At 45.0% G+C, this 121896-nt stretch overlaps 1 protein-coding gene across 2 annotated transcripts; it reads right to left on the bottom strand.

Annotated features, from left to right (window-relative positions):
* Positions 1-1967: 1967 nt before the first annotated feature.
* Positions 1968-49505, bottom strand: PROKR2 (prokineticin receptor 2). 2 transcript variants are annotated; one of them, XR_014778226.1, is made up of 4 exons: positions 49151-49505; positions 46036-46622; positions 38281-40090; positions 1968-2116 (listed from the first exon to the last, which is right to left on the bottom strand). XR_014778226.1 is itself a non-coding variant. In XM_084776875.1 (3 exons), the coding sequence occupies exons 2-3, from the start codon at positions 46491-46493 to the stop codon at positions 39394-39396; spliced, it is 1155 nt and encodes a 384-aa protein (XP_084633001.1). In that variant the 5' UTR covers positions 46494-46622; positions 49151-49505; the 3' UTR covers positions 37814-39393. The 2 variants fall into 2 exon arrangements, 1 of the variants encoding a protein (XP_084633001.1); XM_084776875.1 differs by lacking the exon at positions 1968-2116 and having other exon boundaries at positions 37814-40090.
* Positions 49506-121896: the final 72391 nt, after the last annotated feature.

Below are 121896 nucleotides of genomic sequence, written 5' to 3'. Positions count from 1 at the left end.
AGCCTGGGTTACCGTGTGAGACCTTGTCATCAAAACAAACAAACAAAAAAACCCTCAAAAGCTATGGCAGTAATTCTTTCTTTCCCAGAGACAACTTGCAAAATTGGTTTCTGTTCCATGCGGAAGGAACTGAGGCTGTTAGGCTTGGTGTCCTCTGAGTCATCTCACCTGCCTGGAACAGTTAATTGCTTACTTCACTGACACACTATTTCTCAATGTATTAGAAGCCTGAGGTTAGTTAAAATTTGGTCTGACTAAGTATTACTTGAAAGTTGGAGTATAACTGTTTTGTTTTGTTTAATTGTGTGATTAAGAGGATTGCTGTCATCCATGCCTCAAGGCAGCGTCTCTTTAATGCCACGTCCCTGCAAAAGGGGTCAGGACGATGGTTCCAAAGTGAACGGGCCCATGGCTGTCTTCTGTAGAGTCACCTCCAGGCGTAGGATAGAAAACAGCCCATGCTGCAGCCACCTCATGGATTGTGAAACAAAAACAAGAAATCACAGAAGGAATTAGAAAATACTTTGAGATGAATTAAAATGAGAACAAGGAGCGAAATAAGTCTAAATTAAACGAGAAAAAGAAAACAGCAAATGTTAGAGAGGAAAATAGAGAATAAAAGAACACCGGAAAAATTAATAAGACTGAAATTGTCATTCTTTGAAAAGGCCCACTACACTGATGAGCTTTTCTCTAGAACCCAGCAAGAAAAAAAGCAAAGATTCTCTAAAAGAAGGGAGCGTCCATTTATTAGGTCGGCCGACAGATGTGGTCTGCGCAGTTCGTTAGTGGCTGTCTCTGTGGGACAGGATGGATGTCTCAGCAGCTGCAACCGGGTCCTGAAGGCCTGGAGAACTCCCGGAACGCTGCTGGTCTTCAGTCTAGGAACGCTCAGTTGGTTCTAATATTGATCAAGGAATGCCATAGCAACAGGAGAAGAGATGAACTTGTCAGAGCGAGTGAAGCAGAGAAAAGCACTTTCGTTACTCCATGTCCTTTATCGGCAGTGCCACTAGATGGCACCATCCATATGTAAAGTGGGCTTCCCAGAGTTAATAATCTGTTTAAGAAAATCCTCACAAGGCTGAGTGTTGGTGGCGCCTGCCTTTAATCCCAGCATTTGGGAAGCAGAGGCAGGTGGATCTCTGTGAGTTTGAGGCTAGCCTGGTCTGCAGAGGGAGTGCCAGGACAGCCAGGGCTGTTACACAGAGAAACCTTGTCTCAAAAAACAAAACAAAAAATAAATCAATTAATTAAAAAAAAATTTATAAGAGACTACTGTATGCTAGCAAGTTAAATAATAGATAAAGTAGACAAATTCATGGAAAGACACACAAACTACTGGAGCTTACCCCAGAGGAAATAGAAAGTGTGAACAGACTTGTAACAATAAAGATATGTAAGTTTTTCATGCTGGAAAAGCCCTAGATTAATTCCCTAGTCTTCAAAAAGAAAAGAAGAAGAAGAAGAGGAAGAGGAAGAAGGAGAAGGAGAAGAAGGAGGAGGAGGAGAAGGAGGAGGAGGAGGAGGAGAAGAAGAAGAAGAAGAGGAAGACAACACTTTCCAACTCATTCTGTGAGGCCATTGTTATTCTACTCTAAAACCAGAAAAACATAGTATGAAGAAATAAAACTATAGACCAATAACTCGAATAGATACAAAACACCTAATCAAAATACTAGTCAAATTAAATTGAGTAGCATACAAAAAGTTTGTACAGTTTGCTTGGCAGTGGAAATACTTCTGAGAAACTCACAGTTTGGTGACTTTATCGTTGTGTGAACATCATAGCACGTATTCACACAAACTATGAGGGCTACAACATAACTTGGTAATATAACCTTTGGGGGCCACTGTTATATGTATAGTCTATCGTTGATTAACTCTAGTCAAGTGGGATTTATCCATTGAATGAAAAATTGGTTTAGCAACTGGTAATTATTATTACTATTATTATTATTTTTTTTTTTTTTGGTTTTTCGAGACAGGGTTTCTCTGTGTAGCCTTGGCTGTCCTGGACTCACTTTTGTAGACCAGGCTGGCCTTGAACTCACAGCGATCCGCCTGCCTCTGCCTCCCGAGTGCTGGGATTAAAGGTGTGCGCCACCACGCCCGGCTAGCAACTGGTAATTAATTAACACAACAAGTTACATGATTATCCTAATAAATAGTTGGATATTTTAAAAAACGTATTTGACCAAATCTAAAATCCTTTCATGACAAAACATAATCAGTGAGGAGGAGAAGGGAATATTTATCACACTGAAGACAGCGGGCGGCAGCTCCCTATTTTCTGAGATTAGGAACCAGATTGGGTTGTCTGCTCATCACTTCTATCCCACACTATGCTGAAGATCATAACCCTCACACACACAACCCTCCAGCCCAGGTTGGAAGCAAAAGGTGAGATTGTCTCAATTTGTAGATGATTTGAGCCTGTACATACAAGACTCAGAGGAATTCACTAAAATTCCAGCGAAACCTGAAAGTTCTGAAAGATACTAGGATCTTAGATCAATGTATAAAGTTGCTCAAGCATATTGAAGACCCAGAGTCCAAAACAGCAGCAAAACCCAATTGTATATTGTTTTTCAAGGTAGGATTTGTCTGCATGCCGGGCCCTGTTGTATTTTTGTGTATCAGAAGTGAACTGTCAAAAAAAAAAATTACAGAAAGTCCTATTTGCAACAGTCATAAAAATACTTAGGAATAAACTTATTCAAGAACGTGAGAGACTTGTACACTGAAAACTCCAAGTATTGCTGAAACTACAGAAATATTAACAGAAAGATGTCTCATGTTCATGGATTAGAAGACAATCTTGTTCGTCTGTTTGCGCTATCCAAAGCCTTTTGTAGATTCAATGCATTCCTAGCAAATTCTCAGTAGCATTTTAAACAAAAGTTTTAAAAAACTAAAATTGAGTGTCTGTGGGAGATAGGTAAGCTGACTAGGAAACTAAAAATGAAATAGGGTCTCTACAGCTCTGCCCACTGAGGAGAACCTTGAGAAGAAATTGCCAATACCCACCTTGGGCTGCTCTGTGGGACTCGGCTGTCAGGCTCTCTCTCCCTACTGTTTGGCCAACCGCAGAGGGACAAAGGCTCTGCTATAATGTCAGTTGGAGCTCTGAGCATACTCCTGAGGAAAGTGATCACATGGCTTCTGGGAAGGGCCTGGGCATTCACCAGCAGAGATTCAGAGGCAGATGTGACACTCACCAAGTTCAGAAAGCCTTTTAGAATCAGGGCCATGTGTCCTCATGCATAGCCCTCTAAAGCAGTGGGTCGCAACCCCTTTGAGGAGTGTCAAACAACTCTTTTATAGGGGTCACCTAAGACCATCAGAAAAACATTTACAGTATGATTCATAACAGTACCAAAAATTACAGCTATGAAGTAGCACTGAAAATACATTTATGGCTGGGGAGAACCACTGCTCTAAAGTACACCCAGCGCCTTTGGAACTCCATTCTTAGATACTCCCCTGGTAACAGAAGTCAGCTATAAGAGCGGACTCTTATGTCTGGAGCAAGCGCAAAAGGGTCACTGCAAGGCTAGCCACCAAGAGAGCTTCTGTGTCTCCCATAATCAGGTTTGGTTTTTTGTTTTGTTTTGTTTTTTTTGGTGTGTGTGTGTGTGTTGGTCTAAATATCTAACTGTGTGACAAATGGCCCTGCTGAGGTGAGCCGATCTTTGCTGTAATGGTGCGAGCCATCTGGAGGGCTGGTCCTGCACCTTAATCTAAACCAAGTTAAGGCTCAGCACTGGGGCATCACTGATGTAGAAAACCAAATCTCCCCACGGTGTGTTGGCCAGAGAAACAAGATGGGAAACCCTAGACGTAGGATTTATTAGGAGTCAAGGTTCCATACATCACGGGCTAGGAAAAGCAGCCTTCCAGTTCCCTGTGGCTCCTGAGAAGGGCGGAAGCAGCAAATATCAGGCAGGGGACACTGTAGCCCTCTAGAGTGGATGCTAATGGTGGCTTGGGGCAGGTCCGGTCCAGCTACAGAGAGACAAAGATTCCCTGGGGACCAATTTTAGCTGCAGAGCCCACGGAACTTGCTAAGGAAAGGGATGAGGGTGGTGGAGCAAAGAGGAATCAAGAACCAGTGCTAGTGGGGTGTGGTGGTGCCTGTCTGCAATCCTAGCACTCAAGAGGCAGAGGCAAGCGGAAAACATCAAATCGGAGATCAGCCTGGTCTACACTGCAAGGTCCAGGCCAGCTGGGTTACAGGCATTTCATGAGAACCAACCAAATAGGCAGAAAACTTAAATCAGAAAACCCTGTTAGGTTGTTTCCTGGCCTCTAACAGGTGTATGGGTACCACTCTTTCCTCACAAGGGTCTTGCAGGTAGGGGCAGCCTAGGAGGGACGGCAGCACAGCTGGGTGAAGGCTATGAGGATGCTGGAGGGGTAGGATGCTTTCCTTTCTCTTTTCTCTTTGCACTTTGGAGATCCAAGCTCCTTCCAGCAGAGGCTTGTTATCTGGAGTTGAGGATGCTGACTGGGGTTGATTGCTTTGCTGCGTTTTTTTTTTTTTCTGTAACCTGTTTCAACATCTTCTCTTCTGGTGTTTGGTGAGTGTGAACATAATTAGGTAGGCAGAAATAATAGTAAGTTTTACTGTCCTCATGGTGGAGTGGAATTCGTATATTTTAGATTCCTCAGTGAAAACCACTTCCTGTCTGCACTGGAGGCTGAAAAATGAAGAGTTAAGATCTAAAGGCAAATGAATAAACTAACTAACTAACTAACTAACTAACTAACTAACTAACTAACTAACAACAATAATAAAAAGACCTAAAAACAGAACTAACTTACCACACCTAGTAGGCCCTGGCTCGCTGGAGGAGGTTGAGCATGTGAGGGAATGCTTGGGAGACAACACAGGGGAAGTGGGGAGACAGGGCAGGGGGGTATAAGCTGAGTTGTTTGTGAGGCTATAGGGAGCCCTCAGTGTTGCCACCTCCAATCTGCTTCTGCTCGGAGCTGAGAACCTCTGGGGGTGTCAAATCTTCCTGTATACCTTACCCACTCCACTTAATGCTAAGAGCATCCATGGGGCCAGAGGTGGTTCTTGGGCACTTAGTCCCAAGTGCTCACAGCTGGAAGCTAGCGCAGGCACAGGGATGGTTAACTCCAAGGGGGTTGGCCATGCCACTGACTGTTACTACAACAGCTTTCTGGCATGACAAGCTGTCAGACTGGGAGAAATGCCCAGAGCATGCAGACTATAGTCCAAGGCTTGGCACAATGGATGGCAATGTTGCCCATGGAAACCCTAGCCCTTCTTGTGGCTTGAGATCCTCATATCTTACAAACAGTAGAAGAATTTCCACAATTCACAAGGAGTGGCAGAGCTGTGGTGCGAACGCATGTATAATGTATCTGGATAATTGGCTGGCTTTCACTGAAGCGCGCCTGGCTCGTGTGGACTCAGACTGGAGCACAGTGGTGAGGATCTTGTTTTATACTGTAATGTCCAAGTTGGGAAACCCTCAAAGACTACCAGGAATCAGTCGGATGCAAATTACACAGGGTCCTGTTTATTAGTTAAGCTCGGAGCTTGGACCATCAGCCTCCTCATGAGGAGGGAAGATGGTGGCCCCTAGTGCGAGGGGAACAGGGTTTTTAAAGGAAAAAGCTGTAGGGGTGTGTGTGTGTGTGTGTGTGTGTGTGTGTGTGTGTGTGTGTGTGTGTGTGTGTTTCCAAGGCATTTCTAAGTCTTGTTGTTACATGATAGGTCAGAATAGTAGTTGTCCTTTAAGCTGATTGGCTAGGGACCAGATCCAGACCGCAGGGGGCAGTTTTTTCCAATTGTTCTGGTCACTGTGACCTGTAGCTCTGATTGGTTGGCCCTGGGTGCAAGCTTCTAGGAACAGTTGTTAGGCGTATGTTTGTAGCTCTCCCTGGTAACTCGGGGTGGGGGTGGGGGGTGGAGGTCAGGTGCTCAGGCCCTGAACACAAAATGGTGTTGGTTTGGTCTCTACAATACCGGGTGCCTGAAGCTGGTGACGTAGGGATGGGAATGCAGCCCAGTCCTTTCTCTAAGCTTTTCTTCCTGCGGGAAGCCAAGTCTGAAGGGTCTGCAGATGGACTTGCACAAGTTGCCATGTGTTAAATGCTGAAAAGGAAGTGCGGATTTGGGAAGGAATGATTTATAATAACAATATATCGTTAGGGCAATTGTTGGGCATATTAAAGGCACCGCATTAGTGTTTGGAGTCACAATTAGTTCTACAAGCTAACACAAAGCTTCCCAAATACCCAATGGTCTTTTTGAGGAAATTTAACTATTAACCTGAAAAAGGCTATGTGGAAAACCACAGCAGTCATTTTTTTTCTTAAACAACTTTACAGTAGTGCTAGAAAGCATCACTTCTATGCCACAAAAAGGGTAGAAGGGCACAGAGAAGGAGAGCAGTTGGCCCTTAGGAATCCACGCTATTAACCAGCACCAGAGGGCGAGTAGAAATGAGGCAACACCAGCTTCAGAGCCCCTGTGATTCAATGTCCAAACATCACAGTTTGAGTTCATCAGCTTCAAATGGTCTGGTAGGAAAGTTGCTATCTGAACTCTAGCTTTGAACATCTTACTGAAATGGTCAGTTAAAGGCAATAACAATGAAAGTCGCTAGAAAAGGAACCACAAGAAAAATGTCAGGATGAGTGGACACCATTCCCTCACTGCCTGCCTCAGTTAACACTCTACCTGGGCAGTAGTGATGCCGGGCTCTTCTCTTGCCATTCAGGTTGTGATAGGAATATATAAAATAACACTGTGCGGGTCTGGAGAGATGGCTCAGAGCTTAAGAGCACTGCCTGCTCTTCCAAAGGTCCTGAGTTCAATTCCCAGCAACCACATGGTGGCTCACAACCATCTACAATGAGATCTGGTGCCCTCTTCTGGTGTACCTGCAGACAAAGTGCTGTGTACATACTAAATAAATCTTTAAAACAAATAAGCAAACAAAAAACAAAACAAAAACAACACTGTGCTAGGCATGGTGGTGCTCAGGAGGCAGAGGTAGGTGAATCTCTGTGTGTTTAAAGCCAGCCTAGTTTACAAAGTGAGTTTCAGGCTAGCCAGAGCTGTACAATGAGGCTCTGTCTTAAAAAACAAAACAAAACAAAACAAAACAGAAAGTTCACTTGTCTCTCACACACACACACACATACACACACACACACACACACACACACACACACACACACACACACACACATGCTTTTTCTTCTACTTTATATCACCAAACGTTCACTTCTCATGTGGTCTCTTCTTATTCTGTCTCTTACTGCCACCTTCATGTACACGTGTCACACACCCCTGGATCGGGGACCAGTCTAGCTAACTCACCTCTTCTGACCTTGTCTTCATAAGCCAGTCACTCAAATCTTGTCCCATCTCCAGGACAGACAACTACAGGGAATCGTCTAGTAACCTGGAGCTCTACTTGGTTTGGCCTATGTACACATCCCTGTCAATAATGCACTTGACAGCCTGGAGCCTTACTTGACTGCACTACGCACACGCACCCCTCTTTGAATGGGGAACTTAGCACCTTGTTAGAGACCTAGAACCTCCAGGCACACTGAAGGCCAGCTGCTCCTAGATTCAAATGATGAACTAAGTTTTTTCTCCCTTAATGACAAAGATGGATATCTTCAAGCTGGGGAGTTGGCTCAGTGGTTAAGAGAACGTGTTGCTCTTGCAGAGCTTGTTGCTAGGCTTAATTTCTAGCATCTGCGCGGAGGTTTACCACTATCTGTAACTCAAGTCCCAGAGGACCAGATACCCTCTTCTGACCACTGATGGCACTAGGCACACATGTAGCACACATATATACATGCAGCCACTATACTCATAGACATAAATAATAAATCTAAATTTTTTTTTTTTGAGATAAGGTTCTCTGTGTATCTCTAGCTGCCCTGGAACTCACTATGTAGACAAAGTCAGCCTCAAACTCAGAGATCCACTTGTCTCTGCCCTCTGAGTGCTGGGATTAAAGGTATGCATTACCACTGCCTGGCCAATATATATTTTTTTAAGATGGACATTTTTTTTCTTTCTTTCTTCTTTTTTGGCTTTTCAAGTCAGGGTTTATCTGTGTAACCTTGGCTGTCTTGGACTTGCTTTGTAGACCAGGCTGGCCTCGAACTCACAGGAATCCGCTTGCCTCTGTCTCCCTGAGTGCTGGGATTCTAGGCATGTACCATTGCATTTGGCTTAATTGGAAATTTTCTATTCAAATATTTCCAGTATATGTGAGTAAAAGGGAAACAGGCAATCCAGGCTAGACTGGTTTTGGATTAATGCACAATAAACTGAGATGTCCTCTAAGAGAACGTGGAGGGCGAATCCCCTATTTATCTTTTTATGCCTATGCATAACTAGATGTGCATATGATTAAAATATGGTGCGTTATGAGAAGGAACACACATAGTAAAATAGAGATTGTTTAACTTAATCTGTCAGTTAAGATAAAGAACTGGCTCTGCTCGGTGTGGTGGCGCACGCCTTTATTCCCAGCACTCGGAAGGCAGAGACAGGCAGGTCTCTATGAGTTTAAGGCCAGCCTGGTCTACAAAGTGAGTCCAGGGCAGCCAAGGCTACAATGAGAAACCATGTTTTGAAAAACCAACAACCAAACAAACAAAGAAAGAAAAAAGCCAAAAGAACAGCAACAACATAAACATTGATGACCTAGCAGAGATATAGGCAAATAATTTAAGAAAATTATATTCTTTAAGATCCTTTCTTCTTGGACATTTTCTAAAGATAGTATAAGGTCTTAGGATCCTATTATTCTGGAAATTGGCATATTGTGTTGGTGGGATGACTCAAGCCTGAGGACCTGAATTTAATCCCTAGGGCCCACTTGGTAGAAGGAGAGAATTTATGCCTGGATGTATTTTTCAGACCTCCACACATGTATTATGCTGTGAGCATGCATAGATACACATACACTGAAATAATAAATGTAATGATAAATTTGATATAATTTTCTTTTTAAAAGTTGGCATGTAGCTTCAAGTTGCTAATCAACTCAAGTACATTCTCAAACTTATAATTTTCCTTGACTGTGTCCTTGACTAGGCAAGCGTGCTGACTTCCTGTAAATGTTGAATTGCCTGATAGGGGGCTAGTTGAGTTTGCAAATACACGTGCATTCTACAATTCCATGAAGCATCATGTTCTTTGGAGCCTGGTGAGCTGTAATGTGCTGCCCTCTCACTGTGTTCTGCCAAGCATCTAATTAACTCAGGGACTGTTAGCCCCTATGTGGGACTGAGCACAAACCAGACAGGCTTGCCTCTCCCCACAGTTGTTCCAGTTAGTGGGTTTTTTTTTTTGTCAACTTGACACAAGCTAGAGTCATCTGGAAAGAGGGAAAGGCAGTTGATGAATTGCCTCCATCAGATTAGCCTGTAGGCAAGTCTGTGGGACATTTTCTTGACTGATGATTGATGTGGGAGGGACAAGCCCACTTTAGACAGTGCCACCCCTAAAAATACAAACTGAAAAAGCCACGGGAAGCCAGTAAGCAGAGTTCCTCCATGCTTCGGGTCCTGTCTCTGGGTTCCTGCCTCGAGTTTCTGCCTTGATGTTCTTTAGTGATGGACTGTGAGGGGAAAGAAGAGGGTAAATATACTCTCTCCTCCTCCCGTTGCTCTAGATAAGGTGTTTATCACAGCAACAAAAAGTAGTCAAGGACACCAGTTTTCATCTCCCCCTGGTTACCTCAAACTAGCTCAAAACAAACCCAGATCATTGCACTCTAGTCACATAAAAGTCCCCTCGTGGGATACAGGTAGATAGTCAAGGAGTGGCATCAGAACCTTTATGACCATATTCCAAAGAACATCCTTGTCTTAGTTACCGTACTATTGCTTTAAGGAATCACCATGACCAAGGCAACTTATAAGGAAGGCATTTAATGGGGGATTTGCTTACAGTTTCAAAGGGTTAGTCTGTGAACATCATGGTGGGGGAGCGTGGTGGCAGGCTGGCAGGCACGGAGCCGAAGCTGTAGCTAAAAGTTTGCATCCTGGTCTACAGGCAGTAGGTAGAGAGAATGGGATTTGGGCCTGTTGTGGGCTTTTGAAACCTGAACGCCAGTGACACACTTCCTCCGGCAAAGCCATTCCTTTTTCTCCACAAAGCCACGCCTCCTAATCCTTCCAAAACAGTTCCACTAACTGGGAACCAAACATTCAAACACATGATCCTGTTAATCTGTCCTCACCAATGAGCTAAGTCTCAATGGATCAATGGATATGCCAAAGATCTGTATGCCATAACCAGGGGACTCCGAGTGTTTGAGCTCAGGAGCAGTGCAAACAAAGCCCTTCTCCTTTTTATTATCAAAGTAAGTGAAACATGAAGTGATGTTTACAGTTAGCTTAAGCCAATACAAGTACAGTGAGGAGATACACCTGGAATTATATCTTCTCATCTTTGGTCATGTGAAAGGTGCCAAGAATATTCTTTCCAGGCCTTTTTTATTTTTTTTGCCTTTCCCACAGATGTAATGTGGACAGGCCAGGGCATTCCCTTCATGTCCTTCTTCTCAAGTGCATTCACTTAGAGTTTATGCAATTCTTTCCAGAAGGCTGCCTTATGGGAAGGGCATTCTGCCCTATGTCTCATCCATAGCTTAGATGTTCACAGCTTTCTTGCCCAGGCTCCCACATGAACTTATAGGGGTGTTGGGGATTTGTCTGATGTTCTGACGCTAAGTACTACCTGCTATCTTTGTGCCCCAAGCGTTGCTATGTAACCTTGCCTAAAACTTATCCCTATTTGACCAATAAAAAGCTGACACACCTGGGCAGGCAAATGGGATAGGCATGGCCAAGGCTCCCTGGCTTTGCAAGACAGAGAGGATCTTGGGAGAAAGGAGAGACGGGATGGAGAAAGAAGGAGGAAGAGAAGGGATTCTGAAGTTTCACATGGAAAGAGAGACAAAATGAACAACAATAGCAAGTATTTTGGGATTATGCACGGGAAGTAGCCCAAATAGAAATTACTAGAAGCAGATGGAATGGGATGGAGACTGGGAGTTATTGGAGCATGGCTTAGGAGGCAATTATCTGCCTTGACCCAGGTAAAAGCTTATTATAAAACACATTTGTGTTTTCACTGATTGCTAGCTGGTTAGAAAATACCACCACCATAATAACTAGTCTAATAATAAACGTTTCTTAGGACATACTTTGGAATCAGCGGCAACATAGGGGCGTTGCGGTGCTTTGAATGAGAAGGAGAGTTATAGGCTCATACATTTGAATGTTTAATCACCAGAAAGTAGAACGGATGGGGGAGGGTTAGGAGTTGTGGCCTCGTTGGAGTAGGAAGGTGTGCCACTAAAAGTGGGCTTTGAGGTTTCAGAAGCCCATATCAGTCGCGGCCTTACTCTCTCTGTTGCCTTTAGATAAGGATGCAGGGCTCAGCACCACCATGATAGTGATGGACTAACTCTCTGAATCTGCAAGCAAGGCCCTCAATTAAATGTTCGCTTCTAAACATTGGCTTGGCCGTGGTGTCTCTTCACAGCCAAGGTACAACTGTTCCATCTCTCTTTTGTTCTCTTTATTATATTTTATCCAGATTTACATCCCAGGAACTCAAACAGGAACTGAGGCAGGGACCACAGGGGAAAGCTGCTTACTGGCCAGTGCTTCATGGCTTGTTCGGCTTGCTTTTTTTTATTCCACCCAGGCTCACCTGCCCAGGGCTGGCACTGCCCAGAGTGGGCTGGGCCCTCCCACATCAATCATTGGTCAAGAAAACTCCCACAGACTTGCCTATAGGCAAGCAGATGGAGACAATCCCTATCCAAGGTTTCCTCTTAGCAGGTGCATCATCATCATCATCATCATCATCAACAACAACAACAACAACGACAACAACAGCACAAACAGTGTCTCCCAAAACTGTCCTGAAGCTCTAACATTTGGAACTTATGAATGAGACTTCAGGGGCTGGAGAGATGGCTCAGAGGTTAAGAGCACTGGCTGCTTTTCCAAAGGTCCTGAGTTCAATTCCTAGCAACCACATGGTGGCTCACAACCATCTATAATGAGATCTGGTGCCCTCTTCTGGCCTGCAGGAGTACCTGCAGGCAAAACACTGCATACATAATAACTAAATCTTAAAAAAAAAAAAAAAGAATGTGACTTTATTGAAAAAAGGGTTAATTGCATATATAGTCAAAGAGGATGACGTCTACTGGAATACGGGCCATTAATCTGATTTGATAAGCATCCTTACTAGAAGAGGAAGGAGGCATAGAGAGGGAGAGCAGACAGCAGTGTGATGACTCTGTAACCAAGGATGGGAAGCTAGGAGAAGCAGGACACACCCTCCCCAAAGCTTTCAGAGTGTGTGGCCCTGTTGAACCTCAGTTTCACACGTCTAGCTCCAAACTGTGAGTGTTAGTCTGTTTTTTAAAAAAAAGATTTATTTATTTATTTTATGTCTATGAGTACACTGTCTTCATGCACACCAGAAGAGGGCACCAGATCTTATTATAGATGGCTGTGAGCCACCATGTGGTTGCTGGGAATTGAACTCAGGACCTCTTGAAGAACAGCCAGTGCTGTTAACTGCTGAGCTATCTCTCCAGCCCTAGTCTATTGTTTTAAGGCACCAGTTGGTGGTCCTTTGTTATGTCAGTCTTGTGAAATGAATGTAAGACCCTCCCACATGTCTACCTTTGTAGATTATTTCTAACCTTAAGGTAAGGCTGTGCCTGGTCCCATTTCACTTAACACTCCGAGGAGGAAACTCACAGTCTGGCCTCAGTTCTGTGTGCACAAAATCTGTTAGTGCAGCAAATGCATCTGGCCTTTTTGTCACACACTTGGTTCAGAAAGACATGCATGAGAGGGTTCTGAGTCACGAAGGGCCTCACTGTTAAGTGTTGTGTAACCCTTAGCCCAGCTCATGGAAGCCCAGGAGAACTCAATAATCAAGGTGCTGGAGGCACTCCTGCCCTTGCTCTGTAGACATCTCTGCACTGTGCTGTGGCTGGCCCCTTCTTGGTTTTGCTTTCGGCTTCTCTTCCTGCCCAGTGCAGTTTCTGAGTGCTAAATGCGTTGCTTTGTTTATTGGTTATTGCTAGGCTGCTTCTGCCAGTTCTGCTACAGAGAGAAACCAGAGGCTCAGGCTTGGCCCCTCCACAGTCCACATATCCGTCTCTTCACCATAATGGCACCATCACTTCATGTGGTCCCATGTTTGCATTAGAACCTTCATCCTTCCTCTGGTTCAGAGCTCACATAGTAGTTATTTCACTGAAAACCATTTCCAGAGGCAAATGCACAGCTGCACAAGGCTTTCTCTGTGGGCTCATGCTTTGTTTGTTTGTTTTTTTCTTGAGACAGAGTTTTAGTGTGTAGCCCCAGCTAGCCTAGAACTCACTATGTAGACAAGACTGGCCTCAAACTCAGAGAGACATGCCTGCTTCTGTCTCTAGGGTAGTGGGGTTCAAAGTGTGCAACCCAAACACATGGATACAATCATTCCTTAATTCATCAAAGCATATCCACACAAGGCAACGTTCAAGCTAGTGAGAATGGACATAAACCCATAGTTTGGAGGCTCTTTCTTTCTTTCTTTCTTTCTTTCTTTCTTTCTTTCTTTCTTTCTTTCAGAGATAAGTGTCCTGTCTTCATGCACACCAGTAGAAGGCTTCAGAGCCCATTACAGATGGTTGTGAACCACCATGTGGTTGCTGCGAAAATTGAGCTCAGGACCTTTCTGGAAGAGCAGGCGGTGCTCTTAGTCGCTGAGGCATCTCTCTTGCCACAGAGGTTTTCTTAATAACAGGGGCTTTAAAAAAACAGAACTCTTCCAGGTCTTTGTAAGAACAAGGCAATAAATCTTCCTGACGTTCTATCTTTTGCTCCTCCATTCTTCCAATGATGACACTCAGTTATGAGTCTGCACTTCAGTCTTTCAGTGACACCCCAAGTAGATTTCTTCCTAAGTAACTAGCACAAAAAGCTATCTTCTTCCTGAAAGTCCAGAGAAATTGATTATTCATTCATCAAGTGTAAGGCCCTTTGCCTGGCTCTAAGTCCATCCTAGTGAACCACGTAAACTTTGCCATCATGAATTGTTATTAGAAATTTCCGAAAATATGAGTTAGCCAGAAAAATGCTGTGTAATACTGAAGTTCTGATTTGAGTGCACAGCTGTGCTAACAAGTAGAAAGCGCTATACAAATACAGAATTCTAGGCCACACCCAGAGACTTCAGATGCACCAGCTCTGAGTAGAGACCGCGGACAGCATTGCCCCAATGGCAGTGTGGTGCAGTTCACAGGTGAGCGTCTGCCACTGCCAGACAGAAGGCCATTTTCCATTGGCATAATACCTACCTGGGGTGCCAGATAATGTGCTGGGTCAAGAACACAAAACAGGGTGAGGGCAGACAGGCAAAAGTAGAGGGAGAGAGTGAGTTCTTGCTCATGTGGCTATGGGGAGGGGCTGGACATCTACAGGCCTGTTCTGACTAGCTGCTGGTTGATGGGTGGGAGAGTGATGGACAGCCTGTGGGAGGGGCTAGGCTAATGATGATAATGGTTAGGACAGCACATGCTGACTCAGCCCAGGCGAGAACAGACTGGAGAACGCTTGATGTTCTTTTATTTCTACCTGAAACCTTGCTATTGTTGGCTGGTCCAACAGACACCGACATCCTGGCCCATGCATGAGGCCCTAAGGAGAAAGCGTGCTTCCAACACAGAGGGGCCAACACCAGTGGCATCTGACAGCATGCCTGTGGTTTCTATACGCCTCCAAGTAGATTGGTTCGTTACATACTCCCAGTGAACAAATGTCATTTGAAAGGTTGCAGTAAAGAAGTCACAGATCACTATGTGATATGTTAAGAAGACCAGAAGCAAGCTGGGGAGAGATGGCTCGGTGGTTAAGAGGACTTGCCGCTCTTGCAGAAAACCTCGGTTTGAGTCTCAGCACCCACATGGTGCTTGCAACCATCTGTAACTCCAGTCCCAAGGACTTTTCTCATCTCCATGGGTACCAGGCACACATATGGTGCACAGACATGCATCCAGGCAAAACACTTATACACGTAAAACGCCAATAAAGTAGAATTTAAAAAGAAGAGTAGAAGAAAATGGAAGGCTGATACTCTCCATTTCCAGAAACTATAAATTTTAAAGCATAAAACAATGAGAATCTAATCATATTTGTTCAGGAACTAGTTTTTAAAAGTCAAAACTAAGCCATGCATAGGACAGAGAGTATAAGCTCAAGGCTAGTCTAGGCTACATAGTAAGGCCCTGTCTCCAAAAACCCAAAAACCAAAAGCAAATTTAAGAAATGAGGGAAGGACCCAGGGAACAAATATTTACACTTTCTCATTGGGTTTCATTTCACAGAGTTTCCTCTTTGTAGTGTTGAGAATTGAGCGTCTTGTACATGCTAGCAAATGTTCTACAACCGAGTTGTGCTCTTTCCCCTCGTTGCCTTGGTTTTAGAGTCCTTGAAAGCCTGATTTAGGTGAAAATTGCACAACCCATATAGAATCTTTCCTGAGTTATCTTAAGAGAAAATGGTAGAAACATTCACAAGCCCATGTTAATGGTTTTCTCATTCTGGTGGAATAAAAGTAACCAAAAGCCTAGCAGGAAGCAAAGTTAACAAGCTGCCTCTGGTGCACATCCACATAGGCAGCTATGCTGGAGATTGGGAAAGTACAGAAAGTATACAGGTGCTCTGCCAAAGGATGTCCCCACACATTTTGGGTAACAGTTCACTGGATGCTGTGTCAGTGATAAAGTGAAGGAACAGGTGCTTTCATTAGTCATGAGGAAAAGACAGCCTGAACAAGATAAACTCCCGATAGCAACCACTTTTGGAACAAAAACAGTGTCTGGTGAAAAATAAAAATCCCCCATGGTTAATAAGAATTTTTGGCTTTGGTTTGGGGGGGAGGAACAGAGGATTTGGATAAAAGCTGCACAAGATGTATTGCATAAAAGCGTACTTACGTTGTATCATAGACTGGGTGTGTGGCGGGCAGGTCAGTCACGAGCGAACAGTGAGCCTTGCTTTGTGAGGACATTGAGTAAGGATGAGCTGAAAATCCTTGAGCGCAGGAGAGTTCACTGACTGTCCCGTGGCAAAGTGCTCCAAGGTGCCTCTAACTCGAGGGTGAGTGACATAGTTCGCATTTACAACAAAACCAACGATGCAATCTGGGGACATTTTCTAGGATGCAACTCCAAGATTCTTAGTAGGTCTGAGCAGTGAGTGATAGGGGTTCTTGTTTGTCCTGGCAAACAATGGGGGGAAGTTAACAGTGCTCACTGTTGGTTGCTCCCCGCCCCTTCCCCCCTCCCCCCAGGACTGAGGATAGACTCTAGGGCCTTCTTCATGCTAGGCAAGTGCTCCTTGCCCCCCAGCCCCACCCCCAGGGTTCATTTTCACTGTGAGTAGAAAAGTTGGTGCAGTTAGAATTCACTGCAGAGACTGAATAGCACCCAGACCGCACATTTGCACGTGAAATAGTGCAAAGCTGTGCCTTGTCAGATGATAACATTTGATTTATAGGGATTCCCTCAGACCTTCTGAAGTTTTACTGTCCTATCAGTGCCAAGGAACCAGGAACACCTTGTCACCCCAGAGTTTATGACACACGGTGTTTATAGGCCACAGGGTCCCTGGACATGAACGCAGCCTTCCCTATGCTTTCTCTGCCTCCCTGGAGTAACAGGGTTTGGCCAAAAGCATTCTAAATTCCGTGTTTCAGTGCTTATGTCTCAGCCTGCCGAGTGTCGTGATGATAGGACGAATCTCAACATCTGTCTGTCTGTCTGTCTGGCTTTTGCAGTACTAGCATGTACTCTACCACTGAGCTAGAACCCAAGGGCAGAATTTTCTGTACACTTGAAAGTGTTTATAACGAAGTCTTTTACAGTAAATCATAAATTAACAAGAGCAACTTGGATCCAGATGAAATATTTCAGCACTTAAGAAAGTAACTGTCCTTTGGAATTGAAATATATTAAGTGAAGTAGAAACACAAGTGGGTCACCTGCCAACTTTCTTTTTTTAATACTTTCTTTTATTTTAAGATAGTGTGCATATATGTGTGTCTCTGTGTGGTGTGGGTGTGTGCACATGGATGCCAATGTGCCCACAGGGCAGAAGAGGTATCAGCTCTTCTGAGCCGTCTGACATGGGTGCCAGGAGCTGAACTCAGGTCCTCTGGAAGAGTAGTAAGTGCTCTTAACTGCTTCTTCATCTCTCCAGCCCCTTGTTAGGGAAAAATCTCACATTACGGTGATAAATTAAGAACAGATATTGCTGTGCACACTTGTAATCCCTCAGGGAAGCAGAAGAAGGGGGACTCTTTTTGAGTCCTTGCACTCCTTACTAACCCTGCCCCCCCCCCCCCACACACACAAAGAAAATAGGTGGATGAGATCACATCAAACTTTTGTGCATTGAAAAATATGACAGGATGATGATGTACCTGATGCCACGTGAATTAAGCCAGTCACAGAAAGTCACAGAAAGACAAACACTACACAGTGTCATTGCATCCACGTGGGTGTCACATCTGTAGAAATAGATAGTAGAAAAAATTTTTTTTCCAGGGCTGTAAGCAGATGATTTGGTTGAGAGTGAAACTGAGAGCTTGTCCAGGAAGCAGGAGGGAGGGGGAGGAGGAGAAGTGAGAGAGACAGAGTGAGTCCTTGAAAGGAAGTGGCTCTAGAGTTGATTTAGGGTGACGGTCACTAGTCCCATTGCCAAGAGGGCTGCACCAAAATGGACTAGCAGAAGCATCAGGGAGCCACGGAGCGTTGGAGGACGGAAACAGGAGAAAGTAGAGGACTGATGGGAAGAACTGCATCTGGCCTGGGATGGAAGGGATGAAGTTTCTCCGCAGCATCTAAAAGTTCCTTTTGCAGATGAGTCAGGAGCAACTGGAGCGAAGGGAGCCGTGGTCGGGTGAGAGCCATTGCGGGAGCGTGTGTGCAGCGTTTTGTTTGGTACAGGGGAAAGTTCAGGAAGTACCATGTTTAAGGGTGAAACCTTAAGTCCGGGGGCGGGGGAGGGGGCAAGGGCGGGGAGCAGAGGCCCATAAAAGGAGGAGGCGTGTGGTTGGATTTTCGTCTGGTTCTTGTGTTTTTGGGCTCACTTCAAACCAGTTAGGATTCTGGTTCAGAAGCAGCGTCATCTGTGAGGAAGGCGCAGATCCCGCCCTCAGCCCGTAGGCACATCTCGCTTGGGAGCACTGCAGAACCGTCCTGTGGGGCGTTAAGTCGATCCGAGATTTCTCTAAAGTTGCTTTGAGAACAGATGAGACAGAGAAGTGAATTGATGCAAAGAACGCTTCTCTCCCTCTGTTTTAGTTCTGAAAACCTGAAGACCTTAGTTTAGTTCAGGAAATCCTGAGTCCTGAATGGGTGGTCCATGGCCCACCAGTCCCACTAGTCCCTTTCAGAGGGACCCGGACTACTCTCGGGGGTTCGGGGTGCTGGTCTCTCTTTAACTGTTTCCATCTGACAAAATGGGCTATGGAGAAGGAACAGCCGTCAAAGTGCCTCAGAGGAGGGTCATCCGAGGGGCCACAATAAAACTTAACAGATGGCAAAGATCCAGAACGTAAGTCAGGACTTACTGTACAACCTTGTGGAGAACAGTAAGAAACAAAGTTAATGAGGAAAAAATTACATCAAGATTAACAGAATAAAAGGTTAAGTATAGAGTTAACATAAAGCTAAATGCAATTGTACACCTGGCAGGACCCTGACCAGAGTTCTAGAAGGGTCAGGTAACTAATTAGCTGTTCGTTTACATCAGCCTCCTGCTTAAGGAGCCAGCACCTGGAAGCTCTGCAGAAGAAGTCAGGTCAGTCAGCATCTAATTGGCAATTTGAAAGGGAACTGGAATCCTAGGGAAGCATTCTTAAAGGATTGTCTAGCAAATCCCAAAGGCAGCGCTTGGGTAGTCTGAACAACTTTCCAAGGTTGTGAGTTCGAGTGCCTGGCATCCTCCTTTACTCGGGGAACATGGTGGTTGGGTGTGGACCCTGGAATTAGCTTTTGCTGAGAGGAAGAACTATAAGCCAAGGTAAAGGGCATGGCCAATTGAATTAGCGTGCAGGTCCCATAGCAGCTGGGTGGTAGGCTCAGATACAAGGTTCCCTGTTCACAGCATCCTCATATGTCAGTCTGGGAAGACAGTCCTTCATTTTTTTTAGACCCAAACTGTATTTTCCTATACAAAAATCTTTCTCACCCCAAAGTATTTCCATTTTACCAAAAATGCATCTTCATACTTATATTTTTATGTCTTTTTTCGTACTTGAAGGTTCTTTCTTTCTTAATAAATGCTATAAGCTTTCTTTCATGTTTAAGTTTTCCAATGGGAACTCAGGAAACTGTATTTGAAACATATGCAGAACATTTTAACTGTCTCAGAGACATATCCATTTTCTCTTACTATCAAATTTAAATTAGCTAGTTGATAAAGATATAGGTCTTATTATAATGGGTACTAAGCAATTGACCTGTCTAAAAAGCACTAACTTCTGATTGGGCCCACTCACAAGCCAACAAAGGGCAGGACTAAGTTTGCCACCTCAAGCTCTTTTCTGGACTCTGTTGCTTTGGGCCAAGTGCCTGCTTTATTTTCTATAGATGTATTTGTTATTTAAGCAATGTCTACCCCAAACCTTTCATCCTGTTTGAGGATGAAGGCAAGCAGTAGACTACTGTTCCAAACCTTTGAATTTGGAACAATAGTCACTTTGGATTCCAGGGATGACAAGGCCCCCCAGGACAGACCACCTTTGTCGGTTAGTTTTTGTCAACTTGACACAAATGTATACATACCTGAGAAGAAGGAATACCAATTGAGCAACTGTATCCATTAAGTAGGTCTGCTTGCTATTTGATGGAGGAAAGCCTGTCCACTGTGGGCGGTGTCACCCCTAGGCAGTGGGTCTGGGCTGTATCTAAAATATATAAAGAACTCAAGAAATTAAACACCACCCAACCAAATAATCCCAATTTTTAAAATGGGGTACAGAGCTAAACAGAGAATTCTCAACAGAGGAATATCGAATGGCCAAGAAACACTTAAAGAAATTCTCAATGTCCCTAGTCATCAGGGAAATGCAAATCAAAAGGACTCTGAGATTCTATCCTACACCTATCGGAATGGCTAAAATAAAAAACTCAAGAGACAGCACATGCTGAAGAGGATATGGAGAAAGGGGAACACTCTTTCATTGCTGGTGTGAGTGCCGACTTGGACAGTCACTTTGGAAACAAACCTGGCACTTTCTCAGAAAATTGGAAGTAAGTCTACCTCAAGAACCAGCTATACCACTCCTGAGCATATACCCAAAAGATGCTCCACCATACAACAAGGACATTTGCTCAACTATGTTCATAGCAGCTTTATTTGTAATAGCCAGACTCTGGAAACAACCTAGATGTCCCTCAACTGAAGAATGGATAAAGAAACTGTGGTACATTTACACAATGGAATACTACTCAGCTATTAAAAACAAGGAAATCTTGAAATTTGCAGACAAATCAACGGAACCAGAAACAATCATCCCAAATAAGCTAACCCAGAGACAGAAAGACATGCATGGTATATACTCGCTTATAAGTGGATAATAGACCAACATAGATGTCCTTGGAGAGACTCCACCTAGTAGGGGATCGGGATAGATACTGGGACACAAAGCTGGACTCTGGGCAGAGTGCTGAGAGTTGTAAAGAAGAATGGGGGGGGGATGGGAGGTCCAGGAGGGAGCAGGAGCTCCACAGGGAGACCATCAAGGTCTGTGGAGCTGGGCACAGGGGGCCTGCACAAACTGATGCCCTAGCCATGGACCGAGAACCAAGACACCATGTTCAGATTTAGCGGATGGACAATGGACTCCATCAGTGGGGAGAGAGGGGGACTGCTGCTGAACCCTGACATGCACTCAGGTGCCCACGATTTGGTCACTGCTCCTTGGCAAGACAGCCTAGTGGGCACACAGAGGAAGGGGACGCAGGCTATCCTGATGAGACTTAATAGGCTGTTGTCAGAGGTCTAGGGGAGGGAATAGGCAGAAGAGGGAGGGAGGGTAGGAATGGGAAGATAAGAGGGAGGGGATAATAATTGGGAGGTAATGTGAATAAATTATAATAAATAAAATACACATTTAAAAAATCCAGGTGCCGGGTGGTGGTGGTGGTGGTGGTGGCGCTGCAGAGACTGATGCACCAACCATTTAGTGTCTTTTTTTCCCCCCTGCAAGTTGGAGCTTCCCTTTGTCAGCTGGAAGAGTTCGCTTGGATCAGATTCAGGTACTGTGTGTGAGAGCAATGCCCTCAGCTCTCACCTCCAGGTCAGGTCTTCTCACTGCAGCCCTGGTTTATCCTGCATGTTTGTGGGAATGTGAGGGGTTTTAGATACCAGGCAACAAGCTCCTATGTCTATCTACCTGGCTGAACCAAAAAGACTCCTTGTAGTCTAGGTATGCTATCTTGGGCCTTTCCATGAAGCCATTGCACATCTGGGAAGTCCCCTCTGATATTTCTACCCTGTCGGGCTGGACGGAACAAATGTCTCTTCAGCTTTCTTATGATCAGGCTCTCACAGCTTTTCTAGACTAAAAGAATAAACTTTCAGTAAACAGGAGAGAACCCAGACAGAAATGCAGAGTTAGACATTGAAGAAACAACAGGAGAAAATAGCCAAATGTTAGCAAATAAATATGCATGCAACACACACACACACACACACACACACACACACACACACACACGAGGGAGGGAGGAAGGGAGAGAGAGAATTACTAATAACTTAAAATAAACCAGTGGACTATTGACCAAATCAAAAGAAACCAGCCCCAGAAAGAACTTACCAACTTCTATCTTAGGTGGCAGCACAGTTGAGCATAAAGGGCCCATGCCGACACAGTGTCACTGTGGGTGACTCAGCTGGTGCAAGTGGATCATCTTGGGGCCACACTTCAGACCCTAAAATTGTTGACAAAAACCATACCTTTCATTTAAAAGGGAATCAAGTAACTTAATCTGAACCAAATTTGAGTGGTCATACCGCAGGGGCTCAGGCTACCTGAATAACATGTTCTCATGTGGAAGTGGTTATACTAACAGTTATAGTCACAGACAAAAGCAAACCATAAATCCAAACGTGTAAGACATATTGTTTCAACCACCAGTTTGAAGTGGACCAGAGACCACAACTTAGAACCAGAAATACTGAAGCTGCCAAAAGAAAGCACTTGAGGATATAGACATAGGCAAGAGTTTTCCTAGCCACGCAGTAGTGGTGCACACCTTTAATCCCCTGCACTCAGGAGGCAGAGGCAGGCGGATCTCTGTGAGTTCGAAGCCAACCTAGTTTACAAAGCGAGTCCAGGATAGCCAAGGCTATCATAGAGAAACCCTGTCTTGAAAAACCAAGAAAAAAAAAAAAAAAAAAAAAAAAAAAAGAAAAGAAAAGAAAAAAAAAGAGCTTTCCTTTTTTCAGCTGTTTTTATTAGCATATGTTAATTTTGTGGAATGTTGTGTTTGATCATGACAATCTCATACATGTATATAATGTATTTTGATCATATTCACTCCTTGTTATCCTCTTACTCTTACTGATTCCCGTCTTTTTCCCAACTAGTCCCTCTTACACATTATTATTTATTTATTTACTTATACATTTTATTAGGGTTGCTCACAGGAACACAGACACCTTTAACAACAGCTACAGCACTGAAGAAAATGTCTTTTTCTCTTCCATACCAACCATTAACTGTGTATAAATATTCTGGGATGGTTGGGGCCCCATAGGTTTGCCCTTCCTCCCCGCCCCTCCCTCACCCCCCCACCCCCGTTCCTGACAATATTGACAGACAAATCTGTGATGTCGTGCTGGGAATCACAGCTGCTGTGAGGTCCAGAGTGCAAGAGGCATGCTATTCCCAGAACTCAGTGCTCCTTAGCATCCCCTGCCTTCCTCAGGCCCTTCCAGTCTTTTCTCTTCTTCTGCGGTGCTCCCGGAGCCTTGGGGTGGGTGGTATGTGAATGTCCCCTTTATGGCTGATCATTCAACACTCACATACTCTCTGCACTGGGATCCATTATTGAGTCTTTGTGGTCCTAGCTGACTACTGCCAACCGAGGCTTCTCTAGCCAAGGCTCACAATAGCAATAACCCAAGGGCATAACAACAGTTACTTAGAAGGCAGTTTGATGGGTATATTGTTCCCATTTAGCAAAACAACAGTGGTCGTTTCCACTCTAGGGTCTCTGAGTTTCCCCATTGAGTAGATTTGTGGTACCAGGCATAGCTTCCTTCTTGTGGACGGAAGGCACTGGTTACCCCATAACAAATCCAACCGGAAGACACTGGTTACTCCATAGCAGACTTGCCATCTTTCCATCAGTGTTCAGCAGTAGGGTCTTACCAGCTAGTTCTGGTGGGAAGCCAATAGCAGTGACCAGCAGTTGGTATAGATAGAGCAAGAACATTCTGAATAGAGCCCAATAGCACGAAATAGCACCAAGAATCAGCAAGCAGGATTATACAAAAATTAATAAACTTCCATATGGAAAGGAAACAGTCAATCAGATGGTAGAGATACCCTACAGGATGGGAGAAACCGTTGCCGGCTGCCAGGCTTCAGAAAAGGGGTTAATTGCTGCAGTATACCAGGCCTGCAAAAGTTAAACACCAACATTAAAACAACAAATGACTTAAAAATTAATTCAATGGATTAAACTAAATTAGTGAATTTAATTAAATCAGTGGATTTGATTAAAACAATGAATGACTTAAAAAATTAAGTCAATGAATAGGCCTATGAACAGAACAGTTTACAGAAAAGGAAATAGAAATGACCAATAAATTTATAATTTACTGCAATAGTTTAAGTTTCGTGCAGTTGACCATGCGCTATAATCACATTTACCCTCCACTTCCTTCCCATCCCCTTCCATTCCTACCAACTCCCTTCCCAGTCGCTCTCCTACCTCATATTCCTTTATTTCCTCTCTTCCTCCTTCCCTTCCCCTCCCTCCTTCCCTTCCTTCCCCCATCTTTCCTCTATTTGCCCCTTCCTTCCTTCCTTCCTTCCACCTTTCATTCCTTCTTTTCTTCCTTCCTTGTGCAAGCAGTGACGGCTGCTGTGTGTTCGTGACTGTAATGGCCATGTTATGCCCAGAAGACAGCACTTTACAGCACTTCCTCCCCATCCTCTCGCTCCCACATCCTGCCACGCCCTACTCTAGATGCTCCCTGGGTTGGTGGCGTAGATGTCCTGTTTAGGGACAAGCACTCAATAGTCTCTTATTCCCAGAATTTAGAACAGTTGTGAATTCCTACCTTGACGATTGTCCACTGCCAAAAATAGACTTTGCAACCAAGGCTGAGAGGAACATTGATCTATGGGTTTAAACATAAATATTTAGAAGGTAGTCTAAATACAAGTCCATTTATAAAAATCACACTAGTAGATTCCCCCATGGGGCCTGTGGCCTCTCTATAGGTAGCCATGCCTTTTGATCAGGTCTACAATACCAGACATGTTTTCTTCCTGTGCAGCAGGCTGGAAATGCAAGCAAGAAGCAGGTGGTTATTTCTGGAACATTCATGCCATGATGGGCATGTCTTGCCAGGAAGTTCAGTGTTGCAGCACACAGGGGCCATATCTGGATAGGATTGTTGATAACTTTTATCTCTCAACTGTGCACATAATGCTTTCTGGCACTTTTAACACTAGTCAGTGAAGAGGAAGCTTCCAGCTCGGTTACAGCCCAATTTCTCTGGGTCTTGTATCCAAATTTAATGGTGCCTTCAGCAGTAAACGTTAATCTAGTTCTATGGGTAATAAAGAGATGTGACAATAGCTTGTGTTGACTGGGAGCTTCTGGCACCTCCTTGGCCCAAACCTCATGGGCCAGAATCATGCATGCGAGACTGGGATTTTAGTTTAGAAATTTGACTTATGTGAGCAGTGTTATCCACCCACGTGGAGTTCCTCCACTAAAAGATGCTGTTATTCAGACGTAGTGCCTGACACCTTTAGTCCAAGCACTCAGGAGGCACAAGAAGGTGGATTTGTGAGTTAGAGGTCTACACAGTGAGTCCCAGGCCAGCCAAAGATACATAGTGAAACCCTGTCAAAAACAAAGCAGAGCAAAACAAATATTTTGTATTTTAGTTGGTTTATAATGTATTAAGTTTCTACATGGCATTTTCATGTATGACTTTGGTTAACCATTTTCTTTCCCCATCATTCCCTAAATTCCCAACCTTGCTAAACATTCCCAATGTTAAAGTTGAGGTGGTGAACACCTTGAATCCCAGCACTCACTGGGCAGAGGCAGAAGGATCTCTCTAGTTTCTGGTCTGTGATGGCTACAACAATGATACACTGTCTCAACAACAGCAGCAACAACAACAGCCTGCCAGCATCCCCTACTCTGGTATTCCCTTCTGCAATCTTAGTAGATGTGTTTACTATCCACGCCCCGCCCCCCCCCCCCCAGTTGTTTTTCACTCCCCCACCTCTGATGGCTCCTCTCTTTGCTTTATGGCCCCTATAGACTCTCCTACTTAAACACCGACATCTAAACATTTGGATCTAAGATTGACATATGAGGGGACACAAAGTGTTTGTCTTCATGGCTTTGGGTTACCATACTCAGTATAATATTTTTCCAGTTCCACCCATTTCCCATGAAAAGTTCAGAATCTATTTTGTGCTGAATCTATTTTGGTGGACATCTGGGATGTTCCTGCTTCCTAATTATGGTGACTAGAGTGGACATGGATGTGGAGTTCTCTGCAGATACAAGAGAGAGTGTTGGATCCCCTGGAGATGGAGTTACAGGCCACTGTGAGTTGCCCAATGTGCTAGGAACTGAACTTGGGTTTTCTGCAAGAGAGCGAGTGCTCTTAAACACCAAGATATCCCTTCAGTCCTACCTGTGTTTGTACAGTATTACAAGCTTGTATAATACACTCCCACTATATCACATAGTGTGTTTGGTAAATTACAGTGTCCAAATTAATAAAATTAGCAGTTTCAGAATGTCAGGTCTTATCTTGATGTGCCTGATATCTTTTGGAGTTGATTCATTTTTGTATGGGGTGACAGATAAAGGGCCGTGGCTTCAAAGGGCCATGGCTCCATAGTATATTTAGTAAATTACAATGAAGCAAATTAATAAAATTAGCAGTTTCAGAGTTTCAGGTCTTATCTTGAGATGCTTCATCCATTTTGGAGTTGATTCATTTTTGTGTGGGCAACAGATAAAGGGCCCTGGTTTCACTCTCTTACACATAAATATTGATTTCTTACAGCACTGTTTATTGAAGATGTTTCTTCTCCAGTCTCTACTTTTGACATCTTTGTAATAAACCAGGCCCGTATAGTTACCTGGACTTATCTCTGGATTGTCTGTTCCATTGATCTACATGTCTGTTTTGTGACAGTGCCATGCTATTTTTTGTTACTATGCTTCTGTAGCATAAAGGGAAACCAGGCGTGGTAATGCCTCAAGCATCATTCTTTTTGACTATTCAGGTCTTTGTGGTGTTTCCTTGTGAATTTTTAGTTTTTTCTCTATTTCTGTAAACAATAGCACAGAGAATTTTCATGGGATTGTACTGAATCTGAAGATTAATTTTGATAAGATGGTTACTTTCACAGCGTTAATTCTTTTAGTCCACTGGCACAGGAAGTTTTTCCATTTTCTACCGCCTTCCTTGATTTCTTTCTTCAGTGTTTTAAGATTTTCATTTTAGAGATCTTTCATGAGCCTGATTCGGTTTATTCCAAGATTAAAAAAAAAAAACTATCATGTAGGGGATTATTTCTCTGATTTTTCCACAGTATTATTTGTCATTGGTATATAAAAAGGCTACTGATTTTTGTGTATTACTTTTGTATATTCCCACTTTGTTGCAAGCGTCAGTCAGTTATGGGAGTTTTCTGGTGGTATTTTAGCATCTCTTTTTAGAATATCTGCAAATAAAGATACTTTGACTTCTTCCTTTCCTATTTGCATTCCTTTTATTTCCACATATTTTTATTACTTTAGATAAGACTCTTAGCACTGTGAACAGGAGTAGAGAGGCTGGACACCCTAGTTTTGGTCCTGATTTTAATGGAATAATTCAAGATTTGTCCATTTATTTTGGTGTTGACTATAGGTTTGTTATATATGATCCTTATTATTCCCAAATAGCATCTCACATATATTCCCTTTATTCCTATTCTTTCTAGAGATTTTTATCATGAAGAGATGTTGTATTTTGACAATGGTCCAATCCTATGTGCCTAGAGATGATCACATGATGCTTTTCTTTGAGTCCGTTTATATGATGTATTACACTCATCTCTTTGCCAATGTTGAACCATCCCTGACTCTCTGGACTAACACAAACTTGATCATGGTGAACGATCTTTTTAATGTCTTTCTATATTCAGCTTTTTGTTGAAAATGTTTGTTTATGTGTTCATTGAGAATATTCATCCATAGTTTTCTTTTCTGTTGTATCTTTATCTAGTTTTAGTTGTAAAGTAATATTGGTTTTTTAAAAAAGAAGCTTGTTTTTCTATTCCATAGACTAACTTGAGAAACTTTGGCCGAGTTCTTTGAAGATCTCAAAATATTCACCGGTAAGTCCAACTGGGCTTTGAAGCAATTTTTAAAATTCCTTTTTTTCTTTCCTTGTTACAGGTCTATTTAAAATATTGATCTCATCTTGGTCGAATTTGGTAGATCAGATGAGTCAAGGAATTCATCTACTTCTTTTCGGTTTTATGATTCAGTGAAATATGGGTTTTAAAAAGTATATTCTTAGGACTTTCTGAATTCCTTTTTTTTCTTTCCTTGTTACAGGTCTATTTAAAATATTGATCTCATCTTGGTCGAATTTGGTAGATCAGATGAGTCAAGGAATTCATCTACTTCTTTTCGGTTTTATGATTCAGTGAAATATGGGTTTTAAAAAGTATATTCTTAGGACTTTCTGAATTTCATTGTTACCTATTGTAAAGTCTCTCTTTTCCTTTCTAATTTTATTAACTTAGCTCGTTTTTGTTTTTGTTAATTTGTTTAGGAGTTTGCTAATCTTACTTATCCTATCAAAGAGCAACTTTTTTTTTGTTTCACTGAGTCTTTTTATTGTTTTTGTTTGTTTGCTTGTTTCTGTTTCATTATTTTCTGCTGCATTCTTAATTATTTATTGCTGCCTAAATAAATAATTTGGGTTTGGTCTGTTCTTTTTTTTTTTTTTTTAAACCTTCCTTAAGTACATCATTAGGATTTTTTGTTATTATTCTCTCTGGATTTTTTTCCATTTGTTTTGAGACAGGCACTCACTATTTAGTGCTGACTGGCCTGAAACTTGCTATATAGCTCAGGCTGGTCTTGAACTCACAGAGATCCATCTGCCTCTGCTTTATGAGTGATGGAATTAAAGGTGTATGCCACCATACCTGGCCTGTCTGATTTTTTAAAAAAGAAATCTGTGTACTTAGAGCTATAACTCTCCTTTTGGGACTTCCTTAATTGTATCCCATGGATTTTAATATATTGAGTTTTTATTTTCATTCAGTTTGAGAAAATTTTCAATTTCTTTCCTGATTTCTTCAATGACCTATTTATCATTTAGTAGTGTGTTGCATAACTTCCATGATTTTGTGTGTTTTCTGAAGTTTCTCCTGTTGTTGATTTGTAGCTTTATCTGATTGTAGTCAGACTAGAAGAAGCTATTTCAATTTTTCTATATTTGTGAAGACTTGCTTTATGTCTCAACATGTGATTTATTTTCAAGAATGGTCCATGGGATATTGAAAAGAATGTGTGTTTGGATGGAGTATTCTTTTTAAAAACTTTTTATTGATTCTCTGTGAATCTTACATCATGTACCTCAATTCTACTCATAACCCTGTTTCTTTATATCTGCCTTCTCCTGTGTAACCCCCCAAAAGAAAAAAAAAATAAGAATTAAAAAAAGAAAGAAAAAGAAAAATTTCTTGCTGTGGAAGCTGGAGTGTGTTGTGGTGTGTCACACAGTATACCCTTTTTGCCCAAACAACTGTACTTGCAAATGTTCACTGCAGTGAGTCATTAGTCTGCTTCAAAGCCTCTAGCAGCCTTTGATTCTTTAGGACTGGCCCCTTCACGCACTTCAGCCATTCATATGTGGGGTCGATGTTGGGGTGGGCCCACTCAGAGCCCTGGATCTGAGACTGGGTGGAAGCTGAGTTGGTCAGCCCACCAGCTCTCCCACTTTGCCCAAGCAGGGGGCAGCTCAGCTCCCCAGCTCTCATACCCTCAGGACTGGCTTTCTTATGCCCACACCACCAGGGCCAGCTCTAATATGCTGCCTAGGTGAGGTATGGGGCTCTGCTCTCCTGAATGCTATAGCCAGTGAGGGGCAGGGACAGCTCTCCCACACCACACTCCATTAGAGCCAACCCTCCTGCACCAATGCCATCAAAGCTGGCTCTCCCATGCTGCCCAGGCGAGGGGCCAGGACAGCTCTCCTACATCAGGTGAGGGGAGAGGCCAGCTCAGCTCAGTGTTTAGACATCAACATGGCCTCCCCATGGCAGCCCAGAGCAAGGACACCTGCATGGCCTTTGGTGGTGATGTGGGCCTGGAACATCAGCACAGATCCTGGCTGTAATGGGTCTACAGACCAGACATGGCCCCTAGCAGCAGCATGGTCCTCAGACATCCACATGGTATCAGACTACTGAAACCTACGTGGCTCTTGGTTTTAACTCAGGCCATGGGTATTGACACAGATCCCAACTATAGCAGGTCCATGGACCCAGACATGACCCTCAGCAGCAGCCTAGGCCAGAATGTCACCATTGCCTCAGGTGGCAGGATAGGCCACTCAGATCAGTTTGGACCCTGGTTTCACTATAGCCCTGGATATCAATGTGGTCTCAGACAGCAGCCTAGATCACTAACATCTCAATGGCTTTTCAGTGGCAACATGGGCCACAGACTCTATCAGTACAGCTCCCTGATGTGGCAGGGCCATGAACCTAGACATGGCCCTTGGCAACAGCCTGAGCCTGGACTTCACCATGTCCCCAGGTAGTTGCACAGCTCCTCATATCTGCCTGTCCCTCACCACCGTTGGGTCTCCATTTCCACCTCTCTCCATAGTGCACTAACCACTCAGCTTTGCTTTCTCTCCCATCTCTCCACTGTGTACCTCCTCTTCCTATATCCCCACCACAGATTTGCTCATTATAGGGCACCCGCATGGGCCCAGGGTAGGTGCTTGGGTGTCTCTGTCTTCCTGGGTGGAATAGTCTCTAGGTGCCTATTAGGACTGTCCCATCTTTGATTTATTTAATGCCAATACTTCTCTTGTCTATTTTTTCCTAGATAACTTGTCCTTTGATGAGAATGAGGTATTGAAATCATCTATTTTTAATACATTGGGATTAATCTTGCCTTATGCCTAGTGATTCTTCTTTTATGAAATGGGTGCACCTGATTTTGGTGCATTTGTGTTTAGAACTGTAGTGTGTGTGTGTGTGTGTGTGTGTGTGTGTGAGAGAGAGAGAGAGAGAGAGAGAGAGAGAGAGAGAGAGAGAGAGAGAGAGAGAGAGAGAGAGAGAGAGAGAACTTTTCTGAGGAGATACAAACCCCAGATAGGACATCAATGACAGACTCAAGACTAGCATAGTAAACCAGTAAATCTATATGGGGTACTTAGGAAACATGGGTAACTCAAAGGCAGTTTTGTCATCAGAAAGCCCACCCTACAATGGGTGACAACTCATTGGAATTCTCTCTTGGAAAAAATTTTAGCCTTCAATACAATATTATGAATTGCAGTCATCTTGAATTTGTTAGATTGTAGACTTACATGTCTTATTCCAACTACAGCTTTTGCCCTTTGACATATTGTCCCTCATTTCTCTCTAATCATTGTCCTTGATAATTCACACCCCATTCCTATTTTTATGCCCCACTTCTGGACCTTACTAATATTATGATTTTCTCAACTGCTATGAGCCTTGGTTTCCTTACCTACAAGATGGACTAAGAGGACTGATGAGAAGGTCGTATGGGTTAACATATGTGCCAAACAGTGTAGTGCCTGTGGTGCTGAGTCATTATAAACTAAAAACTCTTCTCTCTCTTTTCCAAGATACATTTCTGGGAAGACTTGTCAGATGCTTAATAAAGCAGCCAGCCTGTGATTTTTTTTCAAAAGTTGTTATGGCAACTATGTTTTAAAGTCACAAACTTGGCAATGAACATGCCACTAGAACTATGTAACAATAAGAAGAGCTAGGGACAACACACACGCACACCCAAAAGAGAAAGGCAGGGAGGACACACAGAGGGTACAGAACACACACTAAGGACAGACATTTGGGTGACTTCTGGGGAGATGAGATGCCAGACAGAACACTGATGACAGACCCAAGACCAGCATTGCAAGTCAGGCAATGGGATGTATATGGAATCATAGGCCACTCAAAGGCAGTTTTGTCATGAGAAAGCCCATCCTAGAATGGGTGACAACTCATAAACGTTGCCTCCTCGAGCTCTTTGTACACCTTGTAGGCAGTGTGGCTGACTGGAGAAGCCTATCTCCCTGGCAATTGTTACTACATATATAACCTTGAAGTGGGCTTTATGGGTCTTATAAGTTTAAGGGGCCTTCTGAGAATTATAAGCCTGATTTACCTTCTGAGTCTTCTGGACCCCCCTCATCTCTCTAGCAGAAATTTCAATTCAAGGAAACTCAACCCAGGGTTGTTGTATGTGTTCCCATGAGAACGAGAGGACTGTCATGCTAGGGACAGAGTGAGAGGTGCGACCCTGGAACGGGAACTGCCAAGGTGTTGTAGACTTTGTTTCTTCCTGTCTGCCTGTGTCCTCCACTGAGAGCTCCTGGGGTAGACATGGCCCCAATCTCTTCCCATAAGCCCCAGTGACACCAGCATTGGGTCCCTTTTCTTTGCCCACCGCTTCTAGACATGGGGAGAAGTTAGAGTCACAGTCTCATGTCACTCACACCTGAGTACATGGAATACCAAGTTACATTACAAGTTACATGCATGAGAGTAGAACCTCATGAAGGATATAAGAGAAACCCTTTGAAAGGAGGCTAGGAGAGCCCATGTCTGACACTATTGCTAAACAAACAAACATCCTGCTGTTGTTTTTAACGAAATCTCAGCCATTTGATTTTTATCAACGAAGACCAGGGAGCCAGATGCTGGGGTGAAAACCTTCTAGCTCAGAGAGGCCGAGAAAGCACCTAGCTGACCTTCCTCCTCAGTCAATGTCCCAAAAGGAGGCTTTCCTCAGTGTCATCTCAAAAACACTCAAACTGAATGTCCCTCCCTTCTACTTCCTGTGAGTCTATCTGTAATCCTGACTTCCTCTTATTCTCTATGGTTGTTTTCTATGCTTACTCCTGTCAGCTTGTTGCTTGTTCTGCCTCATGACCTAGGGTTAACTTTATTTAATCCTGTTTACAATACTCAAACAGAAAGCTCTTGGATTAAAGGTGTGTGCTAGGGGCTGGGCCACACCCCAACTGGAAACAGGTTTTTTCCAGTAAGCAAGACAATTCTCAGGGTTCACAGTGCGATCAAATATCCTGTAGCACCCTGCTTCAAGGCATCTACTGTCGTGCTTGTGCCTGTGGCCACTTCTTGCCCAGAAGCATTCTGTGCTTTGATCTGAAGCTCAGAAGTTGACCTTAAATATGGATGGGACTCTTTAGATGCCCTTGCCTTCTAGATTTGGGTTACGATTGATGAATGAGAGGAGCTACTGAGACACGAGGGCGGATGGGAGGGGGGGAATACCCTTCACTGCAGGCTAGATCTTGCACAGCGACTCTTCCAAGCTGACGCCTGCACCCTTTCCTCTGTCTTCTGTCCTAGGGGAAGAAGCTGTCTGCAGTTGCTCTCTGGGAGACACACCCCTCCTCGTAGTCCCCCTTTCTTCTCACCCCAGTGACACAAATGGCACTTTTATTCAAGGCGTCTCACTTGACCCAACTGAGTTGACGTAATTTATCAAGACACCGATTGGTGCAGAATGAGGAATGGCAGCAAGGACCCTGACTTAGGCTTGGGTTTCTGAGACAGCAAGGATGCAAGTTGAAGAGGGAAGGAGACAGGAGTAAGCTGGGAGACACAGGAGAAGAGTGAGGAGTCAAGCCCCTAAGTGGAGACGGATCTCAGGGATCTACCTGGTGCCCCTTGTCTCTGATGCATGCTGGTGTTGAAAGCTGTAGACGGCTTCCAGTGAGCAGTGGGATCTTCAGGAGGTGACTTAAGCTCTGCTCTTGTGTGAGGTCACTGGTTGATAGGTTGTCTTAGAAGAATTACATTACACCTGTAATCCCAGCTCTTGGAGAGGCAGAGGTGGGTGGATCTCTGTGAGTTCAAGGCCAGCCTGGTCTACAAAGTGAGTCCAGGACAGCAAAGGCTACACAGAGAAACTCTGTCTCAAAAAAAAAAAAATCAAAATGAAAAAAGAAGAAGTACAGTAGAAAGTCCAGATCAGTTTTGTCTCATGTATGAATCATGTACTGTCTGGTGCTGTTTTAAAACTCTACAGAGAGTCCTCACCAGCAGGAAGCCCACATCAACTATACCCCTCACCCTTAACCTTGGAAACCCCATCCTCTAGAATTCTAATAAATAAACTTCTTTTCTCCATAACTTACTCAGTTTCAGGTACTCAGTTATAGCCACAGAAAATGAACTAAGACAGAACAGTACACTAGATTTGGGAAGAATTTCTCAGGGCCAGCTTCTTGGCCATTGGACCCAATGGCCTCGGAATGAGTCAGGAACCAGGGCATTCTGGCTCCCAGTTTATGTGTGTGTTCTCCTTGCTGCTGGTGATCTAGGGGTACCTGGACCCAGTTTTCTCCACTCTCTAGACATTACTGCTCATCTCCAGTGGTTGTTACTGGGCTGGAGTTGGGCAGGTCCAAGTTTTCTTACCTGCCATGCCTTGTCCAGTTCAGTGCCCTTACATATGGATAAATAGGAAGGTATACATTTTTTTCATTAAGGTGTTTTCAGCAGTTAAGAGGTGGCTTTTGTCATTCTCAGTCACAAGACAAGCTCCTTCTTTCAGGTCTGCATATCTGTGTATTTTCAGACAAGCCTCTTCCTCCTTTGTATTTCTCAGGGAGGGATGTTGCATTGGGTGGAAGGCCATGCATCTGCCATATCTCTCTTTCAAGGACAGTGGCAATTGTCAGAGACAACTAAAACACAGAGGCAGAATAAGGTTTTCCTTCATAGTCTTGGATACCACATCTCTCAGGTAGAGCTAAACAACATTTATGTTGAAGGAATTCTTTCTTTTGTCTAAGTCTTCTACATATTGTGTTCCTAGGTCTGTTGTGAGAAATAGCATTGCCAGCCAGGTGTGGTGGTGCATGCCTTTAATCTCAGCACTCAGGAGACAAAGGCAGGTGAATTTCTGTGAGTTAGAAGCCAGCCTGGTTCACCTAGGAAGATCCAGGACAGTTAGAGCTACATAGAAAGACTCTGTCTCAAAAAGCAAACAGAATTAAAAAACAATAAAAAGAACAGAAAAGAAATAGCATTGCCTATTAACAACAGTCCCTCACTGTGGCTTTGCAAAGATCATCATCTTTTTTTCAAATGCCACATAAACACTCAGTCTTCACCAGTGCTGTCCTCCTTTCCTCTGTGGGATGAAAAGGTGTGTGTGTGTGTGTGTGTGTGTGTGTGTGTGTGTGTGTGTGTGTATGAGAGAGAGAGAGAGAGAGAGAGAGAGAGAGAGAGAGAGAGAGAGAGAGAGAGAGTTCTTTTTCCCTCTCTCTAATAACACTAGAGCTGCCACCCTGTAGTTCTCAGATTTTTAATGGGGAGAAAGATTTTTTTCTTAATATATGTGGTCTGCAGGAAATGTGGGCTGTGGCTTGGGTGTGTGCATTTCCAACACAGCGCTCCTTCTTGGAGGGTTTCAATTTGCATCAAAGTGGCAGACTTGGAAGGAGGGGTGGCAGAGATGCTGTAGGAGAATCACACTTTGGCTAATTAAAACCTTAGACCTTGGGGGCTGGAGAGATGGCTTAGTGGTTAAGAGCACTGACTGCACTTCCCAGAGTTCAGTTCCCAGCACCCACATGGCATCTCACAACTGTCTGTAACTCCAGTTCCAGGGGTTCTGACACCTTTCATCCCAAATGCACATACAGTAAAGTTAAATAAATTATTAAAAAAAAAACTTAGACCTTTAGGTTTCATTTAGCTAGTGTCTCAAATTATGTGTTATGACAAAGTTTGAACTCAAGAGACAGGGCCCAATCTTAATTCTTCACAAAATAGCCAATAAAGTGATTAAACACACACACACACACACACACACACACACACACACACACACGTATATATGAATTACCAGATTTTGATCAGTTGCTTACAAGGAAAGCTTTGGGTCACACCCCTGAGGCCACTGGCCACATTTTGTCAATTGATCATCATATAACCTTTTGAATGTATGCTTCCACTTTAAAATGCTTTATTTAATGTGTTAACACATCCAATTCCTTGACACTGAATCCAATGCCACTATGATGAAGCTTCTCTAAGGTATCTGTTCTCTATGGAAGGTACGTCATAACCTTTTTGTACCTAGGAACACAGACACCACTTAAGCGCCATTTGGGGTCCCTATATGCAATAAGACAAACTAGAAAAGTCCCTCAAATGCAAGACATGACCAAAGTAGACTTTGAAAACATATGTACTGGGATACTGGTGCCCATGCTTCCTGTCAGTACAGAACCAGTGAGCAGAGACAGGAACAGAAGCTATAGACTGTGCTGGATCCAGAGAGCCACCACCTGAGAAGCCAGAGAGAGAGATCCATCTGCCTCGATCCACCCCAGTCAGTAAACTGTTATAGTGAACTGAGACAAAGGACACAAATCATTCCCATACTTGATGTCGCCCCTCTGCTCAGGTGGCCAGCCTGGTCTCTGAGAACAAAGGTGTCGGTGGCTCTCCCCTAGTCTCTTCCTGCACTTTTTCTCTGTAGCCAACGAATGGGGATTGGGAAGGGGAGTGGAGAGAGAGAAATGTCTCCTGTTTCTCCTGAGCCAGCGTTTAGCTCACATCGAGGCTGGAGGTTAGCTCAGAACAAACCAGCTGTTAGCAGTGTGTGTGCGCTGCCCCTTCCTCATACGGTATGAAGTGGGACTCTAGCACTGTGGAATGTAAATGTCCCTCCTGTCGTTGTACCCAACACTTGTTTGTGGCTGTAATAAGAAGGCAGAGTCTCTGCTTGTTCAGCCTCTACTGGAGCATGTTCACTGGGGTCAGACAAAAGTCACTATTTTGTGTGTCTAAACAAATGACTACAGAAGCGTTGTGAGTACCAAGTTGAGGGTTACAAGTAAATTTTAGTTTGTAAACAAATCCACAATCATGCAATCAGACAACAGCCAGATTATGCGTATAACATAAATAGCACAACGACTCACGAGGATACACATAATATTTCCGACTGTATGTGAGAAGGGGCGTATATGTTAAAGTAAATAGCAATTAAAATGCACTATGGAAACCTTTTGGAGAAATGCTTGCTTACAAGATCTGGATGTTGTTCTTTGAACATCTTCTGGGTAGAGTTGGGTACCATGAGCTGCCAACAGCTATCCACAAGGAAGCCCTATGTACGACTCACACTTTGTCTCTTGATCTTTAGCCTACGCCACAAGGCATCCAGAATGAGGATTTAACCCCCTTTTAATGAACAAGCAAAGCAACCTAGGGACTTAAGATTCTACATACTCTGGGACCTGCCACTAATGTGTGCCAGGTCCTTTGGGCTCAGGTGTAGGCAGTCACTGAAAGCTGCTCATTGGCCCAGAGTTAAAGTTCTGGAGCAAGGCTTTATCTCTAGCAAGAATGAACAGTGTGGCCTTTAGAGGCCATTTCCTTCTCTGGAATTCAGAGCCATCAAAGAAAGGGGCTCAATTTTATGTTCTCCAAGACATTTCTTGGTCTGATGACAGAGTGGTGTGTGTGTGTGTGTGTGTGTGTGTGTGTGTGTGTGTGTGTGTGTGTGTGTGTGTTTGAGGCCCAGGGAGTATATGGCTGGATACTCACCATTTTTGAGTAGAAACAGAACTTGTGTTAAGGTTTCTAATTACCTCCCACATGTCACATTCTTCCTTGTGAAGGCTGGAATTGTTTGTCATGCCTGAGGGCAAGAAGCGCTTTTTTTGATTTCTCCAATTTTAGAGGTAACTTATTTTAAATGTTGGATGCTTAGCAAAAATCTGTAACAGCTTCATTGTGTAACCATCTTCTCTTGCAACTGTTGCCAAGAAAATGAATCTGGCTTTACTAAATGAGATTAACTGTCAATATGAAATATGAAATATGAAGTACCGTAAGCTTGCCTTCAGTTAGTCTTGAGGAGGGTGAACACAAATACAATTAACTTATTACCTTAGTTCTAACTGGAGGCATCAATATTCTCCTGCATTTAAAAAAATCACTTATAAACAAGAGGGCACATAGGATGATGGTTCCCTGCTAATCCACACTCAGGAACACACTTCCGAGAGAGCGCAGATAGGAGGCCAGTTGCTAGCATGGGACGGCCCTGCTCTAAGAACACCTTTGGAAATTCCCTCATTTCAGGTTTGAGCTGCTTGGAGACAGCTATTAGTTCATTTACACCTAAACATATAAACAGGACATAAAGAGTTATCAGGGAACCCTTTGGACACTGTGATTATAATTCCGTACGTTAATTAGTCCATATGATAACAGCATACATGTTATTCACTAAAATATTACAAACACACTGGTATTTACAGGAGTGCTTTCCAGTTAAAATCTAAATGAAAAGAGGATGATGTGTTTGAATATAAGAAGGAGCTGAATTCTGTTGACACGCAAAGGATACAGGGTCTACTGGAGAAGTTTGTCGGGGAAGCATGACACTGCTGTGTCCTGACGGAGTAGCAGTCCTCCTGTGTCGAGGAAGGTCTTCCTGATAGCTGAGTTTAAGGGAGGGATGCATATGGGGCTGTGAAAGGGGAAGGAGACGCCCACCTAGCCAGCCAGGTCAGCCCGGTCAAGCCTACTGTCCAGTAGCTATAATACAAATGGGTTCAGTCCTTGGGTCACCAATGCTATGCTGGGGAGACCGTCTAAGCCCACAGGGATGCTGAGTGTGTATGGACATTGACTCTGTCTTCTCAACTGCATCCTGGAACACTGAGAGGTCCTTATGCCCCGCTATAGATACGCTACTTTAAAATGAGTTCAGTGGTCTCTGGTCCAAAGATGAGGGATGAGAACACACACACACACACACACACACACACACACACACACACACACACCAAACCACGGTGAATGGGATGCCCAACCTCCCTCTAATGAGCTGTTCAGCCCCACACTCTTAACAAGGGTAGAGCTGAAAAATCACATTCACACACCGTGACTTCACTGGGCTTTCCTCATGACCTGTTTTTCACCTATTCCCATTTCATTAAAGTGGAGGCATGCAGAGAGGAGCCCTGGAGTTGGGACTTTCACCCAGATCTTTGGATCTCAAGTAGAGCTCCTTTTATAAGACAAGAGTATGTTCTAGAAAAACCATCCAAATCATGGCAAATGGACAGACTATATTCGTTGCCACGGGCAACCTCTGTTCTTTCTGTGTCCTCTTCCTGCACGACCCCAGAGCCCTGAACTCCTTGGCTGAAGCATCAGGAACTGGATGCATTTCTCCTCTCAGGATTTCCCATTGTCACCCTGTAGGCGGATAAGGTGTTACCCATCAGTGGTAAAGACTTTTTTTTTTCTCCTTTGAAATCACACCACTGCAGATAAGGACAGAATATCTAAGGAGTGGGGAAAGTCAGGGTGCTGTTAGGACTCTTCCTATGAGGCCATGGGCTCCATATTGGTGGGGTCAACTCTACGTTTCTGCTGCGTCCGAGGGTTTATTCTACTGCCTGTGGCAGTTCTGTGCAGACAAGATACAGACTGAAAGAATGTGGGGCACGATTCTGGCTAGTCACTTGTGCTCTCTTTCTAGTGACCTAGATAGATGGATGGTCAGCTCGTGTCTTTGACTAACACCTTGGCGTGGTTTGCAGACACCTGCTCCCATGTGTGTCTAGTCTCTTTACATGGTAACCAAGTGTGCTGTATGTTAGAAGCATCCGGATACATTAGGGCCGAGGAGAATAAAAACAACTCTCTCCTCCCGTGTAGCTCATGAGTGGTGGATGGTGTGCGATACACTGACAATCAAATTTCAGTTTTCCCCTGGGCAACACAGGAGGCTACTTCAACCTGATGCAATCCACCTCTTCGGTGGCAGGCACCCCGCTGGTTTTGAGGTCGAGGTCGGCGCTGGACTTGCTCCCATAGTGAGAGGGCCGCCAGTGCTGCCGCAGCAGCTTCTTGAAATACTTGACGGTGTTGTTCTTGACGGTCACGAAGCACACAGTGTTGATCATGCTGTTGCTCATGGCGATGCACTCAACGACGTAGAAGGCGGTGAGGTAGTGCTTCTCCTTCACGAACACGGTAGGGAAGAAGTCCCTCACGATGGTAAAGCCGTAGAAAGGCGCCCAGCACAGCACGTAGGCCGTGAGGATACCCATGAGCAATAGCACTGTCTTGCGGCGGCAGCGCAGCCGCTTGCGTATCTGCTCCGTCTGGAAACCAGGCACGGTCTTGAACCAGAGTTCCTGGGAGATCCTGGCATAGCACAGGGTCATAGTGACAACGGGGCCGACGAACTCAAGGCCGAAGACGAAGAGGAAGTAGGATTTGTAGTAGAGCTGCTGGTCTACCGGCCAGATCTGGCCGCAGAAGATCTTTTCCTGATTCTTGACAATAACGAGGATGGTTTCGGTGGTGAAGTAGGCAGATGGGATGGCGACCAGGATGGAGACCATCCAGACCAAAGCGATCAGGAAGGAGGCGGTCTGATAATTCATCCGCGGTTTCAAGGGGTGGACGATAGCGAGGTATCTGAAGGGGAAGGGAAGCCAGCAGTGATGGTTACACGCGAAAGCACGAGTGTTTCTGAGCCAGCCCAGCGCCCTGGATGAATCCCCAGGTGCCTTCTACCCAAGTTTAAGTAGCATTAGCTCGTTAGCAGCCCCACTTGGCATTCAGAGTAGGGATTTAACGGAGACAGCCAATGGGTTAAAATAACCTGGCTTTTCTCCCTTGCCTGGCCTAAGGATCTGGGAATTACCTTTCTCTCTGAGATTTGTTTTCCTGAATACAGCCTGAAACAAATGGTACTTACCTTACAGGATGTCTGTGAACATTAAACATGGCAGGGAAGCACTTGTGTGAGTCTTTTTCAGTAATACGCATGCTCATCTGTTCAGGATACCATTATACCTTTTGAGTTTTCAGTCTTGCCGTCCTGCCCACAGACATGTTACACTTAAAGTCCTTATTCTGAATACCTCACGATTTAAGGTGAAAGAAGAGCTGTGTATCTCAGAGCGAGGTGTGGGCACTGCTCAGGTTTAAGTGGGATTAAGTGGGGTTCAGGACTCTAGTAAGAAATAACGCCCAGGTTCATGGCCGGCACATACCAGAATTGAGCCTCCTGATATGAAGCGTTCACACCCACTTCCCCCTGCCATTTCACACTCAAGAGAGAGTGTGTGATGGAAGCACCTCCCTGTGGCACTTTACGGCTTTACCTGTGTTCTTTTCAATGGGTCACGCCGCTCAAGAAAGACGAGGCCTGAACCCTTCCTGGAGAATGAGCTTGTTTGTGTGGGTCCCTTTCCTTCCTTCCAGAGATGGGGTGATCGCTATTTAAATAGATGGGTCCTGGATTAATTTCTGTGTGTTATGGGAGTGGTGGGGGAGGGGCAGGGAGGGTGATGGGGGAGGGTGGAGGGAGAGAAGAGGCTTGAGACGCAGGTAAGGGACAAACCATCCTGGAGATGAATGTGTGGGCCGAGAGCAGGACACCACCTGTAGAAAATTCCATCGCCATTGCGTTTGCTTTCTAACGGGACCCTTTGATCACCTTTCCAACCCCCCGGGTTGACTTAGAAGGTCCTCTGCTGTGTCACCACCCTCTGTCCCTTCCAGTGTTTCTGTTATCTTGTTCCATCTGTCCCAGTTTGCTGGTGGCTCTCCAACTAATTCTCTACTTGAGGCTTCTGAATACTGAGGAGAAAGCTGAATTCGTCCCAACCGTGCTGGCTCCCATACCACAGCAACTGCTGGAACTCGTCATGTATCTGTGTGGCCAGGCTAGGAGGTCAAGCGTTACAAAGCTGGGGTGGTGAACAGACAGGCTCCCCTCCTTCCTCACAGTGATAACTGGTCACACTGTTTCCTGTTCCCTTGATAACAAAAGCGATACTTGAGATACATGGCATACACTGTGATAGTGCAGTTTTGGAGGCTGGTGGCCCAACGTGGTTTCCAATGGACAATCTTGGGTAACAGCAGGTGGCACTTTTTAGGGGTTCTCAGGACAGACCCTGGGGTGGGGGGGGGAGGCTTTTGTTTAGGTTTCTAACTTTTAAAGAGCTGCCTATATTTCTTGGTTCATAGCCTCTTCTTTCTTTGAAGGCAGCAATGGCCGGCGGAGTCTTTCTCACATTGTCCCATTATGACTCCACTCACTTCCTGCAGGTAGGAACCTTTGCTGCTCGTTGGCTCCACCCAAAGTACCCAGCATAGACTATTATAGAAGACCAGCATCGTCCCTTGGTTACCTCAAGTTACCTTGCTCCTCCTGAGCATGAAGGATAACACCATCATGGGCTTAGGGGATTTGGATGCAGTTATTTTTGTCAGGCATCCATTGTTTTACATACTGTACTAAATCCAACATCTCTAGATACTGTAGAGCAAATTCAGGACTTCATACCGCTCTAAATGTGGTCCTGTAACAGTATAGCCATCAGTAATGCAGAGAAAAAAATCCCATATCTGCTTATTTTTGTTGTCATCTCCCACCCCACGTCCCATCTTTAAAAAAAGACAGGGTGTAATGTAGTCTTGGGTGGCCTGGAACTTAACTGTAGGTCAGGCTGCACACACACACACACACACACACGAGAGAAAAAGAGAGAGGTTTGTGCTACTATGCTATGTCTGGCGATCGTTAACTCTTACACTCAAGTCTTTTGTCATCCAATACATCTTTCTTACTCTGAAGGACATTTCAAAATTCACTGTCAACATCAAGTACATAAGAAAAAAAAGAGCACTGACTTAGGGGGTATGAGGCAGGCCTGTTTCTAAGCTATGCACTTGGATAAATAACTTATGCCCCTGAGACTTAGTGTCTGCATCAGCGAAGTGGGGATAATAAGGACTTAATTGACAGTCTATCAGGATCCGTGTCAGCTTCCAAGAAAGGAAACATTCATAATGGATGATGGAGTTATTGCTTATGCTGAACATTTCCCATGACTCATTTATTGGCAAGACAGACATCTACAAGGTCTCTGTGCCAACTGTCAGCTTGAATTGTGTGTGTGTGTGTGTGTGTGTGTGTATGCACGTGAGTGCATGAGTGAATGCGTGTGTGTGTGTGTGTGCGTGCGTGCGTGCATGAGCTTTTGAGGTCTATAGAGTCTTTCAGTTCTACAACTAGAAAAGTAACCCCCTGCGTGAGCATAGCCTCTGGGCTCTACTTCCAAAGACAGCCTGCCCGTGGCCCTTCTGGACTCTACACAGCAGAACGGGCACAGTGGAAGAAAGAGTGCGTGAGCGTGCCCAGGGAGACAGGCGCTTCAGCAAGGAGCCCAGGCTGAGCATGAAGTGGTGCTTAAGCCCCACTGGGTCGCCATCTCCTGTTGCCTTTGGAATAAAAGCCCTACCTTGAAATGGGGCACATTGTGATAGTGCAGTGTTGGAGGTCAGAAGTCTGACATGTTTATCACTGGGTAAAACTCAGTGGGGACGAGGGGGTGGTAGCAGGTGGCATTCCTTTTTGAGGGTCTTAGGAGAGAACCTGTGTGGAGGGGAGGGCAGAGGCTCTCAAATCTCACAACAGACTTAAGCTGTTTCTCTATCTGAATAAAATAGCCATCTTGGGGGGGGGGGAACCACTGAATGTGGCCCCAGTCAAAAGACCTAGTTTTGAAAATCGGTACTGTCAGGGAAGAGGTGGGGATGTCTCACCCATCTTCCTGATCGTTGTAGGGCCTGATGATGTTAGAAGGGCTGATGCTGTTTAGCAGGGCTCTATCCTGAGGCCCAAGGCTCTTTCTGTGTGCTGCTTCACAGAACCCCCTTCACTGCCCACAGGCTCCTCTGTGCTTGTCAGATGTGCTCCTGCCCACGACGCTCCCTCTCCATCCAGCTCCTCCACCAGTCAAGGCGGGTATACGCTTCTTGAGGGAGCTAAGTCTAGATTTAAGGGTGCGTGCCTGTTATCCCAGTGCCCAGTAGTCTCAGGCAGGAGAACCAGAGGTCAGAGTCACCCTGGGGTACAAAGGTGAGACCCTTGCCTCTTTTGAAAAACTAGCGTTCACAAATAAGTGTATCTTTAATCTCCTCAGGGTTTGATAATTCTTAGTTTTCACATGAAAAAAATTTCTTGAGTTAGAAAACAAATAATAAACAAACAAACCTCCATCTTCTCCTGCTTGTGTTTGGTACAGCAGAGCCTGCAAACCAACTGCAGTCATGGCAGATGCTGCCAGTTCCTCCCCATATGCCTCTGCTCTGACTCCTTCAGCCTAACCCTCCTTTGTATCCCTCTACCACTCCCATTTCCCTATATATTCTCTCATTCCTGTCTGCTTTGCCATTTCATATGTGTGTGCACTCCTGCCTTTTTGTTTGTTTGTCTGAGGGTTTTTCTCAGGCTTTCCGAGTCCTCGTGGCTACCCGAGCAGTATTTTCAGAGGAGTCCTCTGCAATGACTTATCAGAGCTGTCTATAAACACCCCAGCTCCCTCCTGCTGCTCCTGGGAGGATGCTGAGCTGTGATCCGTACCTACTCTAAGGGTCTTTTAGGAGGAGTCAGTCACCTGTGGAAGCTTTAGTAATGTATTTACCGCCCTTACTCCTCCCCTCCCCCCCCCTTCAGTATTTCCTGCTGTCACCTGCGTAGGAATCCCTGTGAGAGGATTTGGGTGGAAATAACACAAACTAAGATCGGTATCTTAGTGTGGTGACAGAAAGACTGAAAACATGTTGATTGCCCTAAAACATATAGGTGGGGGGCATCTACATCTCTATCCATAATATGTATTGGAAGGTCAGGCTAGCACGGCCCACAAGGCTAGACTTAGGATTTATATCCTGTGACATTGGGACTTCTGGAGATTCAGTAAGCAAAGGAATATCTTAGGAAGATCCAGGGATAGCGACTGATGCCCAGATGCTTCGTATGGATGCACATGGATACTAGGGGGGCAGTTAGACGCTCCTGAGGAACAAGAGGCAGGCCAGTGGAGCATCAGGGTGTCCATCATGGCTTGCCCGGTGGCAAAGCTGGGGGGAGTATACTGAAATCACTTAGAGATGAACATAAGGGATTGGCTCACTGGTGAGGGACAGGAAGGAAGGCAGAGGATGCTGGTCACTGGCTGTGCCAGTAAAAAGTTGGCTACGCGAAATGGAAGCTCTGCTTCCTAAGAAGCTCAAGCATCACAAACCACAGGACAAAGCAAAACTGACGTCACCGAGCCAACACTTACAATCGATGAGGGGTGAAGACAGCAGTTGCTCTCACTTCAGCAAGCACTGGAGTCACAGGGGAAAGGGAATAAAAATGCAGATTATTTTTTGCAACTCCCAGCCCAAGGGACTTGGGTGGGTAGAGCCCAGGGACAAGGCACTATCATTATAGCAAGTGGTAGTCCGTGGGATTTTCCTGAGAGATTTTGTGCAATTGGCTGGTGAGTATGGATTTCATAAGCTGGTTTCTGGACTGCGGAGCCTCGAGGTTGCTTTCCTCACAGGAATCTTGCTATAAAAGGGAAGCAGCATCTTGTTCCTGTGTTTTTTATTAGTATAACTGAAAAAAAGAACTAATTGGTATATTAAAAAGCACCAAGCAGCACTCAGAACAAGGGAGAAACTAGAGAGCTGAAGGAGACAAAGGGGAAGGCCGTGAAGCACATCAGCAGAACGCATCTCAGAACATCTCAAAAGGGTGGACTCGTCACAGGCCCTCCCCCTGTCACCCCTCGCCTCTGGTGACAGTGCTGACCTGAAACTGAGGGAGCATACAAGATTCTCATTCATTGCTGTTATAAATCTTACCTACAGTTTATAGCAGAGCAAGGACTTCTGGGATGCCTCATGCAAATGTATGCAAATAAGCATGCAGATGTATGCAAAATAGCCAAAGCAAACATGTCCTTCCCTCTCTCCTGGAAGCAGACTTTGCTACGTTATTTTCAAATCAGCTTGGCAGCAAAGCCACCAGAAGGGATGCTACATGCTGTATGATTCTAAGGAAGTGATCAAAGAACAGACAGAACTGAACTGTGGTGACAGAGTGATTCTAAGACTGGCTGGGGACACTGGAAAAGACATAATGGAATGTTTTGCATTTGGATCTGGCTGCATGAAAATTTTTGTGCCCATTGTCTGGACTGTCTCTAATGGATTTTAAATAAAAGATTTATTGTTTATACAGTTTTCTGCCCACCTGTGTACCTGTATGCCAGAAAAGGGCACCAGACCTCATTATAGGTGGTTGTGAGCCACCATAGGGATGCTGGGAATTGAACTCAGGACCTTTGGAAGAACAGACAGTATTCTTAACCTCTGAGCCATCCCTCCATGCCTCTCTCATGGAATTTTAGGAACCGCTGCCTGAATTTTTTTTCCTTTGTGTTGGAGGCCAGAGCGTGACCAAAACTATGAAACCGAGGAGAAGCTTCCAACAACTTGCTCGAATGTTGGAGAACAGCGGATCACATTTGGGGCGGGGCCTGCGGGGAGAGAGCAGACGCGAGCCTCACCTGTCAATAGCGATGGCCAGTAGCGCATTGGTGGAGACGTACAGGGAGACCGTGCGAAGGTAGTTGACGGAGGCACAAAGCACGTGGCCGTGCTCCCAGGAAAGCTGACGGACCACGTAATAGTCCATCTCAAAGGGGCAGCAGACGATTGCCACCAGGAAGTCAGAGACGGCCAAGTTAGCAATGAGGAGGTTGGTAAGGTTGCGCAGCTTCTTGTAGCGGGCGAGGGCAGCGATGAAGACAAAGTTGCCAACGCCACACACTAGCATGATGCCTGCCAGTGCCACGCCAATGACGATTTTGGCTGCAAAGAAGGTCTGTGTCTTGGTCACGTCCTCATCCTCGTCCACGGGGAGGTCATAATCACCATAACTGAAGTTTAAGGGGAGCAAGGAGACATGGTCTTGAGTTGGACTCAAGTCAGGCGCAAAGCTAGTGTTTCTGTTCCGGGCTGCCATTTTGACGTCTGCAGGTGGGATGGTATCAGGGAGATGTGCCCACGTTGGATGTGCCCAGTACTTCCAGTTGAGGTCAGTGTGTGTAGTTCCCTGCTGGAATCCTCAGGGAGAGTTGATATCATCCAGGATCTAGGGAAGAGGGGGAGGAGATACAACCAGTGGACAGCGAACATCAGATTTGGCAGTATTCCCCAAGAATTCTCTACGTATGGTCCAACCAGACAGAACCACCCAGGGATGAGAGATGGGAAACCCTCTGCCTGCTGAGCCATAGAATGAGCTGGATTCTTCATAGAATCCCAAGAAGAAAGCACATCTTTGCCCCTCTGCCAGCAGACAGTGCTGGTTTGGCTGCCGTTGCTCTCGACCCCTTATCAGACACAGGGCAGGGGATAGACAGGAATCTGTTGGCGGGTGGGCGTGGCTTTCCTGCTCCTCGCCTGTGGGTTCACTTCGCAGCTCTAGAAGCTAGTCTCTTAAACTGTGGGGCATGCATAACTGAATGTGGGGGTTGCAAGAAATTGGACTGTAAATTGTTTCTGGATGACCAAAAATTAATTAACAAAACAAAAACAAACACGTTAATGAATCTGAGCCGTTTCCAGCATCCCTCAACCAAGCTGTATCAGGAGACTTCATTGTAGCCTTGTTTCTGAGTACACATGGGCACTTTGCCCCCTGCACTCTCTTGCTTTTCAATGCCTATGAACAGGACCTGCGACGCCTTGCCTCAGACCCATGTGCTATGAGTTGCACATGTGTAATTACTGTACAAGCAAAGCTTTCTGCCTTCGTAGAAACATAACAGTTTAATTATGGAAGCCAAAGACATTTAGTGCCACCATTCCTCAGTATGTAGGTATCTAATTGCTTTATCTTCTTTGTTTATGTTTGAGGCAGGGTCATGTGACTTAGGCTGACCTTGAACTCTTGATCCTTTTGCCTCAATCTCCCTAGTAGTTGGGATCATATGCTACACACTGTTGCATCCAGCTACAAATAAGGGTGCCCTTGGATTTATTGGGCTAAAGTGTTTTGATTTACAGATTTCTATTTGAAAGGCTGAGAGATGGCTCAGTGGTCACAGGAGCTTGCTGCTCTGGCAGAGGGCTCTCTTAACAACACCAACATTGGGTTGTTCATAATTCCAGGCCCAGGGGAACTGATACCAACTTCCGGCCTTATATTTGTAAAATAAAAATTATACACATATGTAAAATAAACATTAAAAAGTCGCTGTTTGATCAGTCGGCTGAAGTTTCATGTAAAAAACATTACTAAATAAGAACTGGCTGGGAATTAGGAAAGAATTTAACAGTTTCTGAAACAGCCCTGAAACACCTCTGCCATTTGTACCACACTTATATAAAGTGGCATTCTCAGCACTGATGACTAAAATCAAAGCATCATTCAACCCTGAAAAACGTTGAGGATGCAGTATCAAATATTCAACCAAGATGAACTCTTTGTGTAAAAATAAGCAATCCATCTCATTACTATGCAAATTGGTTTTCCTCATTAATAAATGGTAAAATTATATGCATATCAAAGAGTTGCTTTAAAATACATTAATGATTTATGATCAGTAAATGTTTGATTTATATGCTTACTTTATACACTTATAAACCCAGGGATGTGGAAGAAACTCTGAGGTGAATGAGATTCTCCTGAATGGCAAAATTAAGAAGCCCTGTTCTAGAATAAATCCGTTCTCCCCCGGTTGACTCCGCTACTCTGGATCCACTCCTGGACCCCTTTTTCTAGGCTTCCGGATTCCCACCCTCAGCCCACCCCGACTAAGGAGGAACTGAGCCTTGTCGGTGTCTGTGGCTTCTGGAGTGGTGGCTAGTGAGACCAGACTGAATTGCTAACAGCGCCCTAAGACTGGGTGGGCGCGACTAGGGAGTCTTTATTGCTCCAGAAATCCTTGACATTCTTGGAGAGGAGATAAAGCCTCTAAAACGCTAGCCCCCAGGAAATGGCTGCTACGGGGCATGGGCTGAAGAAAAGACCCCCAACCTGACTCAGTCGGTATCACCATCCCGAATGGCCTTCCTTTCCCACCTCAGCACACCTGCCTGTGTGGGGGCTATGAGTAGGGGTGGCGAGAAGCTATCAAACTGCATAGCCAGGTCTGTTCAGCCTTGTGAGGGTTGAGAAAATGCTGGTGGGACAGAAATAGTCACTCTAGCCAGGAGCAGCAGTCACAGGGGCGTTAGTGAAACACCAACAAGCTACACATAGGTCAGCTGCGCTCTCCACTCTACCTGACAGGTGGAGTTCTGGCAACTCTGCACCCCAGTGTCCCTCTGGGAAGTCTATTGGTCTCCCACTGTTACCAGGAACAGATAAATGGGAGTTCTAGCGGCTTCTCAGCACCAGCCTGTGGGGAGAGGGAGCCTGTCTTTCACTTACAGAGGCGAACGGTGCGACACTGGCCGGGGTTAGGAATCCAGTGGGGAATTCAAGCCCAGGAAGCAAAGGCAGGCACGGGTGCTGCCTGCGGGGCGTGGGACCAGCTCGGACACCTCCACCTGGTCCATCCGCGGTTCCCGGTCTGTACCCTAGTCCCGAACCCCAGCGTCCGGAGGCTAGAGGGCATCTCCTGGAATTGACGCGCCGAGCCCGGAGTTCTCCCGCCGCCACCCATCACTCACCTGCCTCGGTATGTCAGGGGAGCACCCCCTGGCCCGCGGCGTCACCGTAGGTGGGCGCGGCTCGAGCTCTGGGAACACTAGCTAGCGCTGGCTGAGGCGCCGGTGCTTGGTGGGCGGGTGTTGCTCTGCCGAGCTCTCCCCCGCGCACTTCTGAGGCGGGTCCGTCTTTCTGGAGTTGTTTCTTCGCCTTTCCGCTCATCCTAAAGCCTGCGAGCCAAGCTCTGGTGACCCGCCCCTCAAGGCGCCCGACTCCGCCCCCGGGACACCTCCTGCCTCCCAGCCCATCTGAATTAGGGTCTCAGACTATTGGGTGGTCCCTCAGTGGGCTTTTAAAGCTCTTGTAAGCCAGTGAGACCTCAGCGGCCGGACATTGGAGAGAATTGCTGTTGAAGACTGAGCACTGTTCTCTGCAAGTCGCTATAGTTTCCACCGGTGTGCAGAGTTGCTGTGTGTGTGTGTGTGTGTGTGTGTGTGTGTGTGTGTGTGTGTGTGTGTGTGTGTGTTTCCCAGTGTCAGCATTCTTGCCCTCTGCAAGCCAAGGTTGAAACCTAGTTTTGCCTAGGAGGTGGTATAGGGGAGGTCCCCATACTGCAATGCAGTCCATAAGAGATGAAGCTGGAAATGACGGTGATACGGCTTGCTTGCCACACAGCTTTAATTCTGAGGTCCCCATGCAAACTCTGGGAAGACCTTTCCTGTAATACTCCTTGCCTATTCAAAGACAATCCCAGTCCAACTTCCAGCCTACCCATGGAGACTACAGGGCCTCTGCTTTGTTTCCTGAGTTCTTTTATCTCCCCCCAGAAACAGAGGGCTTTATAAATTACACCCCCCCACCACCATTAAATCAAGAACTGCGTGTTGGCCACGGAGAGCGTTTTCTAGATGGGACGCGATGAATAGGCTGTCAATTTAAACTTCCCACGTAGAGGACTTGGAAGAGTATTTGATATTGGACATTCTGTGCTTCTGCCCATCCCCCCTTATGTGAAACCAACCCCTGCCCCGCCCTCCGATCCTCTTCCCTGCTATGATCAAGACAGGAGACCTAGTTTTCTGCTTTCCTCATAGGGAGAGGCTGTGGTTGGGCTGGTGCTATGGCTGGTCAGTGTAACGTCCAGACTGGAGGAAGGACTTTGTTGTTTTGCTTTGGTTTTGTACGAGGAGTGGACGGATACTGTGGCCAGACACCTGAACATATTCTTCAGGTTGTTCTTTCAAAGAGTTGACGCATGCTTATCAACTTCAGCTAAAGGCTTCAACCCCCCTGGACCATGTCCACCAGCTCAGCCCTTATATGAGACAAACAGACCCTTAGGACCCTCTGCTATGCTCACAGCCTTCCTCAAGATACATTTCGGGGAGCGTCACATTCACACAGACGAGGAAACCCATAGTTTTCATCATAGCAACTTGATGTCCTGACCTCAGCATAATAAATTTGTCAGGGGACCAGCATGCAGTCCCCATGGAGACAATGAGGACAGTGCGTTAGAGTGTTGAAGTAGTTGTCGTAATTCAGGATCCTCAAGGAGACCCCCCAAACAAATATGAGTGCAGGCAGATTTTGGAAAGCAAGAATGGGGTACACAGACAGTGATGTGAGGTGTGTGTGTGTGGGGGGGTGGGGAGCCAATATGTCTGTGTTAATGAGAAAAGGGTGCTGTAGCCATTAGGAGCTGACATCACCTGCAAAAGCATGGGGAACCTGCCGCATAGTTGTCCATGGCAGCACAGGGCAGCTAGAACATGTAACCATTGGCCCCAACTCCCAGCACCAAGGGACAGTTTCCTCTTTTGGACAGTTCCCCCTGAGCCATGGAACTCCTCATGTGATGGAGAAGCCTAAGGCAGAAGAAGAGAGAACTTTAAGACTTGCGTGGGAGGTGTCAGCTTCGGAGAGTTATGCTACTGGTGAGATCACGTTCATGGGGCGGGAAGTGGATATGGGCTGGTCATGTGGGTGACAAGGCTACCCAGGGGGCAGAGGAGCCAGTGGCACTCATATTGAGATGGGGGGAAGCCACGAATTCTGGGTAAATAGAGGGTTTAAGGGCTGGAGACGTCCCAGTAGACAGTTGGAGACAACTCTGTGTCCTGACTTTCACTTATAAGCTTACAAGTCTGGAAGTGGAGACTTCCAGGTAAACTGTCAGGTAACATGATCTTCTTTCTGAAGTCTTTCTAGGTGGGAGAGGGTTAGCCGAACTCTGTAGTATGGTTCTGAGGGGAAGTAAAGGCAAAAGGGAATATGAAACATTTGCCGGCTGACCTCAGTGTTTCTCCTGAAATGGGTTTGGAGGAAATGGATAGACGAGGAAGGACACTGCTTCCTGGCTCATTCACAGGCTTATGTTCACTCAGCTAGCTTTCATGTGCATCCCCAGACCCACCTTTCTAGAGATGGTGCCACCCACAGTGGGCTGGGCCCTCCCACAGCAATCATCAGTTAAGATAATATCTAACAGCCATGGCCCATAGGCCAATATGATGGGGGCAATTCTTGGACTCATGAGGACACCATTTCTGCAGATAGCCTTTTAAAAGTTACTTTGCTTCTTGAAAGTGACTCTTTTCTGGAACAAGGTTTCCCACCACCACATGCCCTGGAAACAATGGATGGTAGAGGTGAAGATTCCACTAGAAAGTTACTGGTTATAAGTAATAGGAAGACAGAGCTCAGTTGTGGTGCCAAGGTCCTTATAAGGGTCATGCTGCAGGACAGTTTTTCAGTCAATAGTAAAAACACAATTCAAAAAATTAAAGCACATCAACTGATATAAAGTAGCACTCTCATCCCTCCCCATCCACCTTGTACACCCCCATTTTTCCTAGGGGTATCTTTACATTCTTCTAGCATTTTCCTTTGCAAATAAAATAGCATGTTCTCATTTATTCCTCCCAGGACACGTCGGTAGCCAACATATGTATGGATCCTTCGTCTTTGTCCGGTAATAGCGTCTACTGTGGGGATACACTGTTGCTGCCCTTTGAAAACTCACATTGTTGGATATGTTGGTTTAACCGGCTCAAGTGTTTGTAAAACTACAAATCAAGTTATTTCCATTTTTTTTTTGTTCTTGCGGTGTGGTATGGAATGACGTGCGTAATTACAGTTCACCAGCGAGCGAACACACAGAGCATGCTTTGGTGCCTGTGCAGGGATATTTGTAGGACAAATTCTTAGAAGTGGTATTGCTGAGTCAAAGCCTGAAAAGCATTTGCACAAGGCTATGTGGAAGATCTAGTCACAAAAAAGGTCCACAAGGCTCTATTAAGCAAACTGTTGGGCAGAGGTCAAGGCCCCACACGCGACTGAGGGACACAGGTCTGTTGCTCTGGAAGAAGCAGTAGTCCAGAACAAGATTTCTCAGCGATGCTTCCTGTCCTCAGTCCTGAAGACATGGTGTCCCCTCAGGGAATGGCTCTGTTCTTTAAAAAAAAAAAAATCCTTCAAGTCATCTTTCTACGTCTGTGTGTTCTTGTGGTGAAGACTGTGTTGCTGTTCTTGACTATAACACATTGGTAAGTCAATGCTGTTAGGCTGTTGAAATTAAATGTAACTTAGCTCTGTGAATTACTGTAGCTGGAAAGGTGGGGAGTATTCAGGTTCAAGGTGCCCCAGCTTCCACCTTTGATCTGCCTCGCTGGCGGAATCAGGTGACCGTGCGGAGAATGGAAAGCATCGCATCTTAATGGCCACTGGCCATGCTTCTTGTCTGTGGATGAAAGCCCTAGAGACATTTTGATCAGAATTTGGGATTGCCATGAAAACTGTTTCTAGAAGTTTTCAAGTCCCGGAGGAGGCAGCAGTGGGAGGGGTGAGATGTGGGAGCAGAAGCCTTGAAGGATGGAGCTGGTCGCCAGGTTCAAACCTGAGTTCCAGATGGGTACAGGCATGCTCACATGCAATCCTAGAACTCTGGGAGGTTGAGGTCAGAGGATCAGGAGTTCAAGCCCAGCCTGTGACACGTAGTGAGAGTCTGTTAAAACAAAACAAATCCAAACCCAAGCCAACCAACCAATCAACTAACAAAACAAACAAACAAAACCCAAAGGACTAGGCATGTAGCTCAGTGGTAGGACACTTTCCTACTATGTAGAAGGCTCTGGGTTTGGGGTCCAGTATTTAAAAAAAAAAAAAAAGGCAAGAAGCTGGACTCTGTAACAGAGCTTAGCTAATGCAATCTTCTTCATAGTAAAAACTTTTCCCCCCTGGGAAGGGAGGTTGAGAAGACAGTGTTCTAGCCATAGAGAAAGAAACACCAGAGGCTTTCCTGCCTTGCTGACTGAGGTTGGGAACTATTTCTTTATATATATATATATATATATATAAAGAGAGAGAGAGAGAGAGAGAGAGAGAGAGAGAGAGAGAGAGAGACTTTATGCCTTTGTATCTCTGCATCTTTTTCCTCCAGGTGAAGAGTTGGTGTTCAGGTGTTCCTGGCATCCTTCCCTGAGCTCAGAAAAGAATGCAGACATGCCACATGTCACTTGAGTTCTGGGGTTGTGCACACGTGTGAGGAAAATTCACATACTGTAAATTTATGGAAAAGCTGAACTCTTTCTCCGCCCCCTCTTCATAATCCAGCCCCTGAGGGGTGACCCCTTTGGCCTGGGTTTTCTTAGATGTGTGCAAGTGCATGGGGATACTGGTGTCATTTTAGGAGGGAGTGCAAGCCATTTTTATGGTAAGTGGCATAGAGCTCTGGGTTAACTTGAGTATTAAAAGAACATGAGATTGGGTTGCAATTCTAAAGTGAAACGTGGCCTTTGGTTGGGCTACTTAAAACATCTGGAGACACAGATCTGAGTGCACTGTACTTGCTAGGGAGCTGATTGTAGGCAGCGCTGTGTGGAATGGAAGGATAAGATGCAGAAGAGAGGTGGCCAAGAAAGAGATAAAGAGGGTGCTGGGTAATCGGAGTCTCCCACGGAAACTCTGAGTCACAGCACAGAACAAGAGTTCCCTGTCCGGCCAGCAGAGGGCGTAACTAAGCCCTTGACTGAGAACAGTGAAGTGGTCCAAACAGAACTGTGAAGGACCAAAGTGGCTCGTATAGATCAGACTCTTCTGTTTAGAGAAAGCAGAGAGGGGCTACACTAGGCCTTCATTTCCTTGTTGGGAAAAAGTACCTGACGGAAGAACTTATAAGAGGAAAGACTTATCTTGTGCCCAAGCTTCAGAGACTTCAGTCCTCAGGCAACTGGTCTCATGTTTCTCAGCATGTGGTGAGGCAGAACACCATGAAAGAAGTGCTTGTTGCTGGCGCCCAAACAGGAATTTCATGCTATGTAAGGCCAGTGAATTCGGTCTGCATTTGCGGTTGAGTTGCTCAGAGTTCTGAAGTGGGCATTTCGTCTTTACTTCCCAAGGTGGTTAACACGGTGATCTGTCTGAGGCCATTTGGTGGTCCTCAGGTTTCCAGGAAAAGAATTTAATCTTGTCTTAGTGATTCTTGTTTTTCTTTTTTCTTTTTTTGTCCTTCTTTGTTTTCTGTTTTATCTTATCCTATCTATCTACTTACCTACTTACCAATTTATTATCTACTTATCAATTATCTATCTATCTATCTATCTATCTATCTATCTATCTATCTATCTACCTATCTATCTATGCCAGAGTCTCATTATATGGCCCTGGCTCTTCTGAAAATCACTATGTAGACGAGACTGGCCTTAAGTTACCAGCAATCCCCCTGCGTCTGCCTCCTGAGTGCATGCGCCAACACACTCAGCCTTCTCGCTTGTTTTTTCTTGAAGCCGAGTGAGCTCCTATAAGAGATAACTGTTTCCCGCTTCTTCCTTTTGCCAGAAGGGATTTAACACTCCGGGGGATCATGGGTAACTAGACTGAAATGTCATACCATCACCACTGAGGCCACAGCAGTGCCTTCCTAGTGGCTGACAGTCCTCGAGTCTGTTACCCGAGTTATGATTTCTTCCTAAGTGCTTTTATCCTCACTTTAAATACTGTTATTAAAGCAAGTGGCACATCAAGGCAGGCAGGCTCTGCAAGAAGGCAATTCTTGTAACAAAAACCTGGTTAGCATCCAGATTTTTTTTTTTTGGACATGTGAAAAAAAAAAAAAAGAAGAAGTGGAAATTACCATGTGCTGGAGCAATTATCCCCAGGTGCTGGCATCATGGAGGGATCTCAAGTGTGTATATTTTGAAGTTGACACAGTAGACATAGATTACTTGTGTAACAAAGAACACGAGTACACAGACACACGCAAACAAAAAGTTATACAGATATTTGACAACATGGGGAAAAAAAGCATCACTTTGTTTTGACACATTCAGTGCTTTTGAAAAGCTAACCGGGGTATGAGCTAAGCCAATAAAATGGTTTTGTCTAAGTGTTTTCATCCTTGCATTACTATTTGTGAGCCGAGGGTGGAACCCAGGGTCCTGCACGCAATAGGCTGTTCCACCAAGCCACCCGATTCGGCTTCCTGAACCTTGCACAGATGTTTTCCAATAACCAAACAGCTGGCTAAAAGCCATCTGATCAAACTAATTGAAGGGTTTGTTTAGGAGTTACATTAATAACATCCTCATGTCTGGAGCCTCCATTCATGAAAAAGCACAAAGGAAGATATGCTGGCCGACCAGGCATAGCACTCCAAGCACCCATCTAAAAGGCTCCTGGGAACAACTTTTAAAAATTATTTTAAATTATGTGTATGCGCGTATATCTGTGTGTAGGCATGTGCATCTGAGTGCAGGTGTCTGCAGAGACACAGCTGCCTGATATGAGTCCTGGGAAGTGAACTCGTCCTCTGAAACAGCAGCATGTGTCATCTGAGCCGTCTCCCCAACCCTCGAGGAGCAACAAGACAGAATCTGCACATCACTTGGTGCAACTGTGAGAAACACACATGAACCAGCCAATCAGAGGCAGGGCATCTGGACACAAGCAGGTGTGTCTCACAAATCCCAAGCCAGGACTCCAAGGGATTCCCAGCTAGAAGAAGAAGAAGAAAAAGAAGAAGAAGAAGAGGAGGAGGAGGAGGAGGAGGAGGAGGAGGAGGAGGAGGAAGAAGAAGAAGAAGAAGAAGAAGAAGAAGAAGAAGAAGAAGAAGAAGAAGAAGAAGAAGAAGTTTGAATTGTACCTTACCTTTCTCAAGCAGATCACTCAATAGCGCAGCTGGAGCTAGCACATCTGGGCGTATCTATTTAAAAGCTTGGAGCCCTTGTGTGCAAGTTTGGCAAACACCATGAATAAAGCTGATGGATGTGTTACTATGTATGTTGCTGAAGAACGTAGTGGTCAGAGCTCAGTCCGAAGGCTCCTTGCTGAGATGTAACTACAGTAGCTTGAGAGGAGTCACGGCAGGACAACGGATACCTTGTTCAACGATCGAAGGAAAGAGTTCTTCCTCGTGGAATTGCCGCTTTAGACACTTGGAAATATCTGGCTGGCAGGGAGGGGCGTGTCTGCCTAAAAATGCAGCCACAGTTTCCCTCTCTGAACTCTGCTCGAACTCATGGCTCATAATTTTCTGAAATCTGCTTGTAATTGCCGACTTTGATCCAGAGCTGGACTGCGTTTCTGGAGTGCCTCGGGTCTGCCCTGCAATCCGGCCTTTCTCCCGCCTGCCTCAGGTCTGTCCTGCATCTTTCTCTGCAGTCCTTGTTCTCTCCGGCTCTGGAAGAGACTCCAGGGTCCCCTGGGCACCATCTTGCCTTATGGACCACTGTTCCTTCCCCCTTCTTTTTCTTCCTAGAGCTCCTCTGACCCGGCTGCTCTTCCCAGTGCTTTACACATAGCTGAGCACACATCTCAAGTATAATTCTGTAGACAGGACAAGACATTTTCTCCTTTTACAGCTGGGGGTAAATGTTTGTAATTGACCTTAGAATTTTTTTTGAGACATTGGCTGGGGTTTCTGTTTCATATTTTATTATCTATTTTCCGATATGAAATAATTCCAGCCTGATTCATCCAAAGCTCAAATTGGATGGACATTCTTGGCAATAGGACTGCTGGGTAATAGGATATGTGCACAAGAACTCTCTGAATTTCTTTCAGCCACTTCCAACTTCCTGATGTTACCTTTTTTTCTTTTTCTCTCAGAGATTACTGGTTTCTTTGGTGTGTGTGTGTGTGTGTGTGTGTGTGTGTGTGTGTGTGTGTGTGTGTGTGAGATGTGATTGTGGTTTAGGCAGCTATTTAGTGGTATCTTGAAAAAAAAACCTAAATCTAGAAAGAAAAATGGTTTGTCTCATTTGGGAGACCTTTGCTTAAAGAAGCTGCTGGGTTTTGTGGGGCCAGGTTGTCAAATGTAGATAAAAATGCCAGACCACCAAAAGACCCTCATGGAACGTCATGGTGGATGCAACGATTTTGTGTGCACTTAGGAATCTCTGATGATGCCTACAGGGCTGGGGAACTCAGAACAGCAAGCCAAGAACAATCTTTGCAAAGGGGTTTAAAAGTGCTTCCCACCAGGCAGGAAGAGACAGAGCGGGGAAGCCTGGGTGGAGTGGGCTATTGAGGAAAGGATGTTACTGATGTCTCTGATTAATAGCTGGGACCCTCTTGGGGTGTTGTTAAGTGTCCCAGATTTATGAGACACACATATAAAACAAAACAAAACAAAACAGATATTTTCAGCATTATTGGAGAATTGTGACCCTCAGCGGTCAGGACATTTTGTATTGCCTTAGCAGAATATGAGGTTGTTGCAGTATTAATTGGGGGTGAATGAAGATGCTTGCCCGTGCTTTGGGGATGCTGCAGAGTACAGATGAGGGAGGAAGTCACACACTGCATTTTAGCTCCTCTCAGTGACAGAGGAGACAAGGCTATTCCATCTGCTGGTGCAGCTATGAGCAGGAACATGGTGGCCATGGCTTTGTGGCTTCACTGCAAAATGAAGAAAATGACACTGGCACTGACCTCACAGGTCCAGGCTTAGAGGTCTGGAGTGGGGCCTGCGTTTGGGCATTCCTCAAAGCTTTTCCACATAATTCTGAACCTTAGAAAAGTCTGAGACTCCTCCTTGTGGATGTTCTACTATAAACTTTTAAACACAAAGTTGCTCTTTGAGGTGGGGCTGATCACTGAGAACTGGCGTTGGTACTGAGCAGTGTGTTTGTGTTAACAACCCAACTAAAGCACATTAGAATGCCCCGAGGAATCCCTCAGCTGCATAACCCTACCACAAGAGAAAGGAGATATGTATGTGTACAGAAATCCACAAAATATTGGTCTTCAGTGTAATTGAATGTAATTTTCTGAAGTAATTTGAAATCATAGGGGTTTTGTGAATCCTGAAAAAAAAAACCTAAATATAAATTTTGTTTTGACAAAGGCTGTAATGTGTAATGAAAAAAACAAAACAAAACAAAACAAAACAACAGACAACGGTTCATACTGTGGATGAAATTTGTGAGGTAGAACAGTTTCTATCAATTAGATTTTGGTACATAACAAATTATCCCCAACTATTCAGAGCTGGGCACAGTGGGGCATGCTGTAATTCCAGCTCTCTAGGAGGCAGAGGCTGGTGGGTCTCTGTGAGTTTGAGATCAGCCTGGTCTACAAAATAAGTCCAGGACAACCAAGGCTACACAGAGAAACCCTGTCTCAGACACACACACACACACACCCAATAACCATTTGTCACTCTTCATCGGTCTCTGGGTGAGTTGTGAGAGGGGACTGGAGGATCTCGGCTGCACTTCCTCACATGACTAAGGTCAATGTGTGAGTTGGTGTGCCGAGTCTAGGATGGCTTCGCTCACATGTTTGTTATTTGTCTCAGCTGTAGGTGTAATGGAGGAGAGGGGGAAGGGGCCGATGTGATCTCACCCTCTAGCAGGCTAACCTGGCCTCACTCACATTATGCATACATTTAGGGTCTCAAGAGGAATACCCAATGCGCAGCAGACTCTTTTTCATCTCTGCTTGGGCCATCCTATGGGTCTGTGAGAAACAGCCCACTTACGATGTTTTCAAGTCTGCCAAATACAAATAGCCAAATCACTATGAATGTAAGATTTATCTAATTCCTGATTTTGTTTCATGGTTCTTCCTGCTGAATGTAGTTTAGTTTATTCATGTATAATAATATGCATATATACATTTAAAAAAAGAAACATAATTTTAAAAAGGTATATACTTAGGGCTGAGGAGATGGCTCAGTCATTAAAGTGTTGGGTGTGCAAGTGTGAGGACCTGGATTCAGATCCCCAGCTCCCTTGTAAAAGCCTGATGCTAAGGCTCTGGATTCAGTCTTCAGATGCTCTCCAGCTAACACCACTGTACTGAGGGTTATGAGACTCCCTCCTTCCCTCCTTCTTCCTCCCTCTTTCCTTCTCCCACCTATCCCCCCCACCCCCCCCCAGCCCCCAGCACACAAGCTAGCCTAAAACTGGAGATTTTCTTGCTTCAGTGCCCCAAGTGCTAGGATTGCAGGAGTGTGTCTCTGTACATATGAATTTGGGGGGGGGGGCGGGGCACACAAAGTCTCAAGAATAGCTTGAGAATAGCTGATCTAGTTTGTCTCTTGTGTGGCAGCCCCTGTGCTACGCCCTTCCCTGCATGCTCAGACAATGCTTTGAAGAGAGTGGTGGGACCTTGAGGCTCAGGGCAGTAAGTGATGTTCCTAGGGGGCAGCGGACAACTGAGCTGGGCTGACTTCAAGATGTACTCAGTAACCACCATCCTAAAGAGGCTTCCGAAAGGCTTTAGCGGTATACCTAAGGACCTGGTTGCTTAGCAACCACTAAACATTTAGAAGGCACAGTTGAGCAAGTGGCCCAGCTAAAGCTTGCTTTTCTCTTGTAAATGCTGACTTCTGTGGCCAGCAGCAGCATTTGGAAGAGCTCTCTGTTATTGCTTGCAGGACCGATCCCTTACAAGGGTGGGTATTGGATGTGTTCACATTTGAAGCGTTATTCAGACAGCTCTCTGAGGGTTCTGGAACATTCGAGTACTGCTCAGATAATTCTGAGCAATGGTTAGCGTGCAGAAACATCAGCAAAAACAAAGGCGCCGACCAAACTTATCCTTTAGAGGGTGGGGGCGGGGCGGGCAACAGTTCCTTCCAAAATCATAATGCCTCACTATTTATGGGATAAACCCCAAAGCTATGCCAGACTTTTATGATCATAAATGTTTTCAGTTGGGCTTGATTTACGTTTTCTGGCATTTCAAAAAGCTGAAATTTTCATACAAACTATGTGGCAATAGTTACATGATAGTAGCCAAATGTCCTCTCTTGGCAATTTTGTAAATACGTCCTGAGATAAATTAGGGTGGTGAGGGTGACCACTTTCCAACATGGATGCCAACGCTATGAGGGTTGCGTCCTTGAATACTGAGTTTAGAGGAGGCCAAGCGAGCAGCTTCCTCAAAGTCAAGTGGGAGAACTGGGGCTGGAGAAATGGCTCAGTGGTCAAGAGCACTGCCTGCTCTTCCAAAGGTCCTCAGTTCAATTCCCAGCAACCACATGATGGCTCACAACCATCTGTAATGTGATGTGGCGCCCTCTTCTGGCATGCAGGAGTACATGCAGGCAGAGCACTGTATACATAATAATAAATAAATAAATCTTTTAAAAAAGTGGGAGAACTGAGATAGCCAGTTTCCAAAGTGACCTCCTTTTAAGGTATTTGGAGGGAAGTGGAAAGATCATTCAAGGTGACAGTCTTCACAGTGCCACATTAAAACCACTGTAACATGCTACACGCAGGTCAGTGTGATGAGCTGCCCTGCCCTTCTCACTCTTCTTTGCAACCTTAACTGTATATAGAACTTTTGAAAAGCAAAGTTAGGTTGAGGTAAACTGGGACCTGGATGCCCTCCTGCTGACCTGAAGCTACCTACAAGGCAGACAGAGGTTGCTGGGAGAGACATTGTGTGTCCAGGTCTGGTTTTAGAAAAATGAGGCAGAGACCTCTCATCTCAAAGAAAAATATCCTCCACTTTTGATCTTTAAGAAAAAACAGTCTCCCAAGAAGAGACTTGATACCCTATGAGCATATACAGGGGGAGGAAATCCCCCTCAGGAACAGTCATAGGGGAGAAGAATAAGGGGAAAATGGGAGGGAGGGAAGAATGGGAGGATACAAGGGATGGGATAACCATTGAGATGTAACAAGAATAAATTAATAAAAAATTAAAAAAAAAAGAAAAAACAGTCTCTATTTTTGAAAGGCAAAACATCTCAGGGATTAGAAAAAAATAATTTATAAGTTGTGTGTGTGTGTGTGTGTGCGTGTGCGTGTGTATATGAAGAAGTTGTTATTAGGTCTCTTCTTTGTCACCTTTTGAGGCAGAGTCTCTCTTTGAACCCAGCATTCACCTATCTTCTGAGGCAGGGTCTCTCTCTGAGTCTGGCATTTACCTGTCTTTTGAGGCAGGGTCTCTCTCTGAGTCTGGCATTTACCTGTCTTTTGAGGCAGGGTCTCTCTCTGAGTCTGGCATTTACTGACTAGACTATCTGGCTAGGTATATTGGGGGATCTGCCTTTCTGGTATCACTGTGTTAGGGTTACAGACCACACCTGGATTCTTCTGTGGGTGCTGGGGATCTGGACCAGGTCTTCATGCTTGTTCAGCAGGCGCTTTCCCAACTGAGCCATCTTACCTGCCCTAGAAATCAAGGACCAAGGGGGTGAAGGGAAACCAGGTGAGACAGTGAAGTTTTCCTTAGCGGCTTAAAGCACAACCTCGATGAAAGCCTTGAGTTTAGGTTTCTGGTATTTTGTTAAAGCAGTTCTGTGAACCAGGATACTCAGGGACTTTTCACACCAGCCATTGTCTAGAATACATAGAAATGCTAGACATGGTAGCAAAACCTATAATCCCAGCACTCAAGAAGCTGAGGCAGGAGGATTGCAAGTTTGAAGCTATTTTAGGCTATGCAGCTGTTTGCAGAACTCTGTTGCTTCATTTCTCTCTAATCAACAATTCCTGGGATTTATGGTTTGCCTGCCCTGTGTTTTTCTCTCAAATTATAGTAAAAGGGTCCTTGAGGTTCCTTCTGAGTCTGTCTCTAAAAAAAATTTCTTTTAAAATCAATAAGTCTTCTATAAGCCTTCACAAGGGAGAGTCTTGGAGGCACAAGAACCTTGGCATGGCGTCATGGGACACCCCGAGAAGCCACACCCGTTACAGCATAAAGCAGAGTTGAAGCAGCTTCAGGTTCTAACATAGATTTAAACATGGGGCTCATCGAGAGGCGTTCAGGAAGAGGGCAGTGCACACCCAAGCGCGCGTGTGGGCCTCTCAAGCCCCAGTAACACAGTTCGAGATCAGGTTTTGTGATGCTGTTTGTTAGTCAAGGAAGGTCTTGGCTGTTCAGGGTCTTTGGCACTTTGATGCGAAGACAGGTGTCTTCGGCAGTGTTCTATTGCTGGAGAGGTAGCTGGGAGTTCTATATGTGGATCTGCAGAGAGAGAGGCGGGGGCACAAGGAGGGGCGGAGCCTGGCTCAACAAGGCCACACCTCCTAATCCTTCCAAACCGTGCCATTGGGAATGCCCTGGTGACCAAGTATTCGGATCTATGAACTGAAGGATTCCCAACCATCACAACAGTGTTGTTTTTTTTTTCTAGTTCCGTGAAGAATGCCACTGGGGTTTTTTGATGGGGATTGAATTGAATCTGTTATGTTTCCTTATGTTAAATGAAGTGAGCCATATTCAGATAAGTAAAGGTATGAACTTGTATATGAATCTCTGCATGTATGTGTGTGTGTGTGTGTGTGTGTGTGTGTGTAAGTTATGAAACTAGAAAAGGGAACATGAGATGAGAGGAAGAGATCTTAATAAAATAAGTGGAGAGTGGATAATGGAATACACATGATGACCAGAAGCGGGGACTCTCTGTGAGGAGGAGTGAAACTAACTAGGAAAGGCATGGAGCTGAGGAGGGCAGTGATTGAGAACAAGGTATAGAGACACATGTGCGTGGTAATTCCACGTGAGCGCCATTATGTCACATGCTTACCTAAATATTAATAATACCATAAAAGACTTCCAGACAGGATAAATTTAAGAAAGAAAATAAAAATAAAATAAAATAAATAATAAATAAATAAGATAGTAAGGTAAGAGAAATGTAGTAAATAAATATTTCTTGTAATGCTTCTTATTAAAAGTCTATAATTATTATAGTGGTTATTATTAACCTTCTGCCATCTCAAATAAAAGACACAGACACCTGTTGTGTTTAAATAAGCCTTGTTTCACCTGGGCCTGGGCAGATATTACCCTCAATCTACCTTGTTACCTCTCAGCCCCACCTCTCATGTCAGTTGCATTACATTCCCATCTTAGCGATTTCCCACTCAATATCCCCATAAATACTTGCACGTGCTTTCCATCTGGGCTGCCTCCTCCACGCCACACCTCACAGACAATTCCTCTCAGCCATGTGGTCTTCTCCATGCTAACTCATGGCAGTCCCACTTCCTTCTTCTCCCCCACTTGTCTCTCTGCCTCTCCCATGATCCTTCTCTCCTCCTAGGCCACGCCTACCCCATCTCTGCCCTGCCCAGGTGTGCTGGCATTTATGCAGCCCATCAAGGATAATTTGGAGGCAAGGATTACAAATGTCATTTTGGGGTATGTGAATGTTTGCTCATAAAAGACAGCAAACAGACCTGGGGGGGCGGGCAAAATAATTAACAGTCAAAACCAAAGCACTAGACCATGTTGTTACAGGGGAAAAAATACAACAAATGTAGTGTTGGGGAGGAAACATAGGAAGCACAAAAGAAAAAGAAGCTGAAGGAAGGAAAACAAACATAGGAAATTAAATGAATTGATGAAAGGGAAAAACAAAAGCACTAAGAAACTAAAATTACATTCAAAAATCTCACTAGGTGTGTAGGAGAAAAGGTAAAGGAATCAAACTCACACAAAAGAACAGACGAGGTGGGATAGAAGAGCAGTGTTCTGGCCAGGTGGTGGTGGTGGCGCACGCCTGTAATCCCAGCACTCGGGAGGCAGAGGCAGGCGGATCTCTGTGAGTTCGAGGCCAGCCTGGTCTACAAAGTGAATCCAGGACAGTCAAGGCTACACAGAGAAACCCTGTCTCGAAAAACCAAAAAAAAAAAAAAAAAAAAAAAAAAAAAAACAGAAAGAAAGAAAGAAAAAAAAGCAGCATTCTGTATCCTTGGAAGTGGAGACTGCAAGCTCTGTGCACGGGGAGGGCGTCACTTGAGACCTTGTCTTTCCTTTGGTTTTTATTGTGTCTGAGTTGGTACTGGACAAGCCCCTGATGTCAGCAGACCAGCGTTCACATAAGCTTCTCATTCTGTGGGTTGTGTGGATCCTCATCCTCCCTGGACTCCCCGCAGAGCACGCCCCCGTGTGGCTAAGCTGGGAACTGTCTCCCAGAGGCTTTGGGTGCATGGGAAACAGCCACGGTTTGGTGATACATTTTATCTTGTTGGCTATGTTTTGATTTTTAACTCTCCTTCTGAAATTTACCTAGTTTTAATTTTAAACTATTGGGGGATACATATTTTCTTTTTTATCATTACTGATCTCTTGCTCGTTCCTTCTGTGGCACTCTCTTCTTCTCTTCTTCCCTTTCATTCAGTAAGCCCTGCTTCTCCGCCACTTTTTTTGTCTCTTTTACTTCATTATTATTTGCACATTTACCATAAATTCCAAAATTATGGTAATTACCATAAATTACCAAAATTCATAGCACAGCCTCCAATATGGGTATCTTTAATTCTATGCCTATTGATAATGTGTTGAGGAGGTCACTACATATTAACAAAGAGAATAAATCGTAAAGAATATTTAATAAATATAAATATATGTTCACTAAACAGTGGACTTCTCTATTTTACAAAGCAAACACTACTGGGTATAAAAGCCAAACAGATCCTAATGCAACAACAATGGGTGATTTCCATATCCCATTCTCATCTCCAGATAAGCTGTTCAACCTAAAAATCAAAAAAGAAACCTCACCTAAAACACAGCTCAAATGGACATAACATATATACAGAATATTCCTTCCCACAGAAGTAGAATACAGCTTCTTCTCAGAAGCTCATGGAGTCATCTCTAAAATCAGCCAAGGCCACAAATTAAATCCCACCAAATACAGAACCATGAAAACAATCTCTTGCATCTTATCAGACCGAGTGTATAAAACTAGAAACCTATAGCAAGAAGAACCACAGAAGCTACACAGGTACACGGAGACTCGGTGATTCTGTCTGGAATGGCCAGTGGGCTATTGAAAACATCAGAGAGGAAATATAAAGGTTTCTAGAACCAGAGGAAAATGAAAACACAGCTAACCAGAAGCTTTGGAATATGGCCATGATGTTGATCTTGGTTGTCAACGTGACCACATCTGGAATCAACTAAAACCAGGGCAGCTGGGCACACCTCTGAGGGAGTTTTTGACTGGATCATTTGAGGTGCGGAGACCCACCTTGACTCTGGGCCATGCCTGGTGACAGCTGGCAGAGAGGGACACAGAAGAAGAAGGAGGCTTTTTCTTTTTGTCTGCCTATCCTCACTCCCACTAGCAAATGTATTTACCATGTTGCTGAGGCATTCCTTCACTGGCATTAGAACCTACTTTTTTCTGGGATCCCAACGCGTGGACCAACATGTCTCTAGGAATTCCCTGGGATTCCAGCTCCAGACTGGGAGCACTAAGACAGTGTGGACTGAATACCTACAGGGTTGTTGGCCTTTCTGTTGGGAGACAGGCACTGTTGGACCACCCAGACCACAGCCTGCAAGCTACCCTGATAAATGCCCTTTAACATATACATAGATAATGACAGAATCACTTCTGCTCCTTTAGAGAAGCCTGGCTAATACGTGGCTAAGGCAAGTCCTAAGAGGCAAGTTTAGAGCTGCGGGTGCTTGCATTACACATCAGAACAATCTTCAGTAACCGAATGCTGGACTTCACAGTCCCAGAAAAACCGAGAACAACCCAAGCCCCACAGCAGAGGATGACCCGAGGTAGTCAAACTCAGGGCAGACGTTGACAACATAGAGAACCAAAAAACTGTTTCCTTAAATAATTAGTTTGACAAATTCCCAGGCAACTACCCATAAAAGAAAGAGAGAGAATCTCAGAGTAATAAAATTAGAGATGAGCAAGTCAATACTCTTGGATTAAAAAAAAAAATGACAACAGATCATGTGGGAGTAGTTAAACAACAAAACGAATAAACCAGAATAAAATAAATAAAAGACCACAACAACGAGAAAGTACAAGAAACACACACAAAACACACAAACCACAAAATTATAAATCATAATATATAAGCAAAGGACCAGTATGATTTTTAAAAAATGCCCAAGCAAAGTATTATGAGACAAAACATCTCTCAAAATACTATTTTGTGTGTGTGTGTGTGTGTGTGTGTGTGTGTGTGTGTGTGTGTGTGTGTGTTGGCCATCTACTTCTGAGCGTGAGGCCTCCCCTACGTCTGGTTTATATACCCAGTGAGACTCCATAGGAGAAACTATATTTTCATTTGCAAGCAGCAAGCCAATTGGAGACGATTGCTGGTTTGGGAGATCTTGTCCACTTCCCCCTTTCAGCACTGGGACACTGTCTGGCTTGATGCACAGGTCCTGTCCTTGTTGCCACAGCCTCTGTGAGTTCATGTGTGTCGGCCCTGTTGAGTCTCGAAGACACTATTTCCTTGGTAACCTCAATTTCTTCCCTCCGGCTTTTACAGTCCCTTTGCCTCCTCTTCTTTATAGCTCCCAAGCCACGAGGAGAGAGGTTTGGTGAAGACATCCCACTTAGGACTGAGTGCTCCAAAGTCTCTCACTCTCAGCACATTGTCCAGCTGTGCGCCTCTGTATTGGTTCTTCTCTATTGCAAGAGGAAACGTCTTTGGTGATGACAGAGCAAGACACTGACCTATGGGTGTAGCAGAATGTCACCAGTAGTCATCTTACTGCAGTGTTCCTTTAGGAGGACAATAGTGTTTGGCTTTCCCCTAGCAGGAAAATGAATGGAACTGGAGATGATGGCATCAAGCAACATAAACCACACCCAGAAAGACGAATACTGTGTTTTCTTTCATGTGTAGCATCTAGATTTAAAATATCTGTCTGTTCGTCCATCTGTCTGTTCATTCTTACATCCTCCAGAGAGTGCATACATGTGTGTATATGCATCCATGTCTGTCTGTCTGTCTGTCTGTCTGTCTGTCTGTCTGTCTGTCTCTGTGTGGAGATCATGAAACTAGAAAGGCTGTTATAAGATGGGAGGCAGAGATCCTAATGTAGGTGGGGAACGGGGTAGTCAAGTACATGGAATAAAAATGCAGAAGTTTAAACCAACTGGGGGGAAAAAGGGAACCAGATGGAGGGGCTGAGGGGAGATGGAGGGGCTGAGGGGGAGAAGGAGGGAGGGCAAGAGAGCAAAATACATGTATGATGAAGATATGATGGTGAAACCCATTACTTTGTATGCTCATCAAATAAGTAAAATGAATTTAAAATAGAAAAAAAAAACCGTACTAGGAACTGAGTGCCACCTTCAACTTCCAGACTCAGAATCTGCAATTTCCCAAGAGTCTTACTTGGTTGCTAGGCGTGGCGAGCTCACCTGCAGCAGTCCTGGGTGAGAGCCTGCTCAGATTCCCTACTTTTCTATTCTCTCTCTTTCTGAATGTCAGTTCACCCAAGGAAACGTGACTGGGACCCTGTTTCTCACAAGCTGGAGAAGCCTCTTCTTCCCAGAAGGAAAGAATCATTTCTAAGAGCTCTAGAAAGCCACAGCGCTTTTGAGAATGCCCTTGAGCATCGAAGACTGCAGGAGGCCACGGTGCCATTCATTGCGGCTCGCTCTGCAGGAGCGGTGCTTTATAAGCCTTTCCAGTTCTGAGATTCTCAAAGAAATGTGCGCACTCATTTTCACTGGATTTATTCACAATGCCCGAGTCAATGAAATCAGTCTGCATGCCCACCAATGAATAGAGAACACGAGTCGTGTGTGTGTGTGTGTGTGTGTGAGAATGTGTGTATGTGTGTGTGAATGTGTGAGTGTTGTGAGTATATGTGTGAGTGTGTGTATGTGTGTGAGAGAGAACAGGTGCAGAAGAAAGACTAATAATATTGTATGATTTTTCCCATGTAGAATACACACACACACACACACACACACACACACACACACACACACACATCAATGGCATGAAAGAGGATTATTAGAGGACAGGAAGGCAGGAAGGAGACCAGAGGATGGAAGGATACCCACGGGTGATAGGGGAGATAAATATGGTCACTATACCTTCATTACATGTGTGAAAATATAACAAAACCTACTATTTTATACATCGATAAACACTAATAAGCACTTAAAGAAGGAAAAATCGTGGCCACTGAACAAGCCTCAGGAAGCTTGTTAAAAACGAGGGCTCTCAATCCCTCTACAGAGCCGCTGACCCAAGCACCCGTGGGCTGAGTCTAGAAATCTGCGTTCTAGCATGTCTTCCCTGGCGTTCAGTGCACACACACATGTGAGGACTCCTGCTCTACTTTACTGGCTGTGTACCACTGACTCATCTTCAAAACGACTGGGCAAGCGTCTCTGGCATGGCAGATGTCATCTTTTGGCGAAACACTTGTGGGGCAGCTCTACGGGGAGTGACATCAAACTGACAATGGATTGGATGGTGGGCAAGGTGGAGGGGGTGTTGACAGCGGGAATGTAACAAGAACGACGGGTTTACAGCCACGGGCAAAATGTTGAGTGAAAAAGGGCAGACGCAAAACTCCTTGTGTAAAGGGCAAAACTTGGTAAGCCAGTCATGCTTTGCAGGAGATGCTTCGTCTCGCTAGGGCGTTGTCCCCTTCACGGTCTGTCTTCTTTCTCTGTCTAGACTCCGTTCTTGACCTAACTGTACTTTCTGAGTCCTTGTCATCTCATTTCCTAGTCATCCAGTGAGGGTCGTGTCTCAGGGAAGGTAAAATCTGGTAATGTTTCTACTGCTCACCATGGATGTATAACTGTGGTATATTTGTTTTATTAAAAAATACAGAGTTGGGGGCGGGGTGCTGAAGAGATGGCTTGATGGTTAAGAGCACTTGTGGCTCTGTCAGAGGGCCTGGGTTCAATTCCCAGGACTCATATGGTGCCTCATAACTATCCTTAGTTTCAACTCTTGGGGATTTGATACCCTCATCTGACCTCCATGAGCACCAGTATGCAACTGATGCACAGATACACATGTAGGCAAAACACTCGTACATATATGACAAAATTAAAAAATCTAAAGATATTTTAAAGAAAAATATAGTATTGGGGTGATAGCTTAGCAGTTAAGAGCACTGGCTGCTCTTCCAGAAGCCACAGGCTTGATCTCTTACACCCGCTTGGCTGCTCACAACCATCTGTAACTCTGGTCCCTGGGGATCCGATACCTACTTCAGGCATCCTGGGTAATACACACATGTAGTGTGTGGGTTCCTTTCTCTGGGAGGCTGGGCTGAGAATCTGGTCTCAGAATTTTCTTCAGCCTTCTCGAGGCTAGCTGAAGAAGGCCCTGTTTTGAGAACCGGTCACGAAGAAGGCCTTCTGGCCAGTGGGGGGCTATGCTCAGCCGGGTTGAAACAAGAGAAATCTGCTTCCCTTCCAGATGGGAAAGGGGGTCTCTGGCTCGTAAAAGGCCAGACTACACTTTATTAAAATAAAGACAAAAGCGTCAAACAACTAGATTTTAATTCACTAAGCTTAAAAAAAGGGCAAGGACAGTGCTGTGTGGGAGGGATGGGGGTGCACTGCTAAACCTTCTAGACCCTGGGTTTTTAAACTAAGCTACTTGAATAACAGGAGACACTCCCAGGACACTTCCCAGCGCTTGTCTCCAGGGCACCTTTGATATGTTTTTTCTTCAAGGACACCTTTTGTGTGGGTTAACACATTTGGGTCTGGTGGGTTGTTACCAGCAGCGGGATCTGCTCACCTGTGTCCGAGCACTAAGGAGGGAGCATCTCCTCTGCCTGTAGACCAGGGCCCACAGTAGTGGACATACATACAGCAAAAACATTAATACAGAAAATAACAAAATAAAATAAAAATTAAAAAAAGAAAAAAATGCACCAGGCTGTACATTTGTGTACTTTTCTGTATTTGTGCCTTCATAATTGCATCAAAAAATTTAAAAACCACTAATGGTTGTTGCCAAATGTTTGAATCCTGATGTTTTTTACGGCATCTTTTAATAGCCTATAATTTGGGGAATCCAGCTCTATCCAGCTCATCTCTTTTTGCCACGCTGGATATTGTTCTTGGAATGCAAAACTAAAGCAACGGGGTGAAAGTCTTTTCTACATCACTGGCCTTTCTGTCTCACCACTGCCCAAAAGCCTTAGAGAAGTCTCAGATCAGCTTAGCACCCTTCAGGACCTGCTCGATGACGCTTCTTCGGCTGCTGCAGTACTCCGAGGTCAGATGTGACCACTGCGGAGGAGGAAGGGATTTGTGCCTTCCTCCAAGAATGATGCTGCTTCTGCACCAACAAATCCTAACCTGTTTGAGATGACACAGAGACACAGAGACCAGACAGAAATTCACCCACAGCCTCCTCCTATGTGTGGGCTTTTACTCCCTCCCATCCTGCCTCCTGCCCTGGATCAACCCTCTCCTCCTTATTAGCCTCATACATTTTTACCTTGTCTTTCAAGTAATGAACTTCCCCTTACAGCCAAGCAAGAGGTTGCACATCAGCCCTCTAAATGGCTGTTGCCCTACAGCCGCCACCCGCACAACAGCAACAGGACTCCAACAGATACAACAGCCGACTAACCAGCCAGATTAAAGAAGAGCTGACCTTGGTACAACAAAGCAAAGTCACCTTTACAAAATCAAACTGATTCCTTGGCTGCTGTGGTCCTCCAAATCCTCCGAGGACTGGACTTGATGACTGCTCTGTTTTTACACAAACTACTCCTGCCTGGTACAGGGAAATGCTAAACAGTTACTAGAGAGAACTAAAAAACAGAGGAAGGGCCCACAACACTTTCTGGAAGGACACCAGGACTGCTTGGAGACCTGGGAGGATGCTCCCTTGGCAAGCCCGGTCATTACGACTGTACTAACTTTGTTCTTTGGTCCCTGACTTTTCAGCTGTTTCACCAAGTTCCTCTAACAAAGACTAAAGGCTTTTACCACCCACAGGTGGTGGGCACTGAATTCTTCATGGCCCAAAACTACCAGGCCCTATGCCAATTAGAAGGGAACTCAGCATGTCCCTCTGCCACCGGGACTGTTGGCCCCTCCCCAGCAGGAAGGAGTCTCCCTGGAACTAAGTCCTCTCTCCTTTCTTCTTTGTACCCTTCCAGAATTGGCATGTGTTCGGCCATGGGTCGAATTGGGTCAGGCTGTTCTGGACCACAGGCCTTACCCATAATGAATGGCTTAGGCCTGGCCTGACTCCTCCACTCCACCTGCAGAAACCATATGCCCACATATCGAAAAGAACTCACCAGGCTTTCAGTCAAGCCACAGTAAATAGCTGTAACTTCCTGCTAGCCTCCTACACACATAGAAGTCTCCCGACCCCTCTAAATGCTCTCAACCTTCATCCCACTGAAAGGTCAGGGCCTTCGCTCTCGCAACAAAGCAGTCTCAGCCTATTGAGATCGGTCTGTCTGCTTCTCGACTTCATTTTTCTAGCATATCATCCATCTTCTCACTGGTAAAAGGTGGGCGACTCTCACTCCAGTTCTGCCCCTCCCCCCCCCACACCACTTTCTCGGCTCCAAGTCTGAGCTGGAGAAGGAGCCCACAGGCTCATCAGCTGACTGCTTTCTTCAAATCCTTCCCAGAAAAGGTAGCTACAAAGGAAATTCTCTGGAATTCCAGGAATAATGTGGGCATATCACACAAAGATGACTAAAGCACCCAGAGGTCACATCAGCCATGACTCTTACCAAGTATCAAAGCACAGAGACGAAAAACCTAATGTGACATCATCCAAGGTGCCCGTTTGGGAGATTGACTAAAGACAGCTGAGTGAGCTCAAAGAGCATGGAGCAGCCAGAGGACCAGGGCTCACCCACGAGTCAGAACGTAATTTTTCCGGACCCAAGTTTTTTTTACTCAAAATGAAGAACTGAACCTTGTATTTCTGTGTGGGCATTGGATATTCTTATTACTTTAATCCCATGTGGCATTTGTCTTGCTGGTTTTGAGATACCGTGATCACCAACCATCACGTGCCGAAGGCATTCTCCAAAGCCCGGTTGTTGTTTTAAGACACATATTTTTTCTCTCTCCATAATTAGTACTTGAAATCAGTGCTGTTTTGAGGTTTACAGAATTGGACACTATGGGAAGGACTGTTGGGATTTCCCAGCCAACTTGTTTCAAAATCAAAAGAACGTGACTCAGAAAGCCCATGACATGCACAAGGTCTTATCATTGGTAAGGGCCCTGAAGGCTAGAGTCAGGGTCTCCTGCTTTGAGAGCTGGAGCTCCTCCGTGCCTTCATCAGCCCATCATCCTGCCTTGTGTACAGGTCTACAGCTTCTCCTGTGTGGCCGAGAGGAGTAACCTTCTAGACAACACCAGGACAGTGGCAAGGAAGAAGGGAGTGGGGCATTGCCCAAATGGCCAAGTTCAGGGAGGTTAACAGTCTGCCTGTGAACAGAGGTAGACGCTTGGTCAACATTGTGATACTAGCCCCTGGTGGCCATTAACTTGCCCTCTATGGGGGGCTGCACAGCTTATACTCCAGAGAGTCAGGCCTGCACATTAGGAAGCTCTTCTGTAATCTGGTTGCCTTTTCTTGACTTTTACTCACATTGATGCCGTTTATTTTCTCAGAACTGACAAAGAAGGGGAACCCCCCCCCAAATATCAGCCTCAGAGAAAGACACAGAGAAGTCAACAGTTCTGTGACTTGTCTGGGCTCTGAAGATGCTAACACACAGTTCGGAGGAGCCGAGTGATGATGTGTCATCCCCTAGTTGTCACCAGCAATTATGGAGCAGAGCGTTGATTGGCTGCCCCACAGAGGTGGTGGTGGTGGTGAGGCAAACACATCTCAGCCTCCCACCTCACATGAAAAATCAGTCTCACACAGTTTGTTGACCTAAATATGAGAGGTGAAGCAGTAGGGGCTTTGGGTGAACACACAGGGATATCTTTACATCCTTGGGGATAGAAACACTTTCTTAAGCAAGGTAAAAGTTGAAAGAGCAGACTGCATTAACATTTGGAATTTCTAGTCATCAAAAGACATCAGAGAGTGAAAAGTCAGCTACAAAATTAAAAAAAATATATTCCCAATGTTTATGTTTATGTTTTTTTAAAGGACTGGTGTCCAGAGCATATACTTACGGAAAATCCTACAAACTGCTAAGAAAGCTGGACATTCACACAGAAAATTGGAAAAAGATTTGAGAGGTACTTCACGACATGTCCAGATGGCCAGTGCTAGGGCCATGTTCAGGTCTCACAAACATAAGGAATACGTCAGGGAGAATTGATTATGGGTATTTATTAAGTGTGAGACAGGGGGATTTTACTAGTTTTAGACAGTTAGAAATATAAAGCTTGGATACAAATGATGAGTGGATAAATTCATGCTAATTAATTCACAGGAATAATTATTGCACATGGTTACATCTTATGTGGTTTCTTGATAGAGTGGGCTTTGTAGGACAGCACGTTTTTGTTTATTGCTTTTCTTATCTGTGAGTCAGGGTCTCGCTGAATATTGCATCTGGAAGGACAATGCCAAGTTTCTAACAGATGCTATCTGGTGAGTGTCCAGCCTCTTCCTCCTATTTTCTTGTGCTGCAAGAGGCAAACTAGATCCCCTGGTCCCCCTTTTAAGGGTATGAAGCCCCCTCATGAGCTCGTCCTTATGACCTAGGTAACATTTCAACTCAGAAAGTTTGGAGGACACATCTAGACTAAAGCAAGGGGGAGTCAGAGTTTTTCTGACACCTTTAGTGAGGTTATAATAAAAATGTTTAAAACTACATGTAAAAGCAATGTAGGACCAAACCCATAGAATACACATTCAGCTGCCTTCCTTGCCACATATTTCATTATAAAATCTAGCACTTCTAAATTGTCTGTAGACTCAGCTATCTTCATATTCTGACTCATTATATTTTAGTAATAAGTAAATATCTAACATTTCCCCCATTTTATATATGGGTGTTTTGCCTGTGTGAGTGTACACACACCATGTGCTTGCATGTATCTGCAGAGGCCAGAAGAGGGCGCTGTAGCCCCTGGAACTGGAGTTACAACCTGTAAGCTACTGTGTGAGTGCTAGGAATTGAACCCAGAGAAAACAGCTAGAGCTCTTAACCACTGAGCCACCTCTCCAGCCCCAAATATCTAACTCTTCTTTTTTTTTTTTAAAGATTTATTTTTATATAAGTAAACAGTGTTTCACCTTCATGTATGCCTGCCCACCAGAAGAGGGCGCCAGATCTCACTGTAGATGGTTGTGAGCCACCATGTGGTTGCTGGGAATTGAACTCAGGACCTTTGGAAGAGCGGGCAGTGCTCTTAACCACTGAGCCATCTCTCCAGCCCCATATCTAACTCTTTTGAGGCAGTCTTGCTATGTAGCTCTAGCTGACCTAGAACTCAAAGAACTCAAAGACTCAAAGACCTGCCTCAGTCTCTTAAATGTTGGGATTATAGGTATGTGCTATTATGCATGGCTCAGTTGTTGTTCTTTTTTTAACTTAGTAATCACAGATCGAGCCCCCAAAAGTTAGAGAGTCTATATAAGAAAGATGATATAAATCAGCAAGGTTGACATTTAACAGCATGATTTTAGAAAGTGGTACTTACATTTTTCAGTCTTAATTTCCCCTTAAAGGTCAAATTTCCCATTACTTATGTCTTAGGCAGAGCCTGGAACATCTGTATTAAATAGGTACTGAGTAGTTATGGTCATATATGTATATATTAGTTTACAAAGTGCATTGGATACCATTTGATATTCGCACACAATTCCTTTAGCATTGACAAGTCAGGAAACCCCAGGCGCTGTCTGCCTTGGAGCCTTTCTTATGAATGCTACTTATCACTATTTTATAGGTATGTAAAATGTTCACTCAGATAAGCACAATGGCAGAAAAATGAATTTTTATTATGCTCAGAATGGAGGCTGGAAAAGACCGGCAGAAACAACAAAAGACATATGAACAGCTACAGAAGTATGTACACCAAAATCAAGGATCATTGTGCAGGATTCTGAAATATACTGACGTCAATGGGCTTTTGGAGGCTTTTCCATTTCCGGTTTTCATGTCTTCACATGGTTCTCTTGGTAATGAGTCACTCTGTAGATTTATTGGAAACTGAAAGTGATGCATAGAGAGATTAATTTCTAGTGACCAAAGACAGAGAGCCTCTCAAAGTCTAGGAGTTGATTGATGCGCAGAAGGAGAATGCCAGGCACAGCTCTCGTTTTGAAACATCAGTAATTGACTCGTTAGCACTTTGGTGTCTATCAATTAGTGAGACTTTCGCTCTACATTAAATACACACTTCCATCACTCTCTGCAGACGGGTGTCTGGATACTGGTGATGCAAACAATTCCCATTTTATTGCAGGCTGGATACCAAAATGTGCAAACTGGGGATCTGAGATTTATTTATTACTTTAAAAAACTTTTTTATTGGAAAAAAATTCACATAATACATTTGACCACGTTACTCTCTCCCCCCATTTCCTCCTAGACCCTCCTCACCTACCTACTCCTTTAACTTTTCCCCCTCTCTAAAACAACACACCAAAACAACAACAACAAACAAGAAACACATCTGGAACCATATAAAACAAACAAAACAAAACAAAACAAAACAAAAACAACCCCCCCAAAACCCATACCAAACAAAATGAAACGAAAACAAAAATATCATTGAATTCACTTTGTGTTGACCAATTACTCCTGAACATACGACCTACCCTGGCATGTCATTACCATGCCTAGTGAGACTCTAGTGGAGAAAAATGATTTTTTTTTCCCTTTGCAAGCAGGTAGTAATTGTAGACAGTTTCTTGGTTAGAGGTGGGAGCTGCCCATGTCCTCTTCCCCTCTTACCACTGGGACTCTGTCGGGTTTGAACCTGTGCAGTCCCTGCGCATGCTGCCACATTCTCTGTGACATTCATACGTGCCTAAGTCCTGTGGTGTCTGGAAGACACCGTTTCCTTGCACTCATCCATCCCCTCTGGCTCTTACAGTCTCTGCGCCTCCTCTCCTGCATAGCTCCCTGATGCCTCGAGGGAGGAGTTGGGTGAAGACCTCCCATGTAGGGCTGGGTACTCCAAAGTCCCTTACCCTCTGCACATTGGCCAGTTGTGAGTCTCTGCTCTAATCTACTGCAAGGGGAAACTTCTCTGATAATGGCTGAGGGAAGCCCTGACCTATGGTGTAGCAGAATGTTGTTAGGAATGATCTTATTGCTATGTTCCGTTATCAGAACAGTAGCATTGGATTTTCCTCTAGGCCTACTCTCAGTATTTCTTAATTTCTTGTAGTTCTTTGTGCAGAGGCTGCCTGGGTTTCCCCCACCAATGGACACCTGGGTTTTAACAAGGAAGCCAAAACTGTACCCTGGAAGAAAGATAGCACCTTCAGCAAATAGTGCTGGTCAAGTTGCATTTCTACATGTGAAAGGATGAATGTTGGGGATGATAGGCCATGTGGCCAATGTTCAGCCATCTTGTCCAAGTCTGCACCTTTAAGTCTCTGTTTTTCCCAGAGCTTGCCTTTCACTGTGTTTTGAGAAAGGCCTGCAGTCGGGACCACTAAGGAGATTTGAAACAAAGCCAGTGAGTACAGAACAGTGTCCGGTTCATGCCTCTGAGGTCTGATCAGACAAAGAGCAGCAGGTGGCATCAGGAAACCAACTCACCCTTCACCTAAAAGCAGCTGCTAAAGAGAAGGGTTGCTCACCAGGCATGGTTGACATTCTACCAACAAGCCTTTGGGTGTTGTTCTCATTTTAAAAACCACAACAATAAAGGCAATTTACAGCAAGTCCACAGCCAGCATCAACTTAGAGAAACTAAAAGCATTTCCAATAAGATCAGAAAAAAGGCAAGGATGTCCACTTCCATACTTATTTAATATAGTGCTTGAAGTCTTAGCTAGAACAATAAGACAACATAAGGATATCAAAGAGATAGGAAAGGAAGAAGGCAATGTATCTTTATTTGCAGATGGTATAATTTTATATATAAAAGACCCTAAAAACTCTACCAGGAAACTTTCATAGCTGATAAACACTTTCATCAAAGTAGCATGATACAAAATTAACACAAAATTGAGTAGCCTTCCTATATACAAATGACAAATGGACTGAGAAAGAATTAAAAGAAACAATGCCTTTAACAATAGCTTCAGAAATATTTGGCTTTTCCCTAGGCCCATGGCCTATCTAGCCTTAGGTTTTTGGCCACTTGAGCAATGTCAGGTGGGGTTCTGTGTCATGGAATGGACCTTAGAGTCAGTCAGGAAGTGGTTGGTCAGCCACATAATGTTTGTGTCACTATTGTACTGGTCTATCTTGCAGGCAGGTCACTGTTGTAGGTCACAGGGATTGTAGGTGGGAGATATTGATGGTTAGCTTTCTCTTACAATAGCATGCAGAGTACTTTCCAGCACCGCGAATGCCAGTCAGTAGAGATGAAGCTTCTAATTAGGTACTAACTCTATGCCCTATTTTTAATTGGGTTATTTGTTTTCTTGATGTTAAGTTTCTTTTAGTTCTTTTATATAAAGCTCTTTTCCCATTCTGTAGGCTGCTGCTTTACCCTGATGCTGGTGTTTTCTGCCTTACAGAAGATTTTCATCTTCATGAGGCCCCATTTATTAATTGTTGGTCTTAGTGCCTGTGCTATCGGTACCCTGTTCAGAAAGTCCTTTTCTGTGCCAATGGGTTTAAGCATATTCCCCACTTTCTATTGTATGAGCTTCAGATTATCTAGTCTTACGTTAATACCCTTGATCCATCTGTAGCTGGGTTTTGGGCAGTGATGAATATGTATCTATTTTCATCTGCCCCGGCCTTCATCTTAACCAGGTCTCCAGTCTCCTGACAGTAAAAGAAGCCAAACCAGAAATTATTAATAAGACTTTGCATTGATGTAGGCATATTCAATTACCCCCAGTTAGCAATTATGACCAATTCTTCTATTGTGATAGGCTTAGTGGGAGAACATCACAGAACTGAAAGAATTCTAGAGAGTGCTAATTATTTCACACAAACGCTGGGCTGAGAATTTCCCATGAGGAAAAATGTAGAGTAGAAATAATGAGAGTTCAGTCAGAAAATTATTTCCAGGCAGTAACTGGTGTTTACCTGTATGTTAGTATTTTCTTTGTATTCATCCCCGCCTATGGTCTTTTGGTGGACAATCTTTGTCTTCTATTTTATATGTGGAGAAATCAACCAGAGTGTCATTAAAAACCTTGCTAAGAGAGGTACAACAGGTCAGAAGCAGATCTAAGGCCCTGCTGTCTCTTTCACAACCCCGGGGAAGCATCCCTGAGGTTGGATGCTTTGTACAGTGCACACATGAACAGCTAGCATGATGGGGTGGGGCATGCTAACATGTGTCCTAAGGAGCACTTGGAGGACACAGCTGGGCCTGGAGGAGGAAGTTGAGAGAGCAGGCAGACCCCTCAAGAGACACTGTGCTGTGTCCCAGTTTCCTGAGAGATTGAAACGTTCTGCTCTGCAGAGAAGCCCTTTAAACAAGAGGATGACAACCCAAAAGAGCTTCAAGAAGTTCCTGAAACTGTCCAGATCCACTAGGCCCCTCACAGACAGAGTAAGAAATAAAACTTCTTAGTCTCTCTCAAACAAAACAAGCTGCAAAGAAGACTTAGAAAAAGTCAAGCTGAAAAAAAAAAAAGATTCTGAGACTTGATCAGCTGCCTCGAAAACAGAAATCAACCAAGCTGCCTGGAAGAGATTTGGACCAACTGAGTCAGTTGGAAGGGACAATCTCTCCAGTCTGTTGATTGTGCAGCCGGTAGATTGTGCAGTGTAATCTAGGTTCCCAGCTTTGTGAGTTGTCACACAAGCTGGGGTGGGCTTTGGAGACACAGCTCTCTTTGAGTCATTTTTCCTCTTGTAAGTAACCACTTACTCATATTCCTGTAAGTAACACCAATAAAATCCATTGGTTCACCAAGTTGACTTAGTGGTATCTGTACTTTGGCTGGTCGTGGGCTCTCTATCTGGGGTGAGTACACATGTGTGTAATGGCTCCCCAGAAAAAGTATTGTCACACAACACACTCTCAACCGTGTAATACAAGTGTTTCCTCTAAACTGAAATATCTTCTCCTTGGAGGGGGGATACTTAAAACTGCAGTTAGTAAAGGAAACGGACAATGCTTAGGGAGAAAACACAACTCATAAGTCTTAGGGAGTTCCTGAAACTTACAAAGTTTACAGGTCTCCCCTCGAATACCAGCAGTAACAATTTCTGGGGAGAGTAGGCTCTTCTGTGGAACTGCCTAAGAGGTGTGCAGGAAGCTCTAAGGATGCAACTCTGGTGAGTCATCACTCAAGGTGGATTTTCAGTGTGCAGCTGCTTTTGAGTGACCCATACTTCTCCAAGCAACCCCTCACCTGTACTCCTGTGGCCCCAGGGGTTTACCAATGTAGTTTAAATTTGTTCACGACTCTTCAGAAAAAGTCATACAACAACCCAAAACACTGGCACCTTCCACAAAGAAAACCGTGCCCCATGAAGCTCTCAGACATGAACTCAGTGTTTGGCTGCTCTGACCATCTACCCATGACCAACCCTGGCCTAGATACTCTGCCACTGAGAGCCGGGGTCTTTAGTAGGTTTTAAATTTGGAGCATTCCTGTTAATGTTTAAGGGAAATGTGTTATTCTGCCATTTAAAAAAAAATACTGGATAGAACTTTCTGCAGACTTGAAATACAGACTCATTGAATTGAACTCTAGTATGATAGAGGAAATCATAAAAGTCATAAAATATGGGGTTGGAGAGATGGCTCAGAGGTTAAGAGCACTGGTCGCTCTTCCAGAGGTCCTGAGTTCAATTCCTAGCAACTACATGGTAGCTCACAACCATTCATAATGAGATACAGCAGACAGACTGCTGTATACAAACATAAATAAATAAATCTTTTTTTTAAAAGTCATTAATAAACAAGTCCATGACATTGAAAGACAAAGGTAGTCAGTGTTACATGGATCTTCTGTGCTTGTACACACATCCACAGATCTTGGTTACAAAACAAGATAAAAAAAATCACACATTTTAAGACCGTAGCAGCCGAACACTAAACATTTGAGTGTTCTGAGCATGGTCTCCGGGACCCTCTCTCCTTCAGTTTGTAGCCAGCTTTCCCTCTCTACACCTCTAGTCCCCAACAACTATTCACCTGCTCGTGTGTGTGTGTGTGTGTGTGTGTGTGTGTGTGTGTGTGTGTTAATAAAGTAGCCCAAGTTGACCCTGACCTTAGTTAGACCTGCTGTGTAGCTCAGGCTAGCCTCAGCATTCCCATGCACAGCTGAGCTTTCCACCCATTCCTGGCATCACAAGCCATCAGCTCAGTTGTTTTCTATGATCTTCCTTCCTTCCTTCCTTTCTTTTTAGAGTCAGGTGAGCTTCAGACTGTTGTGTAGCCTAGAATGACCCTGAGCTTCTGGTATCTGTGTCTCCTCTACCCAGGAGCTGGGCTTGCAGGTACCTACCAAGCCTGCCTTCGTTTCCCACCTTTTTAGGAATTTTCAACAACGGAGTCACACACATCCTTTCTGGAACTGAGATGAACTTGAAATAGACTCACAAAGGGCCTCAGTACTTCATTATTTATAGTCTTCACAATTTATTTATTCTCCTCAGCTGAAGATAGCCTCAACCTTAACAGAAAAGGGCATCTTTGTTCTTGGAATCTTCATGATACCAGCTTTGCTTATATAGATCCTGGCCGCAGTTTCCTAACATGTATCTCTTTTTAATTTCTTTGGATATGGCTTTTTCTTCTCCACAGACACTGAACTGCAGCCTGAGGAAGGTCTGGGGAGGAATTTGAAGGGGCGTACTTCATGCAAAATGCACGTCGTCAATGGAGATAATATGTCAGATAAATGTATTAGTTAGTTACTGTCCTATTGCCGTGCGGGAACATTCTGGCTAAGGCCACTCATAGGAGGAAGGGTTTGTTTTCACTTACAGTGTTAGAGGGAGAGTTCACGGTGCTAGAGGAAACATGGCAGCCGGGGAAGGAAGCAGAACTCTCACACTCTCAGCCACAAACACAAAGCAGAGAGAGCAAACTGGACGTAGAATGTGGCTGCGAACTCTCAAATCCCTTTTAGTGATGCACTTCCTCCAGCAAGCTTGTCCTACCTCCCCAAACCTATCTGTGGACCAAATGTGTCAGCAAGTTTGAGGGAACGCTGGGATTAATTCTTTCTTTCTTTTTCAGTACTTGGTATTGAATTCAGGGCTTAACGTATTCCAGACAAGTAGCCTGCCACTGAGTTATTGACCTAGGCTCGCAGCTTGAATTTGTTCTTAAAGAATTAATCCATAGACCGGAATCCAGTGTGCATTATTCTACCACCCCAGAACTACACTTCCCAAAGATTTCATATCAGGGACCCAGACTGTCACCATCCGGGTGCCCTGAGGCACGGCTCAGAGTTCCTAGTCAGCGTCTGCCAGGAAGCCGTTACGTGAAAGGTGCCCACCGTACAGACGGTAGGAGAGCACTCAAGTCATTAAAGGAGACCCTGTGGTTGATATGTTATGCTAAAACCATTTAAGCGGCTTTATCACTGCCAACCAGCACTCACTTTTGACTCTGCCTGCAGCTTTCCTCTTGTAAAATACCATGATTTTTCACCTGGTATAGCATCCTTGGCTCCTAGACCATCTGGTCACATAGTAGGACCTGTCCTCTATGAAATAGTAGACAGTTCTGAGGTAGTTGATTGAGTTTTGTAGATGGCCAGCAAGACAGCTCTGATGCCCACACGATAAGAGCCGGATATCAGGGCCTGGATCCTTTTCCTTCTGTCTCACTTCCCCTATCAGTACTTTCTTGATGATCTTCCTAAAAACTATTTGCCCTTGAATCTTTATCTTAGGGAAACCCAGGGTAGCAGAAAGGGAGGGAATCACTACAAGGGACCCAAGATACCTGGGCATCCAGAGCCTTTGTCTGTAGCCCCCAGACTCTCCCTCGGTACTCTCAGTCCTGTAGCTGCTGTCTGCTCTTCAGCTCTGTCTGTGGCGTGTGGCTAAGGGGGTGCTTTACGTCCGCTGTTCTTGTTTAACGGCTGTGAAATGCTAGCCCATGGAAGGCCTTTGCACTCTACCATCACTACTGCCGATGAAGAGATATGAGGATTGTGTGCTTTGGGTCTCAAGATCCAGGTAGGCAGGCAGAAGGTGGCACAGTAAACTCGCGGGGAATTTGAAGGCATGCCTTCATTCATAGATTCTCCCCTAGGTGACACCACACAGCCTTGTCTATGCTGGGTAGGGAAAGGACAAAGTGATGAATATAGACATGTACCCAAATTTCACTCTTTAGGTCACTTAATATTGTGGCTTTTAAAAAGTATTTAGTTTTATGTGTATAATTGTTTGCCTGCACATGCGTATCTGCAATGTATGTATGCAGTTCCCTTAGAAGCCAGAAAAGAGAAAGCATTAGATCCCTTGGTACTGTAAACTTCCATGTGGGTGCTGGGAACTGAAGCCAGGCCCTCTGCAAGAGCAGCAAGCACACCTAACCACCGAGCCATCTCTCTAACCTCGATCTTTACAGTGTTTAATCTCATTTTCTTTAAGTCAGCATGGGAAACGAAGGTAAAACTGCTAAGCCAGGCCTTCACTGCAGCGGCTCTCGTCACTAGACCCTCCCAGGTCTCCATGCAGGCCTTCTGGCTAATTCCTCACCAGCTTTGTGGTTATTAGGCTCGGTTCTGTCTTTGGTTCCCCTCGTACCCTGCCACTGGCTCCCTAACAGACTGCAGGCCTCCTGGTGTTATTGTTAAGCCTTCGCTGTGTCGCTGTGTCGCTGTGTCGCTGTGTCGGCGACATTACTTCTCCCATCCCAGTGGTGCACTCCTGAACAGACTTCTGGGAACAAGCTATGAGCAACAGCAGGCTGGTGGGTGGAGGCCGCTTCCTTGCACTTCCTTCCATCAGCAGGAGTGAGGGTGATGATGCAGTCTCCTTCCTCGGGAGCCTTTCCCAGAACCAGGCTGCCTGGGTTTCAAATCCAGTGTGCCATTTTCAGCTCTGTGGCCATCTGCGGGCACCACTTCTCAGTTTTCCCATCTGTAAAAGGATCAAAACCAATGATATCGTTCGGGATGTTTGATTCTTTTGGAGAATGACACTAGTAAGTACACAATTAGTTGTACTAAGAATACAGTGGGTATATTTTTACAAACACCCAGCATCCAGGCTGAGGATTCAAGCCTTCTTATACTGGATGTGTTGTATAGCTTGTAAGCTTCACATCTGGGTGCGGAGACAGGAAGTGAGTGTCTAAGGGACCCCTAGACGACATCACGAGACCCCCGCTGCTTCCTGAAGTCCTCGGCCACTCCCTGCAGCATGCGGCTGCTTTGAGAATTAGCGAGTTGATATTGGTAATATTAGAACCATGCCTGGCACACAGCCATCACTTCTCACAGGAAGCCCGGAGGCTGGCGAGTGTCTGGAGAGCACAGCTTCCTTACAAGACAGGGTTTCCCCACTCTCTGTGTGCAGTGCAGCTGGCAGGATGAGTGAAGAGTCTTCAGAATAATCGATTATTTCCTTCCCCCCTGAGCACCAGGTGCTGTATTATATGGCAAATGGCTCCCGTGGAATGCCAGCTGTTCTCTTAGAAAGAGAAAAAAAATAAGCAATCAGGCTGCTGTAGACGCCTCACAAAGAGCCAGATGCTGCTGGGCCTGGTAGCCAGTGCCATCCACACAGGATTGGCATGGCATGACCTGGTTTTATAGGCTGAGCTAGAAACCAGGGGGTCTGGGCTGAGGATTAGGCGTCCTGGATGTGGCTTCCTGTATCAACTGCACAGCTCACAGCTGGGCTGAGGAAAGTTAATGGCCAGTGTGGAGCTGGAAGGGTTAAAAATGCCTTGATTAATTTTATATAGTATGGACAGGACCGGGCGAGGGGGCTCAGTGGTTGAGAGTATTGGCTGTTCCTTCAGGGAACCTGAGATTGGCTCTCGGAACCCACATGTCAACTCAATCTGTAACCCCAGTGCCAAGAAATGCCTGCCCTCTTCTCGCCTTCTCTGTACCAAGAACCATATATACATATGCAGGAAAAACACACAACCAGAGACTAAAATTAAAGCTGGGTGGGCTGGGGGAGGGGCTGGAGAGATGGCTCAGTGGTTAAGAACACTGGCTGCTCTTCCAGAGGGCCTGGATTTAATCCCCAGCACCCATAAAGCAGTACCCAGCCAACTGTAACTCCGGTTCCACAGGGCTCTCTACCCTCTTCTGCCTTCTGCAGGCACTGCATGATTGTGGCACACAGACATTTGTGCAAGCAAAACACCTATACATCTATAATAAAAGAGAATAGATCTTTCAAAACAAACAAACAAACAAACAAACAAACAAACAAAAATCCACTAACAGAGGAAGTGGTTATGCTATTAATAGTCATCTATTGCATTTTCAGTTAACTTCAGAATACATATTTGCTCCTTGTTTTGTGTGTGTGTATGTGTGTGTGTGTATGTGTGTGTGTGTGTGTGTGTGTGTGTGTGTGTGTGTGTGAGAGAGAGAGAGAGAGAGAGAGAGAGAGAGAGAGAGAGAGAGAGAGAGAGAGACTGTTCCACACTAGTGCTCAGAGCCATCTTGGGTGACGGTGTTCTCTGTTGGGGTGCACTAGTGGGCAGAGGGGCAGCTCCTAGGGCTGTTGACCCATCATATGTTGCTTAAGCACACTCTACTCTCACACTTTGGAGAAAAATTCTACGTGGCAGTGAATTAAAAGAAACAACCAAGGGACAGTTGTAGAAACCTGTAGCATTCTTCAGATTGGAAGGAGAGCTTTAAAATTCTTAAGTCATGAGAGCTATAAAGACAGATAAGATTTTTTTTAACTCTTTAAAGATTTATTTATTGTGTGTGTGTGTGAGTGTGTATGTTCCATGTGTGTGTGTACACATGTGTGAGTGTGTGTAGGTTGTATGCATGTCTTTGCGTATGTATGTATGCTACATGTGTCCAGAGGGAACCTGTGAGGGATGCAATAGCTGATCCAGAAAGTTGTTGTAGAATTAATTTAAAATCATTTCATTTAAAAACCACTCCAAAGATTTTTTTAAAATTAAAACCACAACAAAAATCCAGTGAACAAATGTGTCATGCTGGGGTATGTGTGGTTTTTTTTTTAATGTGTGTGTGTGTGTGTGTGTGTGTGTGTATGTATGTGTGTTTAAGAGAGAGAAAGAACCACTATATGCTTGTGTATATATATAAGTTTTAACAGTGTAGAACATTTACTGGGGGGAGGGGTAGTGGTGTCACTGGTAGATCTCACTGATAGATTGTATGCTTCACATGAATAACACCTCAGGTTTAATTACCTCATCTCCAGGACTGAGATAGGCTGGGTGTGGTGGTGCATGTATTTAATGCCAACACTCTGGAGGCAAAGGCAAGCAGGTCTCTGAGTTCTAGGCCATCCAAAGCTACACAGTGACACTACCTAAAACAACAACAACAACAACAACAACAACAACAACAACAACAACACAGCAGTAATAGCGACAACTAAACCGAAAATGCACGACAATGCACGAAGAAAGTTCAAAAAATAGTTTCATGACACCCTTGTGACACTGCTCATACGCACCCTCATTCAGACCTGCTACAAATGAACAGCAGGTACCATAGGTAGGAGGGAAGTTTATGTCCCATCTCTTGAGGACAGAAGTCCTTATTGGCCGAAGAAACATGATTCCAAACTGTTGGCATGTACACATATTTTGAACTTCTTGGTCAGCAGAAATAGCAAATTAGTGCGTAAACAAACTTGCAAAACTGTACACTAACTTTGAATACTTTTTAACAGGTCCACCGATTTCTCCAGGTTTCTAATAGGAGGTATTGGATTTTTTAATAGAAGAAAGAGTTTACTTGAGCATATGTTTCCAGAGACGTAAGAGATTGTAATGGCAGGGGCACATGGCAGCAAGGGGCAGGTATGGCTGCAGGAGCAGCAAGCTGAGGGCTCCCATCTAGAACCACAGGCACTAAGAAGAGAGAGGGAATTCTAAATGGCATGAAGGGTAAAGCTCCCAAACCTGTCTTCAGTGACATACTTCCTTTTTTAAAAAATTTATTATGTTATGTATATGAATGCTCTGCTTGTCTGTATGTCTGTGCACCATGTGTGTGCCTGGTGCCCATGGAGATCAGAAGAGGATGCAGGATCCCCCAGAAAGTGGAGTAGTGGACAGTTCTGATCCACCATATGGGTGCTGGGAACTGAAACCGGATCCTCTGCAAGATCTGCACTGCTCTTAACCACTGAGCGATCTTGCCATCCCTTGAATGAATGAATTTTTAACCAAGCTTAAAAACCAGAAAAACAAAAGCAGAGGAAACAAATTGCTACAGATGAAAACAAAAGTAAGAAAAGCTGGCTAGTTGCTACATTGATGACTTTGCTGTTTCTGCGGTTTTGTTTTGGAGACCAGATCTCCCACTGTAGCACAGGTTGGTCTAGAATTTACTACGTAGCCTTGAACTTACAGCTATCCTGCCTCTCTCACTCAAGGGCTGAGGCTATAGGCCTGAGCCACCATGCCTGGGCTGAAAATCTGCTTTGAAAAACAGAAATAAAATAGACCAATTGCTAGGTAATTGGTAAGAAATAGCTGGGCATGGTGGCACATGCCTTTAATCCCAGCACTAGGGAGGCAAAGGCAAGCGGGTCACTGCGAGTTTGAAGCCAGCCTGGTCTACAAAGTGAGTCCAAAGATAGCCAAGGCTATAATAGATAAACCCTATCTTGAAAAACAAAACAAAACAAAAAAAGAAAAAAAAGAAAGAAACAAGAAGCAAACACCCACTATTAGAAATGTCAAAGGTATGAAACATCAAAACAGAAATTTTTAAAAATCTTTGGAATACTTTACATAACTCGATGTAAACATATTTGATAATCTTGATGAAATAAACATATTGATACAGAAATACGATTCGCCAATTGGCTCCAATGGAGAGGTACAAAAGGCTGGGCATATCATCCTTTGTGATAACTGGTTATGCAGTGTTATTTAAATAAATTGCAATAATGAACATCTGAGAAAAATCTTCCCCAAAGCATAATCCATCAGGATGAAGAAAATGCTGTCGGTAGCCAATTAAGCAAGAAAAGCTGCTGCCGCTGCTGCCACTGCACTGCATTAATAATCCAAGAAATGGTTTTGTTTTGATGCATGATCCCAGCCTAGAAGGAGCTTAAGTCAGGATCAGAATTAGTCCACACTCTACAGTGACCAGTGTCCATAGAGACTTTAGCCCTGCAGTCGACAGCTGGCACCAAGCCTGTTATCAGCAATGACAGAGAATGTTAGCGACGTTCATGCCTGGAAGTCCAAGCAGGCACTCGGCATCCGCCCAAGTTAATACTGCCTTGCTCCTTCATGGGTTACAAGCCCAATCCTACTTTAATCTACCTACACATGGATAAAAATCACTAAGCTACTCAATCGCATTATTGCTCTTAGCCCATGACAGCATCAGATTCAGAAACCGTCCTCTACTTTTTGTTTTGTTTTGTTTTTGAGACAGGGTTCTCTGTGTAACCTGGCTGACCTGGAACTCACTCAGTAAACCAGGTTGGTGTCAAACTCAGGATAGCCTGCCTCTACCTCCCAAGTGCTAGGATTCAAGGCACGTGCGGCTGCCACTTAGCTTGTCCCCGCATTTTAAAACCCTCCTTTTAAAACATTTTGGTACAAAGCCAAATGCTATAAGTTTCTTTTGGTTCCCTCTCCTGGGGTGCCCCAAGATTCCTCTGGGGTGTGTGCACACCTTTCCTCCCAAGCCTGCTTTATCTTCCCTCCAGTAGCCTTTGACGTGGGCATTGGCAGGCACAGCTGTACCAATCCCACACACTAGGGACCTCAACATCATCTCTCTAACAATGGCCTATCCACTTAGTACATTGCTTGCTCATTCAGTGATAATCACAAAACCACCATCTTCCCCGATGTGCCCGGGCTAAGTGCCTTCCAGGAGAACACTCCATCTACAGGTGTGACGCACATGCCAATCACCAAGATGGCATGGATAAAGTACAGATTATGATGTTTGGAAAGGACATGGGCAGTCCATATTTCAAGGCAAGTAGCTTCTTGGTTAGGACCAGTGTTGCCAATCCAAGGACCACACATGGAGCTCCAAGGCATAGACTACATGGGGGTGGGGGGGATTTAAGTATCCAAGTTCTAGATGCCATCCCTAACAGTGATGTCAGTGTCCCTGGCAGTAAGACTCGAGTGGGCTCACATAGGAAGCTAAAATTTAGGATAGAACCTTGTTTTATAACGAAGAAATTTACACAGTAATTACCTCTCTAATCCCTAAGTGTCATTATGTTGGAGGCTGATTTTACTCAGAGTACCTAGCTCTGGAGTCCTTTCTCCTAGCCATTCTTCTCAAAGCCTGCTTAAAAAACAAAACAAAACAAAAAAACAAAAAACAAAAAACACTGAGCCTTATACTCTCTCGCTGGTGTTAACTAGAGAAAGCAGACCTGCATACACGCGAGCCATTAGAAAACAGCCTGGGCCCACAGGCTCTCCAGCACAAAGAGCCTCAGCATGGTTTTGGTACTGTCGCAACCAGAGGCCGGAATGTTGTCTTTATGGTTGCAGGTAACTCTCGCATCATGATATTCAACGCGTTTCCCAGAGCTTAAACATCACTAGTTCCCTGACTGTCCTATAAACGCTGACCAGTATTTTCCCACTCGCTGAGGTTTCAAGTGTAAGAGAAGGCCAGGTGCGTTAAATCAGTGTAATTACCTCTGAAATGCTGGTGACTGAGGAAGCGGATTCCGAGCGAAACTCTCCAAGGCTTTATCAAAGTGGAATTATGAAGCCCCGGGCTGGACAGCAGCCAAGCGTCTGCCCCTTTCTGTTGGGAAGCGAAGGATTCTCTGAGGAAGGGGGCTTGCTGGCAATGGCGGGTTCATCTCCCATCTGGGAATTCATTAATTAGGGCTTAGCTCCGAAAGCAGAGAACAAGCTAATCTAAAGGGGAAGTGAAGCCCCACAGATCACGCCGTCTAATGAGTCCCACTGGGGCGAGCAGGCGCGGAGGCATCCAAGCAGGTGGGGTGATAGTTGGGGGACCTTCAGTTTTGAACAATCCCAAGGTTAAGAGAGGTGTTTAGCAACCGGTAACGGCCTACCTTTCTGCACCAATCACCTCCCTTATGTGATCATTCAGGAAAGGAGACAACACAGTGCCAAGCTACCGGGGCAGGGGAAAGCCTGGATCCAGGCCTCCTGACGCTGCACATGCAACCCTTTCAGAGAACACGCATGTAAACGCAAGGTTATCCCAGGCAATGCTTACCCACAAGGCTTAAACTTCAGCTTTGTGCCTTAAATCGGGTACTTGGGGAATATGGGATTGAGGGAAACATTAAAAAAAAAAAAAAGCAAAGAAAATTATTGGATTTGTTAGGTTTTCTTCCCCCCCACCATGAAAGTCTTGTCTTGCCGACTTTTCATATCTAAGCACTGGGTTAAGGATTTTCCAGTCTGGCTCCATCTTAGAGTCTTGCTTCTGTTTTCATAAAACACAGCCAGAAGCTTTCTCCCAGATGCCAGCCTGCACGCTCTCTCTAGATGGGACTCTGCTGTGAAGGGGTTAGTTTGGAATCCCTTTGGATAGTGACCAATCAGTTATCTGCATGCCTTTCTTGGACCAGTCTTCCCTTTCTCACTCTTCTTTGGGAAAAAAAAATCCCAAAGATCCAGAATATTCTCTCCTGTCCATCAAGGAGAGTAATTCAGTCCATTATGGTCTTCCTGACTATGCAGCTTCTGGTGTGAGCTGGAGCCATCCCATCTCTGCCAGGTAAATGATCTGGTCACTCAGTGTGAGGAAGATGGCTGAAGGGCATATGTCACCTTCCCCGAGGACCTAACCCTCAGCTGTAGTCCACGTTGTTACAGTAGGTTTTTTTTTTTTTGCTGGAGACCTCACAAGATCTGCCTGACAGGCACATGTACCCAGCTCCCCAGTGACACTCAAAGCCCGCTCACCAGCTAAAGAGACATCTTATGTTCAAGCAGTCCGCTGCGTGGGTTGAACCTTTATAAATATGAGGCAAGGGAGAAAGGGTAGCGAAGATGGGCGAGAAGGTGGACTTGCCATGGGTAAAAGGTATTGTATGTAGCTACTGCTTTGCTCTCTTATTGCTTGACTGGTGTCTGTCAATCTCACTTCACAACTGGGATCATCTGGAGAGCGCACCTGACTCCCGGTACCCAACCCTTCTGCTGAGTACTTGTGACTGCACTCAGACATCGGAAGTTGCTTAGTTAATGACAGTTGCTTGAAATGTGGCCACGAGTTTAGAATCTCTTTGGAGGCTTAAGAAATTGGTGCCTATTTGGATGCCCAGAAATTCTGATTACTAAAGATATAGCATGCATCTTGGCCACTGGGAATTAAAAATAACCTCCCCCATGCACAGTCACAGTTGAGAATCCATGGCTTAGCTATCCTCTTCTTTGTAATGATTTACTGCACAAATCTACAGGCAGTATGCACTTTGAAAGTGTGTAACTTATTACTTTATCCTGCTACTCACTCCCTTCTTGGGCTCCCCTGCCCAGGAGGCAGAACCAACAGTGAACAAAGAATACGAACAACAGGGGAATTTGAATCACTCTCACTAGACAGTTATGATTTTTTTTTTAGAATCCTTCCCCCCCCCCCTTTTTTTAAATGATGCTGGAACCAAACATGGCCGGTAAGCTACATCCTTATCTTTGACTTTCGTCTTTAATTGACTTCTAGTAACTACCTTGTCAGAAGAACTCAGTGCAACTTCTTATGGGTTTCCACAAGAGAATTCAGCATCTATTGCAAGTGCTTATGGGAAAATCCATCTTAAACATGGGATCACCTGGGTTGGCTCTTTGGAGGCACCATGCACTCACTTTACTATCCCTGAATCTAAGCAAGCAGACAAAAGCTACAAATCATAGTTAATTATGAAGGGAGAGGCTGAGACTAGCGAGCCCTTCTAATCTCAGGACTCTCTGACTCGTGTGAGTGTTATGTTTGTAGTAAGAGAAAATATGTTTAGGGAAAGGATTAGAGCCAGGAAGTTTGCAAATTCAATCAAGCAACACATTTACATATATAACACAGTATATTCAAGAATGCCTATGTTGTGTAAAAAAAAATCTGAAGAAATATGAGCATGTGTCCTTATCTCATATCCGACCTTATGCTATAAAGATAAGGTTATAAAGAAAGGATATTTTAAAATTGGAGTGATGGTTTTAAGTGTCAGATTGATGACCCCTACATTTTAGAGGTTGCTCAGACAATTCCTTATGATCTCATTACTTTTTAAAAATCATTATTGTAATATTCAATTACTACTGAAGCAAGACATTGGTCATGCAGTAAGTAGGATGTGTAGAGTGCAATGTCTGCCTTAATGGTCCATGGTCAAGCCGTTTTGAGACACTGCATAGTTAGTAAGCCTGCCTGTGCATTGTGATTAGAAGGATTTGGTGGAGGAGCCTCCACATATATTAGAACAGATAATATGGTTTCTTCTCCTTCACTGTCCTTGGGTACTCATGAGCGAGTGTGCTAATTAGGTGGCTAAAAATCAGGAGGTAGAAAACAGGACTGATAAAAGCTTGATAATCCTGGGGGGATCAATCCTATCTTCTGTGTAATTGCCACTTAACAAGGAGGTAATCCCACAAGCCCTGCCTTCTTTAAGCAGGACATTAGCTAGGTCTGTGAGCCAGTGAGTTGAGCTGGTGTGTTAGGTAGCATTTCTACTGCTGTGGTAAAACACCATGATCAAAAGCAACTGGGGAGGAAAGGGTTTGTTTCAGCTTACAGCTTGTGGTCCATCATCCAAGTCAAGGCAGGAACTGGAAGTGAGAACTGATGCAGAGGCCGTGGAGGAGAGCTGCTCACTGGCTTGCTGCCTGTGGCTTGCTCAGGCTGTTTTCTTATACCATCCAGGATGACGGGTCCAGGCATGGCACTACTCACAAAGGGGGTGGGCCTTCCCCCGTCATTCACCAGTAAGAACACTCCCCCCAAAGGCTTGCCAACAGCCCAGTCTGGTGGGGGCATTGTCCCTCTTTCCAAGTGATTCTAGCCTGTGTCAAGTTGACATAAAAACTAGTCAGCACAGACAACTCCATGGTGGGTCAAGCCAACTAATGCATAGGAAGTGAGACTTCCTTTGGGTCAGTCACTCCAGGTTAGTTTATTGCAAAGAACCAAGACAGGAGGGAGTGGCCACTGGCTGGTGTGGCTGCCCCATGGTCCAGCAACACGGGGCACACACTGTGTAGAGCAGCTTTCATATTCATCTGTAGTTAGGACAGAGATGAGTAGAGGCTAAACTAAAGCAAGGACCGCACATCTGTTACTCACAGCCAAACTCCAGCACCCGGCACAACAGGCATTTGACAAATGCATGGCTTGTTGTTAACTAGACACTGGTCATCTCTCTTAGGGGCGTCCATCACCCGTGCTCAAGATTGCTTGTGAAATTTATAGCCAATTGCACTCAAGTGAGAAAAAAGATACCCGGATGGTCCCACTGACACAGTCCCCAAATAGCCATGTGGCCTAAGTCAAGCCTGCTGAGCTTTGAGAGATCAGAGCCACTTGTATGCCCTGGGTCCTAACATATAGTCTTCTCCTTGCCATTTACCTCATAAAGGCATTACAGCAGTCAGACTTGTTAAAGAAATGGGGAAAATGCCTGAGCATCTTTATATCCACAGAGTCTTATTTATGAAAGGTCCTCCTAGAGTTTTTAAACAATGACTGTAGTGACCTCAGAGCCCTTGTGCTCAGAGCTAGACTTGTCATTAAAATCATCGTCTGTTCCCCCCCCCATCACCACCGTAATGATTTTCTAACTGGTTTCTCGCAAGCATCTCATCCTCAGTGGCTACCATTAGCAACTTCCGTCTCTGACGGGTACAGAATTTAAGTGCAAGCCACTCGAGTGGGAGGAAAGTACAGTTTCGCTCTCAAAGTTAAAGTGTGGCTCTCAACCCATAATAGGTGGGAATGGTACACACAAAACGCTCTCTATAAATAAAATCATTTCAGCAACCCAAATGGCAAGACTAAACAAAGCCTCTCTATGCCAGCCAAACTGGGCCAAGGCAGAGAAAAGACCATATCTATGTTTAAGGAAGTTTTATGGAGAAAATAAAAGTTCACAAAGGGCAGAGCCCTCAGTATATGGAGGAAGCTGAGCTGGCCACAAGACAGAAGTGGCAATGTCCATCCAAGCACAGCTCACGGATCCTGTGGGCCTCTCGTCACAGATGAAGCCGTTGGCTGTGCGTGATATTCAGCCGTTCTCTGTTGGATGCGCCATCCTGCTCTGGCTGTGGCCACTGACCTAAATGGACTGGGCCAATGGGCTTCCTCCATGCCTGGCTTTGCATTTGGTTTGTGAGAGATGGGAATGGCATTGGCTAATGGGTTCATCTGGCTCCAGTCCATGCTGGCTGCATTGATTAGAGGCCATGCCTTCTCTCTGTGACTTCTGTGGTATCCCTCCTCTGGCTTCTGTTGCGCCCCCTTCTTTTATCATCTTGACTAAAGGTAGTAAGGTAGTACCAGGGAACCGCACTGTCCCCGGCTGTCCAATTTGAATGTGCCATCTGCTTCTTTTGGGCTCAGGATTAGGGGCTAATGTCACTACGCATTCAAATCCTGATTTCCTTGCTCCAATGTCATCACTACCTCACATCGTTCTATTTAGAAACTGGCTTAATGCCTAGGTCCATCGACATGGGAGGAACGTGCTGGTCTTGTTTACACAAGCTTCCTGCTCTGCCTGATGTTTGGGATTTTCATTGTTAATTAAGAGACTCTCGTTCTTAATTTGTTTCTTTTGAAAATTAGGTCAGCTTTGTTAGCGCTAGTTGGTCTGCCTGGGATTAGTGAATTTGAGGTCTGGGCTGGACTTTCTCCCACATTAGTGCTTGTTGCTGTCTCTGGTGCCCATCACTTCCTCCTGCACCCCTCCCCTTCCAAGATACCTGGTGCTTACAGGCAAGGACTGCTGCCTCATAGTGCTGAGAGGTCCTTGTCTGTGCCATGCTTCTGAGGATTTTATCAAAGCCATGCTCTGTCTGTCTCTCTGTCTGTCTGTCTGTCTGTCTATCTATCTATTATCTATCTATCTATCTATTTATCATCTATCTATCATCAATCTATCATCTATCTATTTATCTATCTATCTATGTATGTATCTATCATCTATCTATGTATTTATCGGCTATCTATTTATCTATTATCAATATATCTATCTATTTATCTATCATCTATTTATCTAGATCCTATTATATATCCCCCACTCTTTCTTTCTCTTTCAGAGATACTATTTAGACAATTCTTCCTCTAAGGAGCCATCTTTTCCATCTTAACAGAGACGTGCCTAGGATGCTTATGGAAGCCTATGGGCTGAAGAGTAGGCAGATAGGTGTCAGGGGAAGAAGGATGACTAAAAGAGATGGTTTGTGACCTGAGTGACAGGAATAGATGATGAAGAATAAAGGAGCCCGGGTTTTCACAGCAAAGAGCCTGTTTGGGGTCTGCCAAGCTCATAGACCCCTCTGGCAATTGCTCATGACTATGTCTGGGATACTCAGCACCTGCTTGTGGCTCCAGCAAACTAAAACGGATACAAGATTAGATGGCAACCTCTCTGCAAGCCGACCAGAGGCCAGGTGTGAAGGCGCCCTGCTATCTTGAGCTAAGGAAACTCTATGTTTTCCTCTCTTGGTTGTTTCTTCAAATAGTCTGATACTTGCTAGCTCAAAAGCCCAAAGGCATCACATAAATTTTACTCCCCCCAAAGTACACTGCTAACCAAGTGTGGCCTTGCACCTTTGCAGCTCCCATGAAACTACAGTTAGGTTTGCTCATGCAGACAAGACAGAACTTTGTAATTGTAAGGTCCCAAGCCATTTCTAATGTCTGAAGCTCTCTGACCCTGTGACTCCCTTGTGCTGCTGGGATGTGCTGTTGGCTTAGATGCCTAAGCTTCCTCTCCAGTCTCTTGCCCTCCTCCCCTTCTGGAAGCTTCAGACAAGCTCACATTATCAGACACTGCTCCTCTTATCTAGCCTTGTCCAAGAACTGATTAATAAATGTGTAGTGTTATTGGCTCTTTTTCTAGATCTTCCTCCACATCTCACACTCCTATAAGTCAGCATGCTGACCTTGTGGGGGAAAGGGTGTGTGCATGTTTCGGTCTGTCTGTCGTCTGTCTGTCTGTCTGTCTGTCTGTCTGCCTGTATGTGCCCGCATGTCCTGTGGGTGCATGTGGTGTTTATGTGTGTCTGTCTTTCTGTGTATGTGTGCACATAGTGTGAGTGTGTGAACATAAGACAGAGGACAACTTTGAATATTTTTCCTGAGACACCATCAATCTTGGGTTTTTGTGGTTAGTGAGAGACAGGCTGTCTCACAGGTCTGAAACTTATTGACTAAAGTAGGCTGACTAGCTAGTGAACCCCAGGAATCTTCCTGTCTCCTCTCTGTTTCAGTCCTGAGATTAAAAGTATAAACCACCAGGGCTAGAGAGATGGCTCAGTGGTTAAGAGCACTGGCTGCTCTTCCAGAGGACCTGAGTTGAATTCCCGGCAATCACATGGTGGCTCACAACCATCTGTAATAGGATCTGATGCCCTCCGATGTACTCTGATACATAAAAATAAATCAATCTTTAAAAAAAAAAAAGTATAAACACCATGCCTGGGTTTTTTTGTTTTTTTAAAACTTGCCTCTAGGGATTGAATTATGTTCTAGGGCTTTACCAACTAAGCTACTCTCCTGCCCTCTATGAGAGATTTTTAATCCACGGTAGCAGAATAATGAGCAGTTGACATCAGAGAACATCAGACAAAAAGTATTCAGGAAAAGCCAGAAGCAATGAGAAAGAGACAGAGTCTGCTAAGCTAATGGCAGTGAAAGACAACTTGTGACTTAAGTAATGGTACCCAGAGAAAATAATCTGGGAGTGACCAGGTGGCTTTTCAACTCCTGGAATCGTGCTGGATCCCCCAAGGCCATGCTGGATCCCACAGGATCATGCTGGATCCCACAAGGCTGTTCTGGATCCCACAGGATCATGCTGGATCCCACAAGGCTGTTCTGGATCCCACAGGATCATGCTGAGCCCCACAAGGCCATGCTAGGTCCCATAGGCCATGCTGAGTCTCAGTTTCCATTTTGCCATGAGGAACAGCCACTCAGAGTAAATTCCAGTCTGATAGACAATAATCTCTTTCCCAAGGCAAACCCAGTATGTCCTTATCTTTACGTCTAAAGGAGTTGTAAGAATACAGGCCAGAGCTGGGGGTGGCTGGGCACAGCTGTGATCCCAGCACTCGGGAGGCAGAGGAAGGTGGGGTGCTATGAGTTCGAGGCCAGCCTGGTCTAGAACGTGAATCCAGGACAGCCAAGGCTGCGAAGAGAAACCCTGTCTCAGGGGGAAAAAAAGAAAGAAAGAATGAAAGAAAGAAAAAAGAAGAATACAGGCCAGGTCTTTGTGGTGTTTGGAAGAATCATGGGGAATAACAAGTTGGAGAATTGGGTGGAAATGAGACTGGAAAGGAGAGTGGGGTCAAGTGACGGGGTCCCTTGCATATGCTCTGCTGAGTGCCCAGGGAGCCACCGAGCTTTTAAAGGATAAGACAATGAGTCGCGGTTGCCTTTCCTTTCAGTTGTAGAGTGGAGGAGTTTGAGATGGTAAAGTAATTTCTCCGCAGGAATAATGAGAGGGCACTTAGGAATGGACAGGAAGGATATAGTCAATAAGTAAAAGCAGCCGGGTGTGGTGGCGCACACCTATAATCCCAGCACTCGGGAGGCAGAGGCAGGTGGATCGCTGTGAGTTCGAGGCCAGCCTGGTCTACAAAGCGAGTCCAGGACGGCCAAGGCTACACAGAGAAACTATGTCTCAAAAAACCAAAAAAAAAAAAAAAAAAGTAAAAGGAATGAGTTGGTGACGTAGCTTTTGCAGTGATTCCATTGGTCACATTTGTACACTGGATGAATGAGATGCCACAGGCTGAGATGCAAATTAGCATGAGGTACCATAGGAGATGCAGGTGGAGAAGTGCAACGGGGCAGCGGGCTCCACGCGTCCGGCCTTCGCATCCTAAGCCACGTCAGTAGCTCCATTGTAATCCAGACTCATTCGACTTCTTCATCCTCAAGCCTTCTCACGTGTGCTGGCAATGCTGCCAAATTTCCTGGTCAACAGTGCCTTCTCAGAACACTTCTCTTCCGTCTGAACCTAAGTGGACCCTCCGTAAGAATATTCCTTGACAGGCTTCTCAAGTGGCAGCTCTTTGACCTGTCTTTTTTTCTTTTTGTTGGGCAGGGTTTTCAGGACCACGACGTGGGCTTGGTGTTCTTTTTGTTCGCGCTGCCGGATTCCAGTGTTTTTCTTCCGAGAAGCTCCTGTTCCTCTGAGGATCGCTTCCTCTCTTCTCACCCTCAGCATCTTTCACCAGTATCTCACGCACAGTCCCACCCTTCCTTCAGCATCTGGCTTCAGTCTGGGGGATTTCCACTTCCTTACAGGCAGGCCATGGCCCACTCTGGGTCCTCAGCTTATTGACATAATCATTTGCAGGGACTTGAGCTTGTTCGTTCATTCCTCGGACCAAGCCCTACATTATGACTTCTGAAACAATCTCTAAACGGCCCATTCTCTTGCCATCCCCTCTTAATAACCTTTGACCTTACCTTTTTTGTTTGTTTGTTTTATTTTGTTTTTCAAGACAGGGTTTCTCTGTGTAGCCTTGGCTGTCCTGGACTCACTTTATAAACCAGTCTGGCCTCGAACTCAAGGCGATCCACTTGCCTCTGCCTCCTGAGTGCTGGGATTAAAGGCATGTGCCACCACGCCTGGCTTTGACCTCACCTTTTGAACTTCAAAATTATCCCTAGCCACTATACTAGTAAAACTGAGGAGGCCGGATTAATGTATGAGGAAGGCTAAGTGATGCTCACAGACCATTTTACCAGATAGCTCTTTCCTGGCGTGGGCAACATGTACCTATATTCCTAACGTCCAGGGGACTGAGGCCAAAACTACATAGAAAGTGAAGGCTACATAGAATATTTTTTAAAAAATTATCACCCCCAAACAAAGACAAAATAAATCCAAATTCTAGAGTTCATCTTTCAGGCTGGGACAAGGACTTAACCAGTCAGTGGTTCCCACCATAACCACAGAGAGAGGCAGGAGGAGTGCTGGCCTTACCCTTCCCACAAATCCCTTCCCTCTTTTGTCTGTCTAACAATATCATTTAGCTTAACCATGTATTTGCTTAGTTACACACTCATTAATTTTTCACATCTGTCTGTCTGAAGCTTGAACTGTGGTCTTGAAAAGCCCCCTGGGCCTGAATTCGAATAAATGCATTCCAGACATAACTTACTTCTTGCAAAATCTTGAGCAGCTCATTTAAACTCATCAGAAAAATGTAAATTTCGGTCTTGACTTCATTAATCTGTGACCACAAGTGAGATGACAGATATAAAACATTTGTAACCTTTAAAACTTTTTAAAGAACATGTTATATCATCTCTTGATTTTATTTAAGCATTGGAATTGTGTACTTCCTGTATGATTCATCAAGCATAGTGTTCAAGTGACATTTGTCAAATGGAGGAGTGAAGTAATGAATGAGTAAGTAGGTAGGCACAGGGTCACCACTGAGGGGACCCCCATGAGGACATGAAAGGAGAAAAATGGCCATTTTCCAACATTAGTTTAAGACACATTTTTCTAAATCTGGTTGAAGTCCGCTAGGCTCAGTTTGAAAGTAGCAATATTCTTACATCATGTTTTCCTGGAAAATAGGCCCTGAAACAAGAATTTTTGCTAGAAGGTCAGCACCTAGGAGAGAGCAAAGAGGGTAGGTTAATGAGGCTGAGTGTTGACGAATTTGTGGCAAATGTCTCAGCCAACCTCCCAGAGAGATGTAGGCGCGATACACCACACCCTCCATGGTGAGTTAAGACAAGGGGATGGCCCAGCGGTGGTGGTGCTCGCCTTTAATCTCAGCACTTGGGAGGCAGAGGCAGGCGGATCTCTATGAGTTGGAGGCCACCCTGGACTACAGAGGGAGTTCCAGGACAGCCAGAGTTGTTACACAGCGAGACTCTGTCTCAAAAAACAAAAACAAAGGCAAGGAGGATAATGCTAGGTGAAGCAGCCTTCCTGGGTGGTCTCAGTAGCTTGCTTCCACTCCGGAGGTAGAGCTGTATCTGGAATCACAGCATCCACTAGAACGCCACTGATGTTTCCAAGGCAGCAAGTGCCCAGCCAGGTTAGAGAGACTTAGATGAAGATGAGGACATAGTGCAAAGCAAAACTCCAGAGACAGGACTGACAGGGTCCATGAGAGATGACTGCAGGGGCCACCTCAGTTGAGCTCCAGGAAGATTTCTGGTTCTCTATATCAAACCCTTGGCTCTTGGCCCAAGCTTCCCAGAGGACATGTGAATTTCCTATGACAAGTGGCAACAGACATCAAATGAATATGGTGACATTCCATCCTGAGAGGTCAGCATCTCTGGTGTCCTTGGGCATCAGTCCCATTGCCCCTTGAACAATGATAAAATGAAATTCCTGGGCTGAAAGCCTTGGGCCAGTCTAGTAAAACGGCTGCATTGTGGATGGCCATCGGAGAGACCAATACATCTACCATACACATGCATAGTTTTCAAGTGTCTGAGCCCTGCAATGAACCTAACAAGGGAAATAATAGAGACCATAGGGAAGAGTCCAGAAAAAAACTGTCTCTAAGCAATGTCCAAGGAAGTCCATGTGAACTGGGCTGTCCCTGAGACGGATGTCTCAGTAACTGAAGGCAGGTTGGTGCCATTGGGTGTGTCCATGTGGGACCAGTACAGTAAAGATGAAGGAGCTTTGGTTTTCAATAAGGAGGAATAGATATATTTCTATTGAAGAAATTAGCTAGTAACAGTCTATGCCCTAAGGATAGTCTGGAGCCAACAGAACAAGACCCAGAAAAGTTAATTCTAGTAGAGAGAAGATACCATCAGGTATGCCTGGGAGTTTTCAAAGAGTCCAGAAGCAGAAGCCCCTCCCCCACCCCCTTAAGAGAAAGGACATGAAACACCTAGGGAGGTGCCATTGAAGGAGAAAGAGGATTTGTTTGCCTCGCTGCCCTTTCTTGGGAGGGATATGCCTCCGATGGGAACATTATTAAGCAAAAGGAAGACGAATTCACAAATACTCAGGGACTCTTAAGGAATGCTCAGTTTTCGATGCTTCTGGAGGAATCACGGACATTTTTTTCTTTTGCACGACGCTTCCGGAGAGCAGATGAGAGTATCAAAGTGTAACAGAAAGCAGAGAAAAAGTTTAACCGAAAGATGAAAACTCTACATGCATTAGCGCTGTGGCAACCGGCCAGGCCCACTCCAATTATGCTCTAATTGGGTCCATAAATAATTCATAACCCGCCATTTGTGTCTGGGGCAGAGGATTCCTAACAGCAAATGCTTAAGTAGCTGTTACGGGGACTGAATGATTTCCAATTCTGAACTCACCAGAACTCTGGGAGACTGATCCCACGGTCCTTCATGAAAGAGTTTGGTAGGGATCACTGGAGCAAGGAGAGGGGCTGTCTTTGGTGTTCACTGGGACAGATTGCCTGAGAGGCAATGAGCTCACCTCTGTCCCCTGTTAGCTTTGACATTGGCTTTCAGTTAAGTCAAAGCCATAGCCATGGACACCAACAACCCAAGTGGAGGCAGAGCTATGACCTTTGACTCCAGGATTTCTTTCACTTCATCCCCAGAAGCCTGTGGTTGTTTTCCTTCCTCGGATACCCTGTTCCAATTGTCTTGGGTGCCTGAATGTGCCTGCTGATCTTCTTATGCGTCCTTAAAATTTCAACAGATGTGTAATAATGTATGTACAGGCAGAGCAGATTGAAGTGCACTCATCATAAGGCAGCACAAAGGATATTCTTGTAAGTGAGTTTAATCACGTGGCTACGGCTAGGTTGAGCTATAGATCGTACTAACTTCCCCAGAGTCTCCTCTGTCTCTTCCCAGAATGCTTCATCTCTCAGTGGAGACAGCTGAAGAATGAAGTGAAGCCCCTGAGGCTGGCGACCAGAAGATTCATGTCCGATGCAGCTTGCATAGACATGAACAAATGAAGCGCCAACTCAGTCTACTTTAAAGCACAAATGCTCAAAGGTGTGTGAGGCGTGAGAACTATAGAAGACCAGCTACAGGAAACGATCTTGCTTACTTCCTGTCTAAACCAAATGTCGTAAATGTCACACTTGGGAGGACGCCTCTGTGAGGGTGTGTGACTGGGCAACACACAGGGGTTAAATGAGGTTTAGCGTGCAGATGCTTTCTGTACCTTTGAGGAGAATTTTAACCTGGGGGTGAAACTAGGCATTCTCCCTGTTCCAACGACTTCTAGGTGGAGAAAAAAAATGATATTCTTCTAAAAAAAAAAAAACAAACAAAAATGTCATCACACAAAGGCACCTGAATTCTTGCTTGGCGCTGGGCTGACAGTCACCCTGCTAGAAGTTATTGCAGGATCGACTTTGGTTGTTACAGCAATGAGCTCACTATAAGACTGATGCAATGACTCCAGTTCCTGAAGTGGAGAGACTGATCAGTTGGTCCATCAGTTTTGTGTGGACCCAAGAAGTCTTTGGGAACAGTCTTTCTGTCCCTAGGTCCTATGAGGACTCTGCTTCATAGGATTAATGAAGAGAAACAGAAGGAGTACTTTCTAGCCAGTGAAGATCTTGTTCCCCTCCCCCCCATAGTCGGCCTAGGATAGCTTTTAATTAATTTAGCTGTAGTATGGAGCACCTAGACATTTGGGTCAAGCATTTTCCTGGGCATTTCTGTTAGGATATTTTCAGATGAACTTAACATTTATCTATCTATCTCTCTATCTTCTATCTATCTATGTATCTATCTATCTATCTACTATCTATTACCTATCTATCATCTGTCTATCTTCTATCTACCTAATTATTATTATTTTCCCAAAACAGGGTTTCTCTGTGTAGCCCTGGCTGTCCTGGAACTCTCTCTCTGTAGAACAGGCTGGCCTCGAACTCACAGATGAGCTTAACATTTGAATTGGTAGACTAGGTGAACAAGGGTGCCTCCCCCAGGGTGGGAGGGCCTCAGTCAAGCAGCTGAAGCCGAACTAGAACAGAAGTCCTGAGCCAATCATGACCAGCAAGGACTCCTTCTTCCTGTCCTTTCTTGAGATGGGACTTGTTTTTGTTTTCTCTGACTTAGGACTCAAGCATCGCAGATTCAAAGGTAGTCATCTGAGAGCCAAGATGTCCCTACCATATATTTCAGCGCCCGTGGCCCATGCTAGGCGCTTAGCAGGTATTGGGAATACACTATGTGGTCACTTGAGGTGCAGCCCCTGACAGCTGGAATGTCATCAGATCATATAGTCCTTAAAAATAAAATAGAGAGGTACTTTAAATGAGAACAAGATGATGATGATCTTCATGCCTTCACTTGGGTATCAGCCACCAACCCTTTTCAACTCCTTCCTCGCCCTCCAGGTGTCAGCTGCTTCCCAGTGCCAGGGAATGGAACACAGGGATGCCAAGGAAGTGCCCCCACTGAGCGTCGCAGGCCACTAAGGCAGGAGGGTTGTGAGTTTGAGGCTAGACTGAGTTACGTGATGAGTTCCAGGATGGCTGATCTCCGGAGCAAGACTTCGTTAAATAATAAACAAACAAACAAACAAACAAATAAATACAAACAAAAGCCAACCAGACAAGACAAACAAACAAACAAATGCTCTCAAAGTAAACTGTTGCCTCTTCCCAGGGCTCAAGCCCACTGGCTAGCAGCCTGTCACAAGAACCACACTGTCGGCTCTTCTGTGCCTCCAGCTTGCAGGCTTTGGCATTTCTCACCCTCCATAATCGCACATGCCAGTTCCATGGGATAAGTCTCCTGTACGTGTGCACATCCCACTGGCTCTCTTTCTCTGGAACTCTGTCTAACACACTGCCAAAAGCAATTGAAACTGAAAGCAAGCATCATGCGTGGCCGGGCAGCAGATGCTCTCAGGCCAATCACTGGAGCTCATGAGTCGGTGTCAGGGATAAGGGGAGGGGCTGTGTGGGGTGGGAGCTGGGCTGAGGGGGTGGGGTGGGGACAGAGGTGGTGGCTCTGAGGATCCTTACCATTTGCAGCTTCCAGACGATGCCAGGCGTGCCTGTGCTCGGGTGACACCTGGGCACAGGGGGTAACGGATCAACACTCCCAGAGCTGTTTATTTTGTGCAACCTTTGCCCAGTAATGCTTCCTGTGGATTCCTATGCAGAAGCACTTACCCTTGAGGTACTGGTACTTGGCAATTTTACATTTGGTCATATCCAATAGTTTAAGCCTTCTATAAACCAAAGTAGCATAAGGCCTTTAGACAGGCCTTTGCTGAAACCCTTGGGACTCTGACGCAAGAAGCTTTTTCTTGAAACCTTCCCCAATCCCGATTTCCAGCAATCTCTCACTCTGTACTCACTTTCGTTCTTTGCTCTTTGACTATGAGGTTTTTCATAACTCATGAAAGTGTTCAGGTCGGTTTGCTTCTTTTCCCATTGTTAATTTTAAGAAGTGATCTGTGCTGCCAATTTTGTGCTATGCTGAATGTACAGGGAGATTAGAACTGGGTGAATGAGATACAAGGCATGGTTTAGGAAAGATCCCATGGCTATGAAAACAAAGCACACCTGCGAGAAATAAGTGTGTAAGAAGCTGCAGACCATCCCTGGCACTTGAGGGCTCTGGATGAAGTTGCAGCCCGCCGGCTGTTTGTCTAATGGCTTAACGTGTCAAACCAAGGGAAGATGCATCAAACAAAATGCTCTATCTTATGCCATGACATGTATCCTTCATGATCACTTGGAATCACCCACACTTAATATGAAAATTCATGCATTCCTTGCATTTGGAAGTTGGTGGTACCAAAGTCATCAGCCCATCACTGGCTACTGATGCTGCCTCCCTTTCTCATCCCTATCTGTGTTCAAGCCTGAGAGGGACCTTGCCTTGAGTCTGACGGCCACCGTATGTGGTCACAGCTCCTTTTTCATACCTCCAAGCAGCCCTTGGCTGACTTGCTAGCTTAGAGAAGTGCACACAGAGGTCTCGTCTGCCTGCTGGGAGGATGGGTCAGACTGCACCTCACTCATTGGGTGGTACTGGGTGCCAAGCGGTGAAAAAGGAAGGAAATGTCTATATTTTCATGATGAGCCACTATAAAGTGAGACATCACTGGATCCAAGGCCATGACAATGGCTCTCCTGGAACACCCCCACTGCCCCTGCGCTGCATGGTGGGGTCTGCTTTGTGAGCTGTGGTGCCCGATCTATTAGGCAAAAATCCACACATGGCTCCTCCAGTTTACTCTGTAACGTTGGCAATTACATATTTAATTACCGCTGTGGCACAGATCACAGTGCGGAGTTGGGCAGGAGCCTTCCCTGTAATTTGATTCATTTTCTTTTGGAGAGAAACACCACCAAGTGCAGGCTGGAAGCCGTGGCTGATGGCATAATTGCCGTGTGCATCTTGTGTGGGGCACTTCCTTGGCATCCCTGTGTTCCATTCCCTGGCACTGGGAAGCAGCTGACACCTGGAGGGCGAGGAAGGAGTTGAAAAGGGTTGGTGGCTGATACCCAAGTGAAGGCATGAAGATCATCATCATCTTGTTCTCATTTAAAGTACCTCTCTATTTTATTTTTAAGGACTATATGATCTGATGACATTCCAGCTGTCAGGGGACTGCACCTCAAGTGACCACATAGTGTATTCCCAATATCTGCTAAGCGCCTAGCATGGGCCACGGGCGCTGAAATATATGGCAGGGACATCTTGGCTCTCAGATGACTCCCTTTGAATGGCCACACATTCTAAGCCACGTAGTTCATATCTTCTCCCACTTCACCCCCTTGGTGGGTTGTGTAATGGGTTGGTAAATACTCTTTCTGCCCTCCCTATCCACAGCAGAGGGAGAGTCCCACATCATAGATGTTAGACATGGCCCTGCCTCTTCTTATTGACATAAGACATGTAAACTGCGTGTACATGCAGAGAACTTAAATGTGGTCTTGTGTAACCTTCTCTGTCCTGTTCTGGGACATGGAAAGAACATGTTTTGGGTCACTGCTGGTTCTAGAATGAGAAGGCCCTGGAAAAGTCTTGAGCCAGCTCTCATAGCCTGGAGCTGGGTCTAACTGTATCCAGTGCGTTTCAGCCAAATCCAACAGCCACGGCATGATCTGTAAGGAGTTTAAGTATGTATTAAGGCAGGTTTCTGAGGTGTAATTCTGTTTGTTACAGAGCGTTTATCAAAGCGACAGACTGGTGATTGTGCCCTCCTGTGACAGACACTGATGTTGGTTCAGGCCTCTTCATGAAAAACAGCAAAAGACAACCATGCCAATCTCGTTGTAATCATGTTTTCAGCATTAGTGTAGCAGCTACAAATACCCGACGGAAGGAAGATAAGGGTGGCAAGATTTATTGTGGGTCGTAAGTTCAAGGGGCATGAGTCTATAATGGCTGGAAAGGCAAGGCGGTAGGGGTGGCTCCATTCATGGTGGTGGAACCTTGTGGCATGGCTTGTTATATATGTCTCAGAGGATCTGGAAGCAGAGAGCTTAGGCCAGACCCAGAAGCAAATATCACCTTCAAACGCTACCTCCAGCGACCCACTTCTGCTATACAGGCCACAGTCTCAACGGTTCCACCGTGTCCCAAAACAGCACCAGCAGCTGGGGACCAGGTGTTCAAGCACATCAGCCTGCAGGAAGATTCTATATCAGAACATTCCGGAACTCCTGGCCCCATAAAATCATGCTCATCTTCACGATCCAGTTTAGTCTTCACAGACCCAGTGAGATGGATGAGAAGGGCCCACCTATCTCTGCAGCATCAGGGGGGGTGTTAACTGTGGGGAGCAGACGAAGTCCTGAGGTGAATGTGTGTTACTAACATGAGCACAGCCATGTCAAAGACCCCAGGGCCTCAGACTCATGGGAAAGCCAGAGCGTTGCCTGAATCAAGCTCAGAAGAATGACAAAGCCTTCCTTGGTCCAAGGATGGAAGCTGGCAAATGGGCAAATGGTTGACCTTTAGATGGTGATGATGATGATGATACGATGATATGATGATGGTGATGTTGTTATTGATGATGATGATGATGATGATGATGATGATGATGATAATGATAAATTGCAGAAAAGTATCAACTGCAGCTCCCTCCTCCTCAATGTTGATGGTATTCAGAAACTACCAACTGCAGTAGCAGCTTTCTCTTCCTGGATGACTGCACTCTGAGATTGCTTCCCTACAGACCTATGCAGATTAACTAACCTATCTCCTCATTCCTGTAATAAGTAAAAAATGAGTTGAGGGCTGGAGAGATGGCTCAGAGGTTAAGAGCACTGCTTGTTCTTCCAGAGGTTCTGAGTTCAATCCCCAGCAACCACATGGTGGCTCACAGCCATCTATAATGACATCTGGTGCCCTGTCCGGAGCCAGCCCAGGGTCATTCAAGGCTAAAAGAATCTACTGGCTGAGGCAAAATTCTGAAGCCCCATTCCAAAGCTAAACTTCCTTATTTCAGCCTCTGCATAACTTCCTTATTTCAGCCTCTGCATAACTTCCTCATTTCAGCCTCTGCATAACCCCCTCCTTTCGACCTCTGCATAACCTCCTCCTTTCGACCTCTGCAGATGTTGTTTAGCCGGGACTTTCCAAGACTTTCCAAGAGGTAGTTAGCTAAAGTAAGATAGGAATTGTTTCAAGATGAATCACAGGATGTTCCCCTGCTGAGATCACCTGGAGACATTCTCAGACCCCCTACTGCTTGGCTCCTGCTTCCACCCCATATAAGCTTTTGCTTTTGATTCAATAAAGAGACCTTGATAGGAGTTCTACTTGGTCTCCCCTCCTTCTTTCTCGTCCCATCTTTTCAGGTATGGCTCCCCTCGCGACCCCGTAATTACTGGTCCTGCTGGACGGGACAGTGCCCTCTTCTGGCGTGCAAGTGTATATGCATACAGAGCATTGTATACATAATAATAAATAAATAAATCTTTTTTAAAAAATGAGTTGAGTTTCTTGACTGTTGCTGGTATGTCTCCATAAGAGTGTACTATCCACCTGAACCCAGGTGTGTGTGTGTGTGTGTGTGTGTGTGTGTGTGTGTGTGTGTGTGTGTGCCATTTTCTCGTTCCCTGTTGCCCCAGCTTGGTCAACCCCTAAGCTGTGTAGGTTTCCACACAGCTGTCAGCCAAGCAGCCAGTGAGACTGAGGTCAGCCAAGACCAGACATCTGAAATATTCTATAATTGCCTTGAGGAAGTTGTACCATAGTCGCAGCTGCTTGTTCTAACTCCTGAGGGCCCAACCTCAGCCAACTTATTTGAAACACTGTGTGTCTGTTTTTATTTGCTTGCTTGTTTGTTTTGCTATCACCAGCCTTCATGAATGCCATGAACTTGCTGAGGTCATTTCCAGTTAGACCAGAGTGGGAACATTTCCCCTAATGGTCTAGCAAAGAGACTATGTGGGTGATGCTAAAGGGCAAGGTTGTCATTGGCTAAAAAAAAAAAATGGCTATGATTGGTCCAAGTACCCGTTCTTGAGCCATGTAAGAATGCTGTTGTGGCTCACTTAGCCTGCTGGGAGGTGCTCTCCTGTGCCTAGCCAGGTGTTAACAATCAATAACGGATTCTCTCAAGGAGTCTTTTTTTTTTCTACTTTCAGTATTGCAGGCTGAGCTGGTAACAGAGAGAAAAAGACAGCAGAAGCAGTGGAGTAGTAACTGAGGTATCGGCAGGACGAGCTGTGAAAGGGATAAGGTAGCCAATTGTTTGACAGCCAAAGAAGAAGCAACTGAACAACTGGAGAGCAGCTGTGGAAGGAAGAAATGCCATGGAAGTAGAGAAAAACTACGAGAAGATGGAGAGCTGAGGCGGAAGGGCAAAGGATATAAACAACCAGAAAAGAGAGGCTGCAGGCCTCTGTCCTAGAAGAGTTCCTGAGAGTTGTCGGGTCTTTTGGGACAAGGCTCTCAGATACCCCAGGTCAAGAGCTAGCTGATGTCAAGAACCAAAGAGCCCTCACTTCCTAGGCCCGTGTGAGAGCTATTATATCTGTAGAGGCCTGCAGTGAACTGTAGCAACAGAAGGCACCATCTGCCTACTGCTGCCACTCACTGAGGAAAACAAGGTGACAAGGACCCATTCTTGAAGATGGCTCCTTACCTACCCATGGTTCTATCTGGATAAAGCAAAGCGCCCCCCACCCAGCATATTGGAAACACCCACACATTCAAAAGGTCAACATCTCTTCTAAGACTTAAAGCAATCCCTTCATTTGAATCCTCTACTTAAAAAAAAAAGCCAAGTACTGTGGTGCATGACTGTAAAACTACACTTGGAAGATGGAGACAGGAGGATGAGGCTCTCAAAGCCAGTATTAGATAAATAATTAATTCTCCCCTGGTAACATGAGACTTGTCTGAAACCCAGTATGTTTAATTAAAAAATGAAAGTGTTACATATGTCCAATAACAAGGCATGCAGTAAGTTTTCTCATTCCAAAAGGATGGCATGAAGCCATTTGAATGGACTATCAGATTAAAGCAAATCTGAAACCCAGCAAGGCAAAACACTGAACCCCCAGCTTGGGACAGAAGCAGTGCTGTCATGTGATGCTGTGAACTGCTCAGCTTTGGGATTGGCCTGACTGGGTGGGTGGGGGGTGGGGGAGGCTGTGGAATGAAGAAAGAACAGGTACAGAAAAGCTGGGGTGCGGTGGGATGTGTCCTCCAATGGAGATGCACTGGCAGCATGGAAACTTAGCACAGCACATGGAGCTGAATGAGGGGGTGGGGCAGCTAATTTCAGGAGTATTCATGAGTCTCTGTAGGGAAGCAGTCTCAGTCTGCACTCTTTGGGAAAGATGGCTTGTGCTTGATGCTTTCTGCACACACTAATCAACACCTGTATTTGGACCAGGGGAAGGCCTTGCTATTCCTATGGATGTGAGGCATTGGATTCGTGGCATCGCTGTACTTGTGCCAACAACACACAGGACTTTATCCATTCTTTATGATGTAAATTCCATTAGGCTCCATCAGCCTTATTGGAGCAGCCTAGCCACAGCATATGTGATCTCTTTGTTGGGCTAGCTCCACTCAGTGCCTGAAGCTTTCTCCTGTGGTCCTGGGATTTCCAACAATCCCCTGATTGTTTCCCTGATTCTCCACTGCCACTTAGGTTTCACCTCAAGAGTTTCATGTATCACTCTCAGGAATGACATACGAGAAGTTCAACTCGGCTACATACTGCCTAGCCTCATCAGCATTCTTCTGGAGTCTTTCTGCATGATGCAGTGACCCAAACTCCTGACCATTCTATTCTGCACATAGACTAAACAGTGCCACATGAATGTGGTACTGTGCCAGCTAGTTTTTATGTCAACTCAACACAAGCTAGAGGCATCTGAGAGGAGAAAAATCTAAGATGAGAAATCACCTCCATAAGATCTGGCTGTAGGACATTTTCTTAATTAGTGATTGATGAGGGAGAGGGCAACCCATTATGGGAACTGCCACCCTGGGCTTGTGGTCCTGTGCTATAAAAAAGTAGGCTGAAGCTGGGTGTGGCGGTGCACGTCATTAATCCCAGCACTTGGGAGGCAGAGGCAGGTGGATCACTGTGAGTTTGAGGCCAGCCTGGTCTACAGAGTGAGTCCAGAACAGCCAGGGCTGCATAGAGAAACCCTATCTTGAAAAAAAAGAAAGAAAGACAGAAAGAAAGTAGGCTGAGGAAAGTCATGAGGATCACTTCTCAAAGGCATTGGTATCACTTCTTTCCTCCAGGTTCCTGGCCTTTTTGAGTTCCTGCCCTGATGTGCTTTGATGATGAACAGTGGTATGGAATTATAAGCAAAATAAATTCTTTCCTCTTCAAGTTGCTTTCAGTCATGGTGTTTCATCACAGTGATAAAAACTCAAACAAACCTAGAACCGATAGCATATTAAAATGTGGGAAAGCTCAGAGCATCTCCACTAAAACAAGAAACAGGACAAAAGTGTCCACTTTCTGCACTCTTACTCTTATTTTTTTATTTTTTATTTTTGTTTGTTTGGTTTTGGTTTTCCAAGACAGGGTTTCTCTGAGTGTAGTCTTGGCTGTCCTGGAAATTACTCTGTATATCAGGCTGGCCCCAAACTCACAGCGATCCACCTGCCTCTGCCTCCTGAGTGCTGGGATTAAAGGTGTGTATCACCAATGCCTGTCTGCACTCTTACGCTTTAAAGTCTTAGAGCAATAAAAGAAGAAAAGAAATAAAGGGGATATAAACAGGAGGATAGGAACAAAGAAACTTTATTTGCAGGTGATATGATTCTATACATCAATTATCTTCAAGACTCCACCTGAAAACTCTTAAATCCTGCAAACATTTTCAGGAAAGTGGAAGGATGCAAAATTAGCACACGGAACTCAGTAGCCTTTATATGTCTTTTTGTTACTACAAACATGCAGATACAGAAAACAAGGGACACAATCCCATTCACAATAGCCTCAGAGGAAGTGAATTCCTTGTAGTAAACCTGTGCTGACCCTGACTACAGAGGAAAGAAGATACAGAAGACACTAGACTATAGGAAGATCTCCCATGCTCATAAATTGTCAATAATCTTGAAAAAAAAAAAAAAAGAAGCTCTCCTCACTAGCCATGAGAGAAATCTAAGTTGAAACTGCACTGAGATTCCATCACCCCCTAGTCAGAATGGCAGTCACTAAGAAAGCACCGTGAAACTGTCCTGGGGAATGAAGGACACTAGTGGGCACCAATGGCCATCAATGGGCTTAGAGTTTTCACAGGGGTTCCGGGTTCTTAAACACCTTTAGCTCCCTTCCGACCCCCAACCCTAGATAAAAGAGAAAGAGGGTTAGAAGAAGGAGAACAGGGGATGTAGACCTCTTTGCATCCTCTGACTGGGTAAACTATAGGTTCTTTTGGGGACAAGACCAGTCTCACTTGTCAGCAGCAAACGCAGCAGGCAGTCCTCCATCAGTGTCCAAACCGCTGGTGCGTTCCCTCTGGGCTCTCTTTTTTATACCCTCAGAGTCCTCAGAATTCAACTAACTCCAGCTGGCAAAGACTACACCCCTGAACAAGGCAATTATCAGCTGTGGACAAACTAAAATCCCACAACTGGGATTAAAACAAAAACATGTTTATATAACATAACTGAGTTTACAAAGAAACCAAAACTTCCATTACAGAGGATGACTTGGGAGGAAGGTAAAGATGTATAAGGGAAACAGGCTTATCATGCTATGTGCACCTAAAAACAACCTCGTGGAACACAGTACTATGCATACAATGAAAAATTAATAAGCACAAAGAAAATAAAATTATTTTGAGTCATGGTGTGCTTAATAAATAAAATAGAATACTGGCATCATGTAGACATAAAGCTTAGCTTGAACACTGACTAGGTGGGGCTCAGTGGAGGGGGAAAAACCTTTAGAAAGTGAAGCTTGCTACGTAGACTTAGAAAGGTTAAGCAGTAAGTCTGTTAGAGTTGGTAGGAAAACAATTAGACAGAAAGCTAGAACAAGGGCCAATTTGTTGGGTGGCAAGAGACTCAGTGGCCCGTCTCAGTGTCTTAGAGCCAAAGAATTTACTCTGGTTCTTTAGAGTCTACCTCTATGGTAAGTCTGAGTAGACAGAAGGAGCCCGTGTCATGCTGAAACAGGGTGTGAGTGACCTTAATTTCTCCATAGGAAAAGGGGGCTTACTAAGAAGAGACTTGATGCCCTATGAGCACATACAGGGGGAGGAGGTCCCCCTCAGTCACAGTCATAGGAGAGGGGAGTAGGGGGAAAGCGGGAGGGATGGAGGAATGGGAGGATACAAGAGATGGGATAACAACTGAGATGTAATATGAATAAGTTAATAAAACATTAAAAAGAAAGAAAGAAAGAAAGAAAGAAAGAAAGAAAGAAAGAAAGAAAGAAAAGTTTCCTAAGGACTTTAGAAGCAACTTTGGAAGAGCATGACTGTATCGTGTAAAGACCTCCATGGTGGACCTGAGGTGCTGTGAGAGGTGTACACTGGGAATGAGGACTAAGCAGACATAAGGAAAATGGTCCTTTCTTCCCCACGGCCTCAGCAGTAGGGCCACCCCAGCCTTCATATCTCACTGAAGAGTTTCCTTGGTCAGAGACCCTTCATTGCTAGGGGAGGAGGGCCTTTCTTCCCACTAAGAAGTCTGTCAAAGCGCCATGTCCTTCACTCTCAGGCCTTTACCCTTAGGACTCGTTCATGAAGAGAGAGAGAGAGAGAGAGAGAGAGAGAGAGAGAGAGAGAGAGAGAGAGAGAGAGATTGAGAGAGAGAGAGAGAGATTGAGAGAGAGAGAGAGAGGAGGCCTTTGGATTTCACTGGAAAGTTGACTCAGAAATCATAGCCTCTGAATCCTCTAAGAGACCCAAGGCCAAGAGAGGAAAAAGCTCCCCAAGGAGACTAAGTTACCTCCTTCCTCAGGGAAGAACCAATCTCTGTTGCCCTGGCTTGGGGTTTTCAGGGGATCTGAACCCACATGAGCAAGGGGAGACAAAGAAAAGAGGTGAAAGCCTGCCTCCAATGCAGCCTCCAAAATGCCCCCTGTAGACCGGGGTGGCCAGAAAACAAGGTTATAATGGTACACTGCAGCAGGATAGTGAGTGTGATGCAACACAGGGCGTGAGGATGGGCTGGGGGACCTCCAATTCACAGGGGTGCTCATTTGGTTAGGGTGGGCTACCCAGAGTGCAATTTTCTGCATCCAGTTTCCATAATGTAGACTTGTCCTAATTGGTCCTTGCTCCACTCTAGGCAGCAGGTGAGGGTGTGCATCTATGCATGCAGTTTCCTGTTGTACAATTCCCACTTCCATGGTATTGAGTTGCAGCTAATTTTGATTAGCCACTGTCCTGCTGTTTGGGTGGGACAGAGCCTCTTCCGGGAGACCTTTCTGAAGGAGGCTTCCACTAGAGACCCATTCACTCCCTTTGGTCTCTCAGCCATAGCCTTATCTCCACAGGCATCACAGGAGAGATCCGGTTCAGGTAACAGAGGGCTGGAGCCTGTCTATTAGAAAACGGACAATTTGGTTTCCATGAACATCCCATTCTGTCATCTGCCAGATGCCACTGAACAAAATAGAAACCCTTGCAAAAAACAAAACAAAACAAAATAACAACAAAAACCCCTTATTGTTAGAGTTAAAAACCACATCCATGAAATGTAAGTGACATGCTCCTCTGTCTGAGGATAAAGCCTCTGCTTAGCAAATCTCGCCTTCCCCAGTGCAGCACTTCTCACTTAAAATGCCAGTCGCCGTTATTAATTAGCATTCTCCGTGATGGCTACCTCTGTTTGAGGGTAATTTTTTAATTAAAGATTTAAACAGAGAAATAAACTGAAGAGGCAAGATAAAAAACTGATGTGGAAAAAGAAAAGAAAAAGATTGAGTAATTTGCTTAACTGTTCCAGAACGAATTCAGCGGCAAGCCTAAATAAAACAGCCTACTGCGGCTTCTGAAGCATACATAGTTAATAGTGCACTCCGTGACGCCGGTGTCAGTAAAAGTTTGGATCCGTGTGTGCGTGTGTGTGTGTGTGTTTATATATGCAAGCTTTATCATCCTTCTCCAGTCCCTGTTTTGTAACGACAGGCAGATTTGGAAGCTCAGAAAACAGCACCCTAAAATATGATTCTCTTGACTAGGAGAATCTCAGTCAAGGGCGCTCTAGCTTCCCTTTGGCCATGTCCCGAGGAGCGCAAGGAGAAGCTTTCTCCCAGGTTCCCCCAGCTGACAAAGGACATCTCCTTCCCAGAAGGAATGCAACTCAACAAAAATCTCACTTATTGCCTGCGGTGGTTTGAATAAGTTTGGCCCTCAATTGATTCATGGCCATAGGGAGTGGCACTACTAGGAGGCGTGGCCGTATTGGAAGAGGCGTGGCCATATTGGAGGAGGTGTAGCCTATTGGAGGAAATGAGTCACTGTGTAGGCGCGCTTTGAGGTCTCCTATTCTCAAGCTCTGCCCAATGTGAGAGAGCGTCCCTCCCGCCTCCTGGCTGCCTTCAGGTGAAGAACTCTTAGCACCTCCATCATGTCTGCCTGCATGCTGCCATGCTTTGTGCCATGAAGATAATGGACTAAACCTCTGAAACTGTGATCCACTTCAATTAAATGTTGTGCTTATAAGTGTTGCCTTGATCATGATGTCTTTTTACAACAATAAAACCCAAACTAAGACACTGAGAAGAAACAAACAAACAAATCAAACCTCACACATACAGCCCTGATGAACTTTTAAAAACCGCTCTGTGTTTTCTCCGGACTCACCTCTTGGGCCCGAAGATCACAATCACGAAAATGTCCTTCTGCTTCTCTCATTTCTACAAGGATGCTACAGTTTGGGTGTGGAGTGGACAGACTGACTCTCAGCGAGCTCCCAGGATCCTCTTCTCTCTTTCCCCCAATGCTGGGGTTACATGCAGACAGACACGCGCAACCAGGTCTGCCTTTTGTATGTGGGTCCTGGGGATTCCAAATCAGGCCCCCGTTGCTTGCAGAGAAATGCTCTTACCTCCCGAGCCATCGCAAAGCTCCTCCTCTTTAGTTTCTTTTGACATATGTATAATCTTTCTTTTGAATTCTCTGTCTGGGATTTCAGCTAAGTTACTCTCATTAGGAGTCATTACTATGGGAGTGGTGGTTGGAGGGCGGCATGTTGCCTGGGGTGCTCATATTGTGTTTCTGTTTTGGGACTTTTGCATCTGGAGTTAGGTCACTGGCTGAATCTTTTGAAAGTCCCTCCTCCACTTCCTCCTCTTCTTCCTCTTCCTCTTCCTTTTCCTCTTCTTCTTCCTTCTCCTCCTCCTCCTCCTCTTCTTCTTCTCAATTTTAAAAAAGTATTTTATTTTATGTGAGTGGGTGTTTTTCAGCCTGAATGTCTGCTCATCACGTCTGAGTCTTGTGCCAGTAAATCTACTGGCGCTGGGGTCACAGACTCCAGACACAATCTTTCTTACCCCCACTGTGGAGAAGCAATCTAATTCCCTCACGGTAGCCTGGATCAATCACCCTCCTAGCACTGTTATTCCTTTCTCAGCCTGTTGGTTTAAGGGCATCAGACGCCCAAAGTGGCCAGAGGGAAGTCTGAGCTTCCAGGTCAGTGGAACAACTGTGGTGACTCCTGGCAGGAGCACTGCCCTGTCTGGGACCAAAACTCCTGGGCCAGCGGAACTTTTAAAGTCCTAGGAACTAGAAGCTAAATATATTTCTATTGGGTCACTAGCAGTGATAGGAGAACTATTTCCAGTTCTATGCCTTGATTTCCGGCTATAGGAGAAACATGCCATATCCTGGATGCTGACTCAAAGCGTCTATTGACTTCTGGCAAAGACTACTGCCACCTGGTTGGTGCTGTAACTGTGTCTTTAAGAGGCCATTCCATTGTTCTATCATCGGGCCAGCTGCTCCATGTTTGGCCCATGACAAGGCAGTAGCCAGGTCAGCAGCAAGAGAGCGCATTTCATGAGTCAAAAGGGGGGGAGTGGGTGAGGTATAGGTGGTGATGTAGGTAGTCAGCAAGGCAGCGGCTGAAAAAAGCCCTCAGAGCCCTGGTGAGCAGTCTGCAGATCAACTAAGAGTTTCTTCATTCACCAAAACCTAGATTCACCGAAACATGATAATAAAAATCTGTACTATAAAACAATTGGCTTGATAACTCACTTGATCATACAAAAGGATGAAACGTTGGCAATCATTGGTTTTAAAAGCCCATTCTCCCCCCTCAGCCCCTGGAGAGAATGCCTGGACTTTCTGTGAAGAAAACAGTTGTCTATGGAGAAACTACTTTCCCATCTTTGCCTTGAGGCTTGAAAGGGAGATCACCACGCCTCCCAGCATGAACAATGGGAGCATCCTGGTCCCCTGGACTGTTGTGTAGGAAAGGCTACTTACTCTCTGTTGCCTTTTACTCTATGACAGGTAGACTCTCTGTGAACAGGCAAGAGGAAGCTCTTCTAATGTCATCGATCCTGGGTCTTGGAGTGTCCAAGCCCTGACGGCCAGGGGTCTATTGCTCCAGATTTTAGGACTAGAATTACTGTAGCAATTAGACTCACAGCCTGGGCTGTAGGCTTAGTCACCCGTTCCAAATGCATCAATACAAGATACAAGTAGAGTTGAAAACAGAGAAAGATTTATTCAGTGTGGTCACACTTGGAATAGGAACAAATGAAGGGGTTCAGCTATGCCCCCAAGTTGTTGTTGTTGTTGTTGTTGTTGTTGTTGTTGTTGTTGTTCTTCTTCTTCTTCTTCTTCTTCTTCTTCTTCTACTGTTTTCTGAGACAGGGTTTCTCTGTGTAGTCTTGACTGTCCAGGACTTGCTTTGTAGACCAGGCTGCCCTCAAACTCACAGTGATCCACCTGCCTCTGCCTCCAAGTGCTGTGATTAAAGGCGTACGCCATCACCCCTGGCTCATCTTTGGGATATTGGCATAAAATTTAGTTCCTAAAATGGATAGAGGACCTCAAATCCAAGCGGAAGGTAGTTGGTTACTCCCATGACATCAGAGCATTACTGCACCAATGGGCCAGGCCTGTCAGGTTGGTCATTATTATAGCTCACAGGAGCCACAGCTGGATAAGACTGATGATTATTGTCTTTCTGCCAGTAGCATGCATAGTGTGAAAGCTGTCCAATAGGGATGAAGCTTTCAGGTGAGCACCAGCTTGATCTCTCCTCATTCTGTGACTTAAAGTATGTGATGTCTTCAGTAACAGGGCTTTTACTTTCAAGTTCTAAATGGTAACCAAGAGGGGAGGTGGCCATAAAGTCCCCCCACCCACGGTGGGCAGAAGAGCTGTTAGCAATTGCTAGCTGCTGGGAGAGGAGGTCAGTTTTCTTTAAGCATGTGGCCCCTAGTAGGTCAGCCATATTCCAGCAGAGGGCATAGATCCAAGAGTATATGGATAGCATCAAGTTGGACTTCATGGGTTTTAAAGAACAAAAAAAGAAGAATGGATGCAATGTAAGGCGAGGAAGGAAGAAGTGAATCTGGGGAGAGGTGGGAAGGGGTGAGTGTGATCAAAATGCATTGTGTGACATTTTCAAAGAACTCATAAAAATAAAATAAAAGAGGGTTGGAGGTATGCATAGTTAAGCTGTCTTGAGTAAAATGTAGCCCCACCCACCACTGACCCATCATTGGCTCAGCTCGGGCCTCCCCTGAAGGTGATCTGATAGGTTGTCAGAAACGTATTAAATCTTTTTCTGGAGGGTCAAGTTCGTCCTCTGGATGGCACCAGGGTTTCAGCCTTTCCCTTCCCCCAGCCTGACATTCCCTGGGAAATTTTAATTCTTTGGAGTCTAATGTGTCAAAAAGTCTGATAGCTAAAAGGATGAACACAAGTGTTTTTCTTGGAAAAATCTTCTCTCCTATGAGGACAGTTACACCGGGGTTAGAGTTTCCTGGTCTTGGATTTAATAACCAAGAGCCCTGGCCCCTGCTAGCTCTTTCTGCTCTCTGATTTCCATCAGTAGAGGGCAGCAGTGGGAAGTGCGCGGTACTGTTAGGGCATAAGCTTTTGGTGTTGGAACCCTCAGCTTCTACAGGGACTATTGTTACATAGCTCTTGGATTTAGGATGTGACAGTCAGTGGCTTTTGACAGTGGACAGTGCTACAACTCTTAGACATAGGCTAACAGGATTCTTGACCCTTAAACCTTGGCAGTTCGGGCTCAGAACCTGCAGTTTTTGCCTTTAGCACTTGACAGCCTCACTGTGTGCTCCTTGCCTGGTTACTCGCTGGGACACTTCAGCCCGCTCTAGCTGCTGCTGCCACCTTTACTGTTGCCCCCGATCTGATGTCACTCCCACCATCTCTTCATCATGTCACCCGGTCTGCCTGTTCTACTGATGACAAAGATCAAAGGCAGGTTATGGACTGATGCCACAATGTTAGGGGGACAGCACAGGAGGATACCTTCCACTCATCCAAAACATAAGCCAAGCTGCCTGACTATAAAGCCAGGAGGGGTGTTTGTAGAGCCACCACAGTATCGGCCTCTGTGCAAATGAAGAGTTGTGTTTGCACTGATTCAGGGAACTGTCAGCCAAGCAACCTTCATGGCAGCGTGACTGTTTCGGATTCTCAACAAGCACTGTGAGGACACCTGGGCGGCTGTAGAAGATGCTACAACCAGGTTGAAGACCCATGCCAATCAGACTGCCCCGCTCCAGACAAAATGCCACCCACTGGCCTTGGAAACCAATGGCTGCTACATAATCCTGCCCCTGTCTCCACTCAGGCTAGAGGAGGAGGACCTCCCCTGCTAGCCTAAAAGAATCTGAATCTTCATCTGCAAAGTCTCCTTTGCTGTGGGAAGCAGTGCTAAATTCTGCCATGTCAGAAATCCCATGCTTAGGCTGCACGCAGTGACTTTCCAGTTGCTGAGCTTTGCAGGAGGAGGTCTTTGTGTTCCAGGCCATCCTTGGACCATTTACCTTTGAAAGAAGTAGGGAAGTCCCTACTGAGAAACACCTGGAGGGTTAAGGAAATCCTTTCAGAGAGCTACTCAAAAGTAAGAAGTGCTTACAGGGAGCTATTCAGGCCATTGTGTTCTTCTTGCCTTGGGAGCTAGGGAGAGAGGGATCAGAATAGATCCTGTTGACCAAGAGTCTTGATCAGAAATTTCCCAACTTGACTCACTATTTCTCGAGTCTCTGTACCCCACTTTCAATCCCCACTCCCTCTTTCAGGTGAACTCTGTTTCAATTTTTCCCATGGGCCAGGACACGTCACTTTGGCAAGTAAGGTGACATAGTCACAGGTTCCAGTGATTAGGTAATGACATCCTTACAGCATTGTTATGGTGTCTGCCACAAGGATAAGTTCTGGTGATGGTGACTCCAAATGCCATGCTCATAAAGGCCACACACCCTGCACCTGTGGCCAACAGCTGGAGGAAGGACAATCCGTACACAGAAAATATACCTCTGAGTGTCACGTGAGACACAAACCCCTGAGCGATGCATGCACACCGGTGACCATAGTAATGGCAATAAGGTTAGCCCTTGGCAGGGGACCTGCAACCTCTGTGTGTCCCTAAGGACTTGAGCAAGAGCTAGTGGAATGGGCTTGTCACCTCAGATGTTCTGACCAAAAGCTCAAGCCCTGCCTGGGCTACAGAGCAAAGTGAAGGCTAGCCTGAGAAACTTAGTAAAATCCTGTATCTCAAAGTAAAAAGTAAAAAAAAGGGCCGGGGCTGGAGCTGGGTGGCATGGTGTCTGCTTGGCATGAACAAAGCCCTGGTTTGGTGCACAGCAATGAAACAAAGAAAAATAAAGCAAGAATCCTCTTGGAGGAGTTGTTTGTATCTGTTGGGGTCAAGGCATACTTAAAAGGATGATGGCAACCACTGTATCAGAAAACTTTCAGGAGAAAAAATGCTTTCACACTGAAGCCTTTGTCATGAGCAATATTAAAAAGCACTAACTGGGGGCTGGAGAAATGGCTCAGAGGTTAAGAGCACTGGCTGCTCTCTCAAGGGTCCTGAGTTCAATTTCCAGCAACCACACAGTGGCTTACAACCATGTATAATGAGATCTGGTGCCCTCTCCTGGCAGGCAGGTGTACATGCAGGCAGAACATTGTGCACATAATAAATGAATACATATTCCAAACAAACAAACAAACAAAAACAAAACAAAACCCACAGTAGCTAGCTAGATGTGATGGCACATGCCTGCAACCCCATCCCTCAGAAGACTGTCCTAGGCTATGCAGGAGACCCTGTTTGTACACTGCCCCTGCCTCCCAAAAAAACAACAAACCACAATGATGTACAGCATGATCCGCAAATTAAAACAATATGGCCTGCAGCTGGAGACATGGCTCAGCAGTTAAGAGCGCTGGCTGCTCTCCTAGAGGACCTGGGTTCAATTCCCAGCAATGGTGACTCACATTCATCTGTTACTTGGTTTCAGGGGCTTCGATGCCCTCTTCTCACCTCTGTGGCCACATGTGCTATACAGACAGACAGACAAGCAGGCAAAACACCCATATGCATAAAATAAATGCAGATAAATCTTTTTTTTTCCTAATAAAACAAGCATGACCTTCCACCTTGAGAAGTGTCTGGGAGGGCTGCAGAGCTAAGTCTTTGTACAGCAGGACAGGAAAACATTGAGAACAGAGAAACCACAGCATTGTGCCGTGGGCATACTGTTTGAAAAAATGTAGAAAGCATTTTTGTAGTTACATAAAAATAATTAAGTAGTGAAAAGTAGGTATTACTGGGACAACCTGGATGTAGAAATGTGCTGTTTTTTTTAAATCGTCTTTCAGTATTCAGCATTTTATTTAAATCCAGACCTTTAAAAAACACAAAATTCCAGATCTATTCTTAGTGTGGAATTGTGAAAATATGATGACTGGCTACCAGAAAGATCGTTTAAGAGCATCCTTGGTGTACTTTCAACTTGTTTGCAAGAACAGCAGAAGAAAAAAAAGAAGGAGAAACCAAACCTTTTATTGTAATGCACAGAAATTAAAATTGTGTGTGGGAGAACATCCACAGTGATCCCCTGCTGTTGAGGCTCAGCACAAATCAGCAGCCAAATCAATTCTAAAGACGGACAAATATCATATTACTCTTTTATGCTTCTATCAGCATGAACCACCCTCATGCAGACATAATTAATTAGACGATTTCACTGAAGTTTTCAAACATATAGATTTTCTCCAGAGAATGCAAGTATATGCTCACCTACTATTAGGCAGAATTCAACTCTAACCAACCCTTTTAAATGGCCATGTCTTGTCCCCTGGCAGGTCTGAGTCCAGGCCTGCATTAAAGGACATAAGTTTATTGCCTGAAGTCACAGCAGTGCCCCCTGTGACTATGTGACATTAGAGTCAGCAGAGGACGCAAGTACCTTGAATGTCTTCAAGGCCCAGTCACCAGTTCTTTTTTTGTTTTGTTTTGTTTTTTTGTTTTTCGAGACAGGGTTTCTCTGTGTAGCCTTGGCTGTCCTGGACTCACTCTGTAGACCAGGCTGGCCTCGAACTCACAGCGATCCGCCTGCCTCTGCCTCCCGAGTGCTGGGTTTAAAGGCGTGGGCCACCACCGCCCGGCTCAGTCACCAGTTCTTAACTCGTTTTTCTCCATGTTAAAGTCCAGCCTCCGGGAAGACCCAGGTGAAAAAAATGAACACGGAAGGCAGATTTATCACAACTCGCTAGCTTGTGCCCATGCTAGTTTCTGACTGTGGGGCCTGTGGAGTGGGGTAGCAGAAGGAGACTTTTCAGCAGAGCAAGGAGCGTATG

Source organism: Acomys minous, assembly GCF_964271855.1.
Source record: "Acomys minous genome assembly, chromosome: 3".
In the NCBI taxonomy this organism is placed as follows: Eukaryota; Metazoa; Chordata; class Mammalia; order Rodentia; family Muridae; genus Acomys; species Acomys minous.
Note: the sequence above shows the minus strand (reverse complement) of the source record. Positions and strands in the feature narration are given on the sequence as shown.

What these genes read in the sequence shown, in the direction of transcription:
- PROKR2 (XM_084776875.1), bottom strand. Translation starts at nt 46,493, where the DNA reads ATGGCAGCCCGGAACAGAAACACTAGCTTTGCGCCTGACTTGAGTCCA. An exon ending in CTGGCCATCGCTATTGACAG is followed by an intron (nt 40,091 to 46,035) that starts GTGAGGCTCGCG and finishes CTTCCCCTTCAG; the next exon opens with ATACCTCGCTATCGTCCACC.